This window comes from Sphaeramia orbicularis, chromosome 22, assembly GCF_902148855.1.
Source record: "Sphaeramia orbicularis chromosome 22, fSphaOr1.1, whole genome shotgun sequence".
In the NCBI taxonomy this organism is placed as follows: Eukaryota; Metazoa; Chordata; class Actinopteri; order Kurtiformes; family Apogonidae; genus Sphaeramia; species Sphaeramia orbicularis.
Window position 1 is genome coordinate 8984763 of NC_043978.1, and position 144179 is coordinate 9128941.

Genomic DNA, 144179 nt, shown 5'->3' on the forward strand with positions numbered 1-144179 from the left:
ACAGCGAGACCCGGAAAAATGTGGAATATAACATGAAATTAAAGACAGTTGGACCGGACATGGATCCATACAACTACCAAATAAGTGGTCTACCAACAGTGATATGTGGACGGAAATCACCTATCCTGACATTTATATGAACCTGATTTCAACGCTGGGAAAATCCCCAATGCAAAGGCTGAAAGTATACAAAAGACAAAGAGCTGTTGACATCCTGGTCATCATTAATTAGAGGATTACAGCTGGTGAGTGCTTTCAATTCAACATACTGTTGTTTTGGAGGTTTTCTGTCAGTGCAGACGTATTTTCTTGGCGGTGATTTCCAAGGTAAAGGCCCAGCAGTAGTGCTCACAGTTCACTACTGATTTACTGGAGTTGAACCCTTAGTATTGACCCAAGTGAGTGGATGATCTACTGGTACTGTGGAGATTTAAGGAGAGTTCACATCAAATACTTGATCCAACAGCTACAACAGCTTTGTGCTAGAGTACCCCCTTATTTGGAAAACTAGGTTAGCCTCAGTTTAAGCTAGTTTACAAATCATGTAGAGCACAAGGTTCAGAATCACACAACTGAAGACAAAAACGTTTCAGTTCTGAAATATAGAACTAAATGACAGATGCTAACATTAAGAGCTTTACTTAGGAGTAACGATAGCCAAAATTGTATGTAATCTGAGGTATGATTTTACGCAAGAATACAGCATAAATTAACGTTACCTGACACGAAATGGCAACCACAAATCCAGGTTTCGTTGTCTGGATTCCAGTTATTTCTCCGAGTTGCAGCGATCCATCTGCTTCTTCTGTCTTTGGCTTTAGGTCGTCGCTAAAACGATAGCGCCAAGTGTTTTTTAAACCTATTTGTGCGATCAATGGCACAACAGCTCTTGTTCTAAAGTTTTCGCAGTATTCAAGCCAAAGCCGCTACTCATCTCCCTCTTTCTGCCACTCAGTGGGCGTAACCGCGGTGACTTCCACTAGCAGTGACGTCACATGAATACCCTCTATTACAGAAAAATAAAGTATGTGTCACACTGAACTATTTTGAGAATGTTAAAAAAAAAAAAAAAAAAAAAAAAATCATCTTGCTACACAAACAACAATGTATAAAGTGTGCAATCATTTTTACCATCTAATACTCACAGACGATGTTTTAACAAACACCAAAATAAATGACACTCAGGAAAGTGGAGCTGCCATGTACTGCTGAGAGAACGTTTTGGTTAGCATAATGATTAGCATAAGAATTAGCATAGTGATTTTATACATTTTCTAAGTCATTGAGAATTTTCCGACCTTCAAATGCACGTCCAAACAACAATGTATAAAGTGTGCAATCATTTTAACAATCTAATACTTACAGACGATGCTTTAACAAACACCAAAATAAAAGAAACTAAGGAAAGTGGAGCTACCATGCACTGCTGTGAGAACGTTTTTAACGACTTCCTGTCTGATTCTTCTTCTACTATTCTAAACAAAGTGAACTGACAATGGCCACTAGATGGCGTGTTTTGATAAGCCATGAACAACATTATCTCCAGTGAACATTACACTACTTACATAGTTTTTACTGAACTTTGAGTTATTCGACTCGGTTTTTTTTCCTACATTTTGACATTTCATTGAGAATTCTAACAATGTGTGAGTTTTTTTTAAAATCAAATTACACTTAAAATTATGTCCGTATCTCTGTTGATATAAAACCGACAAGAATTAAAAAAAAAAAAAAAAGGGTTCTATATGGAAGTAAATCACTGAATTTTTCTGCACTGAAATTAAGTATCTGAAATTTTTGTCTCTGAATTCAACTATGTTCATAAATTTACAATAAAAAAACTCAGATGCAAAAAATTCAGATCACACATCCGTGCTGACTGTTTTCCTGAATCGGCGTGACATGATCAGCCTAACTTAACTCGACTGGCTGGCTGTCAGTTTGACTTGAGATCGAATCGATTGCTTATCCTTGGTGTCCCAGATGTGTGATCTGAATTTTTTGCATCTGAATTTTTTTGCATCTGAATTTTTTTTAATTCTAAATTTATGAACATAGTTAAATTGAGAAACAAAAAAATCAGATACTTAATTTCAGTGCAAAAAAATTAATTGCTAGAAATTCAGTGACTTTTATAATTCAAAATCTGATGAGACAGATTTACTTCCATAGTTCTAGGTTTTTAATGGTTAAATCGAGGAGAAGCCGACGCCTCCACATAAATACTGTTCATCTCCGTCATCCTTTAGGTAAAAAGACGTGTGTAAACATCGTGTCTAAAGTTGAACCGTTGGACATCAGGTGTTTTTGGCGACAGGTTAAAGTGTAAACGCTGTAAACTAGGTCCTGATTGGCTCCTGCAGAGGTCGACACCCCCATCCGTCCGTCTGTCATCGTAGATCTTCGTTTTATAGAAGCTGTATTTAATGACAAAGCGGACTCATTTCCTGACAGCGGTCGAACTATTTCAGCTTGTACGGTAAAATGTGAGTTCAGTCAAATGTCAAAAGCGTCGCCAAGCTCCGCAGATTCCGATCCGAGAACGGTCGCCGTGGTAATTCTCCTCCCGTCGCCACCTCTCGTCTCCGATCACATCCTCATCTCCATGTTCTCATCCTCTCCATAAAGGTCACATCCAATCGTTTCACTCTCTCTTTTACACAATTTTCTTTCACCTCAGCACCTTTGAAACACGGGAAAGATCACAGAATGGAAAAAAAGAAGGAAAAAAAAAAAAAACCTCCAGAACGTCTCATTTTTGTTCTGATCAGACTCATAAAACATTTCCTGGATTTATTTAAATACAACAGGAGTTTAATGATGTTTAGTTTGTGGTGTTCTGTCCCGAAGACCAGAAATAAATGACTGTTCACATCAGATCAGTTCATTTATATCAGAGACGGACAGATTATTTGTGTTTGAGGAACATTCGAATCACAGTTTATAGTGTTAGTTTAAGTCAGGGCTCTCAAACTCATTTTCTTTCAGGTTCCACATTCAGCACGATTTGACCTCCAGTGGGCCAGACCAGTACAATAAAAACAGAATAACCTATAAATAATGACAATTGCTAATTTTTGTCATTGTTTTAGTGCAAAAACCCCATTAAATTATGAAAATACTTACTTTTATAAACTATCCAAACAAAAAAGATGTGAAGAACCTGAAAAAAATTAAATTGTTTAAGAGAAATAAGTGCGATTTTAACAATATTCTGCCTCAACTTATCATTTCTACATGTGCATTATGGATCAGATCTGCAAAGACACTAAACACTTAATAACAGGCAGAAAATAGTTCAAACTAGAAGGACTCGGAGAGTGCAGACCTCCGCCAAGGCTGATCAGTGGCCCCCCCCATGGGCCCCCCCACCCCCGATCACCACCAAAATGTAATAATCTCTTCCTTATCCCATTTCCAACAAACCCTGAAAATTTCATCCAAATCTGTCCATAACTTTTTGAGTTATGTTGCACACTAACGGACAAACAAACAAACAGACAGACAAACAAACAAACCCTGGCAAAAACATAACCTCCTTGGCGGAGGTAATTATGCTTAATTTTCTTTAGTTCAGGGGTCTCAAACATGCGTCCCGGGGGCCAAATGCATCCCACCAAAGGTTCCAATCCGGCCTGTGGGATGAATTTGGCAAAGTGTAAAAATTCCACGGTCCAGGCTGTAGAACTCATGTTACTTCAGGTTCCACATACAGACCAATATGATCTACAGTCAAATAATAACAGCAGAATAATCCACAAAAAATAATGACTCCATATTTTCTTCTCGGTTTGATGTGAAAAAAAAAAATTACATTATGCCTTTAAATAATGACAACCTCAAATGTTCGTCTTTGTTTTAGTGCAAAAAATAAGATTAAATTCGGAAAATATTTACATTTACAAACTATCCTGTAACAATAAAATGTGAATAACCTGAACAAATATGAACCTGAAATGTCTAAAGAAAATTCAGCACAGTTTGAACTCTTTTCTTCCTGTTCCTCAGTGTTTAGTGTCTTTGTAGATCTGATCCATAATGCACATGTAGAAATGATAAGCTGAGGCAGAATATTGTTAAAATTGCACTGATTTTTCTTAAGAAATTTCAGGTTTTTTTCATGTTATTCACATCTTTTTTGTTCGGATAGTTTATAAAAGTAAGTATTTTCATAATTTAATGGGTTTTTTGCACTGAAACAACGACAAACATTTGGAGTTGTCATTATTTATAGGTTATTCTGTTATTATTTTACTGGTCCGGCCCACTGGAGGTCAAATCGTGCTGAATGTGGAACCTGAAAGACAATGAGTTTGAGACCCCCGCTATAAATAATGACAACTCCAAATTTTTGTCTTTGTTTATACTGCAAAAAAAAACCCAAAAAACATTAAATTATGAAAATACTTACTTTTATAAACTACCCAAACAAAAAAGATGTGAATAACCTGAAAAAACTGACATTTCTTAAACCTAAACTAAAATGAGTTCCACAGCCTTGACTGTGGAATTTTTGTACTTTGTAAATTAATCCTACGGGCCGCATTGGAACCTTTGGTGGGCTGCATTTGGCCCCCGGGCCACATATTTGACACCCCTGGTTTAGGTGGAAAAGTTGCAAAAATAAGATGCAACAAAATAAAAAAGAATCAGTTGAGGTCCGTAACGGCATTATCGAGTAAAATGATAACAAAGTAAATGCATTAATAAATTAGGTCTTTAAGTTACTATATTCAACATATTTATGCCTCTACACCGATGACACAAACATCTATTGTTCATCTGCAACAGTTGTACATATATGGGGTTAGGTTGGTGTCAAAATTAGTCTATAGTTGTGCAAAAATACAGTAAATCTGTGGACTGACTGGTTCTGCAGCAGTTTTCATTTGCAGATGTTTTCTTGGTTTCAATCATTTCTTTATTTGCAGAACATTTGCTGATTATGCATGTGTTTTTGTTTCTTGCAGCGCATTTTGTTTCTTTGCACCTCATTCCTCTTTTTGTACCTGGTTCAGACTGTGTTTGAGTTTGTGAATTTGCATCGTTTCTGTACCTGCAGCTGTTTTCTCCAAACGAGACGCATTGGGCTGTTGGAATGTGTTTGGCCCTGATCGACCACCGTACATTAGTCTGTAGTAAATGTGTGTAAACTGTTGAATGAGTTCAGTCGTACATTAAATGTGTTGTGTGTATTTGATCAGAATACGAATGAATAAGTTTAGACAAGAATTACAAACAGGAAATCACACTGTACCATTGTTCTGTCTCCATCACAAATACAAATTCACCAACGTGATTCTACTGTCGTAAATCCGTCCGCACTTCACAGACATTATTTCTGGAGCAGAGGATACTGCCACTAGAGAGCTGCTCTAGCGTTAGCTAGTTTTCAGTCCATGGAGTGCAAGAATAAATTAATACCAAATACGAATCTAAGTATACAAATAACATAACAGAAAAGGTAGAACAGCTTCTGTTTTGTTTGTTTTTGTTGTCTGTTTTTCCTCCTGTTTCCCTCAGATAATCGAGAAAGGAGCACCTTTGGCGATAGAAATGATTGTTACAAAGTTGTGAGTTGTGGTTTAAAGTTGTGACTTACAGGCTCAAAAAACAGCCTGGAACGCAGCGTTAGACTGTGTTTGAGTTGGTGAATTTGCATCGTTTCTGTACTTGCAGCTGTTTTCTCTAAATGAGACGCATTGGGCCGTCGGAATGTGTTTGACCCTGGTCAGCTGCCATAGTTTTTGGTCTGAAAACCCTCAAATGTAATCTCAGCATGATGATTGAAGTACCGCAAAAGATTGGTCAAATAGAAACTGGAAAATACCCAATTTTCACTTAAAAAATACAAAATGGAGAGGATAATATCAGAATAAATGGTGATAAATCACTTACAAAAGGTTAAATAGAAAGAAACATTTATTTGGGAACTAATGCAAAAGTAGCTCTGGGTCTTTATGGGTTCAACTGGAGTTAAATGTAGACAAATTCAACCGTTCACATCAAATGTCCCTCAGATTGAAACTGTAGGAGTTGAAGCTGAAATGGTTCAAATAATCTCCAGATAAGCATCTTTCTCATCTGTTTATGGAGGAGAAACAACAACTTTGGGTTTAAAACCAGCCTTTAGTTCCTTAAACTAAAGCTTAAAACTTAAAACCAAACGACCTTTTCCGTCAGGTGTATGTTCATCATCGTGGAGTTTATGTCAAAGCTCCGATCGTGGTCTTTTCCAAACCTGAACCAGGTCGGACTCTAACAGTTGTTGTATTTTCAGAGTATTCGGACCAAACGGTGTCTGTAGAGTTGATGGAAAAGCTTTAAACTCTGCCATGAAATTACAGTGAACGGAACCTGAGGAGTTTGTGCTGTTGCCATGGTTACCCCCACAAGTCGGAGTTAAACCGTCGATCGCAGGTGTATTTATGGCGTCCCATTAAATGGCGTTAACACCTGAGCTCAGTGCCGCACGTTACAAACATCAGCCAAAAAAAACCAAAATACAGTCGCTTGACGCAGGGAAAAGGTTACGACGGGTTTTTTTTTTTTTTTTTTTGTGATTTGGCCTCGAAAACGCCGTGATTGGTTTACGGAGCGAAGTGGGCCCCCGAGAGACGAGCAGACGACAAAGGGTGGTTTAATTCCCCCCCGAGTGAAGCTGGAGCGGCAGGAGACGGCGTTCTTTCCGCTCTGATTTGGCCTTAATGGAGCCGCTCTCCCGCTGATCCGCCGTCAACTGGCTGCAGCTCAAATCAGACGGAATATTGGTCATTTTCTTTTAGCGCCAGGATCCTTATTAAGAGCCATCTCTAATTTACTCAGTGTCTGATGGAGGAGGAGGAGGAGGAAGAGGGGGGGCGTCGTCACGGTGATTACGGTTACCTAGGCGACGGTGTGGCAGTGCCCCAGGTTCACGGCCGGACCGGGTGATGGATGCACACGCTCACATGAAATTGCATTCCATTAGTGCTAATACGCAGACATTAAGAGTCCGACGGACGATTACGGCGCTTAATTCGACCAATCAGCTCGTTCACAGACGCTTCAGGAAGACGCCGCGACCTCGACGCCTCGACGCCTCGCTCACGATTAGAGGATGATTGACAGGAGACGATGCTTTGTTTTAAGGCCATGAGGAGAAACATCAGCGTCAGGATGAAGAGACAGCGACGAAGAAGAAGAAGAAGGGCCTTCATCATCATCATCATCATCATCATCACGGATCGCACGAACAAGTGTTTCACTGTTTTATACAAATACATTTTAACTCCACAGATCCTTAAAAATCCAACGACGAGGACGTTGAAAAGTTTCCTAAAATATCTGGAACAACACTTTAACAAAAAAAAAAAAAAAAAAAGGAATGAAAACGGGGAAAAAAACAAAATATATGAAGCAAAATGAAAGAAAACAACAGAAAAAAGAAAAAAAAAAGAAAATGACAAAGGAAAAATACAACACAGACTAACAAACAAACACACAAGAACAACAAAAGAAATTGAAAAACAGCAAAAAAAAAGAAAACAAAATCAAGAACATGAAGGAAAAAGAAACAAAAAATGACAAGAAAAACAAGTAGACAAAAAATGAACAAAAATAGAATGAAAATGAAAAAAACAAAGTATGTGAAACAAAATGAAAGAAATCAGAAAGGAGAGAATGACAAAGGAAAAAACAACACAAACAAACAGGAAAAACAAAAGAAATGGAAAAAAACAGCAAAAAAAGAAAACAAAATCAGAAACAGGAAGGAAAAAGAAAGAAAAAATGACAAGAAAAACAACTAAATTAAAAATGAACAAAAATAGAATGAAAATGAAAAAAACAAAGTATGTGAAACAAAATGAAAGAAAACAGAAAAGAGAGAATGACAAAGGAAAAAAACAACAGAAACTAACAAGCAAACACACAAGAACAAATAAAGAAATGGAAAAAACAGCAAAAAAGAAAACAAAATCAGAAACAGGAAGGAAAAAGAAAGAAAAAATGAGGAGAAAAACAAGTAAACAAAAAATGAACAGAAACAGAATGAAATTGGGAAGAAAAAACCAAAGCAGAAGAAGAAAAATGAAAAAATAAAAAGGAAAATTAAAGAAAGCAATAGAAAAGAGAGAAAAATAATGGAAAAGAACAACACAAACCAACTAACAAACACACTAAAACAAATAGAAAAATCACAAAAAATTTAAAATGAGAGTTATTTTACTGTTTTATTTCTAATCGTGACCTTTTCCTAACCCTAAGCAGGTCGGACATCAACGGTTATTATCAGTAAGTCTTACTTTAACACCTGAGTGCCAAACAGTATCCAAAAAAAACCCAAAAACCAAAAAAAAAAAAGAAACTCCAGATCCAGGTTGATTTTGTGCCTTAAAGACTGAAATGAGGGAATAAAAGCCTCAGAATAAACAGACGATTTTTATGGTTTATGTCGTGAGTTTACGATAAAGATCAAACCATACACCATGTGGAATAATAATAATAATAATAATAATAATAATAATAATCCATGTGGCCTTCAGTGTTTTTTTTCTGCTGTTTCATGTAAACAGGTTCTTTTCAGTCTTTGATCATCTTTCTGCGTCTTAAACGAGTCTGAATCGAAGCGTTCGTCAGCGCCTTTTCCTCATCTTTGTGCTGAGCCCCAAGTTTACGGCCATCATCGCAGGTGGACGGTGTAAACGCCGTTAACAGTGTAAACGCCCTTAACGGTGGCTTCAGCCTTTTCAAAACGACCCCAGGAGGAAAAACAGCAGCAGAGACCCAATCAATGGACAGGGAGGAGGGGGAGGGGCTAACATCGACCCCACAGACCCTGAAGGGAAGAACACCACGACTGGAAAAGACGGCGCTGAGTTCAGGTACCAACAGCGCAAAGCATGATGGGAAGTTTGACAGCAGACACAGACACACGTGAACCAAACACTGAACTGATGGAGAACGTCAGCTCCAGAGGGCGTCGACAAACACATGAACATGTGACACAAACACTGAGAGAGACAGACACTTCTCTGACCACCTCCACCTCCATCACCTCCTCCACCTCCATCACCTCCTCCACTTCCATCACCTCATCACCTCTTTCTCTTCCTCCTCCTCCTCTTCTTCCTCTTTCTCCTCCTCTTGGTGCCCATCTTTGCCTCCAGCTCTGATTGACAGCTCATCTTCCCTCCCTCCACACAGGAAGTGACTCACACTGAGCTGTGATTGGTCGTCACACTGGTCGTGACCTCTGACCTCTGAGAAGGTCACCGTGACACAGAGATCCACAAGAGAGGACATTAAAATATGATGTTTGGGGATGGATTTGGAAACAGCGCCAACATGAGGTTTGACCTGGATGTTCACAAGATGGCCAACATGTGGAGACACACGAAGACACATGAGTACACATGAAGACACATGAAGATGAATGGAGACACATGGAGATGGAAGAAGACACACAAAGATGCATGGAGATGGACAAAGACACACAGAGACACATGAACATGCACGGAGAAGCATGAAGATGAATGAAGACACATGGAGACACATGAAGATGCATGAAGTCACATGGAGACACACGGAGACACACGGAGACACACAGAGATACATGGAGACACATGGAGACGAATGGAGACACATGAAGATGTATGAAGACACGTGAAGACACATGGAGAGGCATGAAGACACATGAAGACACATGGAGACACACGGAGACACATGGAGACACATGGAGACACATGAAGACGCATGAAGATGCATGAAGACACATGGAGAGGCATGAAGACACATGAAGACACATGGAGACACATGGAGAGGCATGAAGACACATGGAGACACACGGGGACACACGGAGACACATGGAGACACATGAAGACGCATGAAGATGCATGAAGACACATGAAGACACATGGAGACACATGGAGACACATGAAGACGCATGAAGATGCATGAAGACACATGGAGAGGCATGAAGACACATGAAGACACATGGAGACACACGGGGACACACGGAGACACATGGAGACACATGAAGATGCATGGAGACACATGGACATGCATGAAGATGCATTTGGACACCCTGAACTGAACAGGAAGTCGGCCATCTTGAATTGAATAAGCAGTTGTTACTCTGGTATTGGCTCCATTTGACTGATTTGACCTTTTTTTTTTGTTTTTTTTTAACTAAATTTCCTGCATGTCAAATCCAAATGCGTTAAATCTGAAAAACAGTTTGTCTTTTATCTCAGTAAATATTTATTTTTCAAACAGACCCAAACATGCTTCATCACATTCGTGTCCGTCTGGTCTGATCGTCCCTCTGTCCTGCTTTAGGGATGTCAGATGACATCAGTCCTGACTGTTTTGTATTCCAGACCCCTGTTAGAAAACAAACACCTGGATTCAGCGCGTCCACAGACTTTTGTCCATCAGTGGATGAGTTAGCTAATTATGCTAATGAGGCTAACCACATGTCCAGATCTGGATGTTTCAGGCCTTAACGTTGAAATAAACGCATGTGAAACTGTTGAATGTGTGGAAAACTGAACCGATCTGATCGAAACTCATCGACACCTGCAGACGTTTCACTCGACTCTATCGACGTGAAGCCGAACCGTCCGTGAAAACCACGTTTGATGACATCATTTCGCCGTTTCATGCCTCGTCTTGTTGCATTCTCATTTACTGTCATCTCCCGCGGCGACCGAACGACAAACCGAGCGGAGCAGGAAGCAGACGAGCGGTGGCGGCGATAATTGTGAGTCTGGATTCATTTGTTTTTACTTGTCTGTTGTCTTTTCTGCCGCTGTGTGTAATCAACATGTGACGGGAACGGCGGACAGACGGAGGACGCGGCGGTGGTGGAGGGAGGGGCGTTGGTGTTGTCTGCTCTCATTTTGTTTCCTAACAGACACAACTAAATCATTTCGACGTGGGAAAACTGTTAGATTCGTGTGTCGTCACCGGCTGATGCTACCGGTGCCAACAGAGGGAGGCTGAATGGAGGCGTTACTACGGCAACAAAGCCATCATCCCTCTGTCTGCCAGAGCCGAGAGAGAGAACAGACGAGGACGGAGCTGGAGATAATGAGAGGAAGACGAATAAAAACAGAGCAAAACACAGAAAAACACTCAGTCCACGACGGCGGGGCGCACGCTTTGAGACGCTCATGTGACGACGCTAAACTTTGGTTTAGTCAGATTTATTCAGCGGAAGACGAAGAGTTAGGGAAATGTTTAAAGATGAGTTTGTACAGTTGAAAAATGGACTGAAATAAAAGTAAAGTGAGTTTAACCCTTTAACCCCTGAGCTCTGACTGCAGGTAAAGGTTCACACATGAACTCTTTAACCCCGACTCTTTTTTTTTTTTTTTTTGGTCTGTCTTTTTTTGGGTTTTTTGTACCTGTGTATATTTCTTATTGTTTGTCTGTTAGTGTTCTGTTTGACCATTTGATACGTGTGTGTTCATGTGGATATATTTGTGGGGATGTCACCTGGATGGGGGGGTGGGGGTTAACAAATTTTTAAAGAAATACCTAAATGATGTCAGTGTTGTTATGGAAAATGATAAATAAGGTTGTTAAAGAAAAAAAACAAAACAAAACAAAAAAAAACAAGAGTTTTGCTGAAATGGTCATTTTTCCATTAGGCAAATTTTTATGCACAAGTTATATTCACGTAATTTGAAGGAAAATGGAAAAACAACGACAGATTGTGTTGAAAATATTCATCGAAGTGTTTACGATGATGACGAGGTCATGTTTTTAATGTCATTAGCTTAAAGTTCATCGGCATAAATCTGTAGAATTCATCTGAAATGATTTGGATTTAATACATTCTGTTTGTTTGAGGCCAAATCAACAGGTCAACAGAACCAGAACCACTGATCTGGGCTGATACGAACATTAAAATAATAACATTTACCGACAACTAGTACTGGCATTAGTTTAACTAGTCCTGACATTAGCTGCACTAGTCCTGACATTAGTTTATCTTCCTCCTTCATTATATTATTTATTATTGGATGAATGACAGTTAATGCGACTGAACAGATAAACGTCTTCTACGTGAACAGAACCTCAGCCGGTCGCGTATTTTACGAGTATAAAGTCGTAAAATATTGAGATAAAACCCATAATTTTACAAGAATAAAGTCATACCCACTCGTCACATAACGGAGAACTCAGAACATTTTTTGAGGTTCTACTTTCATTTGCACAGGTTCTAGATGTGGTCGTTTTTCTGCTGTTGTGTATTTGTACATGTTTTTCCACATTTGTCCAGCAGGCACCACCAAAGTGTCCAGGTGAGTATATTAAACACACTTTAATCCTCCGGCGTCCAGGTGAGTATATTAAACACACTTTAACCCTCTGGCGTCCACGTGAGTATATTAAACACACTTTAACCCTCCGGCGTCCAGGTGAGTATATTAAACACACTTTAACCCTCTGGTGTCCAGGTGAGTATATTAAACACACTGTAACCCTCCGGTGTCCAGGTGAGTATATTAAACACACTTTAACCCTCTGGTGTCCAGGTGAGTATATTAAACACACTTTAACCCTCTGGTGTCCAGGTGAGTATATTAAACACACTTTAACCCTCCGGCGTCCAGGTGAGTATATTAAACACACTTTAACCCTCCGGTGTCCAGGTGAGTATATTAAACACACTTTAACCCTCTGGTGTCCAGGTGAGTATATTAAACACACTTTAACCCTCTGGTGTCCAGGTGAGTATATTAAACACACTTTAACCCTCCGGCGTCCAGGTGAGTATATTAAACACACTTTATCCCTCTGGTGTCCAGGTGAGTATATTAAACACACTTTAACCCTCTGGTGTCCAGGTGAGTATATTAAACACACTTTAACCCTCTGGTGTCCAGGTGAGTATATTAAACACACTTTAACCCTCCGGCGTCCAGGTGAGTATATTAAACACACTTTAACCCTCTGGTGTCCAGGTGAGTATATTAAACACACTTTAACCCTCCGGCATCCAGGTGAGTATATTAAACACACTTTAACCCTCCGGCGTCCAGGTGAGTATATTAAACACACTTTAACCCTCCGGTGTCCAGGTGAGTATATTAAACACACTTCTACTTCCTGTTATTAAAGGTCAGATTATTTTACAGTTTGTTTTTGGTCTGAATTCAACAGTTGTTCATTTGTGTCTGATTGTTTAAATTGTGATCCATCCACTAAATCCATCCCATAATTAACAGTGTTAAATTCCTACACTAACACCCTTCGACCAAGTGAGTACAAAATACACACTGACACATTTAACATTAAACTTCTGACCTAGAACCAAAAAAAAAAAAATATGAACCAGTGTCGGTGTGAATCACTGACAGACAACAGGAGGAACTAATAAAAAATAAATAAATAAATAAATAAATAAATAATACAATTTATATGTAAATATTTTGGAAAAATATTTTTTGTGTTTTTTGCATCAAAAAAATTGGTTTGTTTCTGTTATAAACATGATATTTAATGGGTTAAAAATATTACAGTTATTAAATGTTTGTTTTTTTTGTCTCAAGTTCGTTAAATAAAAGAAAATTCTAAAAAGTTAAAAACAAACTGAATAAATATATTTGTTTTTTCTTGTCATACGGTGCAGATTCTGGGCTTTTATTGGTTAAAGGGCATCTGTGGGCGGGGTCAACAGAGGGGTAATGTTTAATGCACAGGGCCCGCGGCCCAAATATGGTCCACCACAGAGTACGATCCGGCCGCCCAGAGGGTCCGGTCCGACCCACCAGAGGGTCCGATCTGTAAATAAAGACAAAACCTTCTGTGTGTGTGTGTGTGTGTGTGTGTGTGTGTGTGTGTGTGTGTGTGTGTGTCAAAAACAGAACAATTCCATGAAAACGTCTCCGTTTCCAAACTGTCCTGAAACATCAGCTCCAGTGTGTGTTTGTAGCTCCTCTGTGTCTGGACCTTTGAATGAACATGAACTGAAACAGAATATGAGCCCAAACGTCCCTTCCATGTGCGACTGTTCATTTCTATTCATGTTATTCACTTTGTTTAAAGGACAGTTTGTCAAACATTTTCATCATGTAATTGGACGTTTCTCGTTGTTTGGAGTCGACATTATTTCTCAGTTTTTATGGATTATTTGACTACTTTAAATATGAATGTAAAAAACAGAAAAATAAACAAACCAGACATTTAAACATAAGACATAAAATACATATTTGAAAAGGAGTGACAGGAACTAGAACTTCTTAGCTCCGCCCCCTTCTCTTATATAATAATCCACTTTCATCTGAACACTTCTGCTTTAACGTCTGAACTTCAGCCAGACCCCTTAAACCTGGACAATTCCAGATCTGGACCCGGTCTCCTGGACTTAATGGGGGCCTATGGGGGTTTTTGGGGGGGTGGACTCAGCGGGGGCCCGACAGCAAATGTTTGACCCCTGGCGGGTCGGGGCTAATCCAGGTCCACCTGGACCGGCTGTTATTGTGTCCGTGGGCCTCATTCAGTCCCATCAGTCCAGCTGAACACAGATGATCCGTTAACCCTCAACTAGTCTGAGCCACACCTGAACGAGCACTAACGAACAGGCCATTAACAAGCACTAACGAACAGGCCATTAACGAGCACTAACGAACAGGCCATTAACGAGCACTAACGAACAGGTCATTAACGAGCACTAACGAACAGGTCATTAACGAGCACTAACGAACAGGTCATTAACGAGCACTAACGAACAGGTCATTAACACCAAACCAATGATCAGCTACTGAGAAGAAGAGTTCAACTGTCACACAGACTTATGTATACAGACACCTATATAAATATATACATATATACAGACACACCTGTATAAATATATACTTATATATACAGACACACCTGTATAAATATATACTTATATATACAGACACACCTATATAAATATATACTTATATATACAGACACACCTGTATAAATATATACTTATATATACAGACACACCTATATAAATATATACTTATATATACAGACACACCTGTATAAATATATACTTATATATACAGACACACCTGTATAAATATATACTTATATATACAGACACACCTGTATAAATATATACTTATATATACAGACACACCTGTATAAATATATACTTATATATACAGACACACCTATATAAATATATACTTATATATACAGACACACCTGTATAAATATATACTTATATATACAGACACACCTGTATAAATATATACTTATATATACAGACACACCTGTATAAATATATACTTATATATACAGACACACCTATATAAATATATACTTATATATACAGACACCTATATAAATATATACTTATATATACAGACACACCTGTATAAATATATACTTATATATACAGACACACCTGTATAAATATATACTTATATATACAGACACACCTATATAAATATATACTTACATGTACAGACACACCTATATAAATATATACTTATATATATACAGAGACACCTATATAAATATATGCTTATATATACAGAGACACATATACTCACATATATACACACATATACACACATATACTGTATACACACATATATACACACATATACACGCATATACACGCATATATACACACACACATATACATGCATATATAAACACATATATACACACATATACTGTATACACACATATACATACATATACACATATACTGTATACACACACATATACACACATATATAAACACATATACACACATATACTATATACACACATATATACGCACATATATACACATATATACACACATATACACACATATATGCACACATATACACACATATACTGTATACACACATATATACACACATATATACACACATATACACACATATATACACACATATACTGTGTACACACATACATATATATACTTATATATACATATATATATATATATGCAGATTTACTCATAATAGAACAGTGTTAATTATAAGGTGTTTCTTCATAAGAAACACAAGTTAATTAATACTTAATATTAGCATTAATATACAATCACCTTGTTTATTAATTATTTTAAAAGTATTGACGCCTTCTGATTATTCAGTAATTATTCAACTGTTTTAGTGGATTTAGTTAATTATCATTAATGCATTTACAGTTGTTTCTTGATGTAAATAATTTATATAATGCATTATTTAAGAGAATTATTAGTAAATGATAATTAACAAACAAAAATGTAATTAATGTAGAAACCCTTGATAAATGTGAAAACTGTAAAATTATTGATGCTTTTGATTTTATTGTTATTAGTTACATATCCTTATCAATTTCAAGAATATAATTTAACATATTAGATATTAATTATGAGAAATATTTAACTGTTAATTAATACTTATTAATGTATTCACTGTTAATGCATTTCCTTGATGATTAGCCAACTCTTAATTAATTGCTAATTAATGCTTATTATTGCAATAACTAATACATATATTAATATGAATTAACAGAAAAAGTGTTAGTACATGATAATACACAAATAAAACTGTAATTAATATATAATCCCTAATTAAAGTGAAAACTGTAAAATAATTATTCGATTTTTATTATAGTTTTGTTACATATGAACTGATATTAATAAGACATTTAATAACAATTAAAAACTACACATTAACATGTTAGTAATTGATTATGAGAAACATTTAACTATTATTTAAAATGTATTAATGCATTAAATGTTCACGTAAGTCATTATTGTTAAGTTGACTCTCAATTAATTGTTAATTAACCTTGATTATTATAATAACTAATGCATAAATTTTAATATGAATGAACAGAAACAGTGTCAGAAAAAGATAACACACAAATAAACTGTGATTAATGAACAAAACAGAAATAAATGTAAAATTAGACGTATTTATAAGAAAATAAAATCAATAAATAACATCTTATAATTACAGAGACATTGATTATGAGAAACATTTAACCGGTAATTAATACTTCTTAGTGTATTAATTGTTAATAAATGTCATTTATTATTAGTTAAGTCTTCATTACTGTTTAATGTTGTATTAATTAATATAATAGATCAGTTTATTAATAAAAACAGGTTCAACTGTGACTCCGTTTGAACTCATGTCGGATCAATTCTCAGGTTTTTCCTGGGTTTTTTTTTCCTGTTTTTTTCTAAAATTAAACGTGTCTGAGTTTGTTTTTCATGGTTTTTGCTTTTATTGGAGTTTTTTCTAGTTTTTTTTTGGAATAAAAATATGAACATTTATAAGATTCAGGTTTTTCTAAAAGTGTTTCCAAAAAAGAATCCAATTAAGACAAGGTTTGGATTTTAATGGTAATCAGCGACAGGGAAGAGAGATGAGGAAGAGGAGGAAGAGGAAGAGGAGAAAGAGGAGGAGGAAGAGGAGAAAGAGGAAGAGGAGAAACAGGAGAAAGAGGAGGAGGAAGAGGAGGAAGAAGAAGAGGAGAAAGAGGAGGAGAAAGAGGAAGAGGAAGAGGAGGAAGAAGAAGAGGAGAAAGAGGAAGAGGAGGAAGAGGAGGAGAAAGAGGAAGAGGAGAAACAGGAGAAAGAGGAGGAGGAAGAGGAGGAAGAAGAAGAGGAGAAAGAGGAGGAGAAAGAGGAAGAGGACGAAAAGGAGAAAGAGGAGGAGGAAGAAGAAGAGGAGAAAGAGGAGGAGAAAGAGGAAGAGGACGAAAAGGAGAAAGAGGAGGAGGAAGAAGAAGAGGAGAAAGAGGAAGAGGAGGAAGAGGAGAAACAGGAGAAAGAGGAGGAGGAAGAGGAGGAAGAGGAAGAGGAGGAGGAAGGGGAGTAGTATAGTAGTGAAGCCCAAATTTCCGCAGCTGAAGGCATATATATATATATATATATATATATATATATATATATATATATATATATATATATATATATGTATATGTATATATATATATATATATATATATATATATATATGGCGATGGCTCAGATGGTAGAGCAGGTCATCCAATAACCGAGGGGTTGGCGGTTGGAATCCCGCTCTGTCCATGTGCTGTGGCGTCCTTGGGCAAGACACTTCCCCCTCCTTGCCTCCAGTGCTGCTCCTCACACTGGTGTATGAATGTTCGTGGTGGGGAGGGGCCGTAGGCACAGATTGGCAGCCACGCTTCTGTCAGTCTGCCCCAGGACAGCTGTGGATCCAGATGTAGTTCAGCACCACCAGAGGGAGGATGTGAGAGCGAATGAATAATGGAGCCTCTGTACGCGCTTTGAGTATGTGTTCATAGCAAAGCTATATAAATCTAATCCATTATTATTATTACACATATACATATATATGCATATACATACACTTACACGTATGCATATATATATATATATATATATATATATATATATATATATATATATATATATATATATACACACACACACACACACACACACACACACACACACACACACACATATATATATATATATATGTATATGTGTGTGTGTGTGTATACACAGACTAAAACAGAAACACAGACACAACAATAGAAAGAAAAGGTAGAAACAATAGAAAAAGAAGCAGAAGCAGATCAGACACAGAGCTGGAACAGCTGCTGCTGAGGAGGGAAAAAGAAAACAATAAGAATTAAACCTGCAGAAATATTCAGCACAGGTGGATTTATGTTCAGAAGAAACAAGAGAAGAATGAAGACCAACAGAAAACAGTAAAATTAAAAAAAAAGAACATTTATAAGCATTAAAATAATATATATTAATAATAACAAAAATAAGAATTAGGACCAACAGGAAAGTGTAAAAAAAAACCCTACATTTATAAGTATTAAAATGATAAATAATAATAATTAAAAACAAGATTTAAGACCAAGAGGAAACTGTTAAAAAACAACATTTATAAGTATTAAGATAATAATAATAATAATAATAATAATAATAATAATAATAATAATAATAATAATAATAATAATGAACAAGATTTATGACCAACAGGAAACTGTTAAAATAAAAAAAGAGGGTTTATAACCTTTAAAATACAGTTAATATGAAAAAAAAAACATTGTTTATTTAATGAGATCAGAACAAACTCAGACTTAAATGAGTTGAATGAGTTCAGTTCAGTGAATAAATGAACAAAAATAAACACAATAAACAGGTTTTATTTTCTATATCAGTGTTTTCTATGTGTGAACTGTGTTTATTTTATTGTCATTTCTATGTATTTTTTTCTCCTCAGTTTTAATAATATGTGTAAATAATAATAATATAACATAATTCAATTCATTCTGAAATCAAATGTGTTTTGATAAAGAAAATAGTTTTTATTTAGGAATAAAATTAAATAAACAATGAACAATTTAAAAGAATTAATATGTTTTTTTAATTGTTATGAATCAGGTTAAATATAAAGTCGACATGTTGCAGAGAAATGATTAATAATAATAATAATAATAATAATAATAATAATAATAATAATAAAATGTTAAAGGTTTAATGTTTTATTTGTTGTTTTAGTTTCTGTGTTGTTGTTTTTTTGTAAATCTCCTGTTTTCGTGTCTTAAAGTCATGCTTCGTTTTTCATGATTGATCCTAATTGTGCAGATTTAATTTGTGATAGAACATTGTGTGTTTGGTGAATTAAAGCTGCACTCTCCTCCGCTGCTAACGCCACCACTGCCGTGTGCGTGTGCAGCTTTAATTCCTTGTGTGTGTGTGTGTGTGTGTGTGTGTGTGTGTGTGTGTGTGTGTATGGGGGGGGGTTCATTCATTGTATGAGCTGTGATGTTCAGGGTCTGTACGGACAGAGTGGAAGCCTCAGCAGGTTCATGTTTAAGCAGAAAATCCAACAAAGACCAGGTTCAGAGCCATTCACATGGAAAAGAAACAAACCCACCACGAAAAACACACACAAAAAAAAGAAACAAACCCACCACGAAAAACACGAAAAAAAAAAAGAAACAAACCCACCACGAAAAACACGAAAAAAAAAAAAGAAACAAACCCACCACGAAAAACACGAAAAAAAAAAAAGAAACAAACCCACCACGAAAAACATTTAAAAAAAAAGAAACAAACCCACCACGAAAAACACGAAAAAAAAAAGAAACAAACCCACCACGAAAAACACGAAAAAAAAAAGAAACAAACCCACCACGAAACACACGAATAAAAAGAACCGAACGTGTTAAAAAAAATACTGATAATTGTAATAAAACCTGAAATAAAAACTGAATTGAACAGAAAATACAAACACTGACATGAATGTGTTTAAATCTGATTATTCTTATAATGACACATGCATTTAATTATTTATTCATTTATTTGTTTTATTTGTGTGTAAATAATGCATCTGTTTGTTGTTTTTATTTTATTTCTAACAAAAGCTTTAATTTTAGATTTTTCCAGTTTTATATAATTTGATTCATTTAAATCGTCTGCAAATAAACAAATAAATCTGCATCAAAAACAATCAGATTTTATTAAATAACATGTAGTTTGATTTTTACACATGATGTTTAATGTAAAAGTTCATTTTGGAAATAAAATATATAATATAATCTATAGAAATATAAAAAAAAAAACATAAGAAAAGTATTGGATTTGAAGGAAACAGTACTAATTTAAAGCCTGAATCCACCTTATTTTTATTTAATCCAGTGGGTTTAGGATAATTTTCCCCAAATGGAACTAAATATTTAACACTTTTAATCATTAAATGATTAAATGTAAATAAAAAATAACAGGAAACGTCTTTATGATGCTGATAAAAGTTGGTTCAATTCGATGAAATCTGTTACTTTTTTTTTTTTCAAATTCAATATTTATGTGAATAAACAACTAAAAAAAAAAAAAACTGCATTCGATTGAATTCACTGTTGAAACTCAAACAAACAGGAAGTGGTTTTTAAATTTGAACGTGTGCCGCCATGTTTTTACAAGTCGACACTTTAACGAAGCATCGACCTCAGCTGGAAAACACCAGGGTGGGAGTGGGGGATTTTGTTTGTGTGTGTTTTTGTGTAATTTTGTTTGTGTGTGTTTTTGTGTGATTTTTTTGTGTGTTTCTGTATTTTTTGGTGTTTTTGTGTGTTTCTGTGTTGTGTGTGTGTGTGTTTTCCTGTATTTTTTGTGTTTATGTGCATTTTTTGTGTGTTTTGTGCATTCCTTGTATGTTTTTTTGTGTACTTATGTATGTTTTTGTGTACTTATGTATGTTTTTGTGTATTTATGTATGTTTTTGTGTGTTTTCCTGTATTTTTTTGTGTTTTCCTGTATATTTTGTGTATTTTCCTGTATTTTTAGTGTGTTTTCTTGTATTTTTTGTGTGTTTTCCTGCATTTTTTGTGTGTTGTCCTGTATATTTTGCGTATTTCCTGTATATTTTATGGGTTTTCCTGTATATTTCGTGTGTATTTCCTGTATATTTTGTGTATTTCCTGTATATTTTGTGTATTTTCCTGTATTTTAAGTGTGTTTTCCTGTATATTTTGTGTATTTTCCTGTATTTGAACTGTGTTTTCCTGTATATTTTCTGTATTTTCCAGTATATTTTGTGTGTTTTCCTGTATATTTTGTGTATTTTCCAGTATGTTCTGTGTGTTTCTGTGTGTTTTGTGTGTTTTCCAGTATATTTTGTGTTGCCGTTTGCGTGTTTCTCCTCTGATCGGAGTGTGCGTGTTTCGTTGGGTGCCTGTTTGTTCTGTTTTTCGTTGATATAATTCGTCTTTTTGTCTTAAACCCGCCTCTGGGTGTTTTTTTAATTGGCATATAGGGAGGCTTGTTTGTTTTTGTTGTCTGCTGTTTCTTAAATGTGTGTGTTCGTGTTCATGTGGCCCCCGGTGTCCCAACAAGCACCGCGGTAGGTGTTGTACCACCACACACAAACACACACTACACACACTACACAACACAGAACAACACACACACAGAACAGCACAAAATACACAAAGACAACAAACACAAGTACACAAAGACTCAGAGCACAACACACACACACACACACACACACACACACACACACACACACTCCTCTGGTCCTGTTTGCTCGTATGCAGCACCATCTGGTGGACAGAACCGGTATGAGAACCACAACAAATACACAGAAATATACTGCAAAACACACAGTACTTTTACTTACACAGTATTTTTGATTATTATAAAATACTTTTAATAATATGAAAGGGTAGTTTATTACTCTGTAGTAGTATTTTATTACTCTGTAGTAGTGACAAATGAGTATTTCAGTATTTTATTATTATACTTGATCATTTTACTATTTAATTTAGTAAATTACTGTTGCATTTTATTACTCTATAGTAGTATTTTACTACTACAAATGAGTATTTCAGTATTTTATTATTATACTTTGTCATTTTACTATTTAATTTAGTAAATTATAGTATTTTATTACTCTATAGTAGTATTTTATTACTCTGTAGTGGTATTTTATTACTCTATAATAGTATTTTACTACTACAAATGAGTATTTCAGTATTTTATTATTGCACATGATCATTTTACTATTTAATTTACTAAATTATTATAGTATTGTATTACTCTGCACCAGTGTCTTATTACTCTGTAGTAGTATTTTACTACTATAAATGAGTATTTCAGTATTCTACATGTAGTATTTTATTACTGTAAATTACTTTTATCAGTGTTTTCTTATTCTACATCAATATTTTACTGTTACAAATGAGTATTGTTTATTATTACATATGATCATCTTACTATTTTATTTAGTAAATTATAGTTTTGTTTTGTTTTGTTTTTACTCTATACTATTATTTCACTGTTACAAGTAGTATTTCAACATTCTACAAGTACTTTATACACAGATTTAATACTTTACTGTAGTACTATACCGGTATTTTACTATTCAAATGGGAGTATTTTTGTTTTCTACATGTAGTATTTTATTATTGTAAATGAGTTTTATTACCATTTTCTTATTCTACATCTACAGGGTGTCCCATAAGTCTCCATACATAGGAAAAATAAACGCTTCTTGACATAAACCATTTTTATTTATATAATATGCTCTATATGACTGCCATTTTGTCGGGAACACATTTCAATGCGTGTCCTCCACTGCTGAAGAACTATAAAGAAGAAATATAAAGAAATACATGTTAGAACCATATGTATTATGTCTCCTATGTATGGAGACTTATGGGACACCCTGTATGTTTTATTGTTTCAAGCAAGTATTTTACATGCAGATTTGATAATTTACTAATATAATGAATACTTGTTTAATGGAAGCTACTACTACTACTACTAATAATAATAATAACAATAATAATAATAATAATAATAATAATAATAATAATGATAATGATAATTGTATATTTATTCTAAATGACTATTTTCTATTGCATGAGCATATTTTATTTTTTCAGTATTTACATAGTATTTCTTGTAAATTTGTATTTGTTATCATTACTTTACATTTTTTTCTGCATTAGTTGATTTTGTTGTAAATGTGTTTCAATAATGAGGGTTTTTTTTAAATTCTTAACTAGTTTTGATTCATTTATTTTCAGTATATGTTTCATTTATATTATATTCAGTACATGTTCAGTATATGTTCTGTTATTTTCTATTAATCGTCTGTTGACGTTCTCTCGGTTCTGGTTCCAGGTTTTTTATCTGTTCTTTTGTTTGTTTTTTCACATTAGAACCATAAACAGAACACCAGTAGAAGAACCCAACCTCTAATGACCCACACCTGAAGGATGTCATTGAATGCATCTGCTGACACCAGGCTAGTGTTTTGGATCTGGTCCTGGATCTGGATCTGGTTCTGGTCCTGGATCTGGATCTGGTTCTGGATCTGGTCCTGGATCTGGATCTGGTCCTGGATCTGGTTCTGGATCTGGTCCCGATTACAGACATGGTCCAAACAACCTTTTTTCCTCCAGTAGATGAACAGATACTGACGTAGAAATAAGGATTTTATGATAATTCGCAGATTGGATTTATTGGTTTAAATCCATATTTTACTTATTATTTATGAAAAAATAACAAACAAAAGGTAAACAACGTATAAATGAAAAAACACATAAACAAAAAGTAAACAACATACAAACAAAAGGTAAACAATACAGAGGCAAAAGGTAAACAACATACAAACAAAAGGTAAACAACGCAGAAACAAAAGGTAAACAACATACAAACAAAAGGTAAACAACGCAGAAACAAAAGGTAAACAACATACAAAAAAAGGTAAACAACACATAAACAAAAGGTAAACAACACATAAACAAAAGGTAAACAACATACAAACAAAAGGTAAACAATGCAGAAAGAAAAGGTAAACAACGCAGAAACAAAAGGTAAACAACACATAAACAAAAGGTAAACAACGCATAAACAAAAGGTAAACAACATACAAACAAAAGGTAAACAACGCAGAAACAAAAGGTAAACAACATACAAACAAAAGGTAAATAATGCAGAAAACAAAAGGTAAATAATGCAGAAACAAAAGGTAAACAACGCAGAAACAAAAGGTAAACAACACATAAACAAAAGGTAAACAACAAGCAAACTAAAGGTAAACAATGCAGGAACAAAAGTTAAACATACAAACAAAAGGTAAACAACACATAAACAAACGGTAAACATACAAACAACAGGTAAACAACACATAAACAAAAGGTAAACAGTGTATAAACCTGAGGTAGGGGGCGTGTCCTGGTGTTAGTGGCTAATGCTAATGCTAACCCCGTCGTACAGTCGCTATAATCAGGTCTTAAAACATACTTTCAGAACTTATGAGGTTCTTCTGTAGTTTTTTCCACTTTTCTCCAACAAAAACTATAAATATCTTTAAACAATAAAACACAGACATCAACAACCACCTTATAAACATAAACCATCTTCAAATGGAACAAATCATGTGTAAATAGTTCCAGACTTCACTGATCTGATCTAAATCCAGAATCTGGGTCTGAGAGAAACCAGTACTAGGACCTCTCCTGGTTCTACCTGGGTTCACCTCCAGACCCACCGTGGGGCTAAAGCTGAAGAGGTTCTGGTTCTACCCGGGTTCACCTCCAGACCCACTGTGGGGCTATAGCTGAAGAGGTTCTGGTTCTACCCGGGTTCACCTCCAGACCCACCGTGGGGCTAAAGCTGAAGAGGTTCTGGTTCTACCCGGGTTCACCTCCAGACCCACTGTGGGGCTAAAGCTGAAGAGGTTCTGGTTCTACCCGGGTTCACCTCCAGACCCACCGTGGGGCTATAGCTGAAGAGGTTCTGGAAGGAGAACGAATGAAACTGAAACAAATGGAAAATGGACTGAAACGTCTGAACCAGGGTTTATGGATGATCGTATTTCCCAGGTGCATGTAAACGCATCAGACCCCACTATTAGAATTATCCGATTATTGATAGTAAAAAAAAAAAATTCAATATAGTGTGGACATCTTGACCAGAAAAAACCAATGGAGTAATGAGCCATGGTACGGAGGTAAATGTGTGCCATCAGTTATTGAAAAGTTGTATTTTGTAATTTGAATCTTTTATAGTTGAAAGTTTTTATAATTCAATACTCTCAAATACAATGTGTTTCAAATTTATATATATATATATATATATATATATATATAGATATAGATATAGATATAGATATAGATATCAATTTAGGATGGACATCTTGGAGTAACAAGCCACGGTATGGAGGTAAATCTGTGCCATTAAATATTGAAGTTATTATTCCCAAGAATTTATTTTTAATAGTTGTATTTCATAATTTGAATTTTTCATGGCTGAATCTTTTTTTGAAAAGTTGAATTTAATGTTTTTTACATATAGTTTCATAATCTGAATTCAATTATTAAAAAAAAAAAAAAAAAAACTTTCTATAATTCAATATTCTCAAATTCAATGCATTTTAAATTCAATGTAAAAAAAATTTCAGTGTAGCGCAGACATCTTGACCAGATAAAACCAATGGAGTAATAAGCAACTGTATGGAGGTAAATCTGTGCCATCATATATCGAACGGTTGCATTTCACAAAAAATTCAGTGAGCAGTTGTATTTCATATTTGTATTTTTTTTTTTTTTTTTTTTACATAGTTCAATTTAATAATGTGAGTTTAACCTTTAATGTGGTTTCCTTCATTTTCAATGTTTTATTGACGATAAAGATCCTGTTTGAAAACCCTGGGTTGAAAAAGCCACAAATCAAATGTATTATCATTATTATTATTATTATTATAAATGAATTCTTCGCTTAAACATGTTTTACTTGTGAGTAAAAGTCTTTCAGAGATATTCAATTATTTAATAACTGTATTTCAGAAATGTGGATATTTCTTTAAAGAACTTCATTTTGTGAAAACGTGTCATTCCTAAAACTTTTGACGACAAAACTCATTTAAATATTTGTAGTGATGGTGTTTCTCACGTTAATAAATATCAGATTTAATCCTTTATTAATTTTCCAGACTGCAAGAAAATGCAGATATTTACTAGTTTATAGAGAAAAAAAATGCAACGTCCTTTAATTTCATCATGTCATATTTGACAGAACGTACTTGAAACCATCACAATAATTAAGATTTATCAACTTTGAACTGTTTTAACTGAAAAAAAAAAATCTTAAACTGTTATTTCATTCATTTACAACCATTAAAACATATTTCATTCAGTACTAAAGGTTCTATTTTTACATATTTGTCCATTTTACTTTAGAAAACGCTGTAAAATTTCAGTGTAAAAGTGTTTTTGTTTTTTTTTTGTTTTAATTAGTTGATCATTATGTAACTAAACTGAATAAATACATTTCATTTGTTTTAGTTTTGTAAATACCTGTACATTTATTCAGACGTGGACGATCTCCTGGTCTCGTTTTGTCTCCAGACCTTCTGACCTCCGACCTAAAAACATCCTAAAAGAGAAAAACGGACAAACATGGAAACGACCTCTGAACGCTGGAAAAACAACACGACGAAGCTGGTTTTTAAAATAGATTTATTTAAACACGATCCAGAAAAATACGTGTTCAGAGCTCATGAGCACTTCAGGCGTCATAGGAAACATCAGCACTTGGACATTTGACAAAAAGAGACGCATCCAGGATGAGACTGAACCCGTCCACCTCAAACATTAAAAGCACAGGTTGAACCAGCAGCACTCAGAATTACGTGATGATCCTGAAGGCATCGTCACCCACTACACTGTGGGTCAGTGATTGTCGGTTACATTCAAAGGTTTACTTCAGAAAATGGTACAAATTCAGCGTAAAGCTTCACATGGTTTTACCCTGATGTTAAAAGTCAAGTTTAACCTCAGTTTAACATAAAATTAAACACTTTTATTTGATTAATTCGATGTAAAATTAAAGGGAATCTCATCTGATGAAATCAATTATTCTGTGATTTTACAAAAAAAACCATCAACTTTTATCCTCACATAATTTAACATAATTCAGTATTTAATAAAAAACAGGCCCCATTTGTCAAGTGTTTAATATTTTTTACAGTGAAATCTGATGATACTCTTTGTTAATATCTTGGCATTGAAGGTGTTTTAGCAAATCGGCTCCTTTTGAGCTAATATGCTAATAATACAGAAGTGGTTTAGTCTGATGTTCAAGTCAAGTTTAACCTCAGTTTAACGCAGAATTCACACATTTGCATTTTTCTAAATAGAATCTCATCTCATGAGATCGAATAATCTGTGATTTTACAAAAAAACGTCATTATCCATCCCGCAGCTCATCAGGGGAAAACAGGGAAATAACCAAATGTTTATGAATAGATTCATATTTTTCAGATTAAAGATTAAAGTCACATTAACAAGAAATAAATGTGAATATTCTCTAAAGTTAATTCAGACACATTTCGTCTGTTTCTCTGCACGTTTTCATTTCATCCTCATGAATTTAACAGAATAATCATCATTAAAAACACCCAGACTCTTATCTACAAATAACAATAATAATAATAATAATAATAATAATAATAATAATAATAATAATAATAATAATAAAAGACACAAAAACCACTGGAGCACAATTAGAAAACAAATATTTCAATAATTCACAGAGACGGCAACAGAAGCAACGATCAGTGAAAGAAGCCCGAAGACAACAATGAGGAACCAGGAGGAACCAGGAGGAACCAGAAGGAACCAGGAGGAACCAGGAGGAACCAGAAGGAACCAAGAGGAACCAGGAGGAACCAAGAGGAACCAAGAAGAACCAAGAGGAACCAGGAGGAACCAAGAGGAACCAAGAAGAACCAGAAGGAACCAGGAGGAACCAGAAGGAGCCAAGAGGAACCAGGAGGAGCCAAGAGGAACCAGAAGGAACCAAGAGGAATCAGGAGGAACCAAGAGGAACCAAGAGCAACCAGGAGGAACCAAGAGCAACAAAGAGGAACCAGAAGGAACCAAGAGGAACCAGGGGGAACCAGGAGGAACCATAAGGAACCAGGAGGAACCAGAAGGAACCAGAAGGAACCAAGAGGAACCAGGGGGAACCCTAAGGAACCAAGAGGAACCAAGAGGAACCAGGAGGAGCCAGGAGGAACCAAGAGGAACCAGGAGGAACCAAGATACACCAGGAGGAACCAGAAGGAACCAGGAGGAACCAAGAGGAACCAGGAGGAACCAGAAGGAACTAGAAGGAACCAAGAGTAACCAGGAGGAACCAGAAGGAACCAAGAGGAACCAAGAAGAACCAGGAGGAAACATAAGCAACCAAGAGGAACCAGGAGGAATCATAAGGAACCAGGAGGAACCATTAGGAACCTGGAGGAACCAGGAGGAACCAGCAGGAACCAGCCCTTATTGTCAGCTCTAAGCCCAGAACCAGCCCACATACACACTGTCCACACTCTGAGGTCAAAGGGTCAAAGGTCAACCACAGTTATCGTTAATCAATACATGAATCATGTAGAAAAATGTGCGAATAAAACAAAGTTTGTGTTTTTCTGTCATCGAGTCTTTAAATAGAACATGCGAACTGTTTACGATCACTTACAAATCGCTTTGGATAAATTTAACATAATTCAATTTTTAATGAAAAAAAAAGCCTCGTTTATGGAGTATTTTATATTTTTGACAGTGAAATCGGAGGTTACATCTTTTATACGTACGAGATGAATGCGTGTTTGCGAAACCGCACATTTTTAACGTCTTAAAAAGCCACGTTTACATTTGTAACATGTTTGGAAGAAAATGTTGTTCATTCAGAACGTACGAAGGTTTGGATTCATGGACATATGACTATGAACTGATCTGAAGGTGGACTGTAGAATTAGCAAGTTAGCTGTTAGCTGTACGCTGCTAATGATTTCAAATGATTCAGAATGTTAGCTTAGCATTTCTAAGCTAATGGGGCAGAAAAGATGAACTGAAGAAGTCGAAGGTGAACTTTCAGATGTTTTCAAAGAACATTATTCAGTAGAATTTTACAGATACATGCAAATATAAATAAATCGATTAACTGTTACTCATGTAAAAGTACCTTAAGACAAACGTAAAAAGTGAAAAAGTGCCTCATGTTTTCAGCGTCTGTTTCTGTTCCAATGTTTTTGATGTTGGTTTTCTAAAACTCATTAAATATATGACACTTCTTCTCTGTTTCTTGTCTTTTAAACCTGCGATCAGTGATGTTCTTCATCACCTCCAACATGTGGATGTTAGCTAACACCAGTTCTACGCTAATGGAATCTAATGTCGAGGCTACAGCTGATGTTTTTGGACAGATTTGTGTTGAATCATGTTCAGTTTCATGGACGTAGGAAACAGAGACAGTTGTTAGCTTAGAAACACTTTTAGCTAATGTTGACTGATGCTAATGCTAACTAGCTGCTAGCATAAAACAGACCCTGAAGGTGCACAGTTCTGACATAGTGTAACCTAAAAAAAATCAAACAGGTTAGTTAAACCGTTATCAGAACAGACTTAGAACAGAGTTGGAACAGTTAGAACAAAGTTAGGACAGTTAGAACAATTAGAACAGAGTTAGAACAGAGTTAAACTGGTGTTAGAACAGAGTTAGAACAGTTAGAACAGAGTTAAACCGGTGTTAGAACAGAGTTAGAACAGTTAGAACAAAGTTAAACTGGTGTTAGAACCGTGTTAGAACAGTTAGAACAGAGTTCAACCGATGTTAGAACAGAGTTTGGACAGAACAGAGTTAGAACAGAGTTCAACTGGTGATAGAACAGAGTTTGGACAGTTAGAACAGAGTCAAACTGGTGTTAGAACAGTTAGGACAGTTAGAACAGTTAGAGTTCAGACAGAACAGAGTTAGAACACAGTTAAGACAGAGTTAAACCGGTGTTAGAACAGAGTTCGGACAGTTAGAACAGAGTTAGAACAGAGTTAAACCGGTGTTAGAACAGAGTTTGAAAGGTTAGAACAGAGTTAGGACAGTTAGAACAGAGTCAGAACTGAGTTAGGACAGAGTTAAACCGGTGTTAGAACAGAGTTTGAACAATTAGAACAGAGTTAGGACAGTTAGAACAGAGTTAGAACAGAGTTCAACCGGTGTTAGAACAGAGTTAGGACAGTTAGAACAGAGTCAAACCAGTGTTTTGAACAGTTAGGACAGAACAGAGTTAGAACAGAGCCCAACCGGTGTTAGAACAGTTAGGACAGAACAGAGTTAGAACAGTTAGAGTTTGGACAGTTACAACAGAGTTAGAACCGAGTTAGGACAGAGTTAAACTGCTCTTAGAACAGAGTTAGGACAGTTAGAACAGAGTTAGAAAAGAATTAAACTGGTGTTAGAAGAGAGTTAGGACAGGTAGAACAGAGTCAAACCAGTGTTAGAACAGAGTTAGAACAGAGTTAAACCGGTATTAGAACAGAGTTCGGACAGAGTCAGAACAGATTTAGGACAGCGTTCGGACAGAGTTCGGACAGTGTGCATGTGGTTCCAGGTAGACTTAATGCTCAGAACCATCCTTTACGGTTCTCAGACTAATCCTAAACCTGCTGCTGAACTCAAGGCCTCACATGTTACGCTGAATTACATTTTCATTAATACAATTGTATGTTTTCTCCCATTTTTCATTGTTTTCTCATTAAAGAAAAGTGTGGATAACAGTTTTTAGGAGAAAGGTGAGGACGTTCAGCTGTGAGAACACCAGGAGAACGTGTTACCGTCGGTTTAATGGGTTAAATATTTGACAAAAGTCACAGATCTGTCAAAGTCTGTGGTTGAACTGTGGATCAAACATCCAAGAGAAACTGTAAAAACTGAGGAACCAGAGGAACCTGAAAGGAACTGACCAGAGGAACATGAACTGAACTGACCAGAGGAAACTGAACGGAACTGACCAAAGGAACCTGAACAGAACTGACCAGAGGAACATGAACTGAACTGACCAGAGGAAACTGAACGGAACTGACCAAAGGAACCTGAACAGAACTGACCAGAGGAACATGAACTGAACTGACCAGAGGAACCTGAATGGAACTGACCAGAGGAACCTGAACGGAACTGACCAGAGGAACATGAACTGAACTGACCAGAGGAACCTAAACGGAACTGATCAGAGGAACATGAATGGAACTGACCAGAGGAACATGAATGGAACTGACCAGAGGAACATGAAGGGAACTGACCAGAGGAACAAGAACGGAACTGACCAGAGGAACATGAACTGAACTGACCAGAGGAACATGAACTGAACCGACCAGAGGAACATGAACTGAACTGACCAGAGGAACATGAATGGAACTGACCAGATTATTATTATTATTATTATTATTATTATTATTATTATTATTATTATTATTATTTCAGATTCTGGATATGGTTTTCTGGAATCAAACCCTGACCTTTGACACCAGAGTGTTAACGAACCTTTGACACCAGAGTGTTAACGGACCTTTGACACCAGAGGGTTAACAGACCTTTGACACCAGAGGGTTAACAGACCTTTGACACCAGAAAGTTAACGGACCTTTGACACCAGAGTGTTAACGGACCTTTGACACCAGAGGGTTAACAGACCTTTGACACCAGAGGGTTAACAGACCTTTGACACCAGAGGGTTAACAGACTTTTGACACCAGAAAGTTAACGGACCTTTGACACCAGAAAGTTAACGGACCTTTGACACCAGAGTGTTAACGGATCTTTGACACCAGAGTGTTAACGGACCTTTGACACCAGAGTGTTAACGGACCTTTGACACCAGAGTGTTAACGGACCTTTGACACCAGAGGGTTAACGGACCTTTGACACCAGAGTGTTAACGGATCTTTGACACCAGAGTGTTAACGGACCTTTGACACCAGAGGGTTAACGGACCTTTGACACCAGAGTGTTAACGGACCTTTGACACCAGAGGGTTAACGGACCTTTGACACCAGAGTGTTAACGGACCTTTGTTTGCCCAACAGTAACTTTAATATTTGGATGAAACACAAATATGTGTCTGATTCTGATTCAACTCATTTTAGCAACAATAAAAAAAAGCATAAACTTCATCAGAAAAGTATGACTGTGTTTTCGGGCCACATCCGAAAAAAACAAAACAAAAAAAAAACACAGTCACTACAAGAATAAAGTTGTAAAATATCCAGATAAAACCTGTAATTTCATGAGAATAAAGTCAAAAACAAAAAGAGTCAGAATTTTACAAGAATAACGTCATAATTTAAAAACAGGTGTATAAATATTCTAATTTCCAGAATTCAGTCGTACCCACTGGTCTGATAATGGAGAACTGGAACATTCTGGGAGGTTCTACTTTCACTTGGGGTTTTTGCACAAAGGAAGAATACTGAGACTATTAGCCCCGCCCACCAAATACTGAGACTATTAGACCTGCCCACCAAATACTGAGACTATTAGACCTGCCCACCAAATACTGAGACTATTAGACCCGCCCACCACCAACACATTAGCAATAGTCAAAGGACTTTGAAGACAGTTCGCACACCTTCGGGTTTGTTTCGTCATAAGAACCAAACAGATTTGGAACAAATTAAAGGATTACAATTTCTGAATTACACCTTTTTAATCTCACTTTTGCAAATTTATTCTCAAAATATTACGACTTTAATCTGATAAAAGTACATTATTTTCGTTAAATTATGAGTTTAAAAACTACGACTTTATTCTTGTAGTGACAGGTGTTTTTATTTTTCAGATGTGGCCTAATACGCTGTCGTAGAAAAGGCTTAAAATCCATTGTTATAACTAAGTGATAAAAGCGTTTTAAATATTAATGAATGGCTTTTTTTTCTGTGTTCTGACTGAAATCCTCAGTGCATTCGAGGTATTTATGAAAACCACGTCTACATGTTTGTTTATTATAGATTCTATTATGGAAGTAAATCTGTGCCAGTAGATACTGAATAGTTGTATCTCGCAAGAATTAAAAAAAAAAAATTATATTTTGTAAATTGAATTTTTTATAGTTGAATTTTTTTTTAATAGCTGCCTTTGAATTATTTTTACACACAGTTTCATAATCTGAATTCAATTATTTAAAAAAATAAAGTTTTTTAATTCAATAATATCTTAACCAAATGAAACCAAAGGAAAATCGCAGGCGTGTCACACGATTGACACATATATGCGCTGCTACCTGAGCGTCACATGATCGTTACTTCTTTGGTTAAGTCTGGTCAAGATGTCTGCGCTATATTGGATTTTTTTATATTGAATTTGAAACGCATTGTATTTGAGAATATTGGATAATATACTCTTTTTCTCAAATAATTGAACTCAGATTCTGAAAGTATGTGTAAAAAATTTTTAAATTCAGCTATTAAAAAAAAATTTAACTATAAAAAAATTCAATTCAATTGACAATTGTTTCAATCGACAATTCAACTGCTCAAAAAAATTCTTGCATAATACAACTACTCAGTACGTGATGGCACAGATTTACTTCCATATGTTTATTTTTTGATGATTGTCTGTGAAGCAGCGACGCCTTTCATTCATTATCCGTTCAAATGACTCAGTATTTCACAAACACTACTTTTATTTATTCCACATCGAACATCTGACATGTTTCTACAACAGGATTAAATCTATGTATATACCGACGCAGGTCGATGAAGTTTTTCAATTAAAAAAAAACTTAAACGCATGAAAAGATACGATATAAACATCCCCATATATGGATGCACAGGACATTTATTCTCATTATTTTAAAATGTCGGAATTTTTGATGAGTTTGATGAAATTGATCAAAATAAGTCTGTTCATTAAAAACATATAATACTGTTATTATATATAATTATATGTAACAACTGTTGGAAATGTGTGAAATAAATAAATGTCGACTAATCTTCAGTTTTGTTCATGAGATGCTGAGTCATAGATGGGGTTTTTTCATGTATTTGAACTGGTTCCGTCCAAAGGCTCAGGTTTACGTTCATGATAATCTCAAACTCTGCTACTTGAACATGAATAAAAGCTCACATTTCACCCTTCTGTCGTATTTGTGTGTTTTGGTTTTTTTTCATGTTTTTGTGCTTTCGTTCAGTTTCCTCGTCCTCAAAGGTCGCTGACTTTCTCGCTGAGCGTCTCCAGCTCCTCCTCCGTCTCCGGGTAACGCTCCGCCCCCTGGCCACCGTTGCCGCGGGGCCCGTTGTTACCGTGGTGCCCGGGGTAGTCGAGGCCGCTGAGCTGGGCGTGGTGATGCCAGCGCAGGTCGTCACTCTCATGGGTGATGTAGCGCTCGTTCATCCGACTCTCCAGGTTCCGCAGGTCCAACCACATCTGGTAGTCCTGGAGTAGAAAACAAACGCACCCTGGTAAAGAGGAAACAACAGCACCCTGGTACAGAGAAAACAAACGCACCCCTGTCCAACCACATCTGGTAGTCCTGGAGTGGAAAACAAACGTACCCCGGTACAGAGGAAACAAACGCACCCTAGTACAGGTAAAACAAACGCACCCCGGTACAGAGGAAACAAACGCACCCTAGTGCAGGTAAAACAAACGCACCCCGGTACAGAGGAAACAAACGCACCCTAGTACAGGTAAAACAAACGCACCCCGGTACAGAGGAAACAAACGCACCCTAGTACAGGTAAAACAAACGCACCCCGGTACAGAGGAAACAAACACACCCTAGTACAGGTAAAACAAACGCACCCCGGTACAGAGACAACACACGCACCCCGGTACAGGTAAAACAAATGCACCCCTGTCCAACCCCATCTGGTAGTCCTGGAGTGGAAAACAAATGCACCCTGGTACAGAGGAAACCAACGTACCCTGGTACAGGCAAAACAAATGCACCCCAATATAGAAAAAACAAACGCACCCCGGTACAGAGGAAACAAACGCACCCCTGTACAAGTAAAACAAAAGCACCCCTGTCAAACCGCATCTGGTAGTCCTGGAGTGGAAAACAAATGCACCCTGGTACAGGTAGAACAAATGTGTATTTTTTGTCTGTGTTCACCTGTAAATGTGTGTGTTTTGGGGGGGTTCACCTGTAAATGTGTGTGTTTTGGGGGGGTTCACCTGTAAATGTGTGTTTTGGGGGGGTTCACCTGTAAATGTGTGTTTTGGGGGGGTTCACCTGTAAATGTGTGTTTTGGGGGGGGTTCACCTGTAAATGTGTGTTTTGGGGGGGTTCACCTGTAAACGTGTGTGTTTTGGGGGGGTTCACCTGTAAATGTGTGTTTTGGGGGGGTTCACCTGTAAACTTGTGTGTTTTGGGGGGGTTCACCTGTAAACTTGTGTGTTTTGGGGGGGTTCACCTGTAACCAGGGGTGACTGAGGGTCTTGTCGACACTGAACCTCTTCCTCATCTTCACCTGCAGCAGGTTGTTGATCAGGTCGATGGCTGAAAACAGAACAAACCAGGGAGAATGATGAGCTGGAGAATGTGAGGAGGGGGTTTGGGGGTGGGGTGGGGGGGTTCGGCCACCCTGTGGTGAGGGGCCGGTCGGGGCTAATGAGCAAAGCTAACATGATGTTAACATTTCTTCAGGGGTCACTGGTCTGAACAGCTCCGGGCCCCCGGGCCCCTCAGCATTATGCACATGAATGGACCACCACATGAATAGACCCCCCCCCCCCCCCAGGTCTGTCCAAATGGGTCTTTCTGAGAAGTGTCGACCCTCTGCTCCTCCAGGATTCCTCTGTTTCCTCAGATATTTGCCCTTCAGACTCATTCCTCTCATTCAGGGGGGTGGGGTGGGCTGTTTGGTGGGGGAGTCAGGGAAGGGGGGGGGGGTGTCACATGATTTCTGCCTTTGTTTTAAACTGTGGAGCTGAAGGACGTAATGCCTATCGGTGAAGATATTGACAATACACACAATATGTACAATGTACAATATACACAAAAATACACAACAAACAGGATTATTGTGATGATTCCTGTTAATGTTCAGAGGTAAACGTTCAGTCCAGAGTGGTAGACAAAACTGAGTTACCACACTTCCATAGACTCCCACTGTAAAAAAAAAATGGCAGACGAAACATGGACCTCCTTCCAGGTTCTGGAGGCGGGGCCAGTAGTTCCAAACATTGAGTATGGCACCGTCGCTGATCTATCAACTCCAGCTCTAAGTTGATCAGATATGGTCATCTTTCCCCTGGTCCAGTGTATTTCCTGTATTAGTGACATTTCTGTTGTAAATTCTGTTTTGTTTGGTCTGTGTTAGCAGTTCGTATACATTTATATCTTATATAACTGTTCTGTTGGATTTTCAGCTGTAGTCCTATAGTTGGATAGTTGGACTGGTGCAGCTGTTCACATGGAACCACTAGAACTACAATGATGGAGGTTCGAAGGGAAGGTACCGTTACTCCAGATGTAGTTCGAATACAGTCGAATACAAAAAGAGTCATAATTTTATGAGAATGAAGTAATACTATGGGAATAATGTCGTCATATTTAGAGAATAAAGCCATAAAATTACGAGAATAATGTCGTAGTTTAAAAACAAGCAGGAAAAATATCATAATTTACAGAATAAAGTCGTACCCACTTGTTGCAAAATGTAGAACTTGGAACATTCTGTGAGGTTCTACTTTCATTTGGGGTTTACGCACAAAGGCCAAATACTGAGCCTATTAGCTCCACCCACCATCAACACGTAAGCATTAGTCAAAAGACTTTGAAGACAGTTTGCGAACGTCTGGGTTTGTTTTGTCGTATAAACCAAAACCATTTTGGAGGAACTGACGGTTGTCTTTACATTCAACCTTTTCTAAGTGACTTTTCACTATTTATTAGTATGACAGCGTATTAGGCCACATCGGAAAACTAAAAACACCTATGAGAAAAAAAGTCATATTTCAAGAATAAAGTTGCAATTTGAAAAAACTCATAATTGAATGAAAATAATGGCATACTTTTATGACATGAATGTCATGATATTTTGAAAATAAATTCGCAATTGTGCGATAAACTGTCAGAATTTAGAAATGTAGAAACCCTCACTGTATAACTCTCTGGTGTAACGAGCGATAGCGCTACAGTTAACACACGTCTGGGTTTGATTGGTCGTAAAAACTGAACAGATTTGGAGGAACTGACTGGAAGTGTTCGACTGTAGAGCTATCGCTGGTTACACGTTATTACACAAATATTACAAGCCCCGCCCACCAAATACTGAGCCTATTAGCCCCGCCCACCATCAACACATTAGCATTAGTCGAAGGACTTTGAAGACAGTTCACACACGTTTGGGTTTGTTTCGTCGTAAGAACTGAATGGGCTTGGAGTAAATTACTGAACTTACTTAAGGCTTACAGTTTCAAAACTACGACTTTTTATCGCACTATTGCAAATTTATTTTCAAAATATTATGACTTTAATCTAATAAAAGTACAACATTTTCGGTAAATTATGAGTTTTTCCAAATTACGACTTTATTCTTGAAATATTAATTCTTTACTCTGGCAGTGAAGGGTGTTTTTATTTTTCCGATGCGGCCTAATACGCTGTCGCACAAATAAATGGTGATAAAACACTTAGAAAAGGTTGAATGTAAAGACAAACATCGTCTACAGGTGAGATGAAGCCCAGCTGTGGGTCTTCAAGAGTTAAATGTCAATAAAATGACCAGTTTCATCTGGAAAATCTGTGTTTTTTTGTTTTTTTCTTGTGGGAGTGAAGTGAAACTCAGATCTGTTGACGCACTCAGGAGTTTATTCTGACATTTAATCCTCCTGCGATGACAGAAAGGACTTGGAAGGATATTTTCTTCGCTGAAGTAGGAGACGAGGAGGCGGAGGAGGGAAGGTTACGAAGGCTCCGGGGAATCGGCCGGCGATCGGGTGAGTCAGGACGAATTAAAAGTGTCTGGTATTCGACAGGACGAGTCGCTTTTAGAGACAATGACGACAATGAGGTGAGTCACAAAGGCAGCGCTGTACTCCAGAAATAAACACCTGAAACTGATGTTGGAGGATGAGGAACAGCCACGAGTGGCAGGAGGAGGTGGAGACGAGCAGCGTTTATCCAACAGCAGAGGGTGGGATATTTATAAAAGATGTGGAGGAGGAGGACACACGCTGCTGAAAACACCTCCACAGAAAACACACATTCATTCACAAAAAGACAAACGCAGGATTCTACTATCGACTCCTGAGGAAACAGGAGCTGCAGCTTCTGTTTCCAAAACCACCACAGATGACGGAGGGTTTAGGACACAGGTGTCAAACATGCTGACCGGGGGGCAAATCCAGCCCCCCAAAGGGTCCAGTCCGGCCCCTGGGATGAATTTATGAAAAGCAAAAATGACACTAACAATCATTTTAGGTCAATTCAATCTAAAGTGGATCAGACCAGTAAAGTACTATCATAATAACCTACAAATAATGAAAACTGTACAATTTTCTCATTGTTTTACGGTAAAAAAATAAAAGTAAAATTGCACAAAAATGTTTACATTTGAAGACTAGCCTTTTATATTAAAAAAATGTGAATAACCTGAAATCTCTTAAGAGAAGTATGTGGAATTTTAATAATATTCTCCCTGTTATTAAATGTTTTGTTTATTTGTTTAATTCAAGATTTATTTGCTTAATTGAAGTTTTTTTGCTTAATTGAAGAATTTTTTTGCTAAATTCAAGACTTTTTTTTTGACTTAATTCAAGATTTTTTTTTTTACTTAATTCAAGATGTTTTTTTGCTGAATTCGACTTTTTTTTTTTTTTTTTTACTTAATTCAAGATTTGTTTTGCTTAGTTCAAGATTTTTTTTGCCGTATTCAAGCTTTTTTCTGTTGCTTGATTCAAGATTTTTTTGCTTAATTCAAGATTTTTCAGACCAGTAAAATACTATCATAATAACCTATAAATAATGGAAACTGTAAATATTTGTCATTGTTTGAGTGTAAAAAAAAAAAAAAAAAAGGAAAATTGGACAAAAATGTTGAAATTTACAGACTAAATACTAAATATACTAAATACATACATTTTGAATATCTGAAATGTCGTATGTGGAATTTTAATAATATTCTCCCTACAATGTTTTGTGTATTTGTAGATCCACTGTGATCTATAAGTTGTGATTCACATGTACAAATGATAAACTGAGGTGTAATATTGTTAACATTCAGGGCTCAAAATTAACTTTTTGACCTAGGAGCACTGTGCTCCTAACCCTAAAAAGTTAGGAGCACACGCTAAAATCTAGGCGCACCACTATTATTTAAAAAATTTGGAGAACAAGCAAAACTCTTGGCCATACCAAGTAATATTCCTATATGTATTTAAGCAATGTTAACAACCTAGAATAAAGTATTTGAATAGAGTATGAAAGAAAAAGCTTACATTGACACAGGTGCAAAACAATTGTCAATGTGTGGTATATACTTTAGTTGGTTCTTGGAGAAGAAAGACGAATCACACCATTATTTGCAACAACCAACTTTTGAGGAAGAAACTTTTGACGAATCATGTACACGTCTGGATACCGCTTGTTGTTTATTCATTAGCCCCTCGATTCGCTGGTTACGGTCAGCTGATCGTGTAGCAAGTTGATTCGCGCAACATGATCATCTGACTTGCAGGATACATTACGTCATGGGAAAATACTTGGAACAACGCCAGCGCTACTAACCGGGTTTGGCGGGAGATTGTTTCAAACGTCGGTGGAGTTATTTGATCCCTTTGTTTATGCCGCCTGCACACGCGAGGGGGCGGGGACTAGATTTTCCGCTTCAGTCAGCGGGGCGTGGAGCTTGTTTATTTTCAGCTGACGAGTTACTTCTGCAGCCATTATTCTAGGCGCACGTATTAATTTTCGCTCATTTTTTTATTGGCGCACCGTGCGATCGTAATCTCAAAAACAGTCGCACTACCAAAATTCTCAGGCGCATGCGACCGTAATTCAGTCGCAGTCACGAGCCCTGACATTGCACTTATTTTACTAACGAATTTTCAGGTTGTTTATATTTGTTCATGTTATGTTCAAGTACAATTCGTAGATGTAAACATTTTCATTACAGAATTTTACTTTTTTCTCTCAAAAGTTCTTATTCTATTATTTAATTTATTGTACTGGTCTGGCCCACGTTAGATCATATTAGGCTGAATGTGGAACTGAACTAAAATGAGTTTGACAGCCCTGGTTTAGAACGATTCCAGAACCACAGAACCAGGTCTGACCTGCTGGAGGATGGACCAGAACGTATGAAGGACAATAATAACTAACGTCTGATGTTCTTTCATCTTCCACTGGAGCTCCACAGGGGCGTGTCCTGTCCAAGGTTATAATAGTTTTGGATTTTTAATTATAGTTTAGTTTTAATTAGTTTTGACTTTTTTTTCTCTTATTCAGTTAGTTTTCATTAGTTTTTAGAGCAGGTTTGTTAGTTTTTATTAGTTATCGTTTTTTTCTGAATGCTTAGTTTTAGTTTAGTTTAGTTTTAGTATTAGTTTTAGTTATTTCATATATTTTATCTTCCTCATCATCCTATTCAAAGAAATTAGTGAGGCGCGGATATTGGTTACCCTGGACACTTTATTTGGGGGTCGGGTTAGGGCGGCTCATGGGCTGAGCAGAGACACAATGTACCGTACAATGTATAAATTCCCTATAGCAGGTTGAGGGGGGGTGCAATCCATACACAACGTCACTTACGTGAAACAATGTGAAGATGTGCAAAGCATGAGAGGAGATGCACAAAGCAGCCAGCAGTTAAAGCAGATAGAAACATATATAAACCAGCTAACCAGCAGTTAAACCAGATAGAAACATATATAAACCAGCTAACCAGCAGTTAAACCAGATAGAAACATATATAAACCAGCTAACCAGCAGTTAAACCAGATAGAAACATATATAACCAGCTAACCAGCAGTTAAAGCAGATAGAAACATATATAAACCAGCTAACCAGCAGTTAAACCAGATAGAAACATATATAAACCAGCTAACCAGCAGTTAAACCAGATAGAAACATATATAAACCAGCTAACCAGCAATTAAAGCAGAAAGGAACCTATTATAAACCAGCTAACCAGCAGTTAAACCAGACAGAAACATATATAAACCACTTATAAACATATATAACCCAGTCCATCATCAGTAAACCACACCTTAGCAGATATCTCATATCTTAATCATCTCCAGTTCCATTATTAGCCAACTTTGCTTCAGTTCAGTTCAGCTAGCTGTAGCTAGTAACATCAAACGTTTTTGAACATTCTAACAGGTTCCATACCTCTGTAATTGGATTAGTTTTCATCCTCCTCTTTTCTCCTCTTCTAAACTGTGCAGTTCAGGGCTTGGAAGGCCTTTTCATGGTGATAAACTCTCCAGTTTTTACCTGGATGCTAGTCCTGTCTGACTCTGTCCTTCAGCTCTGCTCTGTCTCTGTCACTCACGCGCACACACACGGTACGCCAAAAAAAAAAAAAAAAACGACCCCACTCATCACTACAGTAAACCCCAGACAGGACTGTGCTGCTGTGTCCCAGCTTTAGTCTGTATGTTCCAGGTAGAGTGGGGACCAGAAGATGACTGGAAACCACCAGTGACCAGACATGACAGACTGTGTAGTGTCGTATGGTGTCACCAGCTCAAACTGCTGGAGCCAAATAAATTAATTTCATATCAATCCGACATTGACAAAGACGAAAACGAAGGGAATTGTATCCATAATTTTTATAAGTTTTAGTTAGTTTTGTAAGCTCACGATACAGTTTCAGTTAGTTATCGTTTTTTTCTTTTAATTAGAGTTTTTATTAATTTCAGTTAACGAAAATGTTTTTTCAATTTTAGTTTTCGTCATTTCGTTCGTTTTCGTTAACGATAATAACCTTGGTCCTGTCACCTCTTTAATTTATTTTATGTAATAATGACGTGCAGGGTGACACATCCTCAAACCTGCTGATGGTTCCGACCCGGACCCCCTGACCCACTGGTGTAAAACATCCTTTATGGACATAAACATGTGTGAGACCCAGGAGCAGAGGTTGGTAGTTCCAGCTCCATAGAGTTAAAGTCCTGTCATGTATGGGTTGTACCTGTTCACTGAACTCAGGTGATTCCACTAATGATCCATTTACCTGGATGAGCTGTTGTGTTCATCAGAATGTCCTGGTTCTGTCAGCGGTTGGAGCAAACACATGGCAGGACTTTTATGGAGCTGGAGTTACCCTCCTCTGCCCAGAAGATGATGGTGGATCTGAGGAACAGATCTGTCCTGGTCTGATCCAGAGTCAGACCGACCAAACAGAGGCAACATGGATGTTTTTAAAAACACACATCAGTGCACAGACTTTAATCAGAACCTCTGGAGTTTTAACGTCGACAGAACTTTTATGAAGATTTTTTATTCTTGTTTCATTGAGTCAGTTGTGAACCTTTTCTTGTATCGGTTGGTTTGGTTTAAACAGCAAAAATAAAAACAGACTCCAGGGTTTTAAGAAGATGTGACCTTCAGTGACCTCACACACCTGCATAAGGTCAGAACTCTGAATAAGGCCTGTTCGGACCTGAACAAGGTTATTATCATGAATGAAAACTAACGAAATGACCAAAACTAGAATTGAAAAAGCATTTTCATTAACTGAAATAAATAAAAACTATAATTAAAAGAAAAAACAATAACTAACTGAAACTGTGTTGTGTATTTACAAAACTAACTAAAACGGATAAAAATTATGGATAAAATTCCCTTCGTTTTCCTTTTTGTCAATGCTGGATTGATACGAAATCGATTTATTTCGCTCTAGCAATTTTAGTTAGCGGCACTACACGACACTTGACGGTCCGTCACTTGTGTTCACTTGTGGTTTCCAGTCGTCTTCTGGTCCCCACTCTACCTGGAAACATGGAGACCAAAGTTGGGAGAAAGCAGCAGAGTCCTGTCTGGGATTTATTTGAATACGACAGAGAAGAAGAGAAAAGATACGACAAAACTAAAACTAAAATAAAACTAAGCATTTACAAAAAAATGAAAACTAATAAAAACTAGCAAACCTGCTCTAAAAATGGATGAAAACTAACTGAATTAGAGAAAAAAAGTCAAAACCAAACTAAAACTAAACTATAATGAAAAATCCAAAACTATTAGAACCTCGGTCCTGAGTGACTCCGCCCACCCTCTATGGTGTGAGTTCTGCTTCAGTCCAATCTCAGATACACTTTAACTTTGTACCGGAACCAACAGTCAGATGAACCCTTTTATTCCTGCACTTGTCAAACTCCTGGACAGTGAACCAAGGTTCTGATAGTTTTGGATTTTTCATTATAGTTTAGTTTTATTTAGTTATGACTTTTTTTTCTCTAATTCAGTTAGTTTTAGTTCGTTTTTAGAGCAGGTTTGATAGTTTTTATTAGTTTTCATTTCTTTGTAAATGCTTAGTTTTAGTTTAGTTTAAGTTTAGTTTTAGTATTAATTTTAGTTTCGTCATATCTTTTATCTTCTTCGCCGTCATATTCAAATAAATCCCAGACAGGACTCTTATGGAAGTAAATCTGTCTCATCAGATTTTGAATTATAAAAGCCATTGAATTTCTAGCACTGAATTTTTTTGAAATTAAGTATCTGATCTTTTTTGTCTCTGAATTCAACTATGTTCATAAATTTAGAATAAAAAAATTCAGATGCCAAAAACTCAGATGCAAAAAATTCAAAAGCAAAAACTTCAGTTCACACATCCGCGCTGACTGTCTCCCTGCATCAGTGTCACATGACCAACCTAACGTAACTCGATTGGCTGGCTGTCGGTTCGACTTGAGATAGAATCGATTGCTTATCCTTGGTGTCCCAGATGTGTGATCTGAATTTTTTGCTTCTGAATTTTTTGCATCTGATTTTTTTTAATTCTAGCTTTATGAACATAGTTGAATTCAGAGACAAAAAAACTCAGATACTTAATTTCAGTGCAAAAAAACTCAGTGCTAGAAATTCAATGGCTTTAGTAATTCAAAATCTGATGAGACAGATTTACTTCCATAGACTCTGCTGTGTTCTCCCAACTTTAGTCTCCATGTTTCCAGGTAAAGTGGGGACCAGAAGACAACTGGAAACCACAAGTGACCACAAGTGACGGACCCTTAAATATCATATGGTGCCGCTAGCTAAAATTGCTCGAGCAAAATAAATTGATTTCGTATCAATCCGACATTGACAAAGACGAAAATGAAGGGAATTTTAGCCATACTTTTTATACGTTTAAGTTAGTTTTGTAAACACACAATACACTTTCAGTTAGTTATCGTTTTTTCTTTTAATTATAGTTTTTATTTATTTCAGTTAACGCAAATGTTTTTACAATTCTAGTTTTCATCATTTCATACGTTTTTGTTAACGATAATAACCTTGGTAGGAGGGGGGAGTAAAGAACACTGAGCCTTGAAAATCAGCCAGTGTTCAGGATGTGGCGGAGGTGTTTTACCTTCCTGGGAGACCTTCTTCCAGGGATGAGGAGGGTACATGAAGGCAGCGTTCTGGATCTGATCGTTAATATCTTCATCTTCGTTAAACGGAAACGTCCCACTGAGGCTGAAGGACACGAACATATCATTTTATTAACAAACAGACAAATATTTTTCACCTGATGAAGTAAATAAGACACAACGTGTGAACACGAAACAAGGAAAAACAGATGAAAAGATGAGAAGGAAGATGAGGAAGAAGAAAATTACAGAAGAAAGATTCAAAGATGGTTGACGTAATTAAAAAAACCCAGAAGAACAGATTCATAAAGGGATTTGTAGAAAATAAGATTCAAGATTATTGTCAGATACTGTTTCTCTTTCACTTTACTAATTAAATGCCTTATATTTAAAAAACAGGTAAAAACAGAATAATAATAAATAACGTAGCAAAAAAGGCCAATTATAATAGTGTATAAAAGATATAAATAAGTCGTATTTTCAATAATATGGACTATCAGAGTTCTCAATAAACAGCAGTCACATCTGGAACACAACAATAAAATAAAACTGAAAACAGACGTTCAAAGGTTCAGAAGTGGATGAAAACCAAACAGTAACTGATCTGCAGACGTAAAATACTGAAAGGGTTTGGACACACTTGATTTTCAGTAAAACATGTAATTAACTGAACAGAAAAAGTCACTTTTTTCCCAAGTTTTCTGGATAAATTCTTTATTTTAATGAACATCTACATGATCAGTGAATTAAATATAGAACAAGAAAAGACCACAGACCTCCGCCAAGACAGATCTGTGCCCCCCACCCCCACCCCCCGATCACCACAAAAATTTAATCATTTCTTCCTTGTGCCAGTATCAACATTTCCTGAAAATTTCATGAAAATCCATCCATAACTTTTTGAGTTATCCTGCTAACAAACATGCAAACACACGAAGCAAAGTGATCACAATACCTCCTGGCGGAGGTAAAAATATATGATTTACACTGAAAATAATGCAGAATACAGAGCAGAATATTATGATAAATGGTGATAAATCCCTTGGCAGAGGTTAAACGTAGAGAAAAATTCATATATTTGTACATTTGACAAAAATTTTCTTGTTTTAAATGTAATCACGTTAAGGCTTAAAACTAGAAAAAAAGTCCATATTTTTTTCTTTCCTATTTCTTAAAGAAATTTTTGGTTATTACAAGTAAGATATAGAGAGAGAAAAAGAGAGAAAGAGAAAGACTAAGATAGATAGAGAGAGAAAGAGAGAGATAGCGAGAGATAGAAAGATCGAGGCAGACAGAGATAGAAAGAGATAGAGAAAAAGAGATAGAGAGATAGGTAGAACGATAGAACGATAGAACGATAGATAGAACGATAGAATGATAGACAGAACAATAGATAGAACGATAGAACGATAGAACAAAGATAGATAGATAGATAGATAGATAGATAGATAGATAGATAGATAGATAGATAGATAGATAGAATGATAGAACGATAGAACGATAGATAGATGGAACAATAGATGGAATGATAGAACGATAGAATGATCGATAGAACGATAGAACGATAGATGATAGAGAGAACGATAGATAGAACGAACGATAGAACGATAGAAAGATAGATAGAATGATAGAACGATAGATAGATAGATAGATAGATAGATAGAACGATAGAACGATAGAACGATAGATAGATAGATAGAACGATAGAACGATAGATAAAACGATAGATAAAACGATAGATAGAACGATAGATAGAACGATAGATAGATAGATAGATAGATAGATAGATAGATAGATAGATAGATAGATAGATAGATAGATAGATAGATAGAACGATAGAACGACAGACAGACAGACAGACAGACAGACTCTGACCTGACGTAGATGATCACTCCCACAGACCACATGTCCAGAGAGCGGTTGTAGCCTTTGTTCCTTAGAACTTCCGGAGCCAGATACGCCGGCGTTCCAACCACCGAACGCCGGAACGACTTCTCTCCGATGATACGCGCAAATCCGAAGTCGCAGAGCTTCACCTGAAGAAGAAGGAGGAGGAGCTTAATCATACCTGATCACAGGGTCCTCTGCTAATATGTAGAACTAGTGCGTTGACCCCTGAAGAACCACGGGTCATATGAACACCACATCTGGGACTGCAGTCAGGAAATGTGTCGCTCCAGTTTTGAACTTCATTTCCCATCATGCAGTGGGGTACTGCCCTTCCTGTAACTGTCATCGCCATAGCAACGTCCACCTTTAACCCTTAAAGACCCAAACGTCCACCTTTAACCCTTAAAGACCCAAACGTGCACCTTTAACCCTTAAAGACCCAAACGTCCACCTTTAACCCTTAAAGACCCAAACGTGCACCTTTAACCCTTAAAGACCCAAACGTCCACCTTTAACCCTTAAAGACCCAAACGTCCACCTTTAACCCTTAAAGACCCAAACGTGCACCTTTAACCCTTAAAGACCCAAACGTCCACCTTTAACCCTTAAAGACCCAAACGTCCACCTTTAACCCTTAAAGACCCAAACGTGCACCTTTAACCCTTAAAGACCCAAACGTCCGCCCTTAACCTAAACCATCTACTGATCTAAACTGTTTAATTCCTGTTGATCCGCTAATCTTATCAATCCATGTCAATAATTGGTGTAAAATACAGTTCTTCATCTTTTCATGGTCATCAGATATGACCATATTTGGACATTCAGAGGCTCCATATTTACCGTGGAAACACCGTCATCCTCTACAACATTGATTCTCCAGTCAATCCCATGGAGTCGAATCAATGACAGTGGATGGACACACTGGGTTTATGTTCAGTTAATGAGAGACTGGACTGAAAAAGACACTGTTTATTCAGTTTTTTTTGTTTGTTTTTGAAATAATAACCTTTGGCTTTAATCTGAGCTTCAATGAACATCTGCATGATCAGTGAATTAAATATAAGAAAATAGATGAACCCAGATGAAGACATGAAACACCAACAGAACCGAACCATGGACCCAACAGAACCAAACCATGGACCCAACAGAACCAAACCATGGACCCAGATGAAGACATGAAACACCAACAGAACCGAACCATGGACCCAACAGAACCAAACCATGGACCCAACAGAACCAAACCATGGACCCAACAGAACCAAACCATGGACCCAGATGAAGACATGAAACACCAACAGAACCAAACCATGGACCCAACAGAACCAAACCATGGACCCAACAGAACCAAACCATGGACCCAGATGAAGACATGAAACACCAACAGAACCGAACCATGGACCCAACAGAACCAAACCATGGACCCAACAGAACCAAACCATGGACCCAACAGAACCAAACCATGGACCCAACAGAACCAAACCATGGACCCAGATGAAGACATGAAACACCGACAGAACCGAACCATAGACCCAACAGAACCGAACCATAGACCCGTGGGAGGCTTTACCTGAGGGAATGAGTCTGCCGAGGCCAGCAGGACGTTCTCTGGTTTCAGGTCACAGTGGACGATGTTCTTGAAGTGCAGATGACGTAACGCCACCAGGATCTGAAACACAAACAGCGCCGGCTTTAACGGGTTGGTTGGTTCATAGATCAACTCCACCAGATGTCGGGTCGCGTCTGAACCTGCGTGACCAGGAACTTGGTGATCCGCTCGGGCAGTCGGCCTTTCTCCGATGACAGGATCATCTCCAACATGTCACCGTGGAGCTTCTCCATGACGACAAACACCCGCTCCGGAGTCTCGAACATACAGTCCAGGTTGACCACGCCCGGGTGATGAAGACTCTGGAGGACAGACCACCGCCATCATCATCATCATCATCATCATCCTCATCCTCATTAAACTCAACTCAAAGATGGTTGGAACAGAGTAAAAGTTGGTCAAACTAATCTAAATTTTTTAAAACAAAACTATTTGATTGTTAAAGGGTTAAACATAGTTAAACTAAAGTATAATAAAACCAAAGTCAGAGGTGGTTTAAACTGACTAAAATGATCAAACCGGTAAAAAAAGACTGTAAAACTAAACAAAACAGTAAATAAAATAAAGTAAAAGACTAAAACTAAACCAAGTGATGGTTTAAACAGATAATATAATAGATAATATGTATGTTTAGTTTATAATCTATACATGTAGTTTATGGGTCTGTGGTTCATTTACTGTTAGTGGTTGGAGTCTATGTTTAATCTGTCTGACACATTCATTCATTCATTCGTTTGTTTGTTCATTCGTTCATTCATTCATTCGTTCAGGTGTTTACTTTCTGTGTTCTTCAGATCAGATCATTCTGTTCCTTCGTGTGTTGAATTGATCTGAAATGAGCAGTGTCCGTGTGTCTGTGTGTGTGTGTGCGTGTGTGTGTCTGCATGTGTGTATGTCTGTGTGTGTGTGTGTGTGTCTGCATGTGTGTATGTCTGTGTGTGTGTGTTTCTGCAGGTGTTTCTGTTTCTGCCGGTTGAGCAGCTCTGGATTATTACAGGATGTCACACCCCTACGGTGTTGCCACGGTAATGAAGTCGTTCTCGACAGGAAATCTCACTCTGCGCTGACACACCACCACCGTGTGTGTGTGTGTGTGTGTGTGTGTGTGTGTGTACGTGTGTGTATATATGTGTATGTGTGTGTGTCTTTGGGATGGGAAGATAATCTGATACGTATTGATACGCTGACACGTGTACCATCCCAGTCCACCGACAGATGAGCTGTGAGTGAATGAAAGTTTGGAATGATATCACGATGTATCAGTTATTGAATGTTTGTATCGATAAAATTCAATCTGTTCAGTAGAATACATTTGTACTTGCATTTAAAAGTGTTACTATTTATTAGAGTAATGTTTTTCTTTCCTACAGAAACACGTTAATGTGCGCCATGGATGAGTACACTGCACATGACAGTCTGAGCTCCGCCCACGCACTGGACACATGCTCCGCCCATGCACTGGGCAAGCTCCGCCCACGCACTGGGCACGCGCTCCGCCCACGCACTGGACACACGCTCCGCCCACGCACTGGACACACACTCCGCCCACACACTTGGCACCATCTCCGCGCACGCACTGGGCCCGCCCACTGCACTAAGCACACGCTCTGCCCATAAATTCTGTCCTGTGTGTATGTGAATGTGACAGACAGAAGGAGGAGACCACATGGGGTTTATGAACGTGTACTTGTACTAGATCAGCTGTACTGAATACTGCAGTGCATACCACAGGTACTGCAGTACATACCACAGGTACTGCAGTACATACCACAGGTACTGCAGTGCATACCACAGGTACTGTGTTTATGTGTTTATGTGTTTATGCATTTGGCAGACGCTTTTTTCCAAAGCGACTTACAGGGGAAAACCAATCAAATCACTCAATCAATCAAATTTTATTTATATAGCGCCAGATCACAACAAAAAAGTTATCTCATGACACTTTATATATAGAGTTGGTCAAAACCAGACTCTAAGCCAATTTACAGAAACCCAACAGAATCCTCCAGGAGCAAACACTAGTGCACAGGTGTCAAACTCCGGTCCTCGAGGGCCGGTATCCTGCATGTTTTAGATGTTTCCCTCTTCCAGCACACCTGACGGTCGTTATCAGGCTTCTGCAGAGTTGGATGATGGGCTTATCATTTGAATCAGGTGTGTTGGAAGAGGGAAACATCTAAAACATGCAGGATACCGGCCCTCGAGGACCGGAGTTTGACACCTGTACACTTGTGACTGGTGACAGTGGTGAGGAAAAACTTCTTCTACCTGGAGCAGACCCAGACTCCTGGAGGATGGCCTTCTGCCTGGACCAGTTGGGGTTAAAGGGGGAGAAAAAGAGAGAGCAATAGAGATAGAGACTGGGGGAGAGGGGGAGAAGAGGGGAGTAGGGGGAGACACATGGAGGCAATTGAGGACAAGTGAGTGATGATGATGAAGGCAGGAGAGAGGCAGGACCACCGCAGCAGGTCCAGAGATAATCCTGGGAAAATCTGTGATAATCCTGGGAAAAACCTTTTTAGAATATTTAAAATGGAATGTCGGATACTAGTGCTAGGACAGGAGGTGCTCTCGGAAGAGCTGGGTCTTCAGGAGCTTCTTGAAGATAGGCAGGGACGCCTCTGTTCTCATAGTGCTCAGTAGAACGTTCCACCAACGTGGAACGACCCATGAAAAGAGCCTGGATTGTCTTGTACAAGATCTGGGGACCACCAGACAGATACTGCTGTAAATACCACAGATACTGCTGTAAATACCACAGATACTACCGTAAATACCACAGATACTGCCGTAAATACCACAGATACTGCCGTAAATACCACAGATACTGGAGAACATACCGCAGATACTGCTGTAAATACCACAGATACTGCTGTAAATACCACAGATACTGCCGTAAATACCACAGATACTGCAGTACATACCGCAGATACTGGAGTGCATACCACAGATACTGCTGTAAATACCACAGATACTGCCATAAATACCACAGATACTGCCGTAAATACCACAGATACTGCAGTACATACCGCAGATACTGCAGTACATACCACAGATACTGCAGTACATACCGCAGATACTGGAGTACATACCGCAGATACTGCAGTACATACCACAGATACTTCCTTTAACAGTCACATACATAACTAACAGTACATCCCATAATACTTTACACAGGTGTGTCTTAAAGTGACAGAATCTTTTTGTGTTTGGCCTTCATTATAAATACATTCCATTACAAATGGATTCAGCGAAGGAGGAAGAAGTTGAGTTTCAGAAACAAACAGAGAAACGACTTTGGAAACAAAGTCCGACCTTTTCCACCGCCTGTCTGTGAGACACATGTTCTGAAACGGAACTAAAGACACTTCATGAAAAGTCATGGATTTATTTGGTAAATAAATAATCAAAGTCATTGAATTCCACTGCATATTATTTTACCATAATGAATCTATTCAGTCAGAATGTGTTGAATCGCTCTGTATCGTGGTTTGGGTGTGAATTGTATCGTATCGTATCATGAGGTGCCACATGTATGTTTAATTTATCGGACTGGAGATGATGTATCGAGATGAATATCGTATCAGTCTGACAACTGAGATTTACAACCCTAATATATGTGTGTGTGTGTGTTATCGTATGTGTGTTATTGTGTGTGTATTGTACGTGTGTATGTGTGTGTATTTGTATTAGTGTGTATTTGAGTGTATTTGTGTGAGTCTGTGTGTGTGTGTGTGTATGTATTTGTGTGTGTGTGCATGTATTTGTATGTGTGTATCTGTGTGAGTGTGTTTGTATGTGTGTATTCATGTGTGTGTATTTGTGTGTATTTGTCTTTGTGTGTATTTGTGTTTGTGTGTATTTGTATTTGTGTGTATTTGTATTTGTGTGTATTTGTGTGTGAGTATTTGTGTCTGTGTGTATTTGTCTGAGTGTATTTGTGTGTGTCTGTATTTGTTTGTGTGTATGTATTTGTGTATGTGTGTGTGTGTGTGTGTGTGTGTGTGTATTTGTGTGTGTACCTGCAGGATGGCCACCTCGTTGCGTAGCTGACTCTCCTGTTTGGTCGGAAATCTCAGTTTGTCGATGATCTTGATGGCAACGTCTCGACCAGACTTCCTGTGTTTACCTGAACACACACACACACACACACACACACTCAGAGTGAGTTGAGGTTTAATGCCAGCGTCGGTGGGTTTTCAGTCGGAACATCGTCGTGTTTTCACCTCCGTAGACGATTCCAAACTGTCCTGAACCAAGAACCTCGTCAGGGAAGATCTGGTAGATGGAGTTAATGTCCTGGAGAACAACACAACACCCATCACATTTACAGGGGTTTTTGGTAAATGTTTCCCTTATTTTTCTGGTATTTTACTCATTTTACAAGTTTTTGTACATTTTGTCCTGCAAATAATTAAAGTAAAACTGTATTTTATACCAGTTATTGACATGTATTGATCAGATTAATGGATCAATATTAAACAGTTTATATCAGTGGATGGTTTAGGTTAAAGGTGGACGTTTGGGTCTTTAAGGGTTTGGGTCTTTAAGGGTTAAACTCTTATGATTAAACTCATGAACAGTGGTGCATCCTTATCCAGGCTGGTGTTTAATTTGTGTTTGTTGTGTTTATTTATTGTGTCCATAAATGGTTCTAAGTGCAGGGGTTTGTGGGTAATTTCCACCTCCTCCCGTCCTTCCTGCCTGGTTTTGCTCTGACTGGAGCAGGTTGACAGAAAGTGGGTTCAACACAAGTGAAATGCGGTGATTCATCAGGCCGCCACAGCCGCCGCACCGGCGTCAGTGATGGTTTTGGTTGGTTTTTCGTCAGCGATCTGCCTCGGCTTTGACACCGCCGCCACTAAATATTTTCTCCTTCATTTGTCTGCACTCACGTCTTCTTTCTGCCGTTCGCCGACAGCCTAATTTCACACCTCGCACGAATACAATGTTATAAACCGCCTCCCCCTTCGCCCGGCCCGCCGCCTAATTACCACCCATCTCCATGGCAACCGCTTGGCTGAGTGAGTAATCACAGTAATCTCCATTCGAGGTGCTCGGAGACGCGCTCACCTTGGAGACGCCGAGGTGAACGTCTGCATGGAAATGGAAACGTTCGCTGCTTTTACATTTGCGTGAGTAGAGTTTACAGATGAACAGAGAGAAGACAAAAAAAATAAATGACACGGTCGAGGAAAACCAGCAGAAGGAAGGAGAAGTTTAGGATGAAAACGAGGGAGAAAAAAGGAAACTGAATGACGGCTTCCCCTTTAAAATCTGTTTACTTCCTTTTATATATGCAGTATACAATATATATATATATATATATATATATATATATATATATATATATATATATATATATATATATATATATATATATATATAAAAATATGGATGTGGATGTAGTTCTGGTTCTAGTTGTTGTTCAGGTTCTGGTCCTGGCTTTGAAGGTGTGTTGTGTTCTTACCACATTCTCCTGGATCTGACAGTTGGAGACAGAGATACTGATGGAGACCTCCTCTGTAGATCAAACACACACGACAGACTTTATTAAAGTCATTGGACAGAAGAACCAGCTGTCCAATATCCACCTGTAGAACATGTCTATAATCTGTATATAATGTCCATTATCCACCTGTAGGACATGTCTATAATCTGTATATAATGTCCATTATCCACCTGTAGGACATGTCTATAATCTGTATATAATGTCCAATATCCACCTGTAGGACATGTCTATAATCTGTATATAATGTCCATTATCCACCTGTAGAACATGTCTATAATCTGTATATAATGTCCATTATCCACCTGTAGAACATGTCTATAATCTGTATATAATGTCCATTATCCACCTGTAGAACATGTCTATAATCTGTATATAATGTCCATTATCCACCTGTAGAACATGTCTATAATCTGTATATAATGTCCAATATCGACCTGTAGGACATGTCTATAATCTGTATATAATGTCCAATATCCACCTGTAGGACATGTCTATAATCTGTATATAATGTCCAATATCCACCTGTAGGACATGTCTATAATCTGTATATAATGTCCATTATCCACCTGTAGAACATGTCTATAATCTGTATATAATGTCCATTATCCACCTGTAGGACATGTCTATAATCTGTATATAATGTCCATTATCCACCTGTAGGACATGTCTATAATCTGTATATAATGTCCAATATCCACCTGTAGGACATGTCTATAATCTGTATATAATGTCCAATATCCACCTGTAGGACATGTCTATAATCTGTATATAATGTCCATTATCCACCTGTAGGACATGTCTATAATCTGTATATAATGTCCAATATCCACCTGTAGGACATGTCTATAATCTGTACATAATGTCCAATATCCACCTGTAGGACACGTCTATAATCTGTATATAATGTCCATTATCCAGACGTATATAACAGTATCATCTGCATAACATGATCACATGATTCTAACTGTATTATTATTATTATTATTATTATTATTATTATTATTATTATTATTATTATTATGTTGTTGTTGTTGTTGTTGGTATAAACTCACTGTGTCCACTTCGATGTAAACTGTGTGAAATTCCGGTCGACACCGCCGGCATCAGCGCGTGTTGAATCGCCATCTCCCACATCCGAGCCACGTCCTGACCGATGCCGCTCACCTGGAGACGCAAACCAGTGCATCATGGGTAAAAGTACAACCACAATCATTAACACCTGATGTTTTTAATTCGACCTAAAACTTTTTTTTGCAACAACTTCGAAAGGAATTTTTCTCTATGTTTCACTTTTCATAAGTTTTTTTTTTATCATTGTTTATCATAATACAATCCTCTGAATTTGACTTTTCTTATATTCAATTCCCTGAGGACTGTAAATAAAGCTGGAAACTGAACAAACCAAACAGATTTAATATCAAAAAAACATTGTTGGTGTCTGGTCATTAGCTAACATTCTGTGTTCATTTCAGCTGTGTTCAACAGTCCAACATTCAATCCTTCGATAATTTCTATTGGGCTGAACTTTTAACAGTTTGTTCATTGATACTCTACATCTTTCAGTGTAAATCCTGTATTTTCTATATTTAATTCACTGATCATGGAGATATTCAAGGTTATTATATTAGAAACAGAGAAAACTGAAGAAAAAATGACTTTTCCAGTCAAATCTCACATTAACTGAACATAAACCAAAAACTGATCAAACTCCATGGGTTTATTGTTTTTTCTTCAATTTCATTCAGCTTTTTGCTTGTTTTTTTTTTCTTTTTGCTTCTTATTTTTGTTCATTTTTTATTGATTACTTTCTCCATGTTGTTTATTATTATTTTGTTTATTATTTTCTTTCGTTTTTCTTAATTTTTAGCAATTTGTGTTTTTGTTCATTTTGTTGCCCATTTTATTTAGTTTTTTTTTCAGTTTTGTGCTTGTTTTATTCATGTTACTTATTATTTTGTTGATTTATTTTTCATTTTATTGATCACTTTGACTGTTATTGTTCATTTTTTGCTCATTTTTTTCCACTTTTTTTTTTTTTTTGTAAATTTTGATTGTTTATGTTCATTCTTTTTATTATTTAAAATACATAATCGCAGTGTGTCCATCCACTGTCATTGCTCCAACTCCATGGGTTTTACTGGTGAATCGATGTTGTAGAAGATGACAGTGTTTCCACGGTAACTAATTGTAAACGTTTAGAAAAATGTTCAGTTTTTAGCTTATTTTGTTCATGTTACTTATTATTTTGTTGATTTATTGTTAATTTTTGTTCAATTTATTGATTACTTTGTTTTTGTTGATTTTATTGCTTATTTTATTCTTTTTTGGCTTCATTTTAGTTCACTTTTTGGCATGTTTTTTTCCCATTTTATTTATTATTTTAGACATGCTTTATTGTTCTTGTCCATTTCATTTAATACATATAAACCAAGTGTCTCCATTTCCACCGTCATTGATCCAACTCCATTGGTTTTACTGGGGAATCAATGTTGGAGAAGATGACGGTGTTTCCACGGTAACTACGGAGCCTCTGATTATTGATTATCTGATTATTTCCATGTATTGATCAGGCTCAGTGGATCAGGTGTGGTGGTTCTCACCAGGAGGCTGCTGCCCGTCACCGATTCTGATCTCTGCAGGTTCTCTCCGACGTAATATACCAGCGACGCCGTGGCGATCTCGAAGCAGTGAGGATTGGATCCGTCCGGAAGCAGAGAAAAGGCCTGGTTTGGTTCCAGGGACAAGATCTCCGACAGAGGGATCTCCTGGAGGACAAAGACCGGAGCAGTCAGAGGATCTGGATGGACGTCAACATCAAACGTCATTATTCAAAAGCAGAATCAGGTGTTTCAGTTACACAGCCCACCTTGTAGTATTTACTTCCTGTGTCGTTCTGGAATAAGGTGATGCATTTACTGTCCAGACGCCAGTAATGTCTCTTCCTCTGAAACGAAGACACGTGGGACAGAGACAGAAAACGGAGTAGGTCCATGAAACTGGTTCCTACAGAGACCTATGAGCATCTAAGGAGGACGAAACTGGAATCAGACACAAAGGACAGGTGGATGGACGGATGGACAGGTGGACATGATTGACAGGTGGACAGACGGTGGACATGATGGACAGGTGGAGATCATCAACAGATCGAGCAACAGGTAAACATGGTGGACAGGTTAATAAGATGGAAAGCGGACATGATGGACAGTTGGTCATGATTGACAGGTGGACAGACGGACGTACAAGTGGACAGGTTAACAAGATGGAAAGTGAACATGATGGACAGTTGGACATGATTGACATTTGGACATGATTAACAGGTGGACATGATGGACAGCTGGACATGATGGACAGTTGGACAAGATGGACAATTAGACATGATTGACAGGTGGACAGATGGACAGAGAGGTGGACAGGTTAACAAGATGGAAAGTGAACATGACGGACAGTTTGACATGATGGACAGGTGGAGATCATCGACAGTTAGATAGCGCAACAGGTAAACATGGGGGACAGTTGGACATGATGGACAGTTGGACATGACTGACAGGTGAAAAGAGGGACGGACAGGTGGACACGACAGACAGGTGGAGATCATCAACAGTTAGATAGCACAACAGGTAAACATGGGGACAGGTTAACAAGATGGAAAGTGAACATGATGGACAGGTGGACATGACTGACAGGTGCATGTGACAGACAGTTGGACATGATTGACAGGTGCATGTAATGGACAGGTGGACAGACAGGTGGACGGACAGGTGGTGTCCAGACGGTGTCTTTGCGGTACCAGTGTGTCCTTGCTGGTGTAGTGGACCATCCAGCCCTCCTTCATCACGTTGCTACTCTTCCTCTTGGTGTGCTTCACTGATTGGACGACCCTCATTAGGGGGATATTATTACTGGTTGTCGGGCTGCAGGGGGCGGGGCATAACATGGCATCAGTTCAGTCTGTTTGTGACGCATCTTCAACATCATCAATAAATAAAGTATTAATTAGCGTTCTCTGAAGCCCCACCCCCTCGGGCGTTGTCGTACCTGATGGCTCGGTTGGACTCGTCCAGGTCGGGGTCATGCAGGTCACAGAGGTCGCTTGGCCCCGCCTCCAGCAGCAGACCGCCCTCCGACGTCAGCGCTTCATCCATGTCGTCCAACAAACTGCTGCCTCGGTCGCTGTCGTGGTCGTCGAGGCAACCCTCCACCATGACGACGTCCGACTCCGCCCCCGGACTCAGCAGCTCTGGAAAACAAACACAGACCTGAACCTGGAAGTCTACACCCGTGACCTCCGACCCATGACCTTTGACCTCTGTCTGTACGACCAACAGTCAGGACATGTTGGAATAGGTGTTTGAAAAGATTTGAAAGTTCGTGATTCTACTGTGATTTAGAAAAAACACAAACAGATAATATTCTACAAACTCAGGAAATTTAGCAAAGCTACTTCAATTAAACTGTTTGACTTTAGCGCGAATAACGCTAGTGGTCACATTAATGCTAACAGTCATGTTAAGCTAATGGTCACGTTAATGCTAACAGTCATGTTAAGCCAATGGTCATGTTAATGCTAACAGTCATGCTAAGCTAATGGTCACATTAACACTAGTGGTCACGTTAATGCTAACAGTCATGTTAATCTAATGGTCAAGTTAATGCTAACAGTCATGTTAAGCTAATGGTCATGTTAATGCTAACAGTCATGTTAAGCTAATGGTCACGTTCGCCCATGTTTGTGGTGAAACTTGCCTCCGTTTTTGGAAACCTCCCCCAGACAGTTGTTCGGTACTTTGGGCGCACATCGTTTATGGCAGTTAAATTTACAATCTGAAAGAGAAGACGACAGATGTCACATAGCATTGTCGGTTGAAGATACATTAGTTGTGTGTTTTCTGTTAGAACTGTGCTGTACATTAGTGGTGTTTCCATTAGTAATCTGTTTTCCATTAGCTATGTGTTTTAGATTAGCGGTGTGTTTTTCGTTAGCAGTGTGTTTTTCATTAGCGGTGTGTTTTTGGTTAGTGGTGTGTTTTTCGTTAGCAGTGTGTTTTCTGTTAGCACTGTGCTCTACATTAGCGGTGTTTCCATTAGTGATCTGTTTTCTAAATGTTAGCTATATGTTTTCAGTTAGCGGTATGCTTTCCGTTAGTGGTCTGTTTTCAGTTAGCGGTGTGGTTTTCGTTATTGGTATGTTTTTTGTTAGCGGTGTGTTTTCCGTTAGCAATGTGTTTTCTGTTAGCGGTGTGGTTTTCATTAGCGGTGTGTTTTCCGTTAGCTGTGTGTTTTTCATTAGCGGTGTGGTTTCCGTTAGCGGTGTGGTTTCCATTAGCCTTACCTTTGCACTGCAGGCCTTGTCGGAACAGGCCTTTGAGCAGCTTCTTGCAGTGCTGACACACAGTGGGTCGGGTGTACGAGTGGATCAGGAAGGTGTGGGGAACTTTGACCTTCGACAGCAGGATCTTATCCAGCTCGATGGGTCGGCCGATGTACGACTGGGAGCTGGAACGCCGCTCTCGGCCCGGGAAGTAATCCAGCTGGTTCTTCTGCAGAGGAGACGACATTGAACAGGATGAGGAACGAACCCAGAAAATACATTTTTAAAAATCACAGTATGTGGTCAAAATAAGATGATATTTTATAGTTATGTGTCTGATTTCTGCATCAATTAGAGCTGGACTACTAATCTCAAAGTTACATGGAAGAATGATGCAGTCAGCCATATTTGGACCCCAGTGCATGCTGGGACATAAGGGTGGGCATCATTACAGACATGTAGGTGTTTTGGAACGGGGTCTATGATCCAAATATCAAAAAGGTCACATTAAAGTAAACATTTGTGTTCCTACAACTTCCTGTTTCAAGCCAAAACCATGAACGTTGCTGTGTTGCCATGACAACAGCCTCCATGTTTACATGTCAAGGTGATCAGGTTCAGTTGGTCATGAAGTAATTAGTGCAGTTGGAGCTGATTGGAGACAGTACATCTGAGTTAGAGTCACTTCTCTAAATCACATTTTTCACCATCGCCATGGCAACAGCATTAAAGTTCATTCATTTTCTGAACTCGCTTTATCCTCACTGGGGTCATGGGGGTCACTGGAGCCTATCCCAGGTACTTATGGGTGAAGGTGGGGTTCCCCTGGACATGTGACCAGTTCACACATACAGAGACAAACAATCACTGTCACATTCACACCTATGGGCAATTTAGATTAACCAGAGAGAACCCACTTATGCCACGTTTCTGCTACATGGAAGCAGCTCGACTCGACTCGGCTTGGCTCGGGTACCAGGTCTTATTCCAGACCGTTTCCATTACAGGATACTACTGACTTTACAGTACCTGGTCGTCATAGCAATGCAGCGCGTTACTTCTGTGTCATCTGCTCAGAGTCGCTGATAAACTCGCTCATTGTGTGTTGTCTCATCAAGCTCATGCTGAATTTTTTTGTCTGAACCTCTTCGACAAACCATGGTGTAGTTTTTTGGGCTGTCATCATGTGCATTAACCTACCGACATATTTACTGTCAACTTCGGCATCTGTTTTTTGTAAAAGGGCGGGTCACAGAGACAACTCTCTGACCAATCAGTGGTCTGCAGTGTTTACACGTCACCTTTTAGTATCTGGTCCCCAGTCCTGGAACCTCAGCGAAGGTGATACCAAAAAACTAGTACCAGGTACCAGATTCCAGGTCCTTTTCGTAATGGAAATGCAAAAAGGCCACGTCGAGTCGAGCCGGTACCATGAAGTGGAAACGTGGCATTAGTAGGTTTTGGTCGTCAATGTCTGTAGATGAAGCCGGCCGAATCTGAAGTCAACTGTTTAAACTTACAGGAGGAGTTTGTTAGGATTCAATACAAGAAAAAAATCACAAAAATTAGTATAAAATTCAAGATGGCGGACTTCCTGTTGTGTTGCGGTCATGTGACCAGTTCACGTCTGTGTTGGTTTTTTGGGCAATCGACCCAATTTCATACATGTCCGTTCAAGTTGGCCACAGCGTTTCAGGTCCGTTAACAAGGCATTAATTCACACATTCATCCTCAAACAACATCTCAGTGATGTCACATGTGTTCAGACGTGAAGTGAAGGTGGTGCATGTTCTGGTAGAAGGTTGTGGTTCTTACCTCCATGCTGGGACTGACCGGAGACTGGACATGAAAGAACGGAGAACAACAGGTCAGACAGGAAGTCAACAGTGCCGCTTAGAAACATAGAAAACAGTTTAACGTCTGAAAATCTGCACAAACCTGAGGCTAAAAACCACTGAATGTGCAGACGTTAATGGTTTTCATTTTAATAATCAGATGACGATTCGCTTTAAGCCTGAAGCTGAACATTTATATGATACTGATGTGAATTCAGTTTAATGAACCCCATCATTTACGTTCAGTAAAAACAGACGCTTTCATTTCACTTTTTCAGTTCAGATCAATTCTGAAAATTCAGACCTAATTCAAACACAAACATCATCAGATTAATATTATTTTACAACATGATGGACATGAAAACAGAAAAATGGAAAATTAACGACTATGACGCATGTGTTGAAGTTGTTTCATAGATTCATTCATCATTAATTCATCTGTGCTGTTTTATGGCCAAGAGCGTTTCAGCTTCACTTCTGGACAGACCTCATGTGCCTGGTTACGGTTGCTAGCGTAGGGTTGGACAATATTTGCTTTAGGGAGGGGCTTAGTGAAGGCTGAGGCCCCACCCCCTGACTGTGTGGTTGTGTTTGTGACCTCTGACTGACCAGCAAGGCGTCGTCGGTGTAATGTGGTGGTGACGGTTCGGCGGACAGAGGCCGGCCGATGCTGATGCCTGTCAGCGACACGTTGGACGGACGCCGCCGCCGCACGCCGCTGCAGTTATTGGGGATCTTAAAGGCACAGCGTTTGTGATAGTTCAGACCGCAACCTGCACGAGGAGAAGAAGAAGAAGAACAGTGGCTCAGACCCACGTCAGCTCCTGAAATGTCAGCTTCTTTATCTGTGAACGTCAGTACCTTCACATTTTAGCCCCTGACGAACCAAACCCCACAGCATCTCGCCACAGTGGTCGCAGAACGCCGGCGCTCGGTACGAGTGGACGAAGAGGCAGTGGGGGCGGATCTGGAAGTCCTCCACCGTGGCCGACGCTGGAAAAGAGCAACACACAGGTCAAACCAGAGGTTAAACCAGGGGTCAAATCAAAGGTCAAACCAGGGGTCAAATCAGAGGTCAAATCAAAGGTCAAACCAGGGGTCAAATCAGAGGTCAAATCAAAGGTCAAACCAGGGGTCAAATCAGAGGTCAAATCAAAGGTCAAACCCGGGGTCAAATTAAAGGTCAATCCAGGGGTCAAATCAGAGGTCAAACCACGGGTCGTCAGGAGTTTCAGGTTGAATTCCATCAGAGGTTCAGGTCGGTTTAATGAAGATAATTGAAGTTGATCAGTAAAAACCAAAACCAGTGTTTGAAGACCAAGGTCAGACCAGGTGACACCGGTTCAGACCGGTTCGGATCCAGTTTAAGGGCCCAGAGGATCATGTATCCAGTGAGAAACAGAATAGTTTATACTGAACTGGTAAAGGGAAGAGTGTGTGTGTGTGTGTGTGTGTGTGTGTGTGTGTGTGTGTGTGTGTGTGTATTTTGGGTCAGTGATCAGACTAGTGAAAACAGTCAGTTGATCGGACCAATGTTTTGGCAGATATTAGTCATTTTGAATACAGTAGTCTCATAATCATGTTGCTATGGCAATGACAGTTAACAGGAAGTGCAGTACCACATGATGCATGATGGGAAATGAAGTTAAAAACACGATCGACACATTTACTAACTTCAGTCCCTACATATCAGTATTAATAGATTATTATATTTATTGTCGTTTAAATTTGACAGAATGATTTGCCAAACAGTTTTTATGTCAGTATTTATTAAATATAGATTCACATCTGTTCCTTAAAGTCAGCTCCAACCAGCATCAGAACCACCGCATCTAGAACCACCACATGTAGAACCCAGGGTTCCACACAGGCCAACGCTCTAGTTTTCCACTGAACCTTTAAACGTCATTTCTCTTTGACGTCGTTTCTCTTTTACGTCGTTTGTCTTTCACGTCGTTTGTCTTTTACATCATTCCGTCGACAGAGGCACCATGACGTCTCCTGTTTGTTCTAAAGCTGTTCAGTTGATGCCAGTGATCATCACCATGTTGCCTTTTTGGAGCTGGAAGTGACCATATTTGGGCAAAAGGGGTGGAGCTGCAGGATTGTAAGGCATCATGGATGAGTTAATGCTACATGCTAACAGACTCCACAAACATACTTAACGAAGTCACTTTAATGTCTTTGTTGGTGAAAAAATGTGCTTTATTTAATAAACAAAAGCTCTGACATCTGACTGAGCTGTCAATCACACCTGTCAATCAAAGCTTCAACTGGATGATCACAGTTAATCTTTCTGTTTATGTTGTTCCTTGTTTTTGTTTATTTTCTTAGTTGTACGGTTATAGCCCCAAAAATCTGAATCAAATTGTGAGATAGTAAAAGATTCCCACCCCTATTATTTAGATTCTGTTTCAACATTTAATTATGTGTTTTACATCCGGTTTCTGCCTTTTTCTTGTTGTCATCGTCTTCGTCGGACTCGCCGTTACTAGGGCTGTGTATCAGCAAGAATCTGGCGATATGATACAAATCACAATACTAGGATCACGATACGATATATTGCGATATATTATGATACTGTTAAAAAGGCAAATTTTTTTTTGTTTCTTTTTTTTTTTTTTTAAATGATTATTTCCTTGAAGAATTGAATTACACCAGAAATCTGCACAAATAAAAAACACATTATTTGATTCCAACAGGATCTAATGTTACATCACAAAATGTTCCTGTGTTCAAACTGAAATTCTGTTTTACAGACATTACAGTTTAAGATCCTGTTCAAATGTTCATATTCTATTAGTTCAAAACATTATTTTAGTTCAATCCCAACAAAGGAACAAACATTATTTAATAAAAGAGTGTTAAATAATAATAAATAAAATATAAACAAAAAAGAAAAACTAAAATGAACCTCCACAATATTTGCATTTGAATAAATACCTAAAAATATCGATACAGTACTTTTTATTATCCATACAGTACTGTGAAATGAAATATCGCGATATATTGCAGAACTGATATTTTCTTACATCCCATCACGGTTCCATCTTCAGTCAAAACCAAAGGAACAGAAGGAACGTGGACCGGACCAAGGTTATTATCGTTAACGAAAACTAACGAAATGACGAAAACTACAATTGTAAAAACATTTTCGTTAACTGAAATAAATAAAAACTCTAATTAAAAGAAAAAAACGATAACTAACTTAAACTGTATTGTGTGTTTACAAAACTAACTAAAACGGATAAAAATTATAGATAAAATTCCTTTCATTTTTGTCTTTGTCAATGTCAGATTGATACAAAATCGATTTATTTCACTTGAGCAATTTTAGCTAGCGGCACCATACGACACTTGACAGTCCGTCACTTGTGTTCACTTGTGGTTTCCGGTCGTCTTCTGGTCCCCACTCTACCTGGAAACATGGAGACTAAAGTTGGGAGAAAGTAGCAGAGTCCTGTCTGGGATTTATTTGAATACGACGGAGAAGAAGAGAAAAGATACGACAAAACTGAAATTAATACTAAAACTAATCATTTAGAAAATAATGAAAACTAATAAAAACTAGCAAACCTGCTCTAAAGACGAATTAAAACGAACTGAATTAGAGAAAAAAAAGTCAAAACTAAATAAAACTAAATTAGAATGAAAAATCCCAAACTATTAGAACCTTGGACCAGACTGAACTGATCCAGAGTCAGTGTTGAAGGCGTTTGTTTTGGAGTCGACGGAACCGTGGACTGAACGCGGTGAACATACACACATACACACACACACACACACTAATGAGGGGTTGTTGGTGTGTGTTGTGTAAATGTTTTGCAGATGAGAGGCTCTCAGCGGCTGCAGATGGACTCTCTGTTTACGTGGTTGGCCGGCGGCTTTGGCAAGGCATGCTGGGTAGTTTGGGCCGTGGTTTGTGAGTCTGTGCGGGCGTTTTCAGAGCCTTTCTGGTGTTTGTTCGGTGCAGACACAGCCGTTCTCCAGTAGAATACGCTCTGATTAGACATTCTGCTGCAGGAAATTACCTCCATTTATTCAAATTATTGTTTACGGCTTTTGTTTGGAGACGACGAGCGTTTGGAAAAATCTGAACGAGCTCCAGACTGTGATTACATCCTTCAGAAAAAAACTAACCAAAAAAAAAAACACGCAAGTATGTGGTTCCAACGCGGTTCCACACTGGAAATGCTGTATTTATGTGTTCGCTCTCTGTGTTGGAATTAACGGCGTCGAGGAGCTCCGTTGGTAATGCAGAAGCAAAAACAAACACGACGGGGAACCGGGAGGGTGTGGCCACACCACGTATAGAACCGAAGAATAACATAAGAACCGCATAGGAACCACATAAGAACCAAATAAGAACAGCACAAGAACTACAGAAGAACCACACATGAACCGCACAAGACCCGCATAGGAACCACATAAGAATCAAATAAGAACAGCATAAGAACCACACAAGAACCACCACTTGAGAACCACACAAGAACCAAATAAGAACCAAACATGAACCACACAAGAATCAAATAACAGCACAAGAACTGCGTAAGAACCACACAAGAACCACATAAGAACCACACCTGAACCCCATCAGAACCACACTGGTTGTCATATATGTTGGTTTTTAAGTGTGTTCTTTTGGTCGTCATGGTTCCACTGGTCTGTTTCTGTTGGTTCCAGAATGGTCTCCATGGTTCTGACGTTCTCCTCTGGTTCTAAACCCTTTGGTAGAACTCTACCATTTCATTCACAGCCAACAGAACCTGCGTCCGTCACCTCCTCAGGATGTTGTTGGACGCAGTTTCCTGTTAAACCACCACCAGTTAATTTCCTGTTTGTTTCCTAAACATGTTGACGAATCTGGAACGAAGACGGTGTGAAGACAGGAAACGGAAAAAAGAGCGAAAACCAGGAGGAGGTGGAAATGAACGGACGGTAATGAAGGAGGAGGAGGAAGATGAGGATGGGGGAAGAGGAGGAAGGAGAAGAGGAGGAGGAGGAAGAGGAGGAGGAAGAGATGAAGGAGGAAGAGGAAGAAGAAGAAGAAGAAGAGAAAAAAGGAGGAGTAGGAGGAGGGGGAAGAAGAAGAAGAGGAGGAGGAGGAAGAAGAGGAGGGGAAGAAGAAGAAGAAGGAGGAGAAGAAGAACAAGAGGAGGAGGAGGAAGAGATGAAGGAGGAAGAGGAGGAGGAGGAAGAAGAAGAAGAAGAAGAGGAAGAGGAGGAGGAGGAGGAGGGGAAGAAGAAGAAGACGAAGGAGAAGAGGAAAAAGGAGGAGGAAGAAGAGGAGGAGGCCAGAGGAGGACGGAGAGGAAGAAGAAGAGGAAGAGGAAGAAAAAGAGGGGGATGGAGGTGGATTTTACCATTTTCTCTTTTAATTCAGTTCTTCTTCTTCTTCTTCTCCACTTTGAGTTTGTTCGAACAGACCTGCTCGATGACCTGAAATGACCCTGATGGAAGGTTTCGTGTCTGACCAGGATCAGGTTCAGATGGTTCAGATGTTTCCCATGATCCTCTGCTTCAGTGTAAATCAGTGCAGTGTTTCTGTACTTCTTCTGCTCACATTTCACAGTTCATTCTGTTTGCGTGTTATTTCCGTGTTCGGTTTGGCTGTAACCATGGCGACCTACCTGAGAGGACGGCCTCCACCAGGTCTCCATCTTGGATCTGAGACGCCGAGCGAAGCAGCTGCAGAACATTCTCCGACGTCTGGTCGTGACGGAACAGCAGGATCTTCTCGTACATCCCATAAAAACCACACTCTGGTAACTAAGAGACAGAGGAAACAGGTGGGACACAGGGTCAGGGTTTAGGGGTACATCTGTCTCCATGGTTACAGAAGGTTAGCGTACATGGACTAAGCTCCGCCCACTGCACATTTGACTGGAAAATAAATGATTCATCCCGTTGAAAGTCCTTTTATTTTCAGTTCACAGACTCATAATGACGATGAATACACTACATTACCCAGGAGGCACTGCAGTGACTTCATTTATGACTCATTAAAGAAAACAACAGAGATATGACTGATGTATTATTTGGTCCGTTTGGCTGATTTTATCTTATTTTCCTCAATTTCTTCTTTATTTTATTCATCAATTTGTCCTTTTTATTTTACTGATTTTGATTGTTTCTTATTTTGTTCATTCTTTTTTTCAATGTAATTTAAGTGCATTTCTTTCTTTTATAAAAGTTTATTTCAAACGGCCACAATATCTCGATTATTATTTTGTCCCTTTTGTTGATTTTATTGATTATTTTCCAAACTTTAGGTTCATTTTATTAATTAATCTGTTCTTATTGATTAGTTTCTTATGTTTGTTTTATTGATTACTTTGTCAAATTTATTTATTTTGTTTCTTATTTTGTTCATTCTGTCCTTAAATTGTCATTTCAGATGTTTTAAAGCTGTTTATAAGTGTGTTATACGTTTCCAGGATTTCACAGTTAAAGAAGGAGACACAAGACAAGAGCGAGTGTCAAACGATGGTGAACGAGATTTAAAAAAAAGATAAAACTATCGAACAGATCAAACATCTGTTAGTTTGACTGTTTTTCTGCAGGTGAACGGAGATGATTAAAACTGACTATAGATGAATTAGACCCATTTACTGTAAATGAATGAGATGAGAATGATCAGGATGAAGATAATGAGGATGAGGATGATGAGGATAAGAATGGGGACGAAGATGAAGACAAGGATGAAGATGGGGATGAAGATGAGGATGAAGCTGAAAATAAAGATGAGGATGAAGATAAGGATGAAGATGAAGATGGGGATGACGATGAGGATGGGGATGGGGATGAAGATAAAGATGAGGACGAAGATGAAGATGGGGATGAAAATGAGGATGAAGCTGTAGATAAAGATGAGGATGAAGATGGGGATGAGGATGAAGATGGGGATGAGGATGAAGATGGGGATGAGGATGAAGATGGGGATGAAGATGAAGATGGGGTGAAGATGAGGATGGGGATGAAGATGATGATGAAGATGATCAGGATAAGGATGAAGATGAGGATGAAGATGAAGCAGCTGAGTCTCCTCTTAAACACTTCAGATGCATCTTTATGTATGTGTCATTGCCATGGCAGCAGGGCAGCATTTGTTGTCATGGTAACATGGATCCACAGCCCCTCTCCCTCCTCCTCTGTTCCACAGCTGTCCGCTGATCCTGCAGGGCATCATGGGTACTGGAGTCTTTCACAACAACAACAATGACTTTTAGAGTTCTACTTCAGTAGTAGAAGTAGAAGTAGTAGTAGTACTAGCACTAGTTGTAGTGGTAGTAGTACTCCATTATGTGACGAGTGGGTATGACTTTATTCTCATAAATTATGACTGTTTTTGTTTTCGGCTTTATTCCCGTACTAACAGGTGTTTTTATTTTCCTATGTGGCCCGTATACACCATCATAATAACATGAATATATTGACAAAGGTTTTATTGTAGAAACTTGTGTTTGTATTTGATAAAAATGCCGACTGGATCTATGGAAATGAAGATGATAAAGCACGAATAATGTCTTCATTTTCATCTTTTATATCGTTTCCTTTTGTCTTTTGCATCATTTTCTTCTTATCTTTAACTAATTATTTAATTTCACTAATTACCGCCTGTTTTTGTTTTTTTTTTTTACTTTGACTCCAAATAAGTTTGTGTCTACATTTAACCTTCCTGAAGTTATTTATCACCATTGGTTCTAATATTCTCCTGTGTGTTTTACATTTTTCAGTGTTTCCTGTATTTAATCACTCCTCATGTAGACGGTCAGGGTAAAGTCAAAGGCATTTATATCAAAACAGAAAAAACTGAAGAAAAAGGGACTTTTTCTGTCAAATTTATCATGAACTGAACACAAAAACAAGCATCTGCAACCATATTTTGCTGATTTTTATTCATTTTATTTATTATTTTATTTGTTTTTTCTCATATTTTTGCTTTTTGTTATTAATTTTGTTCATTTTATTGATTACTTTGGCTTTTTTTTCTTGATTTTCTTGCTTTTTCCTTCGTTTTAGTGAACTTTTTTTGCTTTTTGTTCACAGTTTTTTATTATTTTGTATATTTCGACTGGTGTTGAAGTTTCCTTACGCCACGTCGTCCAGATCGTCTGATGTTTTTGATCGGTTTCAGCTGCTGTTTCGTTTCAGGAGACGAATAAAGACGTGAATGAACGGACGGAGACGCAAGGGGGATGAAAGAGGCCGAACAATGACGAACGCACGCTTCATTCAGAGGATGGGAGTCTCATAATGGCCACAGAAGGACACTTCACCGCCGCAATCATCATCAGTTGCCAGGCAACAAGGAGAAACCGCCACCGACAGAGAAACACACGGCTGCTTTATTATTATTACGCTGACGGAGTGTGTGTGTGATGTTCACTGACTGTTTGGTCATTACAGGAAAAAAAGAAAACCACTCATTTCTGTACCTGTGGCCTTGAATCGGCTCCAGAAGCTTCTGCGAAAATTAGGTTTTATCACCGCTGGCTGTTTGTCTGTTCGCTTTAACGTCGGATAAAACACGATGTTTACTCAGATTCAGGAGGAAACAAAGGATTTGTTTTAGTTTTATTTTACGTTTATGATGTTCTGATCAGTGAATTCGTAAAAGTTGGATTCAGGACACAGGTTTAATGGATGAAACATGTACATTAGAGCTCAGAATGACCCTGCAAAGCATTATAGGTAGTGTAGTCTCACAGCAGAAGGGTGTTAGAAAATATCGGTTCTGCAATATATCACGATATTTCGTTTCACAATACTGTATCGATATTAAAAAGTACTGTATCGATATTTTTAGATATTTATTCAATTGCAAATATTGTCGAGGTTCATTTTTGTTTTGTTTTTATTGTTTATATTTTATTTATTATTATTTAACACTCTTTTAATGTTGTTCCTTAATGTTAATGTAATTCCTTAATGTTGTTCCATAATGTTAGTTCCTTTGTTGGGATTGAACTAAAATAATGTTCTGATGTTAGTTCTGAACTAATAGAATATGAACATTTGAACAGGATCTGAAACTGGAATGTCTGTGAAACAGAATTTCAGTTTGAACACAGGAACATTTTGTGATATAACATTAGATCCTGTTGGGATCAAATAAAAATGTGTTTAGTATTTGTGCACATTACTGCTGTAATTCAATTCTTCCAGGAAATAATCATTTTTTTTAGAAAAAACAAACAAACAAAAAGTTGCCTTTTTAACTGGATCATGATATATTGTGATATATCATATCGCGATCCTAGTATTGTCATTTGTATTGTATCGCCAGATTCTTGCCGATACACAGCCCTAGTTCACAGAGGAAGTTTATTATGTTGTTTCTCAGATTATTTCATTTACAGCTGCAAGAGGTAAAAAAAAAAAAAGATAAGTTTTTTCACATAACGATGGGAAAATGAAGCAAAAACATCAGACTATCAACTAATTGGTCAGTGCTAAGCTAATAGCTAATGCATCAGTAGTAATTGTGAATGGGTCAGTGCTAAACTAACGGCTAACACGTCAGTAGTAATAGTGAATGGGTCAGTGCTAAGCTAACGGCTAACAGGTCAGTAGTAATAGTGAATGGGTCAGTGCTAAGCTAATGGCTAAGGTCAGCAGTAATAATAAATGGGTCAGTGCTAAGATAGTGGCTAAGAGGTCAGCAGTAATAGTGAATGGGTCAGTACTAAGCTAACGGCTAACATGCCAGTAGTAATAGTGAATGGGTCAGAGCTAAGCTAACGGTTAAGAGGTCAGTAGTAATAATGAATGGGTCAGAGTTAAGCTAACAGCCAACAGGTCAGTAGTAATAGTGACTGGGTCAGTGCTAAGCTAATGGCTAACAGGTCAGTAGTAATAGTGAATGGATCAGCGCTAAGCTAATGGCTAACAGGTCAGTCGTAATCGTGAATGGGTCAGTGCTAAGCTAAAGGCTAACAGGTCAGTAGTAATAATGAATGGGTCAGTGCTAAGCTAAACAGATGACCTCTGTGATGACCTTTGACCTCTGATCCGTAGTCCAGATGATGACACCTCCTGATCAGATCAAACATCTACTCCATGAGACAGTGTCGGATTTGAGTTTCAAAAATAACCTGTGAAGATTCGATGCATATACGACCATATATGACAATATGTGGGAGGAGCTAAGAACACCATTGATGTGAAACTGTAAATTTACCTTCAGATCAGGTTCAACAAAAACGATAAGAACAGAATCATCTGACATTTACTGTTCAGTCATCAGCTGGTCGCCAAGGACAACAACAGGTTTATGTAGGAAAAGGTCACATGACTGAGGCTCGACCAATCAGCAGTGTTGGGAATAAAAGCATTAAAAACAATGGCGTTACTAATGCCGTTATTATTTTCCAGTAACGGGTGATCTAATGAATTACTGTTTGAAACATTACAGCGCTGTTACTGTTACCGACAGCGAAATGCGGTGCGTTACTTTGCACTAATATCTAACAGCTGTTATCCATCCTGGCTCTGCCAGGCACTAGAGGTGTGATGTTCGCAGATGAGTCGAGTCTTTTGAACGGCTCTGTGATAAGAACCGATTCGTTGCGAGACGTTCTTATATTCAGATTACCCACACTGCCTTCATGCTTCACCTGTGTGCCCATGAGTCTGAGTGGTCCGCGCTACCTTCATGTGAACGACCAAAGACGTCTCCAAGTTTGAGTTGTCCGCAGCACACCCCATTCACTTGAACACATCTATGTGCGCAGCTAACTTAGGGGGAGGAGTTATCAGTGACAGTCCGACTGACTGGACTGGAGACATCTACCGCTGAATCAGGGAGGAGCGACTGAAAAAAGTGGAGATTAACTGGAGGCGCATGTTCTTCCTAAAAATGCAGATCCCCTTATGTGGTGGAAAAGCCGGCCCTGGTGGACCCCAGCCTGACCAAAGGCATGGATAAGTAGCTCTGTTTAGTGGGAACATCAGTTCCATCTGAATGACTATTGTCTCTGAGACAGGACTAATATTATCAGACAGAAGTCGCCTCAAGATGCAAAAGTGAGATCGCTTGTCTTCCTTAACTCAAATTTGCCAAAGGATAAGAAGGGGAGGCAGTAGAACCCACGAAGGATGACACTGCTTTATCATTTCAGGGATGTCTTTAATTTCACACTCCAGTAAATATTAAGTTAAATGAAGTACTGTCCATGCTGTTCTACTCTATGCAACTGACACGTGAAACACGTTCAAAAATCAGTTTTCTTTTACATATTTGAAGGTTTTTCAAAAAAGTAACGCAATAATTACTTTCCCCGGTGACTAATTATATTTCTGAAGGAGTAATTCCATTACTAATTCAATTACTTTTTTGGGTAAGTAACTAGTAACTATAACTAATTACTTTTTTTTAAAGTAATTTGCCCAACACTGCCAATCGGGGAAAGACAACCATCATGAAGACTTAACGTCAACACAACCCAGAGTTTACAAATTGTAACCGGGTCAAAAGGAAGTCTGTTTAGGAGGTTAAAACAGCGCCATCGTGTGGACACCAGGTGGTTTGTAACACACAAACGGATTAAATCACAATCAGATGAAGGTGAAAATAATGAGAAACTCAAGCTTTAAAGGCAAAGAAAGTCCAACTAATGCTACTCAGTGTGTTAGTTTCTTGTATTTTTTTTTACTTAAGTGAGGATTTTACACCAAAATCATCCGATCTGTTCCTAAATTAGCTGTAAAAACTTTGCTTGGTTACTAAAATCTGCATATTTATTGACACATTACAGATAAAACGTCCAATCGGCAGCGTGGCGGTTAAATCCACAGTCTTACCTTCTACTCAGTCTGTGAACGCAGACATCGATCAGAAAAAGTCTGTTTTTGAGCTTTTTCTGGTCTGAACTGAAAACTCAGCCTTTATACAAACCAACATGGCTGAACATGGAGCAATCATCCAATGAAAGGTGGACAGGTAGTATAAGCTCCGCCTCCAGCAGGAAAAACATCAAAATAAAAGCACTACGTGTAAAATCCAATACTCAGACACTTGTTTACTGGCCTGGACTTCAGTACAACATGAAACCAGAACAATTAATTAACTATTAGTTAATTAACAAATAACCAAATAAGCACATTTGAAGTCAAACTGACTGGAAGAGGCTCTTATTTTGATATTTCCCATAATCTTCCATAAACAGCACACCAGATAATATGGAAGAAGAAGAATCAGAATCAATCAATGAAGAAGAACTGAGATGTTTAACACCAGTCAAGTCTATTTAACTTTAATTTAACTTAAACTTAAGCTATTATAAAATAAATCTACATGAATTAATCACTTTTTTATTTTATGTGATCAGATCATAATGTTCTGTAAAAATGGAACATAATGTCTACTCAAAGTACAAGTAATAATAATGATCATAACTTAGACTTATATAGTGCCTTTCATGGTATCCAAGGTCACATGACAAAGAAACAAAAAAGAGGGGGAAAAGGGGAGAGGGGGTTAGGGGCAAAGGACTTGGTCAAGAGAAATGATTTGAAGTATTTATTTATATATATTATAGGCTACAAGTATAAATTTCAAGCATCCGTAGGTATTTTTACATTTTAACTTCATCGCTTTACTTCCAGCGCAGAGGCTTAAACTGGTTTAATTTATTCAGGTTTATTCAGATTGTGTTGAATTAAAAAGTTTTCTCTCTTTTAGCATCTGTTAGCCTAAACATCATGACGATACACAATGAACGTAATAATACGGCAATCTAAAGCAACTAATGAACACACTGACGTCTGTGGAACCGTGTAGAACTTACTGTTGAGAGGTGGAAGATTTTCACAGTAAACGATCAGGTACATTTTCGTGGTGACATAAAAAGCTAAAACTGCACCAGTATCACAACATTGATGTTAAGCTAATAAAACAAGTTGAAAAATGCAAAATGTTCAAACTGCAGGAAAACATGTCAGAGCTAATGGTGATTGTTAAAATCAGCATTACAGTAGCATGTTGACTGCTAACGGATCAGTACTAAGCTAATGGCTAACAGGTCAGCAGAATGTCATTGGTTAACATCAATACAAGGCTAATGGTTAATAGTGCAGCAGCATATTAACTGCTAACAGGTCAGTACTAAACTAATGGCTAACAGGTCAGCAGTATGTCATTGGTTAACATCAATACAAGGCTAATGGCTAATAGTACACTAGCATGGTAACTGCTAACAGGTCAGTACTATGCTAAAAGGTCAGCAGTAAGGTGGTATGTCATTGTTTTACAGGTTAATATAAAGCTAAGGGCTAATATCATAGTAGCATTGTAACTGCTAACAGGTCTATACTGAGCTAACAGGTCAGCAGTAAAGTAGTATGTCATTGGTTTACAGGTTAATATAAAGCTAATGGCTAATATCATAGTAGCATTGTAACTGCAAACAGGTCAGTACTAAGCTAATGGCTAACTGGTCAGTAGTATGTCATCGGTTAAAAGGTTCATACAAAGCTAATGGCTAATATTATAGCAGAACGGTAACTGCTAACAGGTCTGTACTGAGCAAATGGTGAATATTACAATGGCATTGAAACTGCTAACAGGTCAGTACTAAGTGAATGGTTAACAGCTCAGCAGTATGTCATTGGTTAACAGGTCTGTACAAAGCTAATGGCTAATGTTACAGTAGCATGGTAACTGCTAACAGGTCCGTACTAAGCTAATGGCTAACAGGTCATCAGTTTGTCATTGGTTAACAGGTCTGTACAAAGCTAATGGCTAATATTACAGTAGAATGGTAACTGCTAAAGCGTCATGATTCTGTTGCTAATGTCAAAACTACTTTACACATTAGAGTGAAGATAATAATTAATATCAGTGTTATTGTAACAGTCAAATAGTCTAAACGTTATAATAATATGAGACTTAATGTTTGACTTCAATGTTTAGACATTTCCGAGCCTGGACTTGAGCCTGGCAGTAGAGAATGAAATAAAAAATAACCAGAAATGTGCAAAAACTTCCAGAGTAAAGTTGATTTCCTAGTTTGACTTTAAAGCCGAGACCACAGTTGTTATCATGCACATACAGTTTTGTTTTTTTTTTCTTGCAAAATTAATCAGTCGATCTGTTGCTATTTGAGGTGTGAAGTGTTGCATGTTGTGTTTGTTGTGCGAACAGGTGACCCGCCGCACCGCACGGCAAATAAACACTTCCATCAACAACCTGTGTCACATGGCGCTAAGCCGTTAGCGTCAGGATTCAGGTGTGTCACATTCAGGTGTCAAAGTCTCACTGTGGAAAATGAGGTGATTTTCACCTAAAATGAGACGATTAGCAGAAGTGAGGTGAGATAATGGACACGTCACTGTGAGAAATGTCCACGCTAACGTCTCTGATACCGTTTCCCCAAAGACTGAATCCACACTAAGCAGATGTTTAGTCGAGTTGGTTCTTGAAAGGTTCCACTTTAGGAAACACTGGCTTCTAACAGATACCAGAAGGGTTGAAACTTCAGCCCAAAACCAGTCGATTTCCTTCAGTAGAAAAACTAACACAGACAATATCGAACAAGTTGAACCAATGTTGGTCAGTATTTAGATTAAAGTGTTAAATCCATCTGGAACAGTTACCACGGCAACGTGATCAACAGAATCTAGTATTCATTGTAGAAAAAAACGTTTATGGAGTCATAATCAGTTTACCAACGAGTCGAAGAGACAACGTCAAGGGGATTGCATTCAATAGCGCTAACAGAATGGTGCTAAGCTAATGGCTAACAAGTAATTCAGTATTATTTAATCACATAACAGACATGGACCAAAGACCCAAGGACCCAACATATGAAGAACCACGGACTAAAGGAGAATGATGGACCAAGCACATAAAGAAGAACCACGAACTGAAGAACCACCGACAGAACACATGACGAAGAACCATGGACTGAAGAACCACAGACTGAACACATGAAGAACAACAGACCCAACACATGAAGAAGAACCACAGACTGAAGAACCATAGACACAACATACAAAGAACCATGGACTGAAGAACAATGATGGACCCAACACATGAAGAAGAACCATGGACCAAAGGACCATGGACTGAAGAACCACAGACTGAACACATGAAGAACCACAGACCAAAGAAGAATGATGGACTGAATGCATAAAGAAGAACCACAGATTGAAGAACCACAGACCCAACATATGAAGAACCACTGACCAAAGAAGAACGATTGACCGACCACATGAAGAAGAACCACAGACTGAAGAACCACCGACAGAACAGAGGAAGAACAATGGACCCAACACAAGAAGAAGAACCACGGACTGAAGAACCACAGATCCAACATATGAAGAACCACAGATGAAGAACCACAGACCCAACATATGAAGAACCACGGACTGAAGAACCACAGACTGAACACATGAAGAACCATGGACTGAAGAACCACAGACCAAAGAACCACAGACTGAAGAACCACAGACCGACGAACCACAGACTGAAGAAGAACCATGGACTGAAGAACCACAGACTGAACACACGAAGAAGAACCACAGACTAAAGAACCGCAGACTGAACACATGAAGAAGAACCACAGACCGAAGAACCACAGACCGAAGAACCACAGACCGAACACGTGAAGAAGAACCACGGGCCGAACACATGAAGAAGAACCAGGGACCAAACACATGAAGAAGAAACACGGACCGAACACATGAAGAAGAACCATGGACCAAACACATGAAGAAGAACCCAGGACCGAACAAATGAAGAAGAACCACGGACCAAACACATGAAGAAGAACCACGGACCAAACAAATAAGAAGAACCACAGACCGAACACATGAACAAGAACCGCAGACTGAAGAACCACCGACAGAACACATGAAGAACAATGCACCCAACACATGAAGAAGAACCAAGGATTGAAGAACCACAGGCCCAACATATGAAGAACTACAGACCCAACATATGAAGAACCACAGACTGAAGAACCACAGACTGAAGAAGAACCATGGACTGAAGAACCACAGACTGAAGAACCACGGACTGAAGAACCACAGACCGACAAACCACAGACTGAAGAAGAACCATGGACTGAAGAACCCCAGACTGAACACACGAAGAAGAACCACAGACCGAAGGACCACAGACCAAACACATGAAGAAGAACCACGGACCAAACACATGAAGAAGAACCACAGACTGAACACAGGAAGGAGAACCACAGACTGAACACATGAAGAAGAACCACGGACCGGACACATGAAGAAGAAATACGGACCGAACACATGAAGAAGAACCATGGACTGAAGAATCACAGACCCAACACATGAAGAAGAACCCTGGACCAAACACATGAAGAAGAACCACGGACTGAAGAACCCTGGACCGAACACATGGAGAAGAACCACAGACCGAACAAATGTACAACAACCAACATGAAGAAGAGCCACGGACCAAACACATGAAGAAGAACCCAGGACCGAACAAATGAAGAAGAACCACGGACCAAACACATGAACAAGAACCACGGACCGAACACATGAACAAGAACCGCAGACTGAAGAACCACTGACAGAACACATGAAGAACAACGCACCCAACACATGAAGAAGAACCACGGACTGAAGAACCACAGACCCAACATATGAAGAACCACAGATGAAGAACCACAGACCCAACATATGAAGAACCACGGAGTGAAGAACCACAGACCGACGGACCACAGACTGAAGAAGAACCATGGACTGAAGAACCACAGACCGAAGAACCACGGACTGAAGAACTGCAGACCGACAAACCACAGACTGAAGAAGAACCATGGACTAAAGAACCACAGACTGAACACACGAAGAAGAACCACAGACTGAAGAGCCACAGACTGAACACATGAAGAAGAACCACGGACCGAAGAACCACAGACCGAACACATGAAGAAGAACCATGGACCGAACACATGAAGAAGAACCACGGACTGAAGAACCACAGACCGACGAACCACAGACTGAAGAAGAACCATGGACTGAAGAACCCCAGACTGAACACACGAAGAAGAACCACAGACTGAAGAACCACAGACTGAACACAGGAAGGAGAACTACAGACTGAACACATGAAGAAGAACCACAGACCGAACACATGAAGAAGAACCACGGACTGAAGAACCACAGACCGACGAACCACAGACTGAAGAAGAACCATGGACTGAAGAACCCCAGACTGAACACACGAAGAAGAACCACAGACTGAAGAACCACAGACTGAACACATGAAGAAGAACTACAGACCGAAGAACCACAGACTGAACACATGAAGAAGAACCATGGACCAAACACATGAAGAAGAACCACAGACTGAACACAGGAAGGAGAACCACAGACTGAACACATGAAGAAGAACCACGGACCGAACACATGAAGAAGAACCATGGACTGAAGAACCACAGACCAAACACATGTAGAAGAACCCCAGATCGAACACATGAAGAAGAACCACAGACTGAACACATGAAGGAGAACCGCGGACTGAACACATGAAGAAAAATCACAGACTGAACAAATGAAGAAGAACCTCGGACCGAACACATGAACAAGAACCGCAGACCGAGCACATGAACAAGAACCACAGACCGAGCACATGAACAAGAACCGCAGACCGAACATATGAAGAAGAACCATGGAGTGAAGAATCACAGACCAAACACATGTAGAAGAACCCTGGACTAAACATATGTAGAAGAACTCCAAATCTAACACATGTAGACGAACCCCATATCGAACACATGTAGAAGAACCCTGGACTAAACACATGTAGAAGAACTCCAGACCATGTGACTAAATGACTGCTGTTACTGTTAGTCGTCATGTAATTAGATTTGATTAAAAAAAGGGGATATGACGTCATGGACAGACAAGCAATGAAACAAGTCTGAATAAAACGATGCTTTGCTGAATAACTGGAAACATTTGACATAATCTAATTAATAATCTAATTTCATTACACAAGTCAATAAAATATGTACAGTGGGTCTAGTTGTTTTCAGATACTTAATGTGTTAATGTAAAGGCAGTAGATGGTGATGACATGATCTATAAAAACATATGACATGAAAGAACATCTGCACACTTTGAACTGTGTGTATGAGCAGTTTTAATTCATAAACTGTTCTGAATAGTTCTTGGACGTTCTTGCTTTTGTATTTCATTTTGACCAGTTCGTCACTGAAACTGAGAATTGGTTCAAATCAAGGTTCTAATAGTTTTGGATTTTTCATTATAGTTTAGTTTTATTTAGTTTTGACTTTTTTTTCTCTAATTCAGTTAGTTTTAATTCGTTTTTAGAGCAGGTTTGCTAGTTTATATTAGTTTTCTTTTTTTTTTTTTCTAAATGCTTAGTTTTAGTTTAGTTTTAGTATTAATTTTAGTTTTGTCGTATCTTTTCTCTTCTTCTCTGTCGTACTCAAATAAATCCCAGACAGGACTCTGCTGCTTTCTCCCAACTTTAGTCTCCATGTTTCCAGGTAGAGTGGGGACCAGAAGACGACTGGAAACCACAAGTGACGGACGGTCAAGTGTCGTATGGTGCCGCTAGCTAAAATTGCTTGAGGGAAATAAAACGCTTTTGTATCAATCCGACATTGAAAAAAGACGAAAACAAAGGGAATTTTATCCATAATTTTTGTCTGTTTTAGTTAGTTTTGTAAGCACACAATACAGTTTCAGTTAGTTATCGTTTTTTTCTTTTAATTATAGTTTTTATTTATTTCAGTTAACGAAAATGTTTTTTCAATTCTAGTTTTCATCATTTCATTAGTTTTTATTAACGACAATAACCTTGGTTCAAATAAATAAAATAATTAGTGACGGAGGAGCCATGATGTCACCCATTGGTTCCTGAACTGTTGCCACCATTTTGGAGTCAGAAATGACCATATTTGGGCCAAAGGGGCGGAGCTAAGGGGGTGAGCTAATGCTAAGTGCTAGCACTGATTTGTTAAAACAGTAAATTTCATCCAGTGTTTGTGTCATAATGTTATGGTGTTGGTGTAACGTCTGCAGTCGAGTTGTTTGTCTGGAAAAAAATAATCCTGTAGGTTTAATAAAATAAACAGAACGCGTCATCGTCTGACTCAGAACCAACCTGTCAATCACACCTGTCAATCAAAGGCTGATATCACAGACGTCAACATTTCCACTGACCTCAGATCTGACTCATGGAGGAAAAATGTACAGAAAACAGAAGACATGATGATGGAAATCCACCTTCTAACCTTCTATTTAGATTTAGATAGAGCCTACGACCCATAATGCACCTCTGCCTCCTCCTCCAGTTTATGACAAAACCAAACATCATCACATTTGGAGATGAATGGTTTAGGAAATATTAAAAGAAACTAGAGCGTGGAGTTAGTCTGAGATCAGACGACTCATCACAGACAGTCATGTGGTTTTATTATGGTATGTGTACCTAAAATCTGTAGAAGAAGAAGAAGGAGAAGAAGGAGAAGGAGAAGAGGAAGAAAAAGGAGAAAGAGAAGAAGAAGGAGAAGAGGAAGAAGAAGAGGAAGAAGAGGAAGGAGAAGCAGAGGAAGAAGAAGAGGAAGGGGAAGAAGAAGAAGAGGAAGGAGAAGAGGAAGAAGAAGAAGAAAAAGAAGAAGAGGAAAGGGAAGAAGAAGAAGAGGAAGGAGAAGAAGAAAAAGAAGGAGAAGAAGAAGACAAAGGAGCAGCAGCAGTAGGAGCTCTCATCTCAGATAGGTTGTTGTTTTCCCAGTTCACTTCAGTCCATGAAGAAAAAGGCAGAAAAGCAGAGAAATTTCCAGAAGTTCAATGAACAAAAGCAGAAGTGATGGATTCAGAAACACATGGACCAGTGGGTCAGAGGTGAACGTACGCTGACGTAGAAATACACCAGGAACATCCAAGACTCTACATGGACTATCTAGACTTCCAAGAACATGGACCGGATCACAGGTTTGAGGTGAGCTTTACACAGACCCAGGTGTTTGGGAAAATGGACATTTACCCCTGTCCGTTTAAAAAACAAAAAGACTGTTTTCATAAAAGTCTTGGTTTCCACAGCCTGTATATCTACACCGTTAAGAGCATCAAAGCCTGTAGATGGCAGTGTGGCGAGACCATCGAGCACCGTGAGCCAATCAGAACCCTGGAAAGACATCAGCTGGATCCATGCCAAAATAAGATACAGTACATGTGAGGGGGGCGGGGCTTGTTGTGTCTGGAAATACCTCCTGTTCTTTTATTTTCATTGTGTTTTCTTTTTATCAATTCAACAATTTCTGTAAAGCCCTTGAAGCGACTTTGTTGTGATACTGGCCTCAATAAATAAAATGGAATTGAATTGTTATGGTCTGTGGTTATTGAACTGGTTCTGATCCACTTTAGGTCATACTGGTCTGAATGTGGAACCTGAACTAACATCTAAACCAGGGTCTGATTTGTCAAAAAAACAGAGGGGGGATGTTTTGTTTTGTTTTTGTTGGGGGGAGGGGGGGTCCATAACTAACATAACTAATGCTGGTGTTAAACTTTCCATCCTTTCATCGTCCAACTCCTGGTTCTAGTCCTCTAATAAACAGCTGATCTTACACAAAATGTTCACACCTTCTAACCTGTATCCACTGGACCCCCTCCACTGCTCCATGTGCACTCCCCCACACACACACACAAATGCTGGGCCCCATGAATTTGTCACATTTACCCCCCCCCCCCCCCCCCCCCCCCCCCTTTATGACATCCCAATGCATAGATATGTTCGCGAATTCTTAGACTGTGACAGTTGGGTTCAAGTGAACGTTAATGTCAGTAATGTAGGATACAGGAGGAAGAAAACTGACACAGCCTGATGGGATTTACAGCAGGTTGATCGACACCCCCCACCCCCCAGGATAAAATTCATTGAGCAGAAGTAGGGATGATCAACCCCCCCCAACAAATCCCACCCTGATCTAAACACTAGGACCAGAGGTGGAGAGGCTCTACTATGAAGCGATGGGGCATCGACCTTTTGGACCGACTCATCAGCCTGAACAGATCTGAGGTTCCATCCAAAACCTGGACCCGGACCATGAGAACACGCTGCTGTAGTCGACAGCTGGTCCAGGTACAAGATTGAGACTCCCAGAAAGGGTCTGGGATCTTCTCTGGTTCAGAACGAATGTGGTCCAGTGTTTGGTGAAAGGTCAAAGGTCAGTGGACACAAAGCACCGCAGACCCAGCCCGAGTCCTGAGGCAGTGGGTTATCCCAGACAACGGGGTCAGAACATCAGAACCTGAAGAACACTTCCATATGACGGACCACATTAGAACCACTGTGGAGGGAAAGAGTCCAGAACGCAAAAGAAAACACAGGACGACCGCAACGTTCACTTGTTCAACGGAAAAATCAAACCAGTGTCCCTGTCCGTCAGCATCTGTTCTATGTGGATCAGAACCAGTGGAATGTATGAGGTTGTCAGGTTCTGTTCTGTGTTCCAGTCCTGGTTCTGTTCTGTGTTCCAGTCATGTGGTCTGGATGCACATCAATCTAACTATAGAAGTGGGCGGGACTTTCAGTGGAGGAGAACTGAACTCATCCAATCACAGTCCATATATGACTTCTATCAGTGATCAATAGGAACTAGACTGATATGTGGAACCATTTACATGTTCTAAATAGGGGTGGGCAAGTTAACGCGTTATTACCGCGTTAACGCATTCATTAAATAACGCCGACAATTTTTTTATCTCACGTTAACGCCGTTTTATTATTGTTCTGCCTTTCAAGCAAGTCTTAGTTGATTTATACATACGGACTCTTATTTTGAAACTCATGCTTTTATTTTGCCGGTCCACACACCAGTGCTGTGTGTATGTGCAGCTGAGAGGAGAAAACCGGCGAACTTTACAAGTAATGCTGATGTTTAAGCTAATTTGTTTATGCAAGTAGTCGGAGATGGGTTGCTAATTCTTTATGCAGGCTCATGCTAAGTTTATGTAAATTCATTGGTTGTGTTTAGGTCTAATATGTCAGCCTTTGAACTAACCTTTACTTATTTACGATGTGAATGTTGTATTAGCAGTCATTTTATCTCGATGCTAACTTGAATGGGAAAATCCATAGACACGCTAACGATTATCATTCACAGGTTAATTAAAGATTTACAGCGTCTTTTTATTCAGCAACAAAGGCTCACATCAGAGATATTTGATACTATTCATTCTTACAACAACTGAACATAAAATACTCGCAGGCAAACGTTTTAGGGGCCATACAAACAAGAGTGAAAGAAACATGTCTGTTAGTTCTATGTCCGAACTGACTACGGTAACACGGAAAGGACAAAACATACATTAGTGCAACTTATTCTGACCACTTCAGGGCCCCTTTTGCTTGCTTTGAACAACTGAACATCACATATTATTTGGCTTATTAGTATTAGTACTTATTAATGGGCTTAAGACTCCTGTCAATCACTCACAACTGTAAATACACTGGTGGGGACATAAACATGTGTAAAAGTAGTGGTTTTTTACATGGACATTTTCATTTTAAATGTCTTCAGATGGTGGGGTTGAGGACACAGTTGTTTGGAAGCACTGACGTGCAATTATTTTTATCACCGGAATACTTCCAGTCTGGAATATCACTGAAAGGCAATACATGCTGTTGATGCGTCCCCCCCCAAACAACTATGTGATTAATCGTGATTAATCACAGAAAGCCATGCGATTAATCGCGATTAAAAATTTTAATCGCTGCCCACCACTAGTTCTAAACCATCAACAGGTGGACCAGTAGAAGGAAAGGAACAGGTAGAATATTTACCAAAAAAATCATAAAAATTCCAAAATTTAAATTTCTATAAACTGTCAACAAAGTTTGTCGACATTGTCCCAAAGGATTTTTTGTTTGTTTGTTTGTTTGTTAGCAAGGTAACTCAAAAAGTTATGGACGGATTTTGATGAAATTTTCAGGAAATGTTGATACTGGCACAAGAACAAAACGACAACAAAAAAATTATAAAATTTTGGTGGTGATTGGGGGGTTGGGGGTCTGCCTTGGCGGAGGTCTGCGCTCTAGTTTATACTAGTTTAACCATGTTTTTCTCTGTAAATCCATCTGTTAGTTTGGTTTGAACTCTACTTTGGTCAAGTTTAATCGTCTTTTAGTGGGATTTAGCATCTTTTAGTTTGGTTTTCTTATCGTTCAGCTCATTTTTTCTATCTTTTTGTTGACTTTTGCCATCTTTTATCTTCTGTTATGCAGTCTGTGTATACTTAGAAGTGATTGGTTGGTGGTTCTGGAGGGTTCTGGTGGACATTCTAAGCCTGTCTGTGCATCTGGACGTGAACTGGATGTCTGTGTTTGAATCCTGTTTCCTTCATCTGACGCTGAATCCAGACTCTGACATAACGGCGACTGTTTTACCGTCAGTGAGTCACATGAATGCTGTGTTCGTCCACACCGACATGTTACTATAGCTGGCGTGGCCTGGGGCTCTGAACATCATCCATAAATGGCATGTATTGAATATTCCTGTTTCTCACTCACATTCAGGCGGGTTGGACATGTGACTGACACGTATGACCCTGATCTGTGGGCCGTGGACTCTGATGGGAGGCTAAACACAGGGTCACCAGGAACCGGTCTACCACCACGTTCACATGGACGTTCAACTATAGACCGTTTAATGTGATGTCACGTCCATGTGAAGCTCTGGAAGTGAGTCCACAAATGCATTAAAAAAGCACAAATGAACATGTTTACACACACACACACACACACACACGAAGAGTTTGGCTTTCTTCATCTGTTCACGAATTCAACTACAGAAACCTCACCTGTTTTCATTAGATTAATGAGTAAAGTTTGGAATAATTAAGGCTTCGGCTGCTGACATTTATTGAATAAACCAGTTTTTCTGATAAACAATAGTGACTGTAAATGTGGTTAAAGGGTTAAACCTGGTGCAGGGAACCCATGGGACTGTTTCTAAAGCAAAAATAAATTCAGTACATTTGGAAATTAACGTCAATGAACTTTCTTGGATGCTAAATATCTCCTGTACCTGTTTGTAGAAATAACTAATTGCCCCTTTAATCCTCCACATTAACTCTAGATGAAGTGGGTTTAGTCTCAGTTTTGTTGCAGAACTTTAATTATCTAATCAGGTGTGGGGAACCTATGTGGCTTTTTCTAAATCAATCAATAAATTAATTAACTGGAAAAGCACTCGGAGAGCGCAGACCTCTGCCAAGGCAGATCAGTGGGCCCCGTCCATAACTTTTTAAGTTAACTTGCACACAGACAGACAGACAGACAGAAAGACAGACAGGCAGGCAGACAGACAGACAGACACCGGCAAAAACATAACCTCTTTGGCGGAGGTAAATATATGTTTTTACGTTATGTAACATTGTCCGTTTGGGCTTTTTTTCTGTTAAAATGTGTAATTATGTGTTATTTCTTTTTACTGTTTATTGTCTTTGAGTTTGTTTGTCATGGTTTTAACATATATTTAGTCAAATATGAACTCAAATGACCCAGATGGTTGGATTTTCTTGGATGCTAAACTTCTCCTCTATCTGTTTGTAGAAATTACTACTTGCTCCTTTAATCCTCCATGTTAACTCTAGACGAAGTGGGTTTAGTCTCAGTTTTGTTGCAGAACTTTAATTATTTAATCCAGGTGTGGGGAACCTATGTGACTCTTTCTAAATCAATCAATAAATTAATTAAATAAATGCTTTTAAGTTATGTAACATTGTCCGTTTGGGTTTTTTTTCTGTTTAAATGCGTAATTATATGTTGTTGTTTTGTTTTTTGTTTTTTTAATGACATTAAATGCTTATTGTTTATTGTCTTTGAGTTCGTTTGTGATGGTTTTAACCTATATTTAATTAAATATGAACTTAAATGACTCAGACGGTTGGATTTTCTTGGACACTGAAGTTGTAAAAATAACTAATTGCTCCTTTAATCCTCCACATTAACTCTAGATGAAGTGGATTTGGTCTCAGTTTTGTTGCAGAACTTTAATTATTTAATCCAGGTGTGGGGAACCTATGTGACTTTTTCTAAATCAATCAATGAATTAATTAAATATATGTTTTTAAGTTATGTAACATTTTCCATTAGGGCTTTTTTCTGTTAAATTGTCTTTTTTTCTGCTTATTGTTTTTGAGTTCCTTTGTGATGTTTTTAACATATATTCAGTCAAATATGAACTGAAATGACCCAGACGGTTGGATTTTCTTGGATGCTGAATTTGTAGAACTTACTAATTGCTCCTTTAATCCTCCACACTAACTCTAGATACCCGGTGGGTTTGGTCTCAGTTTCAGTGCAGTTCAGTCACTTTGGACCTGATTATTTCCCATGATGTGAACTTTGACCTTTGTTTGTCCGTTACCTTCTGGTCCACGATGGAACACGCCACCTCCCGGACTTGGCTCAGACTCAGCTCCGCCGCGTCCAGCATCACCGGCTCCCGGCTCAGCCCGATCTGGATGTGGAAGGAGATCACCCCGCCACCTCCTCCTCCTCCTCCTCCTCCTCCTGCACTCCCACCACCTCCTCCTCCTCCTCCTCCCCCGGTGCCGGTGTTGTTCGTCCCCCCAGAGAACGGGAGCGGGCTGGGCGCACGGATCAGCGGAGGCGCACTCATGTGAACCAGGTCCCCGGTGGGTTCCAACGCTCCAGGAGACGATCAGGGGAGTCACGACGGTGCAGATGGAGATGGAAGGAGGAGAGGAGCACCGGAGGAGCACCACCGGAGGGTCCAGGAGGAGCAGCCGCAGGAGGGCGCGTCAGAACCCGCTCGGACGCACGGAGCCGCAAACTCCGCCAAAAGCGGCGGGAAGATGCGCAAAAAACAAACAAACAAAAAAAAAAAAACCAAAAAAAAAAAAAAAAAAAAAAACAAGGCAGCGACTTTTCCGACTGAGACGAAATCCTGAAAGAACTTAAAGAAAAGTGTGAACGCGCAGAGGAGACGAAACCGAGGACGGACGAGGACGCGCCTGGAGCCGGAATGACTACATGACCGAACCGGAGAGGAGCCGCGTGGAAACCGGTGACAGAGCCATGGACGTCAACAGTGGCTTCAGAGGAGGAGGAGGAGGAGGAGGAGGAGGGAGGATGCAGGACTGATGGATGATGGAGATGAGGCTTTTATTTCAGCCCCAAACCTGCTGCTATTCTGAGGAGACACCGGCGGATCTGGGTTCCAATGAGTCACAAACACAACAGATGGATGAACTTCAGAGTCCAGGGAGAATCCAACACCTCAGCCCAGAAAAAAAAAAAAACAAATATACAAGAAAAAAGAGTCTGTAGAAGCCCACAGACATGTTTACAGACACCGGATCATGTCTTCAGTCCATTGGATCCACTTATACCAAACTAAGACCAATGAAATGATCAAAGAAAACTCTGAAATATATGGAAGTAAATCTGTCTCATCAGATTTTGAATTCTAAAAGCTACTGAATTTCTAGCACTGAATTTTTTTTGCACTGAAATTAAGTATCTGAATTTTTGTCTCTGAATTCAACTATGTTCATGAATTTAGAATAAAAAGTAAATCAGATATTAAAACAATTCAGACGCAAAAAACTTCAGATGCAAAAAATTCAGATCACACATCCACGCTGACCATCTTCCTGTATCGGTGTCACATGACCACCCTAACGTAACTTGATTGGCTGGCTGTCGGTTTGACTTGAGATAGAACTGATTATTTATCCTTGGTGTCCCGGATGTGTGATCTGAATTTTTTGCGTCTGAATTTTTTGCTTCTGAATTTTTTGCATCTGATTTTTTTTTTTTTTTTTAATTCTAAATTTATGAACATAGTTGAATTCAGAGAAAAAAAAATTAGATACTTAATTTCAGTGCATAGAAATTCAGTGGCTTTTATAATTCAAAATCTGATAAGACAGATTTACTTCCACAAAAATTCTCCTTAATTTGCTTGTAGATGAGATGAAACTGACTCTAAAATTAGGTGAAACTGCAGATAAAACTGTAGCGGACAATAAAAACAACTTCTACAAAAGACTACAAATCCCATGAGACCATCAACAGGAAGTGACATTCATGTTTTTCTACTGAATTCAGCTTCAAACCCCAGAAAAAAAAAAAAGCTTCATCTGTTCAACCAGTGTTTGAATCCATAACATTCACAGTTCACACTAATTATAAACCAATCAATAATCAATAATCCAAAGTGACAGACGATGACATGCTGTTTCGCATCTCTACGGTAACGTGAAGCTGAAACACATCATTAGATCAGCTCTGTTGCTACTGTAAGTCTGAAAAGAACAATGGCTTCCGAGTCTGCACCGTGATTGGTCATCACAGCTGTCAATCATCTGTTTTATAACATACAGGACTGAGTACGTGCAGAAAAACACAAAGAATTTCTGCAAATGCACTAAATGGATAATAAATAAACACTCCATTATATAATAATCACATCATGCAAACCGCTGATGATGCAGATGCATTGTGGGTAAAAAGGCTGTAATACAGGGGTGTCAAACATACGGTCCGTGGACCAAAACCTGGTCCAGTCCAGCCCAAAATACAAAATCCTGTTGAGGACGTTAAAATCCCTTTAGTTCAGGTTCCACATTCAGACCAACATGAACAGAAAAGACAAAAAAAAAACACTTTCACCTTAAGGAGGGACATTTGTCTGATTTAAATGGAATTATAGAATTCTATAATCCCATTATATATAATTATAGAATTATATAATCAGTGTCTGTTTTGTCTTGTCTTACTGTTATGGTTTCAACAGCAACGACTTAGCTGCTCTGTCCCTCTGTCCTGTCTCATCCTGTCCCTGTACACTTTCATCTATATAAACTCTCTCTTTCTCTCTGTCTAATATATATATATATATATATATATATATATATATATATATATGTGTGTGTGTGTGTGTGTATATAGATAGATAGATAGATAGATAGATAGATAGATAGATAGATAGATAGATAGATAGATAGATATAAGCAAGGAATTAATGAAATAAAGTTGTCCTCTGAAGATGGATTTTTTTTTTTTTTTGCTTGATTCAAGATTTTTTTTTGCTTAATTCAAGATTTTTTTGCGTATTCAAGATTTTTTATTTTTTTTGCTTAATTCAAGATTTCTTTGCTTAAATCAAGATTTTTTTTTTTTTTTTTGCTTGATTAAAAAAATTTTTTTTTTGGCTTGATTCAAGATTTTTTTTTGCTTAATTCAAGATTATTATTATTATTTATTTATTTATTTATTTTGCTTAATTCAAGATTTCTTTTGCTTAGTTCAAGATTCAAGATTTACCAACTTTTACTCTGTTTGAACCATCTCTTAGTTTAGTTTTATTATATTTTTTTTGTCACTTAAGTTTTTATTGAAATTTTTTACACATATTTGACAAAACAATAAAAAACGATAAACAAACAAACATTGCTTGGGTACATCATACCTATTTCAACACATTTTTATCCAGTCTTTCCATCATTCTTCGCTCTGTAAACAGTCCATGTATTCCCCTTTTTGTCCATTTGTGCTTCCTGTAGTCTCAGTCTATCAGTCACCCTTTCCATTGTATATATTCCATCAATGACTGCGATCCACTGGTCCTGTGGTGGTGCTTCTGTCCTTCTCCAGTTCCTTGTAATAGCTTTTTTGCAACCACTAAAAGTATTTTAACTAAGTTTATGTCGTTTCCCACTACATTCCCATCAGATAAGTTACACAAATACAGAACATCACAGTACACTAGAACCTCATCCTCCATTATTTGTTTTAGTACTCTACACACCATTTCCCAAAACACAACTATTTCATCACATTTCCAAAAAACGTGTGTGATCTATATAAAATCCTCCACATTCCCTCCAACATTTCTGCTGTCTGTTTAACTGCTTACTTTTCTTCTTAGATGTGATAAAGAAACGCAGCAGAAAACTCCCTCCAGATCTGCGAACTAGTGGATGTTTGGTGTATCTTCCACATATTGAACCAATCAGCATCATCCATTTCCACATGTAGCTCCTTCTCCCATTTTTATTTTATATAATTGGTTGAATTTTTGTCGTGTGAGTTGAATCCACAGTTTTATTATACTTTAGTTTAATTTAACCATCTTTAAGTCTGGTTTCACCTTTAAATCATTTGGTTTTATCATCTTTTAGATTTATTTTTGCCTATTTTTAATCAGTTTAACCATCTATTAGTTCAGTTTTACTATGTTTTATACTAGTTTAACTTTTAGTCTGTTTTAATCAAGTCTTAGTTTGGTTTTAATTTAATTTAGTCCAGTTTAACAAACTTTAAAGTCTGGTTTAACCTTTGAATAGTTCCATTTTAGCCATCTTCAGTTAGATTTGGCCTTTTTTTTTTCTTTTTTTTTTTTTTTGTTACTAATTTTACCAACTTTTAGTCTGTTTCAACCATCTCTTACTTTAGTTTATCCACCTTTTAGTTCAGTTTTACTCTTTTAAACTTATTTTACCTATTTTTACTCTGTTTTAATCATCTATTAGTTCCGTTTTATTATACTTTAGTTTAATTTAACCATCTGTAAGTCTGGTTTAACCTTCTAATAGTTTAGTTTTATCATCTTTTAGATCTGTTTTACCTAGTGTTACTCTGTCTGAACCATCTCTTAGTTTGGTTTATCATCTTTAGATCTGTTTACCTAGTGTTACTCTGTCTGAACCATCTCTTAGTTTGGTTTTATCATCTTTTAGATCTGTTTACCTAGTGTTACTCTGTCTAAACCATCTCTTAGTTTGGTTTTATCATCTTTTAGATCTGTTTTACCTAGTTTTACTCTGTCTGAACCATCTCTTAGTTTGGTTTTATCATCTTTTAGATCTGTTTTACCTAGTGTTACTCTGTCTAAACCATCTCTTAGTTTGGTTTTATCATCTTTTAGATCTGTTTTACCTAGTGTTACTCTGTCTGAACCATCTCTTAGTTTGGTTTTATCATCTTTTAGATCTGTTTTACCTAGTGTTACTCTGTCTGAACCATCTCTTAGTTTGGTTTGACTGTCTCTTTTACTGGTTTCAGTTGTATTCTGTTAACACACGTTTTTAGTTTCCTTTTATTATCTTTTAACCTCCTTTTTATTTCAGTTTAATCATCTTTTACATTAGTTTTAATCCTCTTAAAATGGTCATATGAGACAATGATACATTAAATCCAAGAACATGGTCAAATATGTATTATATAAATGGAATATGTATAGATACTCAATAGATTGATTGATTCTTTATAATTTTGTTTTTCTTCATTATATGATTTAGATTTTCTTCCATTTTTTTCAGTTAGTGTCTTACTTGACTTATTTTATTGGTTTACTATAATTTTTTGTTCGTCTTATTGATCACTTTGTTCACTTTTGTTCATTTTGTTGGTTATTTTACTAATTTTAACCAATTTTTATGCCTATTTTTCCACATAATGTATTATTTTGTAAATAGTTTATTCATGTTATTTTGATGAGTTATTCATTTTTTTCATTTTATTAATCATTTGGGTTGTTTTTGTTAGTTTTGTTGATAGATAGATCATTAATTGACTGATTGATTGATTGATTGCCAGATCACCTCTTGTCCTGGGATCGTTACTGTCTCTGTCCTCAAACACCTGTTGCATCAGAGCTGATTTCTCACTGTGGTCGCTTTGTCGACTTGACGCACACCGGACTGAAGTGTGCTGGTTGCCATAGCAACGCACACACATGGTCAGACACACACACATAAGTACACACACACAAAGACACACACTGTACCGCCCACGCCTCAACCTCATCTCCGTTCACTTCCATTTATTATCAAGGATGAACGGGATTATAGCTCTGTGTGTGTGTGTGTGTGTGTGTGTGATTATACATGTGTGTGTGTGTGTGATTATACCAGTGTGTGTGTGTGTGTGTGTGTGTGTGTGTGTGATTATACCAGTGTGTGTGTGTGTGTGTGTGTGTGTGTGCGTGTGTGATATTATACCAGTGTGTGTGTGTGTGTGTGTGTGTGATTATACATGTGTGCTGGTGTGTGTGATTGGGTGTGTGTGTGTGTGTGTGTGTCTGTGTGTGTATGTGTGTGTGTGTGTGTGTGTGATTATATGTATGTGAGTGTTTGTGCATCTGTTGGTGTGTGTGTGTGTGTGTGTTTGTGCGTCTGTTGCTGTGTGTTTGTGTTAGTGTGATTAAATGTGTGTGTGTGTTTGTGTGACTGTGTGTGTTTGTGCATCTGCTGGGGTGTATGTGTGTGTGTGTGTGTGTGTGTGTGTGTGTATTTGTTGGTGTGTTTGTGTTGGTGTGATTAAATGTGTGTGTGTGCGTGTGTGTTTGTGCATCTGACTGTGTGTTTATGTGATTGTGTGTGTTTGTTAGTGTTTGTTTGTGTGATTGTGTGTGTGTTTGTGCGTCTGTTGGTGTGTGTTTGTGTTAGTGTAATTAAAAGTGTGCGTGTGTGTTTGTGCATCTGACTGTGTGTTTATGTGATTGTGTGTGTTTGTTAGTGTTTGTTTGTGTGATTGTGTGTGTGTATTTGTGCGTCTGTTGGTGTGTGTTTGTGTTAGTGTAATTAAATGTGTGTATGTTTGTGTATCTCTGTGTGTTTGTGTGATTATATTTGTGCGTTTGTGTGTCTAATAGTGTGTGTGTGTGTCTCTCACTGTGTGTGATTATATTTGTTTGTGTGTGTTAGTGTAATTGTGTGTGTGTGTGTGTGTGTGTTTGTGGGGCGACACGGTGGTGCAGTGGTTAGCACTTGTGCCTCACAGACAGAAGGTCCTGGGTTCGATTCCAACACCAGTCGACGGGGGGTGGGACCTTTCTGTGTGGAGTTTGCATGTTCTCCCCGTGTCTGCGTGGGTTCTCTCCGGGTACTCCGGCTCCTCCCACCATCCAAAAACATGCACTGATAGGTTAATTGGTTAATGTAAATTGCCCATAGGTGTGAATGTGAGAGTGATTGTTTGTCTCTATATGTTCAGCCCTGAGATGAACTGGTGACTTGTCCAGGGTGTACCCCGCCTTCGCCCCTATGTAGCTGGGATAGGCTCCAAGCGACCCCCGTGACCCTAGTGAGGATAAAGCGGGTTCAGAAAATGTATGAATGAATGTTTGTGTGTCCCTCAGTGTGTGTTTGTGTGTGATTATATTTCTGTGTATTAGTGCACTTGTGTGTTTGTGTGTGTAATTGTGTGTGTGTTTGTGTAATCATGTGTGTGTTTCTATGTGTGTGATTATGTTTGTGTGTTTGTGTAATAATGTGTGTTTGTGTGTCTCTCAGTGTGTGTGTGTTTGCGTAACTGTGTGTGTGATTATATTTGTGTGTGTGTGTGAGTGTGATATTATATTTGTGTGTGTGTGTGTGATTATATTTATGTGTGTGTGTGTGTGTGATTATATTTATGTGTGTGTGTGTGATTATATTTGTGTGTGTGTGTGTGTGTGTGTGTGTCTCCTTCCTGGATTATCCAGGTGCTGTTTGTCAGATTAAACCTGAACTGATCGGACCCTCCTTCAGATTATCACAGTCTGTTTTCATCTGGTCGTCTCTCGGCCTGTGTTTCCCATCGGTGACTCAGCCCGTCACCGCCGCCGCCGCCGCCGCCTGTACATGTGCACTGTAGTAATGGTCTGTATTTTTAGGCCCGTGGGTTAAAACAGGAAACGATGAGTCAGAGCAGATGAAGCTTTGGCTGAAAAAAAAAACAAACTTCCACAGCACAAACAGAGAAAACACCAGAGCAGGTCCAACCATCACCGACGCTCCACGAATGAGGACCACACCAACAGAACCACAGCAGGAACCGCACGGAACCACAGCAGGAACCGCACAGAACCACAGCAGGAACCGCACGGAAACCACAGCAGGAACTGCACAGAACCACAGCAGGCCATGGAACGGAACCGGACGGAACCGCACAGAACACACCAGTGTTTGATGTGTCCAAGGGAAATGAAGCAACAACAACATCAACACACCAAACGGAAACAGAGTCAGTCCAAGACCGTCTATGAGGACGGACAGCGCATTTGGACAAGTTCTGTCCAGTTTGTGTCCAGTTTTTGTCCAGTTTTTTTCTAGTTTGTGTGCAGTTTATGTCCAGTTTGTGACCAGTTTATGTCCAGTTTATGTCCAGTTTGTGTCCAGTTTATGTCCAGTTTATGTCCAGTTTTTTTCCAGTTTGTGTCCAGTTTGTGTCCAGTTTTTTCCAGTTTCTGTCCAGTTTCTGTCCAGTTTTGTTTCCGGTTTCTGTCCAGTTGTTGTCCAGTTTGTGTCCAGTGTTTTTTCTCCAGATTCTGTCCAGTTTGTATCCAGTTGTGTTTCTGGTTTCTGTCCATTTTCTGTTGAGTTTTTGTCCAGTTTGTGCCCGGTTTCTGTCCAGTTTTTGTCCAATTTGTCTTCAATTTGTGTCCAGTTTGTGTCCATTTTCTGTTGAGTTTTTGTCCAATTTCTGTCCAGTTTTTGTCCAGTTTGTGTTCAGTTTGTGTCCATTTTCTGTTGAGTTTTTGTCCAATTTCTGTCCAGTTTTTGTCCAATTTGTCTTCAATTTGTCTCCAGTTTGTGTCCATTTTCTGTTGAGTTTTTGTCTAATTTCTGTCCAGTTTCTGTCCAGTTTTGTCCTCATTCATAAAAAATTAAAATATCAATATTTCCCAATTCTTTGAACAGACTTGGTAGACCTGACCCTAAAGATGTTCCACAACAAATATAAAGTCATTCTGACCGACAGTTTAAGAGAAGAAGATTCTGGAAAAACTCTTTACAGACGAAGAATGGACGAACAGCTGATCCCAACAGTCCATCAGACGTTTGGACTAAAAAACAACTAAAAACAAATAGAAACGTACACAAACACTCCTACATCAGATACATTCAACATGCCATTCAGTCGTTATGTGAGGTTTTACACAAACCCAAGAGCATGTTGGTGTGGTTCCACCTCCCACTGCCTCAGCACACTACCACCACAGGGCCGACCAGTTCGACCTCAGGGAGGATCTACAGCTGCATCAGAACCAAGACAAACAGAGAAACACTTTCTATCCAAAACCATCACCACTCTGAACCCACACATGCACTGACATCCCAGTCCAACCCCCCCAGAACCCCAGACCCCCCAGAACCCCCCAGACCACCTCTGAACCACCTACTGTGAAATCAATATTTACTACTTCTGTGCAAAATCATATCATTCTGACCACAATACTGTGCATTTTTAAATACTTTTTACTGTATTTCTAACTTTTTTAAACTATTTTATCTCAGGATACATTTATTTATTTATTTAAATCTATTGTTTTTTTTTATGTTTGAACTGAAAGGAGCTGCTTTTAAATGTCATTATACATGTTTAGTGACAATAAAGGCTATCCATCCATCCATCCATCCATCCATCCATCCATCTTCAGTCTGTGTTTGTTTTTCCAGCTGTGTGTCTGTTTTCTGTTGTCATTTACTCTCATGCACCTCCCTCTTCTCCTTGTCTTCCTCTAAACCACAGGTCTAATCCCTGGTTCCAGATTCTTCCTCCTCCTGCCGTTATAGCCCGGTCGTCACCGCAGCGTTTCCTGATGCACACGTCACCGTCTGACAGATTATTCTGGTCATAAAGGTTCAGTGGAGGTCCAAGGTTCAGGTTTACAGACCCATGTTTACAAAGGAGACCAGGCAGGAATGATTAAGGTGTGAGGGAGCAAACACAGCAGCTCACATCATATATTAGACTGTAAATTAATGGGGTTGCCATGGAGACGGATGTGAGAACGGCAGTAGGTGGACGAGTGTTGCTGATGTTCCAGGGACGCGGTGAGTTTGTACGGTCATTAAATGCATTCGATGGATGAAACGGTCCCGGCGTTTGGGTTCAGCGGTCCAACGGAGACGTGTCAACCTGCATGACGTCCACAGTTTCAGCGCGCCGCTCCATCTGTGGGTCCACAAACACCGAGACAGCGAGGACGAGAGCACATGGGGTGACACGAACGCCACAAACACAGGCCAAAAAAACCAGAGCGGACCAGAACTGAGGATCTGAAAGAGAACGGACTGTGGGACAACAACAGGAGACGTGTCCAAAACAGAGACACTGAGACAGAGTTAATATAAGACAGACACAACAACACAAACACAACACAAACACAACACAAAAACAACACAACAGGGGCCTGTTCCAGAAAGCGAGTTCTGTGAAAACTCCAAATATGTGAACCCTGAGATGAGGGAAACCCTGAGTCTGTTACCATGGTAACTTACTCTGTGAACATAACCTGCTCAGTGGCAGGTTTTCTTTAAGAAACCCCGAGCTTCACCTGTCTCCTTCCACCTGAAACATGCTGTTAGACATGGACTGTCCGGACAAACGCGATCCCAAAGATTTAAAGGCACAGTTAATACGCAGCGATTTAACGTCAGGAGAGGATTTTCAGACGGAGTAGATGCGCTATCATTTCCTGATGAATATCTATTCATCCATGTCTGTGTATCTGGGGTTGAACAATGTAAGTTCAGCTTCTTCCTACTTCATTTCAGACATAAAGTGTTGTTAAAGAGCCACAGTGAAATAACTGTACAGTATGGGACTTATTTTTGTTTTGCTGATGATTACCTTCAATATTTTAGACTGTTCTGTTTAAATTTGTATTTTTTTTTCCTTTTTGTTCACCTTTCTATGTTATTCCTCCTTATGTTGGACATAAAGTCTATCATTATAATTTCAATGTTACACTCTATATTAAATCCTAAATTATATTTTAAATGATGTCAGGGACATTCTGCTGTAAACTCAGTCTCAGATCAGTGATAATCTTCATTTTGCTGGTCTTCCAAATGTAATAGTGTGTGTAGATAGAACACACATTCTTATCACTGCTCCTGCACAAAACCAAGGGACTATGTTCAGAGGAAGTCCTTCCACAGCATCAACGTCCAGGTATCGACACTAATATGTTGAAAATGACAGTATACGTCACATTATACTGTGGCTAATAATAGTTATGCCATTCTCTGCACTATCAAGGTCATTTATGATCCAGCACACATTACAAATGTAGGAGCCTAGTGTCCTGGCTCTGTACCTGACCCCACATAGAGGAGGTGGACCTGGTCTGGGCCTTTGAGGGTTAAAGGTGACCTGGAACTGCAGAGACCAGGACAAGACCGAGACCAGGACAGGACCGAGCCCTGGACAGGACCAAGACCAAGACAAGACCGAGACCAGGACGAGACGAGACCAGGACAGGACCGAGACCAGGACAGGACCGAGACCAGGACAAGACCGAAACCAAGACAAAACTGAGTCCATGACACGACCGAGACCAGGACAAGATCAAGACCACTAAATCTGTTCTGCAGAACTTCCATCACTCTTATTTCTGTTCCTTTCACCTTAAAATGTCCCATAAATAAATAAACCGGTGGAACCAACCACTCCGTCTCTACTGTCTTTCCATTAAATATGGTGTTACTGGGTCGTCGTCTGTTTGTTTCTGGTGTAATTTGCTGAATCGCCGCCGCCGCGCAGACGCTCCTTCATAAAGTTCTTAAAATACCAGAGTTTACACATGACGGTTGAGTCTTCATCTCACACACATGGCTCAGTTACTCTGTTATTCACACGACGCTGCGGTAAAAGCGAACACACACCATTCATTCACACTGGAGCCCAACACACACCCTCGTCCTCACAACACACACTCTGACAGATTTGACACCCACCACCCGCCGCTACATCCCCTCCCCCTCCCGCCGCGGGTGCTATTCCCGTCACCGTGGGGTGTTTGAGAAGCTCTCGACGTGCTAAAAAGCCGCCGTCTCTTCTCGCTAAACTTGCCGTCGTTGTTGTATGTTGTTGTGCAAATGTTTTGAGGGGAAGTTTGCCGACGAGGTACAACAGTAGTAAGAGGGCAGCGGTGGGCGGGGGGAGGGGCGGGAACGCGCCGCGGGACGCCTCCGAACGTGTCAGCGCGCGGGTTACGGGTCACGCCTCCCGCATGTTACAGTTTGTCTTAATGATTTTCACATCCTCTAAAAACTGTACCTCGCTCTGACAAAACATTAAAAACACAAACACCAGGCTTTTATCCCCACGCCATGTGTGTGTGTGTGTGTGTGTGTTTTCTCAGATGGAAAAACATGTTCTCGATCTAACTGGAGGCTTTAAAGGGTTAAACGGTGTACATCCTGAAAAACCGGAGCCAGACGAAGATGATGGAACTGTGTGAAAACGAACCCAGCGTTGGAGAAAACAGAAGAAGCGAGCATCAGGGGGGCGGAGCCGATGCCGAGGTGGAGGAAGACACGCCCCCGAGGCCGTTAACGGGATTCTATCGTGATCTGGACACACATGGGCGGATCTGAAGTGAATCCACCTTATGTATTTACAACAGATGTTTGATGAAAGGTTTATAGCACTGGTACTAACAACTGTAGTACTAGTATATCCACTTGTAGAACTAGTAGTATATCCACTGTTAATATTAGTATTTGTAGTAGTAGTATATCCACTGTTAATACTAGTATTTGTACAGGGTGGGGAAGCAAAATATACAATATTTTGAGGCAGGGATTGAAAGACAGTGTATGACCAATTAGTTTATTGAAATTCATGAGAATTTATTTGCCACAAGAAAATTTACATAATAGAAAATGTTTTTATTCTGTGTCCTCCTTCTTTCTCAATAACTGCCTTCACACGCTTCCTGAAACTTGCGCAAGTGTTCCTCAAATATTCGGGCGATAACTTCTCCCATTCTTCTTTAATAGTATCTTCCAGACTTTCTCATAATAGTTTTGCTCATAGTCATTCTCTTCTTTACATTATAAACAGTCTTTATGGACACTCCAACTATTTTTGAAATCTCCTTTGGTGTGACGAGTGCATTCAGCAAATCACACACTCTTTGACGTTTGCTTTCCTGATTACTCATATGGGCAAATGTTTCTGAAAAGGTATGGATAATAGTGTTAGGTATGATTATGACATCAATATATGTTTGGTTTCAAAACAACTGACGTAGTGCCTGCTGAGAAAAAACAACTAAATGTTCATTGTAAATTTTGCTTCCCCACCCTGTAGTAGTACTATATCCACTGGTAGTACTAGTATTTGTAGTAGTAGTATATCCACTGTTAAAACTTGTATTAGTAGTACTAGTCTATCCACTGGTAGTACTTGTATTTGTAGCAGTAGTATATCCACTGGTAGTACTAGTATTTGTAGTCGTAGTATATCCAGTTTTAATACTTGTATTTGTAGTAGTAGTATATCCACTGGTAGTACTAGTATTTGTAGTAGTAGTATATCCACTGTTAATACTTGTAGTTGTAGTAGTAGTATATCCACTGTTAATACTTGTATTTGTAGTTGTATATCTACTGGTAGTACTAGTATTTGTAGTAGTACTATATCCACTGTTAATACTTGTATTTGTAGTAGTAGTATATCCACTGTTAATACTTGTATTTGTAGTAGTTGTATATCCACTGGTAGTATTAGTATTTGTAGTAGTAGTATATCCACTGGTAGTACTAGTATTTGTAGTAGTAGTAGTATATCCACTGGTTGTACTTGTATTTGTAGTAGCAGTATATCCACTGTTAATACTTCTATTTGTAGTAGTAGTAGCATATCCACTGTTAAAACTTGTATTAGTAGTACTAGTCTATCCACTGGCAGTACTAGTATTTGTAGTAGTAGTATATCCACTGTTAATACTTGTATTTGTAGTAGTAGTATATCCACTGTTAATACTAGTATTTGTAGTAGTAGTATATCCACTGTTAATACTAGTATTTGTAGTAGTAGTATACCACTGGTAGTACTAGTATTTGTAGTAGTAGTATATCCACTGGTAGTACTTGTATTTTTAGTAGTAGTAGTATATCCACTGTTAGTACTTGTATTTGTAGTAGTAGTATATCCACTGTTAATACTTGTATTTGTAGTAGTAGTATATCCACTGTTAATACTAGTATTTGTAGTAGTAGTATACCACTGGTAGTACTAGTATTTGTAGTAGTAGTATATCCACTGGTAGTACTTGTATTTTTAGTAGTAGTATATCCACTGTTAATACTTGTATTAGTAGTACTAGTCTATCCACTGGTAGTACTAGTATTTGTTGTGGTAGTATATCCACTGTTAGTACTTGTATTTGTAGTAGTAGTATATCCACTGTTAATACTTGTATTAGTAGTAGTAGTCTATCCACTGGTAGTACTAGTATTTGTTGTGGTAGTATATCCACTGTTAGTACTTTTATTTGTAGTAGTAGTATATCCACTGTTAATACTTGTATTAGTAGTACTAGTCTATCCACTGGTATTACTAGTATTTGTTGTGGTAGTATATCCACTGCTAGTGCTTGTATTTGTAGTACTAGTATATCCACTGGTAGTACTTGTATTTTTAGTAGTAGTAGTATGCCCACTGCTAGTACTTGTATTTGTAGTACTAGTATTAACACTTGCGTGTATTTGTACTAGTTATTGGTAGTTATTCTAACACCATCTGTTGTAGTTTTTAACAGCTTTAGTTCAGTTTGTTCCATCCATGTGTCTGCCTCTGTTTCCACCTTCTCTCTTTCTCGCTCTCTTCCTTTATCCCTCTCTCTCTTTCTCTCTTTCTCTCTCTCTTCCTTTATCCCTCTCTCTCTTTCTCTCTCTCTCTCTCTCTCTCTCTCTCTCTCTCTCCTCCTTTGTCCCTCTCTCTTTAACCCTTTAACTCACTGTTTTTCAATCTTAGGGTCGAGACCCCACATGGGGTCGCCCAAAATTTCTAGTAATTGATTAAAAAAAAAAAAAAATGACTGATAACAAATATTTTTTAATAATTCAATATAATTATAATTCAAATCCCACACACTTTTCCTGTAAAAATCCAGTTCAATAAAATGCAGGACATTATGTGGATTGACCTGATCATGTGACCATGTGCGTTACTTCTACCTGCCTGAACACAGTCACAGTCAGAAAAACAGGACCAGTGGCCCTGGAGCGTACCGGCCAAATGAAAAGCTTTGGGAAATGTATCCAGATGTCATTTATTATCACCCAGTTCTGTGTATGTATTCTATTACAGAAACAGCCCATGTTTTGGTCATATTCCAATCAGATCTGGAGAAAATTCAAATTCCAACTTGATATCATTGATACTGATTTATTGGATCAATCCACTTCCTATTTCTTATAATGGGAACATTTTTCAAAGTCGCACCAAATCCAGAATCAGATCCAGATCGAAATAATTTCAATCCCTTGTGTTGACATCATCATACAGAAGCTGTATACCAAGTTTGAAGTCAATCAGAACTGGAGTTTGGGAGAAGAAGATGATTGAAATGTTTTCCCCATAAGAGCCTGTGTTAAATTTTCCATAAGTTCCAGATCCAGAAGAAGATCCTGATCAGCATGTGGACATTATGTTTTGGTCATCTCCCCATCAGGGCTGGACTGTAGAAATTTACACTGGATAGCATTTATATTTACTGAGTTATTGCATCCATCCACTTCCTATCTCCTATAATGGGGACATTTTTCAAAGTGGCACCAAATCCAGAATCAGATCCGGATCCAAATAATTTCACTAAGTTTTGTTGACATCATCATAAAGAAGCTGTATACCAAGTTTGAAGTCAATCGGAATTGTAGTTTTGGAGAAGAAGATGATTGAAATGTTTGTAACAGACGACAGACTCCACCTGATGCCACATGACGACAGTAGTCTACGGCCTGTCGGCCGGTGAGCTAAAGCAGAGTGGACACAGAGTGGACACAGAGTGGACACAGAGTGGACAGGTGTGTTCACCTGCCTGACCCCACTGGGACTGCTGAGACAAACGTCTGTGTTTTGAACAGAGTCAGCACAAATCTGTGACGTTAAAATGAGGTCACGAGTCGATAAAGGTCGGAACCAGAGGTTTATCTGCTCAGGTCAGTGGTCTCACTGGTCCATCCTCCAGTGTGGCTCCACTCCAGTTTCTATCTTCATCCTGGTTCTGGTCTTCATCCTGGATCTGATCTTCATCCTGATTCTGGTCTTCAGCTGGGTTCTGATAACTTACCTCCTGGTTCTGGTCTTCATCCTGGTCCTGGTTCTGATCCATCATGTACAACCATCCATGTTTTCCATCCTGGTTCTGGTGGTTCTGGGTCTTCATCCTGGTCCTGGTTCTGGTGTGTATCCTGGTTCTGATCTGTACTGCTCGACCCTCCCTGTTTTTCATCCTGCCTCTAGGTCTTCATCTTGGTTCTGGTCTTCATCCTGGTCCTGGTTCTGGTCTGTATGCTGGATGTGGTCTTCATCCTGGTCCTGGTTGGGTCTGTATAGTGGTTCTGATCTGTATCCTGGTCCTGGTTGTGGTCTGTAACTTGGTCCTGGTCTGTATGCCGATTGTGGTCTGTATCCTGGTCCTGGTTGTGGTCTGTAACCTGGTCCTGGTTCTAGTCTGTATGCCGATTGTGGTCTGTATCCTGGTCCTGGTTCTGGTCTGTATCCTGGTCCTGGTTGTGGTCTGTATGCTGGTTGTGGTCTGTATCCTGGTCCTGGTTCTGGTCTGTATCCTTGTTCTGGTCTGTATCCTGGTCCTGGTTGTGGTCAGTATGCTGGTTGAGGTCTGTATCCTGGTCCTGGTTCTGGTCTGTATCCTTGTTCTGGTCTGTATCCTGGTCCTGGTTGTGGTCAGTATGCTGGTTGAGGTCTGTATCCTGGTCCTGGTTGTGGTCTGTATGCTGGTTGTGGTCTGTATGCTGATCCTGGTCCTGGTTTGTATCCTGGTTCTGGTCTTCATCCTGGTCTGTATGTTGGTCCTGATCTGTATGCTGTTTCCGGTCTGTATCTTGGTTCTGATCCGTTATGTTCATCCATCCCTGTTTTTCATCCTTGTCCTGGTTCTGGGTCTTCATCTTGGTCCCGGTCTTCATCCTGGTCCTGGTTCTAGTCTGTATCCTGGTTCTGGTCTGTATTCTGGTTCTGATCCGTCATGTTCTCTCGTCCTTGTTTTTCATCTTGGTTCTGGCCTTCATCCTGGTCCTGGTTCTGGTCTGTATGCTGGTTCTGGTCTGTATGCTGGTTCTGGTTCTGGTCTGTATGACTGTTCTGGTCCTGGTCTGTATCCTGGCTCTGATCCGTACTGCTCGACCCTCCCTGGTTTTCCTCCTGGTTCTGGTTCTAGTCTGTATGCTGGTTCTGACCTGTATGCTGGTTCTGGTCTGTGTCCTGGTCCTGGTTTTGGTCTGTATCCTGGTCCTGGTCCATATCCTGGTTCTGATCTGTACTGCACGACCCTCCCTGTTTTTCATCCTGGTCCTGTTCTGTATCCTGGTCCTGGTTCTGGTCTGTATCCTGTTTCTGGTATGTACCCTAGTTCTGGTCTGTATCCTGGTTCTGGTCTGTATCCTGGTCCTGGTCTTCATCCTGGCATTGGTTCTAGTCTATATCCTGGTTCTGATCTGTACTGCTCCCTGTTTTTCATCCCGGTCCTGGTATTCATCCTGGTCTTGTTCTGGTCTGTATCCTGGTCCTGGATCTGGTCTGTATCCTGGTTCTGATCCGTACTGCTCCCTGTTTTTCATCCTGGTCCTGGTCTTCATCCTGGTCCTGGTTCTGGTCTGTATCCTTGTCCTTGGTCCTGGTCGGTATCCTGGTTCTGGTCTGTAGCCTGGTCCTGGTCTGTATCCTGGTCCTGGTCCTGCTCTGTATTCTGGTCCTGGTCTGTATCCTGGTCCTGGCCTGTGCCCTGGTTCTGATCCATACTGCTCCCTGTTTTTCATCCTGGTCCTGGTCTGTATCCTGGTTCTGGTCTGTATCCTGGTCCTGGTTCTGATCCGTACTGCTCCCTGTTTTTCATCCTGGTCCTGGTCTGTATCCTGGTCCTGGTTCTGATCCGTACTGCTCCCTGTTTTTCATCCTGGTCCTGGTCCTGGTTCTGGTCTGTATTCTGGTCCTGGTCTGTATCCTGGTCCTGGTTCTGGTCTGCATCCTGGTGCTGGTCTGTATTCTGGTCCTGGTCTGTATCCTGGTCCTGGTCTGTATCCTGGTCCTGGTTCTTGTCTGTATTCTGGTCCTGGTCTGTATCCTGGTCCTGGTCCTGGTCTGTGTCCTGGTCCTGGTTCTGATCCGTACTCTCTTGTTGTCTTTGTTGTTTGTTTGTTGTTTGTTTGTGTTCCTGTGGTGTCAGGTTTCCGTTTGTCTGATGTGACGGCGCCCTCCTCGGCTCCACGCTGGAACTGCACCTTCACTGTTCACCCACACTGATCACCAGGACCAGGACCAGGACCAGGACCAGGACCAACAGAACCAACAGAACCTGGACCTTCAGAACCTCATCTGCAGGAGGAACAGGTTTGTCTGAAGGAAATCTGAAACAGGCTTTAATTTATGCACATGTTTAGACTGAAAACAATAACAGGATCATATTTGTAATTAAATCATATTAATATTAAAATATGGGGTCCATCTGACATAGTTCAGATATATTTAAATGTTTAAATTTAGTTACATTTACTGAATAATTTGGCTCATTTTACTGTTTTTTAAGACATTACTAAATATTATGTATCATTAAATCACAACGGGTGAATAATGAGATGAAAATATGATGTAAAAATATGATATTATGAGTATATTCAAACTGCTTTCACCTTCAAAGCCTTTTTTATTGTGAGTCTAATAATAATGAATCAAACTGGGGTTGGATTTATTCACAATATTTGACATCATTGACTGTTTTCACTGTGATGTTTAACAAAAGCATTAACTTGAGTTATAGAAAACACCTTTAAATTAGGATGTACCCACAGAAAATGAAATGAAAATAAGTACAAATTAACACAAAACTTCATTTAAATTAAATAACCGGTACATCTGAAAATAAATAGAAATACGATCAAATAGATAAATCAAGATATGATAAACAAAAACAATGTATTAATAAATAATGTACATCGTTTATAAATCAGGCAGAATTTGTAAGGACAGTTTTTAATGTGACAAATTAAAATTAATCCATATGATCTTTAAACACAGTCCTTTTTTAACTTATTTTCCTCAAACATCTTTAATCATTTCGTCAAATTTAATTTAATCAAACGTATAAAGAGATTATTTTATACTGATATATTGACCAAAATGGTAGAATATCGGTGGGTTTTCTCCTGTGTATTTTTTTGGGTGTGAGGGGAAAACGGTAATAATAAGAATAATATTGTTATTGTTATTTTTTCGGTAATGTTGAAACGTTGTAACACAGGATTAAGCAAACTGATCTCATGAAATCATGTTGTATGTGATGCCAGTTTATTGCATTTGGTGTGCTATATAATAATAATAATAATAATAATAATAATAATAATAATAATAATAATAATAATATAATACATTTTATTTATAGGCGGCTTTCTTGGCACTCAAGGACACCGTAGAGTAAAACAGGAGAGTATATGTACGCATTTTCATCCTTTCACATGTTATTTATCACCATTTGATGGTGTGTCAATGCACTAGATGCAAATCGCGCTAATCACTAACCTTAACCACTCCTTGCGCTAGCCGCTAATCACGTTAATCGCTAACCCTAAATCTAACCTCTAATTGTGCTAGCTGCTAATGGCGTGCTATTTTATACACTGTAAATGTATACGCTGAAAGCTTATAACGCGTACAGATAACGCGCCACTTATAATTGGTGCGTTATCTGTACGCAATTCATGGTATCACGTTGGGACTAAGTGAAAAGTTGTGAGATGAAATAAGTATTTTCTTCTTCCCACGACTTTTCAGATGTGGAAATAATTGGACTGGGAACGTCAGGGTACCTCATGATACGATATGATAAGCAGGGTGCGATTTGTTGGTGGGGATGGTGGGGATCAACCCCCCCTCTGGTTTTTCCATTCCTACTTCTGCTCAATGAATTTCATCCTTGGAGGGCGGGTGACCACCGTGCTGTAAATCCCATCAGGTTGTGTCATTTTTCTTCTACCTATATCCTACATTATTGACACTAGTGTTCACCTGTTCACCTGTTTATTTATTTATTTATTTATTTATTTAGAATATTGCAATAAAATCAAACAACAAAAGAATTATTTAAAAAAGAAAGTAAATCATTCGAAAAGGAGTGGGATGAAGTTTAATTTATAATCTCCCGCCCCCTTACTCCATCCTTCATCTGCCCTAAATCCCTCTGTCAGATCCCATAAGTGACTCCAAAATCCTCACATATCAAACTAAATTGTGACTAAAACAGAAAACTTCCTGCACATATCAAGGACAGTGTCAGTTTGCAGCAGCATTTCACATTAAAATAAACTCTGTCCATTTCATAACAATAATACACATATCAGACACAAAAGTACACTGTCTGTCTCATGACAATAATGCACAAAAATAAACAGTCATTTGTTACCTGTCAGTCTCAGAATTCGCGAATGTCCCCATGCACAGGGGTGCCATAAAGGAGGGGGGGGGGGGGGGGGGGTGACGAATTCATGAGGCCCAGCATTTGTGGGGGGGGGCATAGAGCAGTGGAGGGGGTCCAGTGGATACAGGTTAGAAGGTGGGAACATCTGGTGTGAGATCAGCTGTTTAATAGAGGAACAGAACCAGAGATTTGGACAATGAAAGGATGGAAAGTTTCACTTTTTTTTTTCACGCCAGAATTAGTTACATTAGTTATGGTCTGCACCCCACGTATAAAACTGCCTCCCCAACCAAAAAAAAAAAAAACCCTCCCTCCTCTGTTTTTTTGACAAATCACACCCTGATGATATGATACGATAAGCAATACATGGCTCACGATTACGATAATATCTTGATATGGCGATACTGCGATAATCAATATATTAATCTTAATAACCTATGATATATATCTGTGTGTTTATAAGAGTGAAACAAAAACAAACAAAATAAATGTCCTAGTTTACATTTGCAACATAATTTACCCAGAGTCCAAACAGTAATAGAGTAAAAATAAAGACTGTTTTAGTTCAACAGAACTGGAAACAGGATGTTTTTACATGTCTGACAAACACTGACACTATTTTAAACAACCTGATGTCACGACTCGTGTAAATATAACACGCCACTGGTAATTGGCATGTTATATTTACGCATTATAAGTTTTACGCATGTATGTTCACATTGTTATTACCCCCCATCCAACCTGAACCAATGGTGGTAGGGGTAGGAGTAGGGCTTGGGGTTAGAACTTTGGGTTAGGTCTTGGGGTTTGGGTTTAGGGTTGGGGTTAGGGTTTGGGGTAAGGGTTTAGGGTTGGGGTTAGGGCTTGGGGTTAGGACTTGAGGTTAGGGCTTGGGGTTGGGGTTAGGGCTTGGGTTTGGGACTAGGTCTTGGGTTTGGGGTTGGGGTTAGGTCTTGGAATTAGGGTTAGGGTTGGGGTTAGGGCTTGGGGGTAGGGTTAGGGTTGGGGTAGTGCTTGGGGTTGGGGCTTGGGGTTAGAGTTTCAGGTAAGGGTTTGGGGTTGGGATAAGGGCTTGGGGTTAGGGCTTGGGGTTAGGGTTTGGGGTTAGGACTTGGGGTTAGGGCTTGGGGTTCGGGTTGGGGTTTGGGGTTGGGATTAGGGTTTGAGGTTAGGGCTTGGGGTTAGGGCCTGGGGTTGGGGTTAGAGTTTGGAATTAGGGATAGGGTTAGGGTTGGGGTTAGGGTTGGGGTTAGGGTTGGGGTAGGGTCAGGGCTTGGGGTTAGGGCTTGGGGCTGAGGTTAGGGTTAGGGCTTGGGGTTGGGGTTATGGCTTGGGGTTAGGGTTTGGGGTTAGGATTTGGGGTTATGGTTTGGGATTGGGATTAAGCCTTGGGGTCAGGGTTAGGGCTTGGGGTTAGGGTTAGAGTTGGGGTTAGGGTTTGGGTTAGGGCTTGGGGTAAGGTTAGGGTTGGGGTTAGGGCTTGCGCTTGGGGTTAGGGTTGGGGTTAGGGCTTGGGGTTGGGGTTAGGGTTGGGGTTAGGCCTTGGGATTAGGGTTTGGGGTTGGGGTTAGGGTTTGGGCTTGAGGTTAGGGCTTGGGGCTAGGGTTAGGGTTAGGGTTTGGGGTTAGGGCTTAAATAAAGCTTTAAATAAAGTTCAACATCTTTCAAAAAATAAATAATATGTGGTTTTGTGTTACAGAACTTACATTTGTGAATGAAAAATTTAGCAAGTAAGAGGACTAAACTAATTATTTAAAATATATATATATATATATATATATATATATTTTTTTTTTTTTTTTTTTTTTTTTTTTTTTTTTTTTTTTTTTTTTTTTTTTTTTTCTTTTGGGGTATCTGGGCCACAGAAGTGATACCAGTGTCAGTCAGTGACAGGCATCAGTTGTGTGCATGGACCAGGTTAATATGAGTGATCCACATGTGGTTCTATTTAAACTGGAGGATCCGTGCGTGGAACAGACCGACCCAGGACACACTGGAGGGATTCTATCTGTGGAGCAGGTGCATGTGTGTGGGCACAGGGCTGTGTGGGCTCCTCTGCTGAGGCTGATGACCCCGAGACCCGGACCTGGTTCGGAAGAAGACAGTACGGTACGGATCCGGGACAACGGAAGATGAGGGATCCGCATGCAGTTCTATTTCAGCTGTGGGATCCGTGCGTGAAGCCTCGGCTTACATTGCTATAAGTACTGCGGGCTCATGAACACATTGAAAGTCATTACACGGACTTCTGTGACAGACCGCTGTCACTGATAGGAGGAGGAGCCTACGGTAGCTCGCAGGCGCGTGGCCTGGAGGCACGAGACAGATGAAATCGATTTTACGATTTCCCTTTTTTAAAAATCACCCCAATTAAAAAATCCAATTTCGGTTTAAAATCCATTAATCGTGCAGCCCCACCTGTAACTACTTCCCTGAAGACAGTAGTGACGTCCTCTTCAGTTTAAGTCCACAAACACACTGAAGGACAAACACCACAACTACTACAGACAAGAATTAGTGTCTAACACCGACTTACACACTGTTTCAGCCATTAAATGAACATGTGAAACTAAAGATGACGGATGCTCAGTTTTCCTTCTCAGCCCCTCTTGGCTCCGCCCACACACCTTCCAGCTAATTACCACCAGGTCAGCCTCAGACCACCTGCACTGACCAATCAGAAAACAGAATCATTCCACCTACAGAAGTACGTTTGTGTTCTCTAGTGAGTTTTATAATTTACCAACAGTGTTCTTTAAGTTTGTAAGAGTATTTTATGTCCGAATCATTACTTAAAAAAAACAACAAAACTTTAAAACAATTTAAAAAAAAAAAAAAACCTTTTCTCATTTTAAGATCAAATTATTTATTTGATTTTTGTTGAAATTGTTGAAAATTGAATCAATAAATGATTTACATGTGTTTAAATCAAATTAATATATGGTAGAACTGCCTTTAGTGAGTATTTTTATTGAAAGTTTTTTTTTTTTGTTGTTTTTTGTTGTAGGTTGTGTTTGTAGGTTTTTGTTGTTGTTGTTGTTGTTGTAGGTTGTGTTTGCTGTTTTTCTGTTGTCTTAGGTTTTGTTTATTGTTTTTTCCATTGTTGTAGGTTGTGTTTGTAGTTTTTTTTTTCCATTGTTGTAGGTTTTGTTTGTTGTTTTCCATGGTTGTAGGTTGTGTTTGTTACCTCCACCAGAAGGTATTGTGATCGCTTTGCATTGTGTTTGCCTGCGTGTTTGTTTGTTTGCATGTTTGTTTGTTAGCAAGATAACTCAAACAGTTATGGATGGATTTTCATAAAATTTTCAGTAAATGTTGATACTGGCACAAGGAAGAAATGATTCCATTTTGATGGTGATTGGACACACACACACACACACACACACACACACACACACACACAGATCTGTCTTGGCAGAGGTCTGCGCTCTCCGAGAGCTTTTCTTGTTGTTTTTTTCATTGTTGTAGGTTGTGTTTGTTTTTTCCATTGTTGTAGGTTGTGTTTGTTGTTTTTTTCCATGGTTGTAGGTTGTGTTTGTTGTTTTTTCCATGGTTGTAGGTTGTGTTTGTGTTTTCTTCCATGGTTGTAGGTTGTGTTTGTTGTTTTTTCCATGGTTGTAGGTTGTGTTTGATGTTTTTTCCATGGTTGTAGGTTGTGTTTATGTTTTTTTCCATGGATGTTGGTTGTGTTTGTTGTTTTTTCCATGGTTGTAGGTTGTGTTTGTTGTTTTTTCCATGGTTGTTGGTTGTGTTTATTTTTCCATGGATGTTGGATGTGTTTGTTGTTTTTTTCCATGGTTGTTGGTTGTGTTTATTTTTCCATGGTTGTAGGTTGTGTTTGTAGTTTTTTTTTTCCATTTTTGTAGGTTGTGTTTGTTGTTTTTTCCATTGTTGTTGGTTTTGTTTGTTGTTTTTTTCCATGGTTGTAGGTTGTGTTTATTTTTCCATGGTTGTAGGTTGTGTTTGTTGTCATGTTTTGGTCCGGTGTTGTTGTTCGTGAATCTTCACTATTTTATGTGCATCTCCTTTTCTAACCCTGTGTCTTCTTTCTTTTTCTTGAACCTTGAGGCGGTTGTGAGTCTTTTTTTTTTTTTTTTACATTTGTCTGGTTGTGAATCGGCGGTGACAGTGTAACGCCACGCCGCCGCCGCCGTTTCCCCGGTGACGTTTATGTAAATATTGCCGAGCGTCGACGCCTGCGGGCGAACGGCTGTCAGCCTGGTGTTTGGTTTCTTTGACGTTCGTATGTTGATGAAGGGAGACGGAGGTGGCGCCGCTAAAGGTGACAAGTCTCCGAAGTGATTTTGTGTTGTGTTGAAAGCTGTCAGACGACGACCAGCCTCTGCTCTTTGTTTAGTTTGAGATTTTTTCTAAAGTTCAGCTTCGTTTCTGACAAACATTGTGAGGTCATTAAACACCTCGTAGGAGCAGCAGGACGGAGGTTTATTATTAAAACATGACAACGTTGCAGCTGCTGCCGCTTCAGGAAATGACATGATGTCGACTTTACTTCGACGTTGGCTCGTCTCTTATCGCACAGGAGGTGAAAATATCTGTGGGATTTCAGCAGCGAGTGAGTAAACACAGCCATAAACACTTCAGTACTGCAGATGTGATGTTTGTGTTTGGTTTGTTTCACGTATCAGGATGTGAAAGAAACCATCAACTTCGAGAAAATGTCAACATCGGCTGGTTTAACCCTTAAAGAACCAAACATCCACCAAACACCGAAACCATCAACTGACCTAAAATATTCAATAACTTCTGATCCACTAATCCTGTTAATAATTGATGTAAAATACAATTCATCTTTTCATGGTCATCAGATATGACTATATTTGGACGTTCAGAGGCTCTGTAGGTACCGTGGAAGCACCATCATCTTCTACAACATTGATTCACCAGTAAAACCCATGGAGTTGGATCAATGACAGTGGAGAAAATGAACAAAAATAAATAAAAAACATACAAAATATGAAATAATGTAAAATGGATCTACAAAGACATAACAGATTCAGTAACAGGTGGAATATTCAAGGTCAAAACACAGTCATGTCCTCTCAGAGAGTGAACTTTAATCGATTGCCATTCCAATGTTTTTTTCAATTAGTGATGTCCCGATCTGGACTTTTTTGCTTCTGATCCGATCCTTTTTTGGGATTAGTTTTGTCGATATCGATCCAATACCGATCCGATACAAACTTTTTACAATGAAATTTTCATTTAAATTTGGAGTCATTATTTACAGGTTCTTATTCTATTATTTTACTGTAGATCAGAGTTAGTCTGAATGTGGAACCTGAACTAAAACAACTATGACGCCTTTGACTCTGAATAACTTTAGGATCCTTTTTGTACTTTCCAAATTCAGACTGTGGGACAAATTAGACCTTTATATTTTCTACTGCTATAGTGTGTCTGTGGACAGGTCCGTCCTGGTATTATATATTATATGGGGGTGCGTTCGGTGCCGTGCATTAGTGATGTGAAGCGGGTTTCTCATGGGTTGGGTCAAATGAATGTCAGTTTATTTATGGGTCGGGTTGGGTCAAATAATTCCACAAAAGCCCCGCGGGCTGAAAAAACTCGACGTGTGCATCACAACCGGACCTCCACTGGACCTCCACTGGACCTCCACTGGGCATGGTGCCATGTTAATAAAGACATTTTAATGTTTAAAGGGAGTGCCTTGGATTTTTCTTCCAGTTTGATATCTACTTTATGAATCCCTTTTTCCAAAGAGCACCTTGAACAAACTCCTTTTTAGTCCGAGAAATGTTCCTTCCCATGAATTTTTGAACTAATGTACCTTTAGCTGGACCAGGCATTGAAATGAACAAACTGAAAAAAACAAGGGGTGGTCTAATACATTTTTCCACAGCTGTATTTGTTCAGGTTATTCATATTTGTTGTGAAAGTATCATTTGTAAATGTAAACATTTTCATATAGGCTAATTTTCCTTTTTTTTTTTTTTTTTACACCAAAACAAAGACAAAATGTTGTAGCTGTCCTTATTTATATATTATTCTGACAGTATTTGACTGATCTTACCCACCGCAGATTGAACTGGTCTGTAAGTGGAACCTGAACTCAACTGATTTTGACACCAATGATTAACATCTCCAGTGTATGTTTTGTGTTTCACAGGCCAGACTGGACCGCTGGGTGGGCCGGTTTTGGCCCGTGGGCCATGTGTTTGACACCTGTGTTGTAGACGTTTGTTTTTATGTTCAGTTAAAGGTAGGCATTGCGTGTGCCAGTACTCTGGAGGCGTGGCTTCAGGGGGATGTCTGAAGAAAGGGGTTTGGACTTTTGAATGGAGTATTTTCAAAATGAAGCTCGAACCATTTTTCTAAGATCTCCGAATCCACCTTTAATGGTAGATCTGACTGAAAACATCTGTTTCCTTTTTTTAAATGTAAAAACCTTTGAATTTATTCTGAGCTTTTATGAACATCTACATGATCAGTGAAATAATTATAGGAAAATATATGATTTACACTGAAAAATATGTAAAATGCAAAGGATATTAGAATAAACGGTGATAAATCACATCAGAAAAATTCCTGTTGGAGTTGATGCAATATAGTAGTAGTTCTTTAAGAGTTAAAATGTCACTTTTATTCAGTCTTACTCTTCTTTTATTGTCTTTTCTAAATTGTGTTTATATTCTCAGTGTGTTTTTAGTTGGTGTCATTTTGACGTGGACTTCCCAGAAGAAGATCTGGATTTCAAGGTGACCTTCTTGGATAAATAAACAAATAAATAAATTAAACAAAAGGGCATGAGTGTGATGATGTTCCAGTGAATTTATTAAAGACACTAACTTTACTTTGTGTTTGCACTAAAAATAAAGTAAATTTTGCACACAAAGATCCATGGGAATATCTGTACCCGATTAAATTAGACGTTTAAGAGGAACCACATGAAACCTGGACACACATGAGGTCACAGTGGCCATGACCTTTGACCTTTGGCCACCAAAGTCTTTCCAGTTCAGTGAATTAAAGTGAATGTTTTGGCCAAATGTTGTTGTAAACAGCAGACGGATGCACCTGAAAACCTTCAAACCTCACTGTAGGACACGGTGGTGGAGAATCCCTTTGGATATTTGTATTTTTAGTTTGATCATAAACCTGCTCATCTCACAGTTTTACAGTTTCACAACTTTAAATAGAACACAATGTCTGAAACATACAAGACAAACCACATAAAGGTTGTGCCTTATGTCAGAGGACACAGAAGGACTGAAAATACAGACCTGGTTCATGAGTCCTACTGGGATGGTACGATACAGTTAGCACTAGCGTTAGCTTCTAGAGGTAAATAAAAGGTTCAAGGTTCTGTCTTGTCTGAGCCTTGCACAGTGAAGCATGGGGTTCCTCAGGGTTCTGTTCTGGGTCCTCTGCTTTTCTCATTGTATCTTGCACCACTTGGTAAATTATTACATTCCTTGGAAATTGATGTTCACTGTTATGCAGATGATTTGCAATTGTACATGCCTTTAACATGTGAAAAAAGGTTCAACCTGTCAAAAATCGAGGGTTGTCTTTCAGCTGTCAGGAATTGGCTTTCTGAAAATTTCCTTTTCCTTCACTCTACAAAGACTGAAATGATGATCTTTGGACCCCAGAAGTTGCAAAATTTATTCAATAATGTTTCTTTGTCTCTTGATGACTGTGTTGTTCTTGGCAGAGACAAGATGAAAAACCTTGGTGTCATATTTGACCAGACGCTTGCTTTTGATAAGCATATCAAGGAGGTGACTCGAATATCATTTTTTCATCTTCGAAGGATTGCTAAGATCAGGCAAATCCTGAGTGACAAAGATGCTGAAGTCCTCATTCACGCTTTCATAACATCTCGTTTGGACTATTGTAATGCTGTTCTCTCAGGATTACCAAAAAAAAGTTTCCAAGTCCTGCAGATGGTGCAAAATCCTGCAGCTCGGGTTCTGACTGGAGCTGGGAAATATGATCACAATTCCCCGGTGTTGGCCTCTCTTCACTGGCTTCCATGTCAGGTTCGAGCTGATTTTAAGGTGCTTTTATTGACTTATAAAATTTTAAATGGAGCAGCACCTTCTTACTAAATGGAGCTGGTTAGAATGTGTGCACCTTCTCGTGCCCTTCGCTCACAAGGATCTGGCCTCCTGACGGTGCCTAAAGTCAGGAAAAAGACTGTCGGTGAGTGAGCCTTTTCTTTCTGTGCGCCAACACTTTGGAACAGTCTTCCTCTGGACATAAGGCAGGCATGCTCTGTGGATGTTTTTAAAGCAAAGCTCAAGACCCACTTGTTTACTCTGTGTTTTATGTCTTGATTTGTTTTTACTGTGTAAGTGTTTTTAGTTTTTATGTTTTATTGTGATTGATTTTATATCTGTACAGCACTTTGATTGAAAGCGCTTTACAAATAAATTATTATTAAGGTTAATTCACTTCATTATCCTTGTCCTTCTAACGAATCAGATCAATATCACATCATCAATCTAATTCTATTTTTGGCAAAATACCACATTCATAAATCCAAATTCTCAAATCACAAACCTTCCTTTTTAATCTTTAAAACTGAGCTTACTCAATATATTTCAGATACTCGGTATTCTAAAAATAAAAACGCTATCAAAACCACTGATCTGTGTAACAGTTATGATCTTTGTGTGATCTGATATATCATTTTTGTTTGCATATTTTGTCCCCTGGCTATGTTCTGTTCTGTTCATGTTATTATATTAATATTGCACTGTACTTTTTATGTTCCTGTTGTACTCTGTATAACACTAAATAAATAAATATGTAAAAAAAAAAAAAAAAAAAAAAAAAAAAATTCATTATCCTTGTTAAGAAATCCAGTCTCTGCATTTAACCCATCCTAATACACATAACACCTTGCATTAGCATTAGCATTAAGGAAATTCAGTCTTTGAACTTTAGCTATAATACACACAGCAGCTAACATTAGCATTAGCACTTAGCTCCCATTGAGGGTGATCTGGGACCAACTCCAGAGGAGGAACCTGGTCTGAATCCAACGTGGAACACTCTAGCTGAGCGGTAGAAGAGCTAACACAACGCTATGCTACAGCCCCGCCCATGCTCTCAAATACTGCCATCAACGCCAAAAATAAGTAACACAAGGTGAAAGTTTGGTTTTGGAGGTTGATGATGGAGGGAAAACTGGAAACACCACAGACCAGTCCTCCAGTGTCCATCAGTATGCAGTTTTTACCCTCAGCCAAACTGGCCGCAGGGGAATTGTAATCGTTTTGTCACTTATCTGTCCGTCTGTCCGTCCCTTCAATGACATAATCTCATTCTCTGTAGAACACATTGACATTTCTGCTCAGCATTTATCCTGTGGATGCATCTGGTCATGGAGCAGAAGAATACTGAACGTAGGTGACCTTTGACCTACTGTTTCTAATCTGATCTAATCTAACCTAATCTGATCTAATTTAATATGATCTAATCTAATGTTATCTATTCTGATTTGATTTAATATAATCTGATCTAATCTAATTTATTCTAATCTAATCTGATCTAACCTAATCTAATCTAATTTATTCTAATCTAATCTGATCTAACCTGATCTGATTTGATCTAATCTAATCTGATCTGATCTAACCTAATATGATCTAATCTTATCTGATCTAACCTAATCTGATTTGATCTAATCTGATCTAACCTAATCTGATCTAACCTGATCTGATTTGATCTAATCTAATCTGATCGAGCCTAATCTGATCTGATCTGATCTGATCTGATCTAATCTGATATGATCTAATCTAACCCTATAACTGTCTTCTTTGATCCCTCTCGGTGGTCTTTTCCTAACCCTAACCACCCTGTTTTTCTGTTTAATGGCTGTTATTTCTGGGTTCATCCTTATTCAAACCGTCTTCTTGTCACTTACTCCTCAGGCGTTCCGTGGTAGAAGGTCGTATTTTTATTTTTAAGCCCGTTTCCTCAGATGTTGCTTTGGTTTGTAGAACATCTGTACAAAGTGCTAAGTGAAGTTAAAGCGTCACCTTTCGCAGCGTGGCTTCGGGGACGTGGCGGCGCTCTCCGGGATGATTAAATAAAGACTGTTTGGTAATTTATTCTGAAGTGTTGCTGTGAAACATATGTGGTGCGACCGACGGCTGGTTCTCCAGAGGAGGCCTTTTGTTACCGACTCGTTAATGTACTTTTAAAAATAACAACACATGAGGACGGAGGTGCACCGACGCAAACACCAACGAAGAAGAAACACACGCAGGAAACCGAGCAGAGTCGAGGTTTTACAGCGGAAGTGGACGAGAACATGTACGTCTGTTTAATCAGACTGGAGCTTCAGAGGGTTAGGTTCATGTTCCTGATTTGTCTGTTCAAACTTATATGAAAATGAAGGAGTGGACCTTTTTTTAAAACCATATTTTCATCACATAACCGTCAGATAAACTTCATTTACGCTGTCATTAATATTATTTTATTTTGTTGTGCATTAAACTTTATCATCAAACCATTTTAAGTTGCTTTTAAGTGCTTCTCATAGTTTTTTAGGCAAATTTTCTTCATTTACTCTAAAAATACTCAGTAAAACTTCACCCTATTGTCATTTAAACTATATATATATATTTTTTTCTTATTTGTTTACTCTGCTTTCTAATTTAGTCTGAAAATAAAGCACATTATTTAGTATATTCAACACTATTGTCATTTAAACCACTTTGAGGTCTAACATCTAATTTATTCAGCCGTTTTTTCTTCACTTTATTGTCATTTATTGTAAATATTAACTATGATTTCATTATAAATGCAACATTATCATCATTTAAGTTGATGCTTTTTTTTTTTTACATTTTTTCCTGATATTTTTCTTCATTTACTCTAAAAATACTCAGTAAAACCTCACGTTATTGTCATTTTAACTATATTTTATTCAGTGTTTAATCTGCTTTCTAATTTATTCTGAAAATAAAACACAATATTTTACTGTACATTCAACATTATTGTCATTAAATTACTTCCAGATCTGTTTTTTCTTCACTTTATTGTCATTTATTGTAAATATTAACTATGATTTCATTATAAATTCAACATTATCATCAGTTAAACCACTTTAAGTTGATGCTTTTTAAATTTTTTTCTGATCTTTTTCGTCATTTACTCTAAAAATACTCTGTAAAATCACCTTATTATCATGTTTTCGTTAAGTTTTTCACATTTTTGCACATAATAGCTATGATTTCCTCATAAATCCAGCATTATCGTCATTTCATCCACTTTCAGATCCACTTTGGTTTATTTTTCTGCAGTTTTGTCTGAAACTACTCGGTGTAACTTCACCTCTTTGTTAGTTTAACGTGTATCTTCACTTCTTGCTGTGTCCTCTCTCAGTTTTCATCACTTTCCTCATTTACTCTGAAAATAAAACACATTATTTTATTGTACGTTCAACATTATTGTCATTTAAATCCCTCTCAGGTCTAACATCTCTTGTTTTTTCTGCAGTTTTTTCTTCACTTTATTGTCATTTGTTGTAAATATCAACTGTGATTTCAGTATTAATTCAACATTATCATCAGTTAAACCACTTTAAGTTGATGCTTTTTTACATTTTTTTCTATTTTTCTTCATTTACTCTGAAAATACTCTGTAAAATCACCTTATCATGTTTTCATTACCTTTTTCACATTTATTGCACATAATAGCTATGATTTCATCATAGATTCACTTTCAGATCCACTTTCTTTTATTTTTCTGCAGTTTTGTCTGAAACTACTCAGTAAAACTTCACCCTATTGTCATTTAAACTGTATTTTATTCAGTATTTCATCTTTTTTCTTATTCACTCTGAAAATAAAATCTATTATCCTGCTGTACATCTAACATTATTGTGAGTTAAACTATTTTAAGTCCGTGCTTTTTACATTTTTTTTGTTGTTTTTCCTCATTTACTCTAAAAACATTCAGTGTAAAATCACTTTATTGTTGTTTAATCTGTATTTTATTCAGTGCATTTTAACACAAATATCTGCATTTTCATTAGCTTTTTCACATTTTTTGCACATAATAGCTATGATTTCATCATAAATCCAGCATTATCGTCATTTCATCCACTTTCAGATCCACTTTTGTTTATTTTTCTGCAGTTTTGTCTGAAACTACTCTGTGTAACTTCACCTCTTTGTTAATTTAACGGTGTATCTTCACTTCCTGCTGTGTCCTCTCTCAGTTTTCATCACTTTCCTCATTTACTCTGAAAATAATCAGTGTCATGTTTGAAAAAAAAAAAAACTTAATATCAGAGCTGTAATTTTAATAAACAGTGTAAACATGTCAATATTAACACAACAGAGCTGCTTCCTGCTGTCAGAGCGGCGGCGTGCGAACCTTCGGGCGTTCAGACGTGTAAAACTCTGCCGTCCTCTACGTATAGGTTGCGGCGGGCAGACGTAAATCCTGCAGCGTCTGTCGAACGCCGCCGCCCGTCCTGCTGAGAATCATTTACCAATTTACAAACACCCATCCACGTTCATCCGCCACAAACCCAACGTGGATTAAATCAAACCCCAAGCAGCGTTTTTCCTCCTGCTGAGCCTTTTGAACCCGTAGGATTATTATTATCATCAATATGATTTGGCTGATAATGGGAACGTTGGGTGTTTTTGTGCAGCGGCGGCGTCAACAGCGGCCCAGGCTGTAATCAGGCTGTGGTGAATGTGAAAGTGATTGTGTTGTAGTTAAGAAACAGACCTCCCACTGGAAACAGGCTGCACTCCGACACAATCACAACATTCCACAAACAGCACTTACGCATTTGTTTGGAAAAGAGTCCGCGTGTGTGTTCACGCCGTCGCCTCCGTGTGCTTTTCGCATTTTCACCCTGAACCTGCATCTGAGGGACAGCCAGGGGAAAATATCGGCACTTTATCGCAAATATCTGCGCACGTATCTGCAATTTAACTCAAATATCTGCATTTTAACGCAAATATCTGCATTTTATCGCAAATATCTGCACACATATCTGCATTTTCACGCAAATATCTGCATTTTCACGCAAATATCTGCACACATATCTGCATTTTATCGCAAATATCTGCATTTTATCGCAAATATCTGCACACATATCTGCATTTTATCGCAAATATCTGCATTTTCACACAAATATCTGCACACATCTGCATTTTATCGCAAATATCTGCATTTTCATGCAAATATCTGCACACATATCTGCATTTCATCGCAAATATCTGCACAAATATGCTTTTTAACACAAATATCTGCATTTTAACATATCTGCATTTTATCGCAAATATCTGCGCATGTATCTGCAATTTGACCAAATATCTGCATTTTAATGCAAATATCTGCATTTTAACGCAAATATCTGCATTTTAACAGGAATATCTGCACAAATATCTGCATTTTAACGCAATTATCTGCATTTTAACGCAAATATCTGCACACATCTGCAATTTAACGCAAATATCTGCATTTTAATGGAAATATCTGCATTTTAACAAATATCTACACTTTATCACAAATATCTGCACACATATCTGCATTTTAACGCAAATATCTGCATTCTAATGCAAATATCTACGCAAATATCTGCATTCTAACGCAAATATCTGGACAAATATCCACATTTTAACGGAAATATCTGCAGTTTAACATAAATATCTACACTTTATCACAAATATCTGCACACATATCTGCATTTTAATGCAAATATCTGCACTTATATCAAATATCCGGTAGCGCTGCATAAATCTTTTCTCATGGTGTGGAAAAGCAATGTGATTATGACATTGTGACGGCAGGAACAGGACGTTCAAATGAATTTTCATACGTCTGAAGGCGAATCATTCCCTGAAAATAATAAAATATTAAAGCCGGCATAATTAATAATGAAATATTCAAGTGTCACATCATAAAATACATCGGTACATTATAACACAATAACAGACAGAATATATTTACTATATATTCATTCATTTATTTTTGTATTTAACCTTCATTTATTTAATATTAAAGCTCCAAACTGTGGATTTTCTTGAACGCTTGTTTCCCTACCTCCTCGTTTTGACTCTGCCCCCCTCTAGTGGGAGGGGCCAGGAAACTGAAAGTGGGCGGAGCCTTCCCAAACTGGGTTAATGAAGTCTCTGAGGGAGGTTTAATGAATGCAACTCACCTGAGTGACTGAAGTCCAGGTGAGTGGGACTGTGAGGCTTTAGCCCCTCCTACTGGTCCAAGATGGAACTGCGCCTCGGAAACCCCAAGCAGACCATCCTGTTGTTGTTCTTCATGATGGCAGGGAGGGAGGGAGGTCAGGCGGCACGATTCCCATGATGCCGATCTGAACGGGGGAGAAGCAGCGGGTTGGTTCACGGCTCGTTTCCATGTGTGCTGAATGTCAGAGGGTGCGTTTGTTTTACCCATCCTGACTCTGTGGACACATATTACTCAGTGTTTGCATGGGAGTCAGCGTGTTTTTGCCGCCTGCCACCGTGCACGTGTTTGCTCGCTGTTTACCCACCTTTGCGCCGCCGTGGCCATGTTGTTTTCACGTGTTGGTCTGATTGAGACGCATCAGTCCACGGCTCAACACGCACAATAATAAAGCCCACAGGGACAGACGCCGGCAAGTCTACAGTTGCTAGCTGTAAATTGACCTGCGGAGTGTGTGTTTGTGTGTCTGTCGGGGTGGGGGTGGGGGGTCCACTGAGAGGCATAATAACTGTTATCTCTCCCACAGGCCCTTATCATTTCACACACTGTTTTATTCAGAGTAACACGGCGGCCTCATAATTAAACCCACATCAGACCATCGAAAAGTAGGGCCGTAAGAAAATACCAGTTCTGCAATAGATCACGATATTTCATTTCACAATACTGTATCGATATTAAAAAGTACTGTATCAATATTTTTAGGTATTTATTGAAATGCAAATATTGTGGAGGTTCATTTTAGGTTTTTTTGCTTTTCTTTTTTGTTATATTTTATATATTATTATTATTTACACTCTTTTATTAAATAATGTTAATTCCATTGTTGGGATTGAACTAAAACACTGTTCTGATGTTAGTTCTGAACTAATAGAATCTGAACATTTGAACAGGATCTTAATCTGTTATGTCTGTAAAGCAGAATTTCAGTTTGAACACAGGAACATTTTGTGGTATAACGTTAGATCCTGTTCTAATCAAATAAAAATGTGTTGAATATTTGTGCAGATTTCTGCTGTAATTAAATTCTTCAAGGAAATAATCATTGAAAAAAGAGAAAAACATAAAATTGCCCTTTTAACAGTATTGTGATATATGGTGATATATCGTATTGGGATTTGTATCGTGTCTCCAGATTCTTGCCGATGCACAGCCCTATCAAAAAGACACGACATGGACAAAAGTATGTGGACACAGTCAGTCCAGGTCTGTCATTTCTGACAGGGGTCCTTTTCACTTTCATTTTATTTCCACATTTTTTGTAAAGATTAACTTAGATTTAACCCATAAAGACCCAGTGCTACGTTTGTGGTCATTCCAGGGTTGGTGTGGAACCCATCGTGTCCACCGGTGTTACATACAGAACCTGAACATTTAAACACAAATAAATCACCAGTGATTTTTCAAGAACGGCCATTTTAGCTTTCATTTTTTCCCCCACATTTTTTATAAATAATAACTTAGATTTAACCCATAAGACCCAGTGCTACGTTTGTAGTCATTCCCAAATTAATTTTTCCTCTGGCTCCATCCATGAGACTGGGTTTATTTCAGTATCTGTCACTTTTCCAGCTTTTTAGACCCAATAATAAAAGGTAAATGTGGACATATTTCCCCCCAGGATAGATCTAATGATGACCTCAGAAAATCAAAATTATACTCTTGCTCTGAGCCATCCCATAATTAATGAATTTATAATCAAATATTGGGTCCAAAAATGGACCCAAATATGGACATTAAATCTCCCTAAGTGTTAGTGCGTTAGATGTGAAAACGTGTGTAAATGTTCTTCTATAGACTCTAAATAAAGACACTGTGTTGAATGTGTCCATCCTAGTGGTTTTTCTAATCCACACATGTGGGTTTGTCATCAGTCTAAGTCTCATTCCAGGTTTGGTGTGGAACCCGTCATGTCCACTGGTGTTACATACAGAACCTGAACTTTTTTGGTTTTCATTCACTCATTCATTACCTGAACCCGCTTTATCCTCACTAGGGTCACGGGGGTCACTTGGAGCCTATCCCAGCTACATAGGGGCGAAGGTGGGGTACACCCTGGACATTTTGCCAGTTCATGTTCTATACTGAACATATAGAGCCAAACAATCACTGTCACATTCACACCTATGAGCAATTTAGATTAACCAATTAACCTATCAGTGCATGTCTCTGGGTGGTGGGAGGAAGCCGGAGTATCAGGAGAGAACCCATGCAGACACGGGGAGAACATGCAAACTCCACATAGAAAAGTCCAACCCCCTGTTGACTGGTGTTGGAATCGAACCCAGGACCTTCTTGCTGTGAGGCACCAGTGTTATCCACTGCACCACCATGTCACCAGTGTTCAAAGTGTTTTTATTACATATTGAGTCACAGAAAAGCATAATACAGTCATTGGTTTGTTTTTTAACCCAAACCCATGAACATTCCCACCCTGTTGCACCAAAAAAAAAAAAAAAAAAGATAATTGACAATAATAATAACAATAATAATAATAATAATAATAATAATAATAATAACTAAATAAATAAATAAATAAGGAACACAGATATTAGTCACAGACTCATATTAATCAGACTACTGTGGAATAAGTGAGGGGTCGACCTCTTTTATGTGATTCAGAACAGGTTGCCAGGTACTGAAAAACTTATTGGCACATCCTCTTATAGAATACCTGATTTTTTCCAATGTTAAATGATGTAAAAGATCCAGAAACCAAGATTTAAATGTTGGAGGTTGTTTATCTTTCCATTTAGTAGTATTAGCAGAACCCTAACGTTTAAACACATAGAAATTGCGGTCATTTTTGTCAAACACTCTGTCTTGAATATTTACTTCGATTCCCAGAATGCACCTGTGAGAAAATAAAAAGATATATATATATATATATAATTTTTTTTTTTTTTTTTTTTTTAAATGGTAGTGTGTAATTTTCATGTCCTTTTGACCGTGTTACATGTGGATTTATGCATAAATTGTGTCCACTGGTGTTACATGCGGAACCTGAATATTTAAACACATATAAATTTCTAGTGTCTATGGTAAAGATGGCAAAGACTCCAGTCTGGTCGAACTAATCCAGTACTGTACTAATCTGTGCACACCAAGGTTGTAATAGTTTTGGATTTTTAATTATAGTTTAGTTTTAATTAGTTTTTAGAGCAGGTTTGTTAGTTTTTATTAGTTATCGTTTTTTTCTGAATGCTTAGTTTTAGTTTAGTTTAGTTTTAGTATTAGTTTTAGTTTTTTCATATATTTTATCTTCCTCATCATCCTATTCAAAGAAATTAGTGAGGCGCGGATATGTGTTACCCTGGACACTTTATTTGGGGGTCGGGTTAGGGCGGCTCATGGACTGAGCAGAGACACCATGTACCGTACAATGTATAAATTCCCTATAGCAGGTTGAGGGGGGGTGCAATCCATACACAACGTCACTTACGTGAAACAATGCGAAGATGTGCAAAGCATGAGAGGAGATGCACAAAGCAGCCAGCAGTTAACCAGATAGAAACATATATAAACCAGCTAACCAGCAGTTAAACCAGATAGAAACATATATAAACCAGCTAACCAGCAGTTAAAGCAGATAGAAACATATATAAACAAGCTAACCAGCAGTTAAAGCAGATAGAAACATATATAAACCACTTATAAACATATATAACCCAGTTCCTCATCAGTAAACCACACCTTAGCAGATATCTCATCTCTTAATCATCTCCAGTTCCATTATTAGCCAACTTTGCTTCAGTTCAGTTCAGCTAGCTGTAGCATAGTAACATCAAACGTTTTTGAACATTCTAACAGGTTCCATACCTCTGTAATTGGATTAGTTTTCATCCTCCTCTTTTCTCCTCTTCTAAACTGTGCAGTTCAGGGCTTGGAAGGCCTTTTCATGGTGATAAACTCTCCAGTTTTTACCTGGATGCTAGTTCAACACTGACTCTGTCCTTTAGCTCTGCTCTGTCTCTGTCACTCACGCGCACACACACGGTACGCCAAAAAAAAAAAAAAAAAACCCGACCCATGTATCACTACAGTAAACCCAGACAGGACTGTGCTGCTGTGTCCCAGCTTTAGTCTGTATGTTCCAGGTAGAGTGGGGACCAGAAGACGACTGGAAACCACCAGTGACCAGACATGACAGACTGTGAAGTGTCGTATGGTGTCACCAGCTCAAACTGCTGGAGCCACATAAATTAATTTGATATCAATCCGACATTGACAAAGACGAAAACGAAGGGAATTGTATCCATAATTTTTATACGTTTTAGTTAGTTTTGTAAGCTCACGATACAGTTTCAGTTAGTTATCGTTTTTTTCTTTTAATTAGAGTTTTTATTAATTTCAGTAAACGAAAATGTTTTTACAATTTTAGTTTTCGTCATTTCGTTCGTTTTCGTTAACGATAATAACCTTGGTGCACACATGTATTGTTTAAACTGTCTTGTTCGTTCTATTGAAGTTTTTAGCTCAAGAGTTTTTGCTTGGACTTTTTTCTACGTATGGTTTGCAATTGCTCAATTAGTTTATTTGTCTATTTATTCTTCTTGCTCTCTTTTTTCTCTTTCTCTTCTTCTCTCCTCGTTCTATCTTTTATATCTTATTCTTGCTCAAGGAAAGTTAGTGTATTTTTAGAATGTAAGCCCCGTTTCACATATTTGGCTGAAGCCGTTCCATCTGAGCAGACTTTCCTGTATCTGTCATGTTTAACAGTTTTCTTCCAGTACGGTAGGACTTTGTAATCTAAGTGATGTTTGTTATGTTGGTTGTTTGTCCGGGACAACAGATGGAAATGAGCTTCTCTGCTAAATCTGGTGCATGCATCTTGTTCTTTGTAACTAATTCCAATACACACTGTCCTGTAACTAAATAAATAAATACAAATACGAATGATTTTTCAACAGGAGTCATTTTTGTCAAACACTCTGCCGTGCATAATTACTTGAATTCCCAAAATGCACCTGTGAGAGAATAAAAAGATATTCAAAAAAATAGTAGTGTGTAATTTTTGTGTCTTTTTGACTGTGTTACATGTGGATTTATGTATGAAATATAAAGTAAAATAATATAAAAATGTGTTTTATCTGAAAAACAGTTTCTCTTTTATCTCAGTAAGTATTTATTTTTAAAATACACCCAAAGTGCTTCCAAACCTGCTTCATAACATTTGTCTACATTTGGTTTGAATTTTTAGCCCCTCTGTCCTGTTTGTAGGACCAGTTTCATAAAAACCCCTCTCTATTTAACCTTGTTGAAGTGATTTATTACCATTTATTGTAAAATTATCCACTTTATTTTTTGCATTTTTTTCAGTGCAAATCATGTATTTTCCTGAATTTAATTTGCTGATCATGTAAGTAAGTAAGTAAGTAAGTAAGTACATTTTATTTATAGAGCACTTTTCACAGACAGAGTCACAAAGTGCTTTAGTGTAGGCTACATGTTCGTTAAATCTCAGAATAAAAGTTGAGTTATTATATCAGAAACAGAGAAAAACAAAGAAAAGTGACTTTATCAGCAAAGATATCATTAACTTAATTTGTTGCCTATTTTACTATTTTTTTCTTCAATGTTGTCCAGTTTGTGGATGATTTTGTTCACATTACTTATTATAGTGTTGAATTTTTTGTTCATTTTGTTCATTTTATTGATTAATTTGTTTGTTTTTTCAACATTTTGCTGCTTACCTGATTTTTTTTTTTTTTTTTTTACTTCGTTTTAGTTAAGTTTTTGCTTATTTTTCACAGTATTATTATGTTGTACATTTATTCCATTCATTTAGTTCATTTTATTTATTATTTAATATGTATAAACCCAGTGTGTCCATCCACTGTCATTGAGCCAACTCCATGGGTTTTACTGGTGAATCCATGTTGTAGAGGATGACGGTGTTTCCATGGTAACTATGGAGCCTCTGAACGTCCAAATATGGTCATATCTGATGACCATGAAAAGATGAAGAACCATATTTTACCTGAATGAATTCAATGTACTGATAGGTTTCGTGGTTCAGAAGTTATTAAACAGTTTAGATCAGTGGATGGCTTTGGTTTCCAGTAGTTGTTTGGGTCTTTAAGGGTTAATTATGCATTTAACTTTATCATCAGTTGAAACCACCTGAATCCCATTTAATCAGGCTTTACCTTCGACAAATGAATGAGAGTCAATGGTATATTTTCATTACCTGCTTATTTCAGTCAAATCTTATATAAATCAAATGAAAATGAATGTATGGAGGTTTTTTAAACCATATTTTCATCACATAACTTTCAGATGAACTTAATTTCAAATTGTTTTTCCTCATTTACGCTGTCATTGCTATCATTTTATTTTGTTGTGCGTTTAACTTTATCATCAGTTCAACCATTTGAAGTTGTTGCTTCCTATATTTTTTCGGTGGATTTTCCTCATTCACTCTGAAAATACTCTGTAAAACTTCACCTCAGTGTCATTTAAACTGTATTTAACTCAATATGTCATCTCTTATCATTTACTCTGAAAATAAATTCTACTATTTTACTGTACATTTAACATTACCATGAGTTAAACCATTCTAAGTTGATGCTTTTTACATTTTTGGCTGGGATACAAAACAATAATGACAAATGTCATAACAAAGTTTTATATTATATGTACACAACAAATATAATATTCACAGTATTCACAGTTAGAACAGAGAATATCTAGACACTTTTACATGTTGTGACATTTTTCTGAGCATTTTAATTGTACATACATAAATACAACCCTTATATCCCAAATGTTTTGTCTATGACTTGAACAAAACAGAAGTTACACAGGAACAGCTAATAAACAGCTTTATTATGTGGTAATATATAAGTTTTTTTTTTTTTTAATAAAAAGGACAAAAGTAAAAACATGTTGTTATGACCCTGGGTCATAATTTGTCTATTTATGTGTATGTGTTTTCTGTATAGTATGTGTGTCCTGTAGGTGTGCTGTGTCCGTCTTGTGTCTGGTTGTTTTGGCAGGAAGCTGACTGGTGAAGTGTGATTGCCCGGCCCCTTTAAAAATGGCCTGGATCCAGCCGTTCTCTCTCTCCTTGCCTCCTGCCAGCTCTCAGCTGTGTTTCCTGCGTGTGGTCATCAGTCGTCGTGTGTTCGAGTGTGTCTGAGAAATTTTGTACATAGTTGTAAATGGCGTATTTTGTAAATTCGATCCTTTTTCTGGTAGGTGAGGTCGGCTCTTTTGTTTTCCCATTTTCTCCTGTTTTTGGTTAGGGAGTTTAGGTTAGTTTTCTGCATTTTATTTCTTGCATTTATTTTTGGTTAGGAAACGTTGTTTTGAACTTTGAAGAAGACTTTTGTTTGTTATTTTAGCCGCGCCCTCCTCTAACCCTTTTTTAGTTGTAAAAAAATTTAAATTGTGAACTTTAGTTTTTGACTGACTTGTGTGCTTGGGAGCTGGGAGGGGACAAAGTGAGCATTATGTTTGCCCTGGTAAACCCCTAGGCTGGGGTGTAACAGTGTAGTTACAATGAAGGAGAGACTGTAACTACAACTCCCAGGGTGCATTTCACCAGCATACACCCAATCACAGAGCTTCAGGTTGTATTAGCAGCTTAGCTAATCATTAGCATGTACTGAAACATTAAAACACAACCTACAGCTTCTTAAACCTGTGGGCGGAGTCCACAGTTGCAACAATGTGGCGATGTTAGCTAAATCTGCCCGGCAACACCAGCCGATTGGTCAGAAACAAAGTAAAATAATTCAAAGTGTTTGTTAAAATTCCAAACTGTGAGTAACTGGTCTTAAACGCGTCTGGAGGCGTTGTGGTGGTGAACCTAGTGGAGGTGGACGGCGGTCTGTGTAAATACAGTGTTTTGTGGCGACGCCTGGGTGGAACCTTCCAGAAGGTCACGACTGTCTGTTGAACACAGTGTGTTAATTGTGTTGGCTGTGTCGGGTCCACGTCTGCAGGTTGATGGTTAATTGGTGCTGGAGGCTCAGCTCGTTAACTCGACTCTCGTCTGCCTCCAAACAGCTCTGAACCAATTACTGGGAGCTGCACAGCCTTATTTGTGCGTCTCACACTTTGTCTGTTTTTTTTCTCATTTAAATGTATTGACTTGACTGTAATTATGCACCGTAGAACAGAGGCCCACGCTTCAAGAAACCTGTCTGTCCTTAGGTGCCGCAAGGCATTCTGGGTCCTGGAAGATATGGAACGCCCAACAGACATGATGCTACTCCCACTGTGATGATTAGTTTGGTCATTTTGACTCATGTTATTGATTATTTTATTAATTTCTCTTCATTTTGTTGATTATTTTCTCCGTCTGTTTGTCTGTCTGTCTGTCTCTGTGCTCTAGCGGTCACATTTCAAGCATCATATCATATATTATATAAGAAAAAAATTCAGTAGGATTCCTAACTTGTCTGAGTGGTGATGTTTGAAACTGGACACAAGTGTTGGTACCTGTGTCTGACAGTTGTGTGTCCTCATTGTGGAGCTTGAGTTGAGTTCATGGGTAGGTTTGTTGTTGCATAATCGCCACACGATGCTCATGCAATGTCCCTGTAAATGTCCCATCAGCCGTCCAGTATTCCCTGACACTGTCCAATCTGTATGGTCTCTGTCAAACTGATGACTGTTTCACAAAGAACAGGTTTTGGTTTAATAACCTGTAGAAAATCAAACATATTCATCAGTACAGTCTTTATCCATTGGAAGGATCTGATCTATTGGCTGAGCTAAACCCTCTGGATTATAATTAGATTAGATCAGGGGTGTCAAACTCAGGTCCCCCAGGGTTGGTAACCTGCATGTTTTAGATATTGCCCCCTTCCATCACACCTGGAAGCCATTACATTGTTATCAGGCGTCTGCAGAGCATGATGATGAGCTGGTCATTAACTGAACCAGGTGTGATGGAAGAGGGAAGTATCTAAAACATGCAGGATTCCGGCCCTCAAGGACCGAAGCTCGACACCTGTAGATTAGATCATTACTTTGTATGCGTCTGGTTTCATTTAGTTTACCCGTGTAGCACCCCCTCCAGTGGATAATGACAATGACAAACAATAACATGGAACAGACAGTGCATCAGTGAATGGCCTTTCAAAACAATGAACAACGAAAGAAGTTCAGCTGAACACAGAATTCAACACAATGTTCACATTTGTATTCAATAACCGGTTTGATCAGGGGTCAGCAACCCTGGTCCTAGAGAGCCACTATCCTGCATGTTTTAGATGTATCCCTCTTCCAACACACCTGATTCAAATGATAAGCCTATCATCAAGCTCTGCAGAAGCCTGATAATGACCATCAGGTGTGCTGGAAGAGGGATACGGCTAAAGCATGCAGGGTAGTGGCTCCCTAGGACCAGGGTTGCTGACCCCAAAGGGGATCCAGAGAGTCCGCAAAACATAAGGTCCGCCCACCAACAGTCCATTACCCACACTGGGTATTTTACTGAAGCGAGTCGATGTGTCCGGAAAGAGCAACAGAGTTGGTATGGGGGACAACGTTTTGGACATGGGTGGTGGCAAAACCAGCATGAGTTGAGAAGAGCTCCCATCAGAACTCAACTGTATGAGTGACGTGGATGGTGCTTACATGAGTTCAGATCGAAGCGCTTGTGAGTGTGGACAGTACAGCTGCACACAAACACAAAATGTTGTCGCTTGGAAGAACTAGAACAGCACTCGGAGAGCACAGACCACCGCTAAGGCAGATCAGACCCCCCCCCCCGATAACCACCAAAATGTAATCATTTGTTCCTTGTGCCAGTATCAACATTTCCTGAAAATTTCATCAAAATCCGTCCCATAACTTTTTGAGTTATCTTGTTAACAGACAAACAAATAAACAAACCAGATGAAAACATAACCTCCGCTGTTCCTTGGTGGAGATAAAAGCAGAGCAGACATAAGAGAACATGTGACTGTTGATATGAAGGCCGACAAGATGCATTATAAACTATGGTACGCAGATATTCCAGTATTATTCAGTGGTATTTACTGCTGTGGTCAAGGCTTAGAAATGTGTTTTCATTCATTCATTAAATGTGAGATCTGTGACACATGGAAGACAGACTTTCAGGTGAGGGTCACACATACAGACAGTGGACAGAAATGATCCGTCTGCCTCAGATGACATTAGTGCACAGGTATGGGTTAGGCTGGTATCAGACTCATTTTCAAGTTCTATAATCTGACCCTGAACTGGAGACAAAAGTGTATCAGTGGAAAACTGCTCTGCACTGTGTGTGTCTGTGCGCATGCGTGTGCGTGTCTGTGCGCGTGCGTGCGTGTGTGTGTGTGTGTGTGTGTGTGTGCCACCCCCCTCCTTTGGTGATGGTGTTCAGTCTGAGTGGAACTGGTTCTGATGCTGGGTCCTCCCTGCTGCTTTTCTTGGTATATTCCAGGACATTCCTGAGTCCAGTGTCCCTTCTATCCACAGTGGGAAACACACGTGTGGGGTCATAGACTCGTCCACGCCCTCTGCCTCCGCCCTCCTCGTCCCTTGGTACAAGAAAACTCACTGGAGGGGAGGGTGGACAGAGCTTCGTGACTTCCGCTTACTACTCCTCTAACTCCGCCCTCAGCCACAGGTGATGGAAATTAATATTTCTACAACGACTGGCTTCTGCGACCCACTCCGACGGCCAGTTCCCTCCGCTCCGTTCCTCCGGGTTCGAGTTTGAGGCCAGGAGGACCTCCCGCAGAGGGGTTTTCCCCACCCTTCCTCCGCGTTCCTCCCGCGCCAGAAGTGTCGCGAGCACGACAAGACTCTGTGAGGGCTTGCGAGACGGAGCGGCCGTGCTTCCGTGTCGGCGGTTTTCGGTTCATTTACTCGCAGTCCTGCTCTGAAAAATCAGTCTCATCCACCATAATCGATTACACAAAATTAAAAGAAATCGATCCAAATCGATCAAATCAATTTTTTTACCCGCCATAGTATGTGTGCAGATTTCTGGTGTAATTCAACTCTTCCAGGAAATAATCATTTTAAAAAAGAAAACAAACAAAAAATTGCCTTTTTAACAGTATCATGATATATCGTAATATATCGTACCATGATCCCTAGGTTTGTGATTTGTATCGTATCGCCAGATTCTTGCCGATACACAGCCCTAGTTACGTGCAACAAGCTTTCAGAATCTCTCCGTAGACTTACATTAAAAATGCGATGCATAGATGAAAAAACTGTCTGCTGCTCTGAAATAATGACGTATGTTAAAACTAAACCGTGCAGGAACATTAATGACCCGGTCCTTGAAATCCACGACTTCTGTTTCTTGTTGCACGTTCTCTGAAACTCCTGTGACTGCTGACTGTGACGGCATAGGCAGCTGAATCTACAAGTGTCACTGATGCTTTTTGGAGTAATAGCTCCAAGAGTTCATCACGATGGAGGGAGAAGGAACTGGAATATGCAGTGGAGCGTCACATCCACAACATCAGCTTCAGAAGGATGTGGACAGAACTGGGATGGAGGCAGAAGCAGAGCGGGTCCCACTCCAAACAGGAGAGACCCAGCGTTGGAGATCAAATCAGTCAGTAAACCCCTGTGGAGCAGTCCTGCTCCTGCACTGCTGGGGAACATCTTCTGGAAACCATGATTATGTTTGTCCTGATTGAAAAGCTGTGGCCTCCTCATTAGACAACGTGATCTCATGACTTCATAAATATTCATTCGGTAACAATTTTGTTGACCCTTCAATGACCTTGAAAAGTCCAAACTCAACGGCATGATTTTAAAAATACCCAATTTTTGACCGTAACTCCATCAATTTTGGCAGATGGAGAAAAACCACTAGTATCAGGGTTCTAAAGCATGAAAACATAGACCCCAGTCCTCTGTACACTGTGCACTGTCTACGGCAGTTTATTTTATTTTTTTACTATTTTATTCATTTCTCTTCATTTGTTAATGTTTGTTCAGTTTTCTTCATTTTGTTTATTTTCTTATTTATTTTGGTTTATTGTTTTTTGTTGTTATTTGTTCATTTTGTTTATCATTTTATTAATTTCTCTTAATTTTGTTGATTATTTTATTCATTTCTCTTTATTTGTTTATCATTTTATTCATTTCTCTTTATTTTGTTGATTATCTTATTCATTTCTCTTTATTTGTTTATCATTTTATTCATTTCTCTTCATTTTGATGATTAATTTATTCATTTCTCTTTATTTTGTTTATTATTTATTCATTTCTCTTTATTTTGTTTATTATTTATTCATTTCTCCTAATTTTCTTTATTATTTTATTCATCTCTCTTTATTTTGTTTATTTTGTTCTTTTCTCTTTATTTTATTTGTTTTCATTTCTCTTTATTTTGTTTATTATGTTATTCATTTCTCTTTATTTGTTTATTATTTTGTTCAGTTTTCTTCATTTTGTTGTTTATTTCTTAATTTTGTCGGTTATGTTCATTTATTTTTGTCATTTTGTTCAGTTTGTTGATTGTTTTATTCATTTTCTGATTCATTGTTCATTTTCTTTATTTTGTTGATTATTTTCTTCATTTTTGTTCATTTTGCTTTTGTGTTCATTATTTCCCAATTTGGACTCATTTTCCTTATTAGTGGTATGAAGTCTTGGTAAATTAATGCCATAAATCTCATATTGTCTGAACCAAAGGGTTAAAGACATGTTAAGGGGTCAAAGGTCCCGGTAAATCTGAGCACTGTGGTTTACAGAAGCTGTTACTCCTGTTGTTCATACTTCAGATTGGATCTAAATATGGAGACAATGCAGATGTGTGGACGTTAGAACTGGACTAAACCAAGCGGAACATTGGGAGCAGGACTTTCCACAGGACTGTTCTGTATTTTTTGCCATTTTTCGGTGGAATATTCGAGTGTAATGCTGTTGACATGTATTTAAAGTTTCTCCTCTTCATCACCTTTTCCTCCTGCTGCTCTTGATTGACATCTAAACAACCAATTACTCTTTAGTTACCATGACGATGCTCTCTTCCTCCTCCATCTTTCCAACCCCTCTTTCTGTTGATTGACATCTTAAAAGCCAATTACAGCTGCCCCCCCCCACTGAACATGTTGAGTTGTGTTTTTCCAGACCAACGCTGTGCTCCTGAACGCACCATTTACACCACTCACATGTTCTGAGTCCAACATGTTTTCTGTTTTTTACTGACACACATCAGAGCCACTGTTTCATCAGCAAATCACAACCCAGGTGTCACAGCTGTCGGCCAATCAGACTCCTCAAATCTCAAACCATAAATGCATTTGTTGATGTTGAGTTTAAGGGAGGTTTAACTCCAACATTCAGACAGTTCTTTTTTTTCAACATTCATTTTGTTGAAGTCAAGGTAAAAGAAAGTGGCAATCATACAAGAAAAACAACACTTTTAGATTTAATCAGTTCGAACAAAAAACATGACACCACTCTTATTTGATGATTATTAGTTTTTTATTTTATTTATTTTTTTACTCCTTTTGTTGATTATTTTGTTAATTTTTCTGCATTTTGTTGTGTATTTTCTTCATTTGTTGATTATTTACTTCATTTCTCTTCAGTTTGTTGATTGTTTTGGTCAGTTTTTTTTTCATTTTGCTGATTATTTTAGTAACTTCTTCTAATTTTGTTGATTGTTTTATTAATTTCTGTTCAGTTTCATTATTTTGTCAATTTTATTAATTTTGTTGATTATTTTGTTAATTTTTAAACAAACAAACCTCTGACACAATCAGATTTACATTAATCAACCTTTTCAATATTAACTATAATAATTGTATACGCTTAAATATTTACTACAAATAAAATCATTAATAAATGTAATAATATCTCCTATTGTGTTTTTTTTTCTTCTTCATTTCATGATTATTTTCTTCAGTTCTCTTCAGTTTGTGAATTACCTCCGCCAGGAAGTATTGTGATCCTTTGCTTTGTGTATGTGCATGCGTGCGTGTTGTTTGTTTGTTAGCAAGATAACTCAAAAAGTTATGGACGGATTTTCAGGAAATTTTCAGGAAATGTTGATACTGGCACAAGGAAGAAATGATTCAATTTTGGTGGTGATCGGGGGGGGGGGGGGTATCTCTCTTGGCGGAGGTCTGCGCTCTCCGAGTGCTTTTCTTGTTTGTTGATTGTTTTCCTTCATTTTTTAAATTATGTTCTTCCTTTTCCTTGATTGTTTTTTTTTCATTTTGTTCATTAATTTATGGATCTGACTGTATGCAGGCATTTGTCTTGACACACATAAAATAGGTTATTTTCAGAGCTGCTCTGCACATCATGCCAGATGATTATACATCCTAAAGGAGTATTTGAGTTCCATTCACAGGCATTATGTTCTGCCCTGAAAACCTTCACATTATATAAAGAAAATGCACCGTGACAATGAGTAATATGTAAATATGCAGAGGTTCGGGTTCGTATGAGTCACTGCAGCATCAGTCAACTCCAGACCAGTTCTTTTATTTATTCGTTGTAGAATAATCAGGTCAGGTGTCCAATCATTCCACCCCCACCACACCACCACCCCCCGTATTACATTCTTCATATTCCTTCCCTTTCTCTTCCGGTGTTCCCCAGGGCTCAGATCTGGGGCTTCTTCTATTTATCAGTTACATTCTCCCACTCAGCCACAGATTCCGTAAACCATAACCTACTCTTTCATTAGTCTCTTTTCCGTTGGACATCTGTGCAAAACATTACTGATATTTACTAAATTTAAAAAAAACAGAAGTAAGGTCAGTTTTTTCATTAAATCACAAATGCGATGATTTGTTTATTTATTATTGCAAGAAGTCATTCCATAAGCATGTTGAAGAACATAAATATCAGGTTATTTTTCAGATATATTCATATTACTGTCATAGCACCCTCTAGGTCTTGGAAAATACTCGTATTTCTCTGTTGTTTCGAATCTAGAATGCTGGTTCCCCCTCTATCTCCTACTACATTTTTAACTGATGTGGTTTCCTGGTGTGTCCACACATACACACACGTTGGGTTCAGCTCTTCTTCTTCTCTTGTTCTAATGTCCATCATCATCCTTTTTTTTGTTCACGTGACTGTAGTTGCGCAAAAATGTCTTTTCATTACAGTTTTGTGCGATATACACATTTTTATGTGCAAGAGTCATATTTGCACAATTCAAGGGTCAATGGAAAAGTGAGTATTGTTACACAGATGACACCCAGCTCTACATCTCTTAATTAAGGTTTAATCATGGTTCTCGTCCACTTTTCTTAAACTTAGTCCTCATACTGTAGCTAGCCTCGTCATAGCCTTCACACCTCTGCCTCGTAGATTCATTATTAATGTTTTTTTTTGGGGGGGGGTTGTCTCTTAAACTTTTATTAAGTTTAATGTATAACAATTATAACAATACAAAGAGAGAGAGAGAGAGAGAGAAAGAATACAAATGAGAACAGTGTGCCTGTGTAGTCACAGTCAGTCTATTTTGTATAAATATTGTCCATTTTTTTCCAGTTGTGTATTTTCCAGTCTTAGTCTGTGTTATTTTTTCATTTGAAATATTTCTTCCATCGTGGTTATCCACTTGTCCTTTGATGGTATAGTTTTTTTTTGCAGCTATTAACAGTATTTTAACCAAATATTCTTCCTTTTTAAGAATGGTAATGTCCCGAAAATTACAACGAATACGGTATGAGTGGACTTGAATATCCCAGTACCTGGTACAGTCCATTACCAATCATGTCCCAGAACACAGTCATATTTGGACATTATATGTGAATGTTCTCCATGGACTTCACCACATTCACACCAACACCTGTAACTGCATGTGGGACTGTTTGCTTTGCAGTTTTGGGGGAAATAAAACACCTTAGAACAGGGGTGTCAAACTCATGTTAGTTCAGGGGCCGCATACAGCCTAAAATGATCTAAAGTGGGCCGGACCAGTAAAATAATATAAATAATAGGATAAGAACTTATGAATGATGTCAACTCCAAAGTTTTCTCTGTGTTTTTGAGTGAAAACAGTAAGATTCCATCATAAAAATGTTTACATCTACGAACTGTACTTGAACATATCATGAACAACTTGAACAAATATAAACAATCTGAAACAAGTACAACAGAGGACCCAAGTGCAGATTCAGGGCTCAGTAGGAGTAGTCTTTATTCAAAGGCTAACAAGCAACAGACAAGGAGCAGGCAGCAGGTGAGTCAGGGACGGGCGGGGGGTCGGTAACCAGAAAAGCCAGACGAAGCCAAAGGGGTGAAGACAGGAGACGTGGTAAGGGACAGAAGGCAGGTCGGTCATCTGGGGATCAGGCGGAGAGACGTGGTCGGACAAGGGCTGGTCGGTTACCGGGGCTCAGACAGGCAGATGTGGTCAGACAGACAGGCAGGTGAATATCCAGGCGGGGCAGGTCAGAGACGGTCAGGATCAGGATCAGGATCAGGATTAGGATCAGGCAGGAATAAACTCTGGATAGTCACACACGAAGGTAGAGAACAACCTGGCAGAGAGGTGAATATATACGCCCAGCCTAATGAGGTCCAGCTGAGCTCACAGGTGAGCAGAGTTAACTGATGAGGAGGTGTGGCTGAGAGAGAGAGAGAGAGAGAGAGAGAGAGAGAGAGAGAGAGAGAGAGAGCGGAATAGACAGGGTTGTGACACACCCTGAAAATTCTTTAGAAAAATAAGGTTATTCACATTTTTTGTAAAAGGCAAGTCTGTAAATGTAAACATTTTTGTGTAATTTAACTTTTTTTACACTAAAACAAAGAGAAAAAGTAGCAGTTTTCATTATTTATAGGTTTTTATGGTAGTATTTTACTGGTCTGACCCACTTTAGATTGCATTGACCTAAAATGGTTTTAATATCATTGATTGTTAATATCTTCAGTGTAATTTTTGCAATTTACAAATTCATCCCAGCGGCCGGATTGGCCTTTTGGTGGGCCGGATTTGGCCCCCAGGCCACATGTTTGACACCTGTGCCTTACAAGTTTCTTCCAGGCAAATTATCTCCCATCAATAGTGTTTTTTTTGTTTTATTTTGTTTTGTTTTGTTTTGTTTTGTTTTGTTTTGTTTTGACCCCATTCAACAAAAACAAGTCCTTACTTCGACACTGGTCTGACATTTGAACCTCCTGAAAATGGACCCTTCTGGAACTGCAGACACTGTTATAGTCCCATTTACCTGATACTTAGACTCCACTTCTTTAAATAGAGCTCATCCTTCAGTCTGTACGTCCATATAACTCCAGTGTTTTCCATTGGGTCTGCTCTGTAAACATCTCATCTGCTCCGTCCCATTATGTCCTTAAAGTCCTCTTGTGTGGTTGATGCAGTGCATATGGACTCAATGAGACGCACAATAAAGAACTTGAAGTGGATGGAAGCTTGGAGTATAAAGACATGAACATGCATCTTGTGGTTTTTGTGGCGTGGTCGTGTGCTGGATCTGTGGGTTTAATGTAGAAGTCCTGGTTGTGTGTTTGTGTGTTTTCCCTTTTCCGTCGTTTGTTCCAGTGCATCATCCGTCCGTCCTCTGTTTGTTCTGTTTGTTCTGTTTGTTCTGCTGTTCTCAGACTGTGGGCAGGAAACAGCCTTTTCAATGGAAACCTGCGCTCAAAGGGAACACACAGATGTACACAGTGTGTGTGTGTGTGTGTGTGTGTGTGTGTGTGTGTGTGTGTGTCGAGACCCATTAGTGAGCCTGTGATTGACAGCGTCGAGGGCGTAGCGTTCTGTAGTTCACCTTCATTAGCATAGGTGTTAGAGTGGATACACGAGGAACTGTGTGTTCAATGTGTCATCTATCTATCTATCTATCTATCTATCTATCTATCTATCTATCTATCTATCTATCTATCTATCTATCTATCTATCTATCTATCTATCTATCTATCTATCTATCTATCTATCTATCTATCCATCCATCCATCCATCCATCCATCCATCTTCATATTTCAAAAATAAATCTAAAAAAAAAAACCTTTTAATTTTATGTTGTTGCCCAAAATTGTAGTTTTTAAATTGAGTAGTTAAACTACAAAAAAATTACCCAAAAAGATTAGATTGATTAGATATATTAGATTAGATTAGATATAGTAGATATATTAGATTATATAATCTAATATAACTAGATTATATTAGATTAAATTAGATTAGATTAGATTAGTCTAGATTAGATTATATTAGATTATATTAGATTATATTAGATTAGATTAGATTAGATTAGATTAGATTAAACTAGATTAGATTATATTAGATTAAACTAGATTCGGTATATTAGATTTAACTAGATTAGATTATATTAGATTAAAAAAGATTATATTAGTTTAAACTAGATTAGATTAGATTAGATATAGTAGATATATTAGATTATATAATCTAATATGACTAGATTATATTAGATTAAATTAGATTAGATTAAACTAGATTAGATTTAACTAAATTAGATTAAATTAGATTAAACTAGATTAGATATATTAGATTAAACTAGATTAGATTAGATTTAACTAGATTATTTTAGATTAAATTAGATTAGATTAGATTAGATAGAACATGTATATGTACATGTTCTGTCTAGTCATATACACCATGTATATAGTTTTAATAATAACAGGATAATTCTAAGTACAAAAAAGTAATAATAATAATAATGGTAGTCCTAAGTAATACCAATATATGCAAGTAATAGCAGTAATAACAATATGAAGAAAACTAGATTAAGTAAATGTGGTTAAATTTGAGTATGATGAGCTGGACCTAAAGTCTCTTTAAGACGTCCCTGTTTAGGTTCAACTGATTAAAACAAACAGCAACAAATAACAATAAACTTTATATAATGTTATTTTCAGTGGCTTCAGGGAGTCACGGAAAGAAAACTGGAGCGAATTTGGAAAGTGTTTGCAGACTTTGACACCACACATGCACACAGACTGACTGAGTGTAATTGTTTTTAACGGTGTGTTGTGTTTGTGTGTGGTTGGCGTGTTGTGTTTGTGTGTGGTTGGTGTGTTGTGTTTGTGTGTGGTTGGCGTGTTGTGTTTGTGTGTGGTTGGCGTGTTGTGTTTGTGTGTGGTTGGCGTGTTGTGTTTGTGTGTGGCTGGCGTGTGTTTGTGTGTGGTTGGTGTGTGTTTGTGTGTGGTTGGTGTGTCTTTGTGTGTGGTTGGTGTGTATTTCCAGCCGCCCTGTGAGAGGCGGTGTGTGTTCGTTGGTTGGTTGGTAGCGGCAGATCCCGGCGGACTCCACACATACAGCTACTGAAGCCTTGTTAGAGCTTATAATGAGCCATAAAGCTCAGCTGTATCTAACATGCATGTGAATCTCACCTGTCCACACGCAGTAGCAGCAGCACAGCGCCCTCCCCCAGGAACAAATAAAGCCATATTGTCCCCGGGCTGATTGCTGTGATAATTAATGTAGCATACGACCAGAAAAACACACCCAGACCAATTATAGCAGACAGAGCGAAAAGATAGAGAGGATGAAACACAGGCAGGATCTGCACCCAAATAAAAACAAAAAAAAACAGACAAACGCCACTATTTATAGAAGGATTTACACTTTAATATTTGAAGTGGTTTATAGCAGAGATAAACAACATAAAATTAACATCAGAAAAACAAAAACTGGCAGCATGAACGTGTAAAAAAGTCATTGTTTTTATGGGGTTTTTTATGTTGTTACTCTAAACAAGTTTGGAATCATATCCGACCAATCAGCTGCTGTCACCGTGCAGATGTAACCAATCACAATAGCTGAAAAGCTCACAACACTACAGAGTAATGTCTGAGAACGAAAGGCGTCGCTATGGTTACGAGGTGGAATTCCTTATAATTGTAAGAGATGCAGCAAACAATGGTGACGAAAACATATCGAACTTTTCATAAATTACAATCATTGTCACGTGACTCTTAATTATCGGTCTGTATATTACAATATGAATACGCTAAAATGTTAATGTACAATAATTAGATGACTGTAGTCGCTTTTCCATTGGACATCTGGGCAAAACTATGTATTAATAAATATCAAAAAAGCAGAGGTGTGTAGTGTTGGTTTTTCCATTAAATACAAATGTGATGATTTGTTTATTTATTATCTGGAGATGTCCTTCCATAAACCTGAACATAAATCTGTGTTGTTTTGAATCTAAAATGCTCGTTACCCCTCTATCCCATACTAAATCCAAAACCAGTTGGGTTTCCTTGTGTGTCCTCACATACCCTCACATGTTTGTCATAACATCCATCAACATCAGCTGTTTTTGTTCACATGCGACATACCAATTTCACTACACCTGAAAGACCACCTCCTGCAAGTGCAGAAACTTTTCATCAAAAAATTAGAGTTTTGGTGAAATTGTCATTTTTCCATAACGCAAATGTTTTTGATGCGCAAGTTATTTTCACATAATTTGAGGGTCAATAAAAAAGAGACGAGTGACTCTTATGACTATTTGCAGTTTTTAATCAGTTAAAATCATAATAAAATCATAATATTTGCAGTCATCATGCCATGCTAATGTTTTATTTCCATATATATATGGTAAATGGACTGAACTAATATAGGGCATGTTCTGCACCTTAATGGTGCCAAAGCACTTTACAATTCCTCACATTCACCCATTCACACCCACATTCATACACCAGTAGGCGGCTGCTGCCATGCAAGGCGCTGCCAGGCCCTGCTGGGAGCAATGTGGAGAGTCGGAGCCAGGTACGAACCGCCGACCCTTTGGTCATTGGACGATATACATATATATATGTATATATGTATATATGTATATATATATATATATATAATATATATATATATATATATATATATATATATATATATATAGGATGGGGAAGCAAAATTTACAATGAACATTTAGTTGTTTTTTCTCAGCAGACACTACGTCAATTGTTTTGAAACCAAACATATATTGATGTCATAATCATACCTAACACTATTATCCATACCTTTTCAGAAACTTTTGCCCATATGAGTAATCAGGAAAGCAAACGTCAAAGAGTGTGTGATTTGCTGAATGCACTCGTCACACCAAAGGAGATTTCAAAAATAGTTGGAGTGTCCATAAAGACTGTTTATAATGGAAAGAAGAGAATGACTATGAGCAAAACTATTAGGAGAAAGTCTGGAAGATACTATTAAAGAAGAATGGGAGAAGTTGTCACCCGAATATTTGAGGAACACTTGCCGAAGTTTCAGGAAGTGTGTGAAGGCAGTTATTGAGAAAGAAGGAGGACACATAGAATAAAAACATTTTCTATTATGGACATTTTCTTGTGGCAAATAAATTCTCATGACTTTCAATAAACTAATTGGTCATACACTGTCTTTCAATCCCTGCCTATTGTAAATTTTGCTTCCCCACCCTATATATATATATATATATATATATATACATACATACATTTATATATATACCCTTAAATTACATGAATATAACTTGCACATAAAAATTTGTCTAATGGAAAAAGGACAATTTCACCGAAACTCTAAACTCTGGAGGCCATCCTCCAACAGTGGAGCTGGTTCAGTTATAACTGTTGTTTAATTTTAGTTGTAATATGTCAGTGGTGTAGAACAAGAGGAAAACTCTTGGAACAGGTTAAATAATCTCAAAAAGATGAACTCAGTGATTAAATAAATGCACAAAATGATCTTTCCAGATAAATATCAGTTTATCTGCGTCCGTCAGATATTTTGACAGTGTATATTTTCCTGCTCTGAACAGATCGTCGTATCCATAATGTATCGATAACGTCTGGTCTCCTCATTAACTGGTGGGTTTGTGGTGAACGTGGTCTGGTCTGGTCCAGGCTCCGGCTCCTCAGAGACTCTGGGATTGACGTCCAGGTGTAATTAAAAGCAGCAGAGCCACTTTCACCTCACAGCCTGGAAACATGTGGCAACTTGTTAATTTACCTCCACCCCCTCCCACTCCCCCCCTTCATCACTGTGTCCCTGTGGAGAGCAGACAGATGGGCTGGGAGGCACCTGAAGGCAGCAGCAGCCGCAGAACTGAGACTTTATTAACATACACGTACTTTCATTTGTGTTTTTTCATCAGAATGTACGTGGACTTCACTGATCTGTAACAGTTGACAGGTTCCACAGAAATACACCTGTACATCTGTTAGAACCAGCAGTAGCAGAATATGTAGGACTGTGGGAACAGATATCAATATGGAAATATATGTATACAGCCTACGGAGGTTTACAACTAATATTATTATTTCTATTAATAGAATAGAATATGTTTATTGTCACTGGAACAAATACAACAGAAGTAAAAGTGTTGTTCTGTGCATCAGATGAAACCTATAAAAATACTGATACAAAGAAAAACAGGTAAAAAATTAAAGCTGCAAGCAGCATTGGGCGGGACCTCACACCGCGCAATCCGCCTCCCATGACCGTCGACACCTCAGCTCCACTCACACCTCTCCATCCTGATACCAGCTCCCACCCTTTTGTGTCCATCCTCCTTTCATCCCTGTAAAACACCAGCGGCCCTCTGCTGAAGCCACCATCACCTTTTAAGGAGACTTTTATTTTGAAAAACCCTACTGTATGTATGTATGTGTGTGTGTGTGTGTGTGTGTGGGTGTGTGGGTGTGTGTGTGTGTAGGTGTGTGTAGGTGTGTGTGTGTGTGTGTGTGTGTGTGTATGAGACAGAATCAGTTTGAATAATGAATTGAAATTGTATGAATAATTGAGTATAAAAATAATGATTTACCACATTTAAAGCTTTTGAAACAGGTAAAAAAAAAATAGAAAAACAAGCATGTGCAGATGTAAAACAACAAAGTCCATTAGATTAACAGGTATAAATACATGAAGAACCCACAGTATTTGTAATATTTCACTGTATATTTGTATTGTTAATAAGTACATTTTGGTGTTTTCTGATGTACTTCCAGTATTTTTGATGTAACAGTGAAAGGACCACATGTTTTCTGTTAAGACCTGGTGGTGACCAAAGCAGAGCTAAAAGTGGAAGGGAATCTATACGTATAATCAACAAGTGGACACTTTATATTAATATTAAGACGATATTTTCCTCTGAAGGTGGTGGTGACCAAAGCAGAGCTGAAATAATGACAAGTAATCAGTACAGAATACATACAACAATTATGTAATTAACAAAACAAAAAGTAGCTAAAATAAAACAAACAAACAAACAACAAAACAAAAAAAAGGGGGGGAGGGGGCCTCAGTCGTCACGATCAGGCAAAGATATCAAGGTTTCAATATAATTTCAGAGAAGTCTCCAAGTTTTTTCAAATGGCTTTAAGGAGCCACTGAGGGAAAATCTGAGCTTTTCTGTCTAATGGACAGTAACAGGCTGCGCCATTTTGAACGTACAAGCTAATGGTTACTATGGGCAACCGCATAGTCCAGACCTGCAGGAAAGAGCCACACGGCACGGACCACAGCACCCCGAACATTGGCAGAAACATGTTGAACTCCAGTTAAACAGAAAAAATCTTGAATTAAGCAAAAAAAAAATTGATTTATGCAAAAAAAAAAAAAAAAAAAAAAAAATTGAATTAAGCAAAAGAAAAATCTTGAATTAAGCAAAAAAAATCTTGAATTAAGCAAAAAAAATTTTGATTTATGCAAAAAAAAAAAAATTGAATTAAGCA

At 38.5% G+C, this 144179-nt stretch overlaps 1 protein-coding gene across 1 annotated transcript; it reads right to left on the reverse strand.

Annotated features, from left to right (window-relative positions):
- Window positions 1-34468: 34468 nt before the first annotated feature.
- Window positions 34469-86435, reverse strand: prkd1 (protein kinase D1). The gene is made up of 21 exons (XM_030125909.1): window positions 86331-86435; window positions 66576-66714; window positions 61807-61938; window positions 61555-61718; window positions 60926-60949; window positions 59132-59339; window positions 58546-58623; window positions 57838-58039; window positions 57590-57713; window positions 56669-56746; window positions 56403-56567; window positions 54855-54966; window positions 53761-53813; window positions 52517-52589; window positions 52313-52419; window positions 48431-48592; window positions 48252-48350; window positions 46670-46830; window positions 44794-44900; window positions 35686-35771; window positions 34469-34702 (listed from the first exon to the last, which is right to left on the reverse strand). The coding sequence occupies exons 1-21, from the start codon at window positions 86397-86399 to the stop codon at window positions 34469-34471; spliced, it is 2577 nt and encodes an 858-aa protein (XP_029981769.1). The 5' UTR covers window positions 86400-86435.
- Between the last annotated feature and the right edge of the window lie 57744 nt (window positions 86436-144179).

What these genes read in the sequence shown, in the direction of transcription:
- prkd1 (XM_030125909.1), bottom strand. Translation starts at nt 86,399, where the DNA reads ATGCTGGACGCGGCGGAGCTGAGTCTGAGCCAAGTCCGGGAGGTGGCG. An exon ending in GTTCCATCGTGGACCAGAAG is followed by an intron (nt 66,715 to 86,330) that starts GTAACGGACAAA and finishes TCTGTCTCTTAG; the next exon opens with TTACCAGAGTGTGGTTTTTA. An exon ending in ACACCGACGACGCCTTGCTG is followed by an intron (nt 60,950 to 61,554) that starts GTCAGTCAGAGG and finishes TTTCATGTCCAG; the next exon opens with TCTCCGGTCAGTCCCAGCAT.